The sequence below is a fragment of the Sparus aurata genome, chromosome 16 (genome assembly GCF_900880675.1).
Source record: "Sparus aurata chromosome 16, fSpaAur1.1, whole genome shotgun sequence".
Classification (NCBI taxonomy): domain Eukaryota; kingdom Metazoa; phylum Chordata; class Actinopteri; order Spariformes; family Sparidae; genus Sparus; species Sparus aurata.
The window spans coordinates 20,954,635-21,062,200 of record NC_044202.1 but is presented as its reverse complement, the minus strand read 5'-3'; the positions used below and the strand labels follow the sequence as shown (position 1 = coordinate 21,062,200).

The 107,566-nt window shown below is 44.9% G+C and overlaps 2 protein-coding genes and 1 long non-coding RNA gene across 3 annotated transcripts; 1 reads left to right on the top strand and 2 right to left on the bottom strand.

Annotated features, from left to right (window-relative positions):
• The first annotated feature begins 22,380 nt into the window (after positions 1-22,380).
• Positions 22,381-23,835, top strand: LOC115566299 (uncharacterized). Its single transcript, XR_003980968.1, has 3 exons — positions 22,381-22,519; positions 22,679-22,749; positions 22,866-23,835. It is a non-coding gene; the product is annotated as an uncharacterized LOC115566299 (long non-coding RNA).
• A 6,965-nt stretch (positions 23,836-30,800) lies between these two features.
• On the bottom strand, positions 30,801-52,118 carry dicer1 (dicer 1, ribonuclease type III). Its single transcript, XM_030392060.1, has 29 exons — positions 51,983-52,118; positions 48,397-48,505; positions 47,939-48,139; positions 47,625-47,787; positions 47,328-47,458; positions 45,694-45,828; positions 45,451-45,611; positions 45,045-45,213; positions 44,055-44,527; positions 43,308-43,440; positions 41,398-41,640; positions 41,087-41,241; positions 40,865-40,997; positions 40,621-40,696; positions 40,392-40,531; positions 39,687-39,866; positions 39,377-39,590; positions 39,114-39,267; positions 38,779-38,961; positions 38,172-38,277; positions 37,766-37,941; positions 36,682-37,456; positions 36,234-36,386; positions 35,057-35,701; positions 34,703-34,958; positions 33,762-34,030; positions 32,589-32,751; positions 32,324-32,399; positions 30,801-32,139 (listed from the first exon to the last, which is right to left on the bottom strand). The coding sequence occupies exons 3-29, from the start codon at positions 48,050-48,052 to the stop codon at positions 31,974-31,976; spliced, it is 5,742 nt and encodes a 1,913-aa protein (XP_030247920.1). The 5' UTR covers positions 48,053-48,139; positions 48,397-48,505; positions 51,983-52,118; the 3' UTR covers positions 30,801-31,973.
• Positions 52,119-54,479: 2,361 nt separating this feature from the next.
• On the bottom strand, positions 54,480-93,775 carry clmna (calmin a). The gene is made up of 13 exons (XM_030443718.1): positions 93,336-93,775; positions 70,724-70,785; positions 68,078-68,173; positions 67,839-67,922; positions 67,657-67,749; positions 64,933-65,129; positions 64,630-64,823; positions 64,241-64,323; positions 61,889-64,120; positions 59,479-59,657; positions 58,875-58,965; positions 58,711-58,763; positions 54,480-56,935 (listed from the first exon to the last, which is right to left on the bottom strand). Exons 1-13 carry the CDS (start codon positions 93,418-93,420, stop codon positions 56,812-56,814), a joined length of 3,573 nt encoding a protein of 1,190 aa, XP_030299578.1. The 5' UTR covers positions 93,421-93,775; the 3' UTR covers positions 54,480-56,811.
• Between the last annotated feature and the right edge of the window lie 13,791 nt (positions 93,776-107,566).

The window sequence follows — 107,566 nt, the reverse complement described above, 5'->3', positions numbered from 1 at the left end:
TATAAAACGTATATGGAGTCCGGCAGCTGGAGCTAATAAACAGCTGCTGAACCCTGTAAAACCTTTATAAGTTCCTGTGAGAGGGTGAACAGGAGAACGGGGTAAAAAAAAACAGGATGAACACAGGGGACGGCACCAATAAATCTGCGAGGATTAGGACTGAAAACAGGACTCATACGTTTACTGTCAGAACGAGTCCACTGTGTCTTCTGTCATACTTCTGGGTGGTTCGACAGGGATGGTGTCAATTGTACGGGTTGGCCACACAGATACAGACAGCTGCGTGTGGATTTTGACCTTTATCAAGTGCTCCGACAGGAAAATAAGAAGAAAAAAAAAAAGAAAAGCTAACCGTTCCAGTCCAACTACCCAGCATCTACTTGGCAAACACCTTCACAGTGAAGGAGTCATGCTTTATGAGCGTGTTAGCTGAATTAACAAATTGCAACGCAAACGAGAAACATGCCTGCGAGTAAAAACAACCAGATACGTTTGTCAGTTTTCCAGCCGGCCCCCCGCCAGCCCCTCCATCTCCCTGCGACTGCAGCTCGGATCTTCGGAGTCGAGTATTGTGAGGGCGCTTTGTGACCCCCTTTTTTTTAATCCGAGGTGTTTCTCCCTATTAGATTTATAATGTTCTGCATTTTCCAAGAGAGCCAAGCATTAGCGAGCTGCAGGCTTCTGGCCTCCGCAGATGCATGCGGTGGCTGTGCCCTGACAGCAGAGTAATCTGCACTGTCAGGAGAATTCAAACGCGGCAGGACTTAAAGGCAGGCTTCCCTGATGCCTGTCTGTAATTGCCCCAGGTCACGGCCGCCGCTTCACTGCAGATGACCCAGGCAGGCATTATATATTATTACAAGACAAGGACTTCAAACCCCTCATAAAGTGAACTATCAAGGGTATTTCTCCCAACTTTTAGCTCTGGAGGCCTGCAGTATGTAAAAATCAAGAGCTCCCTCCCTCCGCTCTGTGTCGACTCTCCCCCCGCTGCTCTGTCTTTTCTGAAAATTAATTCCCAACAATAGCACTTTTCATTTGAGTGAGAGCAGAGCAAGGCAAGCGTCTCTCAGCACATGGCGAGGAGTGAGGGGCCGGAGCACTGAGAGACGCAGACTCAAGTATTTTTACTGAGCGGGGTCCAAAGATGACCTGACTCACACACAGTCACAGGTGTGTTAGCGGGCGTAAATATACTTCACACTTGACTTAGAACACTGTAAAAAATGTGATTTTGTGGAATATCTGTGGTTCATTTTAGACTATTCTAAATGCACACAAATAAAGTTACCACAATTACATAAATAGACCATGAACGTATATGTGTGATGTAAAATAACGCTATAATAGATAATAAATAACACTTTGTAAACCATAACACCCCCCTTTTTACACTGTAAATAATACTTCTCACAGATATTTTTTATGTAAAAACATTAAACTGTTTCATTCAAGTTTAATTAAAACTGTAATTACATTAATTAATTGATAAACATTGTGTCAACAGTAAGAAAGTATTTCTTTTATAGTTGTAACAGATTTACATTGTGACACATCTTTTATGATTATGGACATATTCACAACATAAATGTTGTTTTGTTTTTAATAACCATTTATAATAACTAAACTAAAAGCAGCTAATCTGCAATTTTAAGCATGATTATTTGTATTAAAGTGCTGTTTGAGCATAAAGGTAATTTTAAAAATATATCCTTTGGTAAACATTAGAAAAATACATTAAAATTAACAAGATTTCATATAAAATGAAAGTTAAAAATTGCATCAACATCTTTTGCTCTTCCACTTGTCATTGTGCAGTAAATCCTGATGTCACAGTGTGATGGCTGGAGGAGAACGACACCCTCCATGTTCAGATTGGTCGACTTCGTTCACGGTGCGATGTGGCCGGCCCACCGTTTTCACTGGAAACACCAAGGTCAGATTACAGCGCGGAGGAAGTGTGTCTGCCAAAACACAACCCAGCCAAAACAGGAAGAGGCATTGTTTTCCCCGGTCACTATCCCCAGGTAGCTAACGGTGGAAACTCTCCACTGCGAAAGACAAAGAAGGACGACAGGAAGGCGGAGAGGCAGAGTGACGGACAGTGAGGTAAAACAGACGGACATTGACTGGATGGAGCTCCGGTGTTGTGTCAGAGTCTGCTCCATGATTGACAGGGTTCCTCTTCCCACCGGGACTTGAGACGGTTCCTTCGAGATGAGCAAGTAACAGACCTGCCGTCTTATTAACACAGCAGGGTGTTTGCCCTTTAGCCTGTTTTAGCACTCGGGGTTGGAGGTCAGACTGGGATTCTTCCATTGTTTTAGCGTTGGACAGTAGCCAGGCAGCTAGCAGTATCCATGAAGCCAATGCTCTGTTTCTCAGAGTCATGACAGTGGCGCCAACAGTGATACCACAGGGAAACGCTGGGGGGAGGAAAAGTTTTCTGTTTCCGCTTTAATTATGGGAAATGACAGTTTTTTTAAGCAACAGGTCTTTTCTGTAATTTAACAGTTATTGTTGGCGCCCTCGCTGCTGGAATATTAGCTTTTGTACATTTCATCGTAAGTGTGAGTCTCGCTCTGCTGAAAGCTTTCTCAGGCTTTTTTTTTTTTTTTTTTCTGAGAGTACATTAACACTCGTTGCCTGTTCCGCAGATCTGCTCGCTTCGAGACAATCAACTTTTTTTTTTAAAAAAAAGCGCCATCTGAAGGGGAAAGGGAAGCTCACAGGTCACATGGAAGCTGATTCCAAAAACACATGTGAGCGAGTCAAAATGTCCTGAAGACTGAGGAATCTTAATGAGGTATTTGGAAATGGCCATCAGGCGCAAGTCAACCTTCATTTGATTAATGCTCCCTTTAAATGACCCTCTCCCACCATGTTCACAATCCAACTGTGTATGAGCATGATATGTGGACTATTACTGATAACTCTGCTTGTTGAAAAGCTTTGGTTAAGTGGATAGAAAAGTCCCGGCGAGAGATATCGTATAACAGTTGGAAACCAGACCTGAGTTTTTCATGCAACACTTAATCCCTTTTTCCATTACCGAGCTAATGCACGACTTTTTTTTTTTTTTATTCTCCAGAAATGTGTTGCCATAAGAATGTTTGTGATTTGCGACTGAAGAAATGAAAATGCAGAGGGGATCTATGAAATGTCTCATTGTTTCGTGGCGTGTTTTACTATCTTCACAGGGCCTGCCTTCACATTCAGCATTCATTGAGCCCGCTGCTGATGCCAGGAACCGCACACAGCACACACACACACACCACTCCTCAATCCTGTGTACTTATCGTGGACAAAATGTGATACAAGCGGCACATCCCTCAGTTATCCCCCCTCATGGTGGAAGGTGCACTGATACAAATATCATTCTCATACACAGTTACATGTCGGCAAGAAACACACCAGTGACAGACCTCCCAGTATCGTCCCTCATCTGCAACAAACTACATCACCGTTCCCATGACAACACGACTGTTGCGGCGTACCAGCAACAGGTGTGCCGGAGCGACAGGTGACAGCTGGGTCAGACAGTCACAGTTGGGTTAGGTTGAGGAATATAACCAGATGTGAGTAGTCACTAGTTACATTTACTCCATTAAATTTAGATGTAGGATCGAGCTAACGGCTCATTTACAGAAGAACTGACAGTGGTCTCAGTAAAGGAGTGAACACACCTGTATTACCTGTACAATGACACAACATCAGATCCTAGTTCACCTGAACAAGTCTGTAGTCTCACTGCAGTCATGTGATTGGACAGACTACGTCTCAGCTGATGGACCTGACACGTCTGTCCTGGAAAGATTGAACTTTGGTGACACTGCAACCTGTGGACACAGACTCGGCCTGTAACACACAAGATCTGAGGATTTATTTGACAGAGTGTTATATAACACAGGAGAAAACTTGATTTTTAATAGTGTCTAATAATTCATTATGTAGCGATCATTCCTTAGAGCTTCAGAGTGAATGCTGTGCTGGTGTCATGTGGCAGATTGATCATCAGATGATGATTTGTCATTGTGTTGTCTGTCTCTTCTTTACCTGGTGAAGACGTCTGTGGTAGAATTAATTCCAGTCGGATCAGTACACACTGAGGTGACTCAATGCGAAGGCTCTCAGACAAACTGATGAGTGTGTCACTTGGCGTGTGTGTAATGATCGCCTTCTCCCTTGTTAAAAATTCCACGATATATTAATATATTTGTCATTCCACAAGTTGAATCATAGACACGGGAAGCCTCATCCTTCACTGTACAGTCCAGTCTCAGTGTGTGTGTACCTGCCTGATGAATACTGGACCAGGACTGTGACGTCACAAATCCCGTCTTAGACTCAGATCTTCAGTGAGCTCGGTTAACGTGTCCACTGTGATCAGTGATCGATTAACCAGCCTGCCACAGTCAACACTGTGAGGCTCAAACACTCACCTGGAGGAAGCAGAGGTTTCAATGCTGCTGTATGTTGCAGGCTGTGATCACACGTTGTCTTCATCAGCTTCTAATGAATCCTACCTGATTGGCGTTGTTGTGTTGGTGTTAATCATTTTTAATTATTATGATTAATTATTTTTCTTAGTATTTCATTTTCCATCCTTGATTTCATTTGAACTCGGTTTGGAGTTAGCAGGGCTCGTTTGTTAAAATGTAATGTAAGGTAGTTCCGTGAACTGATCGTAGTTTGGCAGCATTTTGTAAAAACACTGAGCAGAAGCACGAGTGAAACCTCAACAGCAGAAAAAAAAAAACACACAAGAAAACACTTTCAGAGAGCCAAACACAACGGCACTGATAAAATCACCACACAGGACGGAACCATCCGGTTTAACAGCAGAGGTAGATGAGAGGATGATCTGCAGGTGTGTGTCTCTCTGCTGCTGCAGACGCACACACACACACACACACACACACACACACAAACAAATCAGCTCCCCGGGCAACTGGAGTCGAATCCAATGAATCGTGTTTTGTGTATGTTTTGTTCTTTATTTCTCTCTGTTACTAATTGTGTCCTATTTGTTGTGACGGAGGAAACATTTGAAGCTGCTGCATTAATGGATTAGTTGTTGATGAATGTCAGTCCAATATTTACTGACTTTGTCTCCACTTACTCCTGAAGAACACACAGGATCTATCTGTTAAACCCTACACTGAGGCCTGACACATCCAAAAATCCTAATTTTTTGGATCTGAGATGTTTATGAACCCTTTTTACAAAATCCATCCCCAAAATATTTCTATATCATTTTGTTTATGATATATTTGTTGTATCACATTTGATACATCGGGCATTTTTGGCAATTTTTTCCTCACAACAATGTTGATTTTAGATACAAAACAAATTATGCAAATAACATTTTGAAAATACGGAACATTTCAAGCAGTGTCTCTCATTGGTTTTTTTTCTACATAAAACTTTTCACAGCCTTTTTCTTTCAATTTGTGGTCGGCACAAAAACAGTCCTGTCCTTCCTCAGGCAAAGATGCACCGCACACCTTCACAGCAGACATGTGAGAAGTGATTGCTGGTGCAGTGCTTGCAAAATAGTGTGTGCTTGTATTGTGGTAGGCATGATGTAGATTACGTTACAAAAATGTGACATGTGAACCATTAAGTGCTTATGCATTGATTCAATACAGAACATATTTACGTGAAAGAATGAGTAACAATATAAATGTTATTCTTACTGTAACTTTGTGAAAATGAGCAAAGATTTTCCTGCCAACAGTGTGAGAATGATTTAATGACAGCGGCCATCTTGAAAAAGCCATGTATCAGGTGATAAACAACAGGTTTTTAAGGAAAGTATTGATTTTGTTGATAAGATAGAAGTCTCACAAACGTAGGTATCAAATATGATACAAATGGTAAGCTGATGGTCACTGTCTGTCTGTCTGTCTGTCTGCTGCTCGGTGGAACTGAGGGACCTGCAGAGTTGGTAATAATCACTGATATTAATTCTATTTATTCGTCATTCTTGATTTTAAGTCGAGGTCATATTTTTTTTAATCTTGCACTGGAGCTGCATCATCCCGGAGCTGCAATAACAAACGTATCCAGCTGCTGAGAAATCTCTCTTTACGCTTGCAGAGAGCCTCACAGCACATCGCCTGTGCTGGTGCATCATTTAACAATTGCAGCCACAGACATCTCAGCCAGCATTATGAAAGCTGGAATAAATAAGCTTCAGATAAACAGGCCTCTGCTTCCATGCATTCGGCGGCAGATTGCTGTAATGTTTCACAGCTCTTTTGAAGCTTCCTGAGCTGTAAGGCCCTTATCATCTCCCCTAATGCATAGGTAATCACATGTGTGTCAGTTCTCACCACTTCCCCCCGACAGGCCAATCGGCCGGCCACTCCAAACATGAAAAACATCCTTTTTACCGGCGGCCCCCTGCACCCCCTCCCCCCGGGTTATTTTTATTCCTCCAAAGCCCGTGATGGACACCCAGGGAGACTGTGTGACACTGATGGCTGCTGAGGGCATCATTTCCATGAGTAAAATATCAAGCCCCTGTCAGACCTGTCAGCTCCTCCACACACCGACACACAAAACACACACACAAACTCAAAGCATGCTGGGAAGCCTTCGCAACGCCCACGTCTCCAGATATGTATTTTGTTTTATTCTCGAGTTTTCCTTTTTGAGTGTCAAATGGATGCAATGGCTCACGGGAAGAAAGAAAGCATTTGTATTCACACGCGTGACAGTTGAGGGGCCGGCGAGACGCTCCTCTTCGCTCAGTGTCAGGTGGTTTACCATTTGGCTGGCCAGGGCCGGAGCAGGCGCTGAGAAATGGCAGCACTTAGCTCCGGCAGAGTCATTTTGTTTTCTGTTGGCACCATTTACAGACACTCTGTGTGTTTAAGAGGTTTGTGGGGGGAAAGTCATTTGTCTGGTTCTGTTTTGTTTTCCTTCATTCTCCCTGACTTTTTCTTTAGTTGTGTATTTTCTCCCGGATGTATGGCAGATGATTATTTAGATTAGAACGATGGCCTCCTCCGCTGACTGAACCCTTTCTCCGCTGCCTCCAACGCTCCTGCTCAGACACTGGATGCGCCGGTTGCTGCAGGACCTGTACTTCTGACTGATGTGGAAGCAGTTTATCGGCCCCCTGAGGCGCCGAACACCTCTCACAATTTATATGTATCATAAAGATCCAAAATTCACAGCCCGCTTCACGCTGCAGCCACTGCCGCTGAGTGTGAACAAATGAAAATTCATCCTGAGAGTGTAAAGACCGGGCTCGTACACTTTAACACCCTTTCCACGTATTTTACATTTCAAGGCGTTCCAAACACATCAGAGTCCCTCTGTCGCCACATGGTTTATGTCTTAGATGGACTTTTTTTTTTTTTAGACCTTTAACTGTTTTTTTTACTGCAAGCTTCATTTACAGGGAACATTCTCACACATCACAACATTTATCTGCAAACTGCAGTAATTTATAAGTCAACACAACAAACCAGCCCGTGGTGAAGAGGAGGACGTCATGGCGTCTGCATGTCACCTACATGTTGTCACAAACCTCACAAGACATTGAGAGAACGATGTTTCCATCTCAGCATTTCTCAGCTCGCTCTCTGTGCTGCCAGGGAAATATGTCTGTGGTGAAATATTAAAGTTTTATGTATTCATTTATTTTCAGTTTTAAAATATGAATCAGCTGGAGTAAATCCATAAGTGCAGCCCAGCCTGTTCTCACTCCGCAGCCACAGACAGACTTCAGTGTAAGCAGCTTCTTTCTTTGGCTGCTGTTGGTTAATAAACAGCAGTCACGTCGCATCACATCAGGAAAATGTACTGAATGTGTGATTGTGTGATTCATAATGTAAGCCTGTTCTTACACTTAAATCAATTTCCCCCTGTTTGCTACATGCTTCATGTGATTTGGTTTCCCTACATCCCATAATTACAGCTGCGGTAGGCACTTATAGCAGGGTCTATAATCAATAGAGTCGTGTTAGAATAAAGTTTACAAAAGGCTCTGTAAATTTAAAAAAAAAAAAAAAGAAACATTTATCTTCATTATTCATCACCACGAAAAATAACATTTTCATATGAACTCCCTTTTTCTCACACACTAAAACACACATTCATATATAATAAGTATTAAGCCTGAATATATAGATATACATTTATGTGTCAGCACAGTGTTAATAACTACTGAAGCAGTTATAGACAATCATATTGAGCTCATAAACACCAAGCTGTCACGATGTTCAACATATTATATTAACTTATCTATTTATATTATATGGTAAGCAACATATGATATTCTACACATTTATACAAATCAAAAAAATATAATTACTTTTATATATATACAGGCATTTATAGAAGCATCCTTAATTAAATTGTGTGAATCATCCGGTCCATCTTAATAGAAGAAATACATAAAATACAATGAATGCTATCTGACAACTGTGAATTAATTAAAATGTATTATGATAATAATAATAATAATAATAATAATAATGTAATGTATATTTAAATATAAAATATAAAACTCAATTTTAAAGGTTTCTGACAGCTGTGTCAGTGTTTCCTCTGACAGTCTGACACTTTCCGTTCCGTGTCGGGTCCTCGTGAATTTAACCTCCTTCGTAAATCCTCTGCTGTGGTGACGGAGGAAAGTTGCAGCAGGACGCCGCTCAAACCTCCACGCTCACACTTTATTAGCCTGCTTCAGGAGTTTTACTTTGAATATCAATCCAGCAATTAGCACGTGGACCGGCACCGGTCTGCTCTGTGGGTCCCTGTTAGTCCCCCTCCCTCCCTCCACCCTGCCGTCCATCCATCCACCTCCACCTCCACTCATTGCCCTCCTGCTGTCCGCTTGAAGGAATCCACTCTGAAATGTGATGGGGGAGATTAATTCAGATTATCAGGTGCCGGGGCCCCTCGGCTCCCCTCTCCTGATATGTTTTCCTACATTTGGGGGCCTAATAAGGAAAGCAAACACAGATATCACTGCTCCTTATTTGAGGACAATTGTTGCTGATGAGTTGGAGGGATAAGGAGCGGAGGATGTGGAGGAAATTGGGCTCCGGGGTTCTTTCTCCAGCCCGGCGGGAGGCTGTCGGGTAAAGCTTGAATAATAAATGAGTTTTGCTGAGGATTTGGCTAATCATCTCAGGCCGCTGCTGCCCCGGGACAACTGGACTTATCAGGGAGAGGAGAGGGGAGGGGGGACAGGGAGAGTCAGCACTTGAACTGCGGACCCCGGGCCCTAATTAACGGCGACCGCAAATGAAAAGCAGCTGGCAATAATTACATAATTAAAGTGCCTTTGGGGGGAAGAAAAGCATAATTTCTGCAGCCATCGCCATAAATCTTGTGCTGTCCGAGCCCATACGTTTAACATGAACTTTTCCTCAGCAGGTTAATGCATTACTCATAAAAAACACAGGATCCCTTTGTGTTTTGCTTGGACCTGCTTAATAACAAAGAGCGCGGACGGCCGCTTCTTACCCGCGAACGTCTCAGAGAGCTGCCGGAGCGTGAAGAGCCGACACCTCCACTTACCTCCATGTGTGAATTCTCTCCCCTTCCCCTCTGTCCTGGACTGAAGTGCCTACTGGCTGCACCATAACACTCCGTTGCCGGGATAAGACATGTTCGGGGAAATCAATCCTGGGAGTTACGTTACCAAGCGTAAAATACACTACAGCCCTGATGCTATGAAGCAGGAAATGTAACACTAGTGCATTTCTATTCCTTTCTTCCACGTAGTTCCTCTTGCGTTGACACTTCATTTGACAACCGGCTCCTTGAACGATGAACGGTACCCTATGTGAGCTGTGAAAGAAAGAAAAGAAGAAAAAAAAAAGCCCAACACATTCACAGTTTCAAATTAGCAATAAAAAGCTCAAAGAGAACATTTGGTTTTACTTTGGATAATTCGGCTGAAACTCAAGTCAGACGGGAACTTTTAGCCCGACAACAGCGCAGCCACCAACAGATGAGCAATTAAGCAATTACACCCATTTCACAAAGTAAGCCATAAACACCTCTAAGTGTATTGTGAATGGGCTCAGCACGTTCCGCTGGGCCCTCGCCCTGATCTTTTGTCAGACGCTCTCGGGGATGATTAATAGTTTAATTTTTCAAAATTATTTAGACACACAAATAATTTGATACAAAGAGGGGCTATTACCACATCTTGTAATAGACATGTTACAATGATGAAAGCTTTAATTTGTTTTTAGTGCACTTACAGGGGTTAGAAAAGCCAACCCGCTCCCCATCATCAATCATGTGTCACTTAACAGAAGTGTTATATTATGGGAGAAATGCAAATATGCCGGCTTAAATGCATGCTGTCCGACAGCCGGCCTCTCCCGGCTCTTTGAATCTCTGCTTACTGTTTTCACTGTAAAGAAAATTACAAGTAGTCGTCTGGCAGAGGATTTGTCCGCTGAATGAGGGACGGGATTGGCAGCAGGCACGACGCTTCTGTTAGGCAGGCTGCAATTAAAAAAAGGACACTTAGAGAGGCATGTGTGGCGCTCTGAAATCAGATATGTGGAGATTTATGGGTGTCTAATAATATGGAGGAGGAACAGCATCCTCGCTGCTCCACCGGGCTGCACCGCGGCTGGGTTTTGAAATATATTTTGTTTATGCGGCCTTTATTATTGAACACTGGGAGCAGTGATGTGCACGGGGGAGGGGGGGGCAGTCACCCCCCTTTGTGGCCCAATTGTTGAAAAACGCGTGCTAAAGTGCCCTCCTGGGAGCCAAAACGCGCGCTAAAGTGCCCTCCTGGGAGCCAAAACGCACACTAAAGTGCCCTCCTGGGAGCCAGAACGCGCGCTAAAGTGCCCTCCTGGGAGCCAAAACGTGCGCTAAAGTGCCCTCCTGGGAGCCAAAACGTGCGCTAAAGTGCCCTCTTGGGAGCCAAAAAAGCATGCCAAAGTGCCCTCTTGGTTGGCAAAACACACTAAACTGCAACCTTGGCTAGTTAAAACAAGATAAAATGCCCTCTTAGGAGCCAAAACGCGCGCTAAAGTGCCCTTCTTTTCGCCCCTGCCCTTCAAAAAGTCTGCGCACGCCACTGACTAGGAGAGTGTCAGACCTCTGTTAACCACAGATATGCTGCAGAAAAGTAATCTGTCGCCGTCTCCAGGAAAATAAAACGACATGGATAAAACAACATGGCTGAAGCATTGTGTCTGGGTCAACCTGCAGTAGTGTCAGTGTGCAGGGAAGCTGGATAAATCAGTGCAGAGAGCGGGAGAGTGGAAACATTCACATTATTCAGAATTTTGGAACCGCTGACGTTAAAGCAGCACTCTGCTCGACCTACAGTAGCCTGACTGAAGGACACTCTCCCCGTTTAGCGGTGGAAGTAAACAGCGAGCGCACCTATTTATATCCAGTCGGTGCATATCTGTTTCCTCTTTGGCGCAGAATCTGAGGATGGCTGTAAACGAAGCAAAATGTAGAATTCTTCAGTGAATTCAAACCTTGACTGCGCACCAAAGTGTTCCCGCAGAAGGCTAAGTGCTGAACGTGCAGTTCAGACAGATTACAGCTCCGTGTTGTCCAGGAGCCTCCTCGGCTGAAGGTCGACAGTGTTTCCACCATCCCCCTGCTCCTCTCCTTCAACCAGAGCCCGCTGTGTTTTCTTTTCCACAAGCCGCGAAGATGTTTTGTTGTATTGCAGATGGGTTCAAAAGGTGACGCTGAGTACGGAGCTCAAAGAGGCTCCTGCATTAAAGGTAATCACTGCGGCGGGGACCAAATCTGAAGCAGATTTATCACTATTTATGTTCTTTGTTTCTGCGAGGTGGGGGGGGGGGGATTCTGCTGCACTGAGCCCGTCCGGTTCTGTACTGTAGGAGTTTTCGGTGCCTGTTTTTCTTAACCGGCCTTGTTGACACATCAGCATGCTGCCACACAAACGCAGACCTGATTGGGACCATGAGCGTTCCTAGGGCATTTCAAGCGTCTTGACAGACTTCAGGGTTAAGATGTTCTGAATTAGATTTGAATTACAACCACTAAATGCCCCTGTCAAAGCTAATTACGGCTGACACTGCCCATGTGCGTCGGGGCCGACTCGCTCTTATAGGAGCGGCTCAGAGCTTAAACAAAGAAATACTCGTAAGGCATCGCCCCAGAAATTGTCACAGTGTAAAAGGGTAATCGGGAGGTATTTCTCGGCTAAGAATGCTAATCCACGCTCAGTCTCCGGGCCGTGGTTTGGCAGGGAAAAGGCCTGCGGAACATTTTTTCACAAGAGGTGTTGTTCTGCAGATAAAAGCCAAGTGGCATTATCTGGAGGGAAAGAACAACAACAAGCAGTCTGTTCTGCTCTGCAACGGTTTCACGCGTCTAACCGGGTTCAATCCCGTCAGCCCATCAGGCCACATCTCTCCCCGCGGTGACGGAGGTGAGCGGTCCTGAACGTTAACGCCGGTTCAGACGAGCTCTCTGGAGATGCAGCTAAGTCTCCCTCAGCGGCTGCAGATGTTTAAGCTCACTCTTCCTGACACAATAATTGCCCGGGGAGCTGAGGTATCCTTAAACAACGGTCAGCGCCGCCGAGAAAAATGAAAGGACGATGAAATGAATTAAAATTCTTGTGTGAAACAGTGAAAATAAACAGCGTGCTCGAAATGGCACCAACAGTCCACAGAGGGGGACTCTGTGATTTCTCAGGCGTCCGGGCTGCCGGCGCTGACGTCCAGAGGAAGCCGGTGCTCGCTCACACACTCTCGCTCACTCCGCTGACGGCTCAGGTGTGAACGTTTCACCCTAACGGAGTCTAAATGTCCCCCCCACCCCCCACCCCCACCAGGTTTCATCAGATCGATGGATTCCCACAGCTGACAGGCTGTAACGAGCCCAGTTAACTCTATAAATGACGTTTTGTATTGTGAGCGCCTCAAATTAAAATCCATTGTTTCTTCAATGACCCTTTAAATCCTTTATTTTAGTTCACTAAGGTCTTCACTTTAATTCTATTTTTTTTTTTATCTTTTTCTTTTTTACCTTTCAAATCTTTTACATTGAATCAGAGTTATGAATATAACCACGGCTCTCTGAATGCTGCCAGAGAAGCTGTCTGAGACTTTGACGACGGTGACGCCCTCTCTGGTGGATCAGGGAGAGGGAAATAAAACGGGCTTCTTTGCTAAAAATCATGAAACCAAATTTACTGATACACTTTTTTATTATTATTATTCTTTCATTCTGCAGCTCCTGTGGACAGTAAGTGACGGTCGAACAAAGCAGATTTGTTTTAGTTCCGTACCACCAGGTACAGTTCCATCGTCAGCTCTCCACCATCAGAAACAGCCTCATAGTTAAATGATCCACTCCAGATGTGACGCGGTGACACCGAGGCATTGAGAATAATTAAAATATCCACACAGAAGTGTCTGTCATTGTGCTGATGGTCTTGTTTGGTCATATAAAGACATCAGCATTTAATTGAGACCTAACCAGATAAAAGGTCCTTGCAGTGCATTAAAATATGGAATATCTGCTGCAGAATGTCTCTCATCATCTTTAAGCAGCTCTTTACTTTGATTCAGTACATCACGCCTTTACCTCCAGCGTGTGCTTCTCAGATCAATCCTTAAACTGGAACTACGACGGCTCGACGCGCAGATTAAACCCCCCGCCTGCGTCGCATCAGCGGTGTGAGCGGCGGCTGAGGAGCGACATGTTTATGTCCATTACATTTTTGTTTATAGTGGAGAATAAAAAGTCAAATCACCTCTGTCACTGCCAGCACACATTTCAGAATGTTTTTTTTTAAAACAGTATTAATGCCTTGACGTCATTTCTGTACAGGCGCATTATTGTTTTCTCTCGAATATAGTTTTGGAGACCGGCGCGGTTTATTCGTGTTTACAATGGCTCTCAGGAGCTCTGATGTAATTCGACTCTAAAAAACAGGTCCAGCAACACCTCGTTACTCGCTGAGGTAGCCCTGCTGTTGCCTTTGCCCCCTCAACCTCTCGAGGTGCGCGTTTCGTGACGCAAACAGGACCCCCCCCCCTCCTTTTTTTTTATTTTTTTTTTCAGAGCCGGCCGACACAATGCAGCAGCCTGCCACTGACCTGCCGCTACCTCCCTCCCTCTGTACATCGGTGTGCATTACATACAGCAAGTGCAAATTAGGTTACTGAGTAATATCCACAGAGCCGGGGCCTGTGGGTCTGCAGCCAGTGCTCGTGAAGCATGTTTAAGGAAAACAGTTACCGAGCTGTTATTATCAGGGGTGGGATTAGAGCAGGATTTGGCTGGCCATAAATATATCACAGCTTCATTAAACACGGACAGCAGTGGAGGGGAAAAATGAGTCGGACGGGGATTTGAGAGGGGCGGTGCGGGGGCTGAAGTTTGTTTTTTAGCACGGGGGCGGTGCGGGTGGGGGTCTGGACAAGGCTTAGCTAATTCTCTTATTCTAGACTTGAAGGGGGGTTGATAGGAGCGTTGCGAGGCCCTGAAAAGCCTTTCCATCTGAAAGCCCTTCATTAAGGGCCTCCCCGCGCTGCAGCTCTGCCCCGGCTGCTCCGGAGAGGCATTAAACAGCTGAGGGTGAAAGCTGAGAGGCCTGAGCCAATTCAGCCCAAAGTGGAGCCTTGATTTGGTCCGTTTATGCCTCATCATCGGCCGGCCGGGTCTCAGCTTACATTGCTGGTGGAGAGTCACCGTCGGCTTAGGGATATTTCACAAACAAGCAGTTGCGAGTTTAAAGGGATTACTTTGTCTGAAACAATTCAGCTTGATAGCCTCCACAAAGAGAACGCGCAACAACAGCAGAGAGGCCAAACAAGACCTGAAAATGAGTGTAATGTAGTGTGGTGTACACATTTAGTCTGTTAACTTCCCTATTGACATTTACATCCATTTAAGCTGCTGTAGTCATGTATATGTATATTGTATATTTTGTCTTTAATGCTTCAGGATGGGATAAGGGATATTCTCTCACTTCCTGTAGCATTGTGAGATGTGGTTCATTTCATTGAAAACAGTTTCTGCAGACTGTTGTTGTTAAACTGTGGTTGGGCACAGGACCGCTGAGTCTGATACTGGTTTAGGCTTGATTGAATCAAATGGGACCGTCTGTGGAGGTATGCGCTCTACCGAAGTGCCGTGCTGGCGTGGAGCTGTGTCAGCGCGATGAATTCACAGGCCCATTATTTGATCATCCGTCGTGTGAGTGCATAAATGAGTGCAGTTTTAAAGCGTCACATTTAGAAGGGTTCGGATAAAACTACGCTCGCATAATGAAACAGTTAACAAGCGCGTTGTGCAGCAGGAGTTGTGTATGCGCCTGAACGCAGCATGCCATCTGTCAGAGGCCTCGTGCAAACACACCACTGCGGATCATGTCAATGCTGAAGCCGTGTGGAGCCAACACAGAGGTATTTACAGCAGGGGAAAGTCGCCCTAATAACACTGTAATATTATACTTACTCCCTATTTTTCTTTCAGAAAGTGCATGTGTCATATTAGGCCCCCTCCTACAAATAGGAATTGAGGGTATTGCACCGTGGCATTTCTGTCTGGCTCGCGAACAGACGATCCAAATGGAACCCAGGTCCCATCTCTGCCCAAAACGGCCCAGTTGTTAAGAAGGAAAATATATGAGACGAGAGGCTTGGAGATCAGATTATCATTAAGTAGCACCAGATCCCCTGGTATTTTGTCAAAGATTTTGGTATTAAATCTCCGCTTCAAAGCGACTAATTACGCTAAGTCCTGATTTCATGGTCACAGCTGCACTGTATTACCAATCACAACAGCTCGACGTAGACGGCTGTGGTTTCTCTGCACGAGGAGATGCTGCGGCTTATCTCTGGCGGTATCGATGTCGCCGAGATGCTCAGCGGAACCATCTGGGCCGATAGCTCTGTCTCATCTCCATCAGCCTCCAGCAGCCACCGCAGGCAAGACCCACATTCCAGGGGGTTTACCTTCACTTCTGGCATTTGAGGTAAACATTTTCTTTCTCATCACCTCCCTCCATCCCTTCCCCGTCACGGTCCGTTTCATGACTCACACACGCTTTAAGCAACATGTCACACTCGATCGACAGAGGCACCGGGAGTCCGATTATATTGTACAGCGCTGGCCAAGAAAAGATGTCCACAGCTTAACTTTCTGCACCATCGGCTGTCAGCAGCCAATCGGACATGTGTTGTTCCCCCTGTGATTTAGTTTTACGAACAAGAGTTCAGCCGTTCGAGTGTAAAAATGTCAGGTTTTACGAGCCATGCCGTATCCTAGATACTGCAGTTTGATTACAGTGCACAGTGAGAGACTGTTACAGGGAATCAACAGTGTCCGGAGGTCGATGGGCTCGTCTAAAGTTTGCCTTGAAGGTGGTGGAAGGAAGCGGGTCCACAGGCCCCACAGCCCCATTACGTCTACCAGCGACTCCCGAAACAACATAGATCACTGTTAACAAGTCAGCGTGACTGCTGCAACAAACATCACTGTACCTATGTTAGTATCCAACTGCAGTAATGTGATGTGCGGGACATTACTGAGCCACATTAGTAATTTAAAATAACTCACCGTCGACTCTCACACCGGACTGATCGGCTCCTCTGCTACCTGACTTCCTCCTTTACGGCCGTAATAATAGCTCCGTCCACTAGAGGTCTCCACCCTACAAGTAACATAAACATGGGTCGTAACAAGCTGCGTTCACAGTGGAAATATAGGGTTTTTTTTTCCGATGAGGACGAGCTGGTTACACAGTGAAAGCTGTGTTAGCTGACATCTGTGGGTGGAATTATCACAGTCTGTTTGACCTCCTGCAAGACGCTGAACACACCTAATGTTTCTGTCACATGAACACTTACTACTGTGATAACGCCAGTGTTGGTTACTACCAAAAATGTAATCTATTACCTATTACTAGTTACTAGTCTTTTGAGCTTTTGGCCCACTGATATCACAGAAGTGTGATGATGATGCAGAACAATCAAACAGCCTCGACGTCTTCAAATGAACCAACAGCGCCGGACACACAGCACGGACGAGCCGGCAGACAGACGAGCACAGTCTGATCAGTTATCTATAAACATCCTTAGATTGCACCTGATCATGAAGTTTTGTCCTTTTTTTGAGTTTTAGACTCACAGTTAAGGTGGTAAACCGATTTTGAAGACACATAGTCTGACACAGCCGACACGATTGCCTTTCAGGGGCGATGTGTTCCGGCGGAGGCGGCGTGATGCGGATGAATTCCTAAAAAACGTCAATAGCCACTTGATTTGGGTTGGTTGGGTTGTTGGTAGATACATTATATTAACCAAGATACACTCACTGTCTCTCTCACACACACACACACACACAGAATCAGATCCTCCATACATCAGTGCCAGTCCGTCTGTGCTGCGGTGCTGTGTGAGCTGCAGTGTGAACCTGATACTCAGACTGAGGAGCTTGAAGAGATCAGCGTCTAATTTAAACCGACGCACCGATTTATGCGGTCTGACGCTCAAAGCGCACAACAATCATTCGACTTAGCTTCTCTTCTAATTACGCACGTCTGCCGCTCGGTGAGGTGCCCTCAGAGTGCAGGCACAATCAAGCGAATGTTTTCATCTAGAGTTACTAATCGCTAATAATCACAGGCTAACATGGTGGAAATATCGAGTCCGGCCCCGCTCAGCTCCTCCGCACGCGCACCGTGCTACTCTGTCACAGCGCGGTTAAAGTGAGAACGTTTCAGTGAGGAGTCTCTGATAGACTCACTGTAGCTCCACCATGTTCAGTAGCTGCTGTGGCGAGACTAGCTGCTGAACACAGAGGAGCGTTCAGCAGCTAAAGAGCCAGATGTTCTCCCGAGGCCTCACAGATGTTGAAGCCAGGGCTCCTCCATGTTTTCTTCTTCTTCTACTGATTTGTTCCTCCGTGGCTCCTGCTGATCTCCACCGGAGACGAGGAACATGATGACATGCACCGCTTTCCACCGCTCAGAAATCCCACTTAGATTATTATTATTATTATTAGATTTAAATCCCACTCACCCGGGTCAGTTGACTCTGCAGGAGACCCTGGTCTTTATCACCTCAGCTCGGCTTTGATCTAAACGTAAGACCAGGGTCAACACGCTAAATTCTGCCGCTCGAGGTGATGACAGTGATCAACATCCGGTGGTGGTGCGTGAATCAAGAAGAAATTTGGGATGCATCTATCCAAGAACCTTTTATTTCTGGACACTTTATTGGAGGCGGAGGCTCGTTCATTCCTATGAAAGCTCGACTTCTCGGCTATAAAAATACCTGGATCATCAACCGAGCCGGCTAACTGCCGGCTTAGTTCTTCCTCTTCCAAAGTTCCCCTTCCAAATATTATTGTTCAAATCATGGCAGTAAAATGAGTCATGTCTCGGGGTCGTGACTCTCAAAATAATGTATCCACCGTTTTAAAGATGCTTCCTTCAGCATGTGTCGTTGAAGTGGGAATGGGGTGAATGATGTGATTTTTGATGTTTATGTTATTATTATTATTTTCGACTTGTGTTTAAAACCCGCGTTGACCCGCTGATGTTGGTGTGTAAAAGCAGAATTAGTCTCAGAAACACTCAGAAGTGTTCTGTGGCGCAAAACTTTGAAAGCCAAAGTATTATAACTGAGTTACCTGCGGGAGGATCGGTGCTGTGAGCATTTTAGCACAAATAAATCAGCGCTCTTGGAAGAAAAAAAAAAACTAAACAAACTTTGATGGATATAATCTCGTGATGTTATTGATGATTTGCGGTTAATGGCGGTTTGACACCAGCCAGTCCATAAGACGTCTCCCTGCGATGAACACACTCCCTGTGGGAGGAGATCAAATCTGATTCTCCCTTGTGTGTGAATGAAGTGCACAATTAGTTGAAACTCAATGAGAGCGAGATGTGGTGACAGCGTGCGCTCCACGAAGACGAGCTGGGAGCCAACGCCAAAGCTGATGTGTTTTTGATATATTATTATCTGTATAATAAGGTTTTTTTTTTCCTCTTTCTCCAGAACAGATGACCGATGAGTCATGTGATAACACACACACACACACGCGCACACACACACACAAACACCGCTGATGTGTGAGTATCTCTTTCCATCAGCCAGCCTAATATCATACTTCTACACTGTGATTCACCCCCTCCAGTTCAGCTGGGCTCATATCATATTTAAAGTCGCTATGATTGAGTCCCCCCTGTTGATGGCATATTTCTCATTTAGGTTAAATCAAAGAGACGTGGTGTCAGACCTAACCACTGCTCATTACCATCATCGCAGGAGTACAGGGAGCAATTTACCTGTGGAGATGTGGTAATGCTGAATGGAAATAGGCCAAGCAGGAGCTGAAATGATATTTTTAATTATGTAGCACCTCTCCCGACGTTCCCATGCTGTTACCCGAGCCTCCGACGGCCAAACCTCATTTCAATATTTGCGTCTCATCAGTCGGAGTGGAAGGCGAGGAGTATCTGGAGGGTGTCAGAGGAGCCGTTCTGGCAGAGGGTGGTGAGCGCGGACGCAGCAGCCGCTACACAAACAAAACAGCAGCGGCCGCAGCGTCGCGGAAAGTTGACATTGCGTTGGTTATCTGCCTAAGCAGGCGCCGTCAGCTCAATTTCCTATTCTCTAACACTCTCTAAGGCTTCAATCAACAGCTTGATTCTCATTTACGTCTGGTATGCACTGGTTTTCATTACGGAGCTGAAGGTGCTTTGAGATCAGGTGCTGCTGACGCCAGCCACTGAAGCCGGACACAAACAAAGAATCAGAGGAAATATTGTCATATCCTGTCATCAGACAACATTTAACGCGAACGACAGCAGCCTGAGGACACATCGAGCGCAGCAGACCGCTGTGAGACGCCACCGCGGGACTGACCTTCAGCCCGGGACCTTTGACCAGGAACAGTTTGTACAACGATATATGGTATAACGACTCCTGCACAATGTTACCTAATGACAGTAACTGTAATAATATATGTACAAATGTGTTGTTAACACGGTGTCAGCTGACATCCCACAGTGGTCTGATGACGTGTTGTGAAGTGGATGAAACGTCAGGAGCACCTTTTAATAAAACAGCTCTATAACACCATTGATTTAAAGAGGCACTATGCAACCATTTTAGCAAAAATTACATTAATTATGCAGGCTGAGAGTCGTTCTGATGGTTCATTGACACTTTCTGGGTCGTTTGGTGGCTGCTACGACTTTTCTCCGCTTCTGGGCGGAGAAACGGAACATGCAACTTGCTGCCACCGGCCCGGGTTCAATCCGGATGTGAGTTGGCGGAAGTATCCCATCGCCCCTCGAAAATGTAGTCAGATTGTAGTTTCTAAACTGCTTTACGGCAGACACACCCCCAAACATGGAACCGGGTAGATATAAACTGCCAGTTGCAAGGCAATTGTTGTATTCATCATGGATCAGTCGACTACAAAGAGACCCAGGAAGCCACAGTCGGAGGAACAGAAGAAGAAGAAAAAGGGGCTTGACAAAAAAAGAGACCAGACACGAGTAAACATAGGACGAGCTTTTGAGGAATGGTGTCAAGTGAGAGACTTGGCCGTGTTGCTGTTGAAATTGTAAGTAGCCTACCCTTGGATGAACTTTGTCTTTGCAACGTGACTTGATAGTCTTTTGAACAATGTGTTTGCTTGACTGTTTCACTGTGAGCCCTGTATGTGTTTAGCTTGGTTTCTTGATGGCTAGCTCGCTAGTTAGCGGGTGTTTAGCGTAGCAGTCACTTGCTACCAAACACGTTTGTTTGCGTTCAAGGTTCTCGTTGTGTTTTTAGATATGTAGGTCAGTCTTCGAATGTCGCATGATTTGTCGCCTGTATCATGCGATATGTCCCGCTGTTTAGCCGGCCGGCTTTTTTGAAAACAGATGCACATGGTAACGTAGTAGCTGTTAGGTGGGCGGGGGAGGCTCGTCAACAAGTCTTTACGACAGCGTTAGTGAAATATCTGCTCCGAAGCTGTAGGGGGAGCCCAGTAGCGAAAAACGTAAGCACAAATCTGGTGCAAAGCTAAAAAAACAGCAAAGGAATCTGGTCTGAAAACTGCTACTGCATAGTCCGGCTATAATGATACCCAAATGACTAACCCTAACCCAATGAATAAATTAGGAAAAAAGAAAAAAGAGGTGAGTGCCGTCTGTTGGGTTTGATACCTGTTTTGGACGGAGCTGCCTTCATGACGGCTGTTCGGCTTGTTGACATGACTGTGGCATTTGACAGAGTTGTTTATTTTGTACGTATTTATTAAAGGAAAGAGCTGAGAGAGCTCGTTGAATGCAGTCAGCTAGTCGTCCACACAGGTATTTCACATATTTCCGTCGGATACTTTTAAAATGCATCTCTCTCTCTCTCTCTCGCTGGTTTGAACAACCTCAACAGCCTCCACAGCTGGATGCTTTCACTACATATTACTAGACACTTTATTCTTCAGGATCTTAGCTGTTATTCTCTGAGCTGTTCGGCCACTCTTTTACATTTTTAGTTGTGTTCATTAACGAAGCGGCAAATACCGGATAGGCACTTTTGGCAAGAGACAAACGAGCCACCTCGGCTTCTTTGTTGCCGTTGAAGAGAAACGCCGTGTGCTGAATGGCGGTGTGCGCTCGTTTGAGAATGTCCCACAATGCCACAGAGCTTTAAAAGCCGGAGAACAACAGGACATTGTGGGGTTGAGGGTGAGCGGTGTGTGTGTGTGTGTGTGTGTTGACTGACAGACACGTTAGCACTAGTTGGGGACATCAGCCCTGCAGGTCGCTACACAACTTTTATTTCCATCCTTCAACTGGCGTATTTATTCATGGCCTCCCTTGTTTTCACAGCGCAGAATAAATGGCTCGTGTGACACAGCACTAGTCTGCACATTATCAACACAGGCAATAAGTCATCATTAAGCCGGCTCCTTCCCACAAAGCCCAGCTCTGACCCTCCGCCGCTCACAGCCGGCTCCACCTCACGTCCACTCAGCTCACAGCGCAGCTACACGAGGCACATGTGGATTTCAGAGGTACAACTTATTCTAAGAGCTGATTGAAAGTTTATAATAAAACAAAAAAATTTAATAATTTTGTGACAACGAGTTAATCGGGAGTGCAGAGAACATAGTAGTCTATGAGAACTCTGCTGCAGGACACATGGTGTGCTGTGTGATGAGCTCATCAACTGTGTGACCCAGAGCGAGCTCGAGATCACCGCTACCTGCTTTGGATTCACAGCTGTCGCCGGAGGCAAACTGTCCTTTCACTAGCTGCTGCGCCGCTGATGTAATTTAATTGTGTTTAACTGAAGTGTGTCTCACAGTCAGGGGTTAGGGTTAGGGGGTCAGGGTGAGGTCACACACTCGCATTCAGCTGTCCAGTTGTTTATGTCTGTTTAACAAGAACGAGTATACAATCACCTCCTCTCTTTACGTCACTTTACTTTTTTTACTCGTTAGACTACAAAGTGAACCTGCTGCTTTTACACCTCTGAGCTGAAACGACATCAGTCCATCACCTGTGGAGGTACGAAGCGGTGTTAGGGGACAGGACGGGCTGGGGATAGCTGCTAGGCATGCTAACAGAAGATTCTGTTCATGATGTTGTTCATTTATTGATTATTTGACACTAAAATCTGGTCAAATTGCCCGTTTAATCTTGTACTAAATGTTTAAACTCCTGTAGGGATTTCCACTGCGTCTCCAGCCAAGATGTCCTGATGGTCTCAAATCATCACACCACCACTGTTATCAGAGGTATACATCAATATGTATATGTGATTATTAGATTTTAATGTATGGAAATGATTTGTTTAATAACTTCTTGTTTAATATGGAACACTGAGCTCCATGGTGACCTGCCTCCCCTGCAGCTGACCCTCTCTGTAGCTGTTCACCTCATCAGACCAGGCGCTCCGTCAGGTCGCTCACGTTACATCTACCTGGCAGGATGAGCAGATAAGGAAGCAGCCGCTGACCTCCGGGTCAGGACCAGACACTTGGATCAGTGATCCGGGTCAGCTGTAGGACTCCGACACCATGAGGAAGCCGTTTCCAGAGATTAAACCTCTAATCTGACATCAAAAGTATGGTATATTTTAAATAGTCGACGTACCAACTTGGAATATGTCCCCTCCCACTACATCTCCCCCTTCGACTGAACTATTAGTGAACTCAGCAGTTCTGTATTCACTCATGAATACTTGCAGAAAGATGCAGAATGAGCCTCATCGGCTGGTTCAACTGGATCTGATCTAAAAGTGGCCCGCGAGCCTGAACCCGATCCTGGAGCTGAACCTGCTGTGTGGTCCCCAGGGGAGCGCTAAAGCCGCTGTCCCGCTCACACCGCTGCCGTGCTCCAGTCAGCAGGCACCTCGCACGGAGCCAATATGGTGGGTGCTGCTGACGAAGCTCAGAGCCAGCGGCCCCGAGGAGCCGAGCGCGTGACGGGCGGGCCGAGCGCTCGGGCCGAGCTGAAGGAGTGAAAACAGAACGCCGCAACATGTCAGAGAACAGACGTCTGACCCAGATCAGTTTGTAATGTAACGATTCAGCTCACCGACAACATGAATGATTCCATTTGATGTTGACCGCAGTTTGTGTTCACGGAGAAGTCTGGGTGAGTACAGTCTGGGTCAGAGTGGAGTCAGACCAGTACTCTATACATTACTGGGCTCTAGAAAAATATCAGTATTGATACACACACAAGTAAAACACATGTACAGGGACACGTAACTGGATATCTGGTGATCCATCAAGGACAGTGAACAGTGAACTTCACTGGGACTTGAGTCATATTCAATTATCCCAATCCTCTGTGTCTGTCTCATAATCAATAATAAATAAAGGACTGTTTCAGAGCCATGAGTTAGACATGACTGTCACAGACTGAGGAGTGCTGTCCTGTATCTTATCCTATATGTTGTCTAGGGGTGGTGAAAAAAATCGATTAACGATTAATCGCGATTATAATATTGACGATTATAAATCGATTATTACATTTCCAAAGATCGATTTCCCCCCCCCCCCCCAAAAAAAAAAAAAAAATTTTTTCTTTTAAATAGTAATACAAACTGGAGTCCTCCTCTTACTGGCTTCCGCTACATGGTCCACAGCATGGAGCCAAGATATGTTATTCCATCCCGGAGCTTTTTCACACTTACGACAAACCTTTCCGTGCAAGTGTCCCTCAACTCTGCTCACAGGGTAGCAATAACCTGTGATGCCTGGACATCCAGAGCTACAGTCTCATATGTGACCGTTACAGCTCATTATGTCAGCAGTTAATGGAAGCTAATGTCCTACGTACTTCAGACGAAAGCTATGGATGATAGCCACACAAGTGCAAATATGTGTGAGTTTCTCAAAGCAATGGCAGACGAGTGGGGAATAGAGGAACACGCCCTGGTTCTCGTCACCAACAATGCTTCTAACATGAGCCCGGCTGCTGAGCTGCTTTTAACAGTGAAACACTACATTTAAAACAAAGTAAAAAATAATAATTTTGATATTACAGTTACACTGTACAATATTGAAGGTGTTGTGAGGTGTTACTCAAAAGAGAAGTAAAATAATTCAGCAGCTGGCTGATGTTAAATGGAAGATCAATAATCGTTAACAATTGAAAATCGAATCGATAATCATTAATAATCGAAAATCGATTTGTAATCGAGTCGAGACTTCAATAATCGGAATCGAATCGAATCGGGAAATTGGGCCAATTAACCACCCCTAATGTTGTCTACAGTGTGTCAGCTGGTGGAGCAGCACTCAGGAGGCCCAGTGTCTGAACAACTACATTCTGTATTTCCAAAGGTTCTGCTGGAATCTACTCGATATTCATTTCAACATGCTTGAATCAATCCAAGGTTGATTTAATGTACAATTTTGAAAACAAACATCCGGTGGGTCAAAATGACCCTTTGGACGGATCAAAAGCAGATCCACCCGCGGCCTCCTTCACACTCTTGAATGCCGATGCAACGTTGTGCCGTGCGTCTGAACAGGTGAGAGGTGAGAGCAGCTGGTGATGAGGGTGCGCCGCTGAACAGCTGTGAGTGCGAAGTACTGAGAATAAAGCCGGGCAGGATGGAAACGCGCCAGGCTGATCCAACTGTTAGAATTTAGAAGGGACGGCAGAGAACAACTATGAAGTCATCTCTCCTACAGCGGCCGAGGTTTGAGGTTCTTCTCCCAGAAACACCACAACGTCCCGAGACATTCCCGAGTGTGAATGTCTCTGTGGTGTCTGTGGCTGCAGAGCTGCAGGGACACGACCCTGACATCTATCTGAAGTTACTCATCGCAGTTATACTTCTACATGACTGTGAGCCACCAACAACCAGCAGTTCACAGTTTGGCCAGCTGGTGGCACTAGAGGAACACTTACAAGGACACGGCTGTGTCTCTACTGCTGCTCGTATACAGATCCACTTTGTGTTGTCCAGTCAGTTTAACAGCTGTTGGCGGATGCAGCCGACATTATACCGAGCTCGACTCATCAGCCGTGTACTCAACACACACACCAGGGGCTCTCGTCTCAAACACAAATGAATGAGACGCTGAATTCTTTGGATTTGAACACTTTTAAAAAGGTAGAGTGAGGACCAGGGAGCGTCCATATTTTAACACATTTCACAGTGATGGTTTCTAAAATGCATATTGTTCAACGTCACAAGGCTGTCGGAGATCACACACACACACACACACACCTCAGTAATCAACAGAACACTCAGTGAAGCCACAGGGTGAAATGTAAATGACCATAGCATTACTTTTATTGTAGATATACTGGGCTACAATTATAAAAAAAAAAAAAAGAAAGAAAAGAAAAAAACCCAAACAAAACAAATTAAAGGTATCTGTGATCCAATAAGGTGCAGACCGCAAACCACTGCAGCACGGTATTACAGTATGAGTGAGGAGGTTCTATTCCAACGTCCTTCGACAGCTGCTGCAGGCGTGACGGCCCATAATTCCCCGTTCTGACAACAGTTCATCCGTCGACCCGGTTAGCTCCGCTCTGCTGGTGTTCTGCTGCCCTGTGACCCGCCTGAGGAAACAGTTAAGTGTCGGCGCCCTGTGCTGGCTTCATGAGACCCGTGATCCTCTCCTCCCCACCACGCTCAGAACCGAGGCTTCTCACACCTCTGTCAGCTCTGTACACAGACCTTAAAGGAAAAATCCACCCAGAACTCACACTGTTTGAAACAGCGCGGCCATTCGGGCTCATTTCTTGTTGTTGGTGTGTTTCTTCTTCCAAGTTCCTGTGAACACCTGAACCACACGGCGACGACAGCGCATCACATCCACGTACACTTCTGAGGAAGATGTGAAGGCACTCCACGGACTGTGAAATCACTGTAGATGTAGTCGAACCAACGCTGACCGTCAGAACCGCGGATCAGAATCCTGAATCACCTCATCCCAGAAGTCAGACTCAGCCTCTGATTAGCTCGGAAACGAGTTCAGAAGGAGCACTCCACATGTTGGGAAACATAGAGTGCAACCAACTGATCAGTCAGGACTCAGGACAGTAAACAGGTCACCAGAACCAACTAATCCTGTGCCATCTTAGATTTCATATCATCAAAATGACTTAATGAGGAGAAAATCAATGTCTTAGTCTACATCAGGTTTTCCTGTCTTCAGAGAAAACAACCCCCTACCTAGACCAGGCACACTTACATGTCCTGAGGTACTTGTAACTTACTTGACTACCTCAGTTTTAGGATACCCACTACATTTATCTGACACTTGTATTTACTTTTCTACAGAAGAGGATGAGGACCACTGTGAAAAAAAAATCATAATACCCTAACCCTTTTTCTCTTAACTTCAGCTGGGTCTCGGCTGGAGGACTTGTCTGCAGTGGAGTATCTGTCCTGGTGTTGGGGTACTTTTATGTACGAAAGATCTAAAACGCTGACTTCTGGGAGGTAGTGATGCAGGACTGCAAAACACATTCAGGTGGTTCTGGACGAAAGATAAGAAGTTGCAAGAAAGGATTCCACACAAATTTGTGAAAAGGTAACTGAAAAGCACCAATCGGGAAATAAAAGGAGGAATCCCTCAGAGTGCAGGAGATCAAGAAAACATTAGTTTTTTGGAAGCTTATGACAATAATCTGATAGAAATAAAGCCTGTGGATCCTGAAAGACTGATGCCAGAGGGGCCTCTGTTTCAACTGGGGGAGGCCACTAGTTAACTACTACCAGTAGGTCACTTTGAAAAGTTCTGATTTAGTTGATTAATATCAAAAAGTCCAAACTACATCAGCAGTGATTCAGCGTTGTATCCAAATTGAACAGAATCAAGTCCGAGCACCATGAATTCTCCGTACAGGCAGCGACGTTCAAACGGAGCCACAGCGGTGTGATGGCAGCGTGACGGAACACAAACATGTTGCTCCGGGATCCAAACAGTCCAAGGTGCCACTTCTTTGGTCAACAAAACACAAGGTAAAAGTCTCACCAAAGAGCAGGTGATGGTACTTCTTTCACCCACTTCAGGAGACGTCAGCCTCTCAGGACTACAGGCGTGGAGCTGACCCTGCAGGCTCCCGTCCAACACAAAGGTTCTGAAGGTACTACAGCTCTTGGCAGTTTGAAGGCCCGATCGCAGCCGTCATCAGCAGTTCGTTTGACCCGTGCTGTGGCTGATTATGGTCCAAAGAAACACACACGAGGGCTGTCACCACACACACACACACACACACACACAAAGAAAAGAACTTCTGACATGCATAATTGTATTACACGTACTCATCTTAATAAAGCGACAAGAATGCTGAGTGAAGGTCTGACGATGACGCGACAGGCGAGTTAGTTCCACTCACATGTTTGTAATGCTGTAAAACGATTAGAAGAAACTCCTGAAGCTACGAACTGTTAGCAAGTTCCATCCAGTCCAACGACAGGTGTGTTTATTCTGCTACTATCAACACAGATCGTCTTGTTAATTCAAAATGCCTCTTATAGGGACTAAAGATAACGTTTGTGTGTCTGCTGATATGTTGAGATCCACAATGACCTGAACAGCACCAGAACCACCATCAAGTGTCAGTCAGGCTCCGCTGAGAAGTTTCAATCTGAACATAGTATCACACACACACACACACACACACACAGTGACAGCCCCACTCTACAGACTGGCGTAGAACAGACGCGCTGCTACACCTCCTGATGATCAGGAGCAGGTTTGGGTGGATTTTTCCTTTAAGTTCTGAATAAAGGGCTGCGGGAGGTTTTTTTCTCTCGAATCCAAACGAACAGTGACCGGAATAGAAAATGAGGCTGGGAGCATCCTTTGTCGTTCGAGTCACGACTGGACCTGGTACTTTGACTCTCCGTTCATTTCCAAACGCGTGTTTAAGGCGGGACGTCCGGACATTTTTGGGCCCAAATTGCAGAGGTTCCTTTTTTACAGTGTATTTGTCAGACGATGACTTGCAGGCACATTCCGTCTCCCTCCCAGAGCCCCTCGTTCTCCTTTTTAAATAGGTTTGTAGAATACCAGCAACTGAATCAGCAGCAAAGCCTGAACCGCGAGTTAGTCCTCTTAACGTTACGGCATCATATATATACACTTCTTCCGTCCTCCATCTTACACTCCCTTTCATACTCTGACATGAGGTAAAGTATGGCGCCCAAGTGCAATGCTCAATTGTGCTACATGTACAAAAAAGAAACAAACAAACGAAAAAAAAAATAAAATAAAAAAATATGAGAGTACAAGAAAACTTAGTCCGCTTTGACAAACAAAGGACTTCCTCAACTTCAGCACTCCCACACACACCTCCCCCTCCTCAGCTACACACCCGAACTAAAGATACAAACATACAAGGTCGCTGATGTTGATGCCACTTGCGGTTGACGAGATCATTTGAGATTCCCATTTTCATCAGTCACAGACAAAAATAGAGTGGGCATGGCACCGTATACATGATTTCACATTCTTATTAGTAATCTCCACCTCCTCACCCCCGGAGACTTACACATAATTAGTGTGCTGAGCCGCGTGTGTGCGTGTGTGTGTGTGTGTGTGTGTGTGTGTGTGTGTGTGTGTGTGTGTCTGACAGCCCAGGTGTACGCGGGTCAGACAGCTGCTTGAGGAGTAATGACAGCTTGCACTCTCTCTAACACTGACAGGTTGTTCACAGATGTTCTTGTTTCGCTTTCAGAAGTGAGAGCTGAAGTATTTGATTAATTCACACTGTAGTATTCACATGGTTCTGATTTTTGGGTGAAACGTTCCTTTAAAGTGACGTCCTTACAGATTGTTTTCTGCTCGGGTCTGCCTGACAGGAGTAATACAGGTGTCACACCGTGGGGGGTGCCGATCACTTTAGTTTATATCGTTCTTTATCGACGCATTATGAAATGAATTTGCCGTTGATCACCAACCCACTGCTACACGGTGAGCCCAGGAGCCTCGGGGCCTCGGGCAGGCATCTGCACACTTTGCCTGATTATAATCTGTGTTGAACAAAGCAACAGAAACATTCACTGCGACTACATTTTCTACTCCGGAGCTGGTTTCAGGAGCCGGGTGGCTTCCAGCGGCCGTGTGGGTTTAATAGGTGACATCACCATCTGTACAGATTGGAGGCTGATTTACAAACTGCAGGAAGCAAGACGAGATCAGCCGTCTCTGCTTTCAAATCTCTAGTCGGAGAAACGCGATCCACTCATCACTTTACTTTTTTTATGATTAGAATTATACAAATGAAACGATTTCCTCTCGATGACTGAATTTAAATGCGTCTGTGCAGACACTGATGTCCAGCAGGGAAGGTGTTGGTTTCCCTTCAGGTGACAAATCACTGAGGGAACGTGGACTCAGTGAAGCCGATATCTGTATGTTGTTTGCTGCATGCGTGACGGACACATGCAGAGATTACAGTATGCGTCTCTTTATTAGAGCTATTTTCATTTGATTTGCAGTCTTTAACACTGTCTGAGGTAGAAGCACCTGTGGCTGGATTACATGACTGAAGATCGCTACGCAGAGTTTAGAAACCACACGTCTCTTCCAACCCTCATTTATGAACTGCGTCGCGGTGAAGTCAAGTATTTTTCCCTCCTTCCACGGTGAGAAGAAAAACGTCAGCGAAAGTCTGAGAGTGCAATCTGATTAACTCCACGAGCATCGACTCATCTGATCGATCAATCCTGTTTGTTTGACTAAGAGCTCAAAAACAGATTCTCAGCTGATCAAATTAATCGCTAATCAATGTGGAAAAAAAAAAAAAAACAGTTAGGCTTATGTGCAGAGAACATCTGCCTGACTCCCCCCCCACTCCCCCCACCCTAAAAATAAAATAACAAATCATCAACCTCAAGTATGGGAGGGGGAAAAGACGACAACGCAGCTCTCCTCTGCAGCTTGATGGCTGACGAACGGGACAACCAAATCAAACAGATTTCCAAAAAAAAAAAAAAAAAAAGGTCAAATAAAGAGGTATTATAGTTACAGTGCAAAAAAGATGAGAAATTCAAGCTTAATACAAAAACATAGCACCAAACAAAAAGAAAAAAAAAAAAAAAAGAAAAGAAAATGCATGCAATTAACTGAGGTATTCAAGTGAAAAAGGGCTTACTGATGAGAAAAAAACAAAAAGACATTTAGCGAGAAGCAAAATTTGTCCGAACAGAAACAAAAAAGAAAAAAAAAAGAAAAAAAAAAAAAAGGCTGGTATCCTTTTCCCTAGGAATCAACTTCAACCTCATAGTGTCACATCTGTTTCAGCTTTGGTAGGTTCGGGATGTGAGGAACACTAGTGTGTTGAAATGAATTGGCCTTTTTTCACAAAGACTGTATTTGAAAAGATTGTGTGTCTTACACGAGTATCCAATTTGTAGAAAAGTCTGCAGCATATTGAATGTGTGATATGTCTTTCTCTTCGTATATCAAAACTGGATGATTCGCTCTGCGGAAAGACATTTAGTGCGCAAGAATGACTAATTCGATTCCATCCATTCTTGGTATCAAAACATTTTAAACCAAATCATCAAAGATAATGCCATAAACATCTAATCTCGCGCTCACACACTCTAGATATATCCATAGAACATTTATAGAAGCCATCCAGTTGTCATGGTTTATACATAAGCTACAAGAACATGCAACCTCAAGTGCGGTTAAAAACTAGTTTAAATTACAGTAACTGGGAATGTTGAAATTCCTATCCATCTCGCAGGATATGAGGGTGAGCCTTCGCATCTAAGGCCAAGAATATCGTTTTTTATATATATTTATATTTTTTGCTACGTATATGATTTTGGTGTCAATGTGACCACACAATTCTCAAAGTAACAGACCCTAATGTAATAAGTGCAAAAATGATTAAGAATACCATTTCAAGACAGATTTCAGACAGAAGTGCCACCAGGTGTTTGCTCCAGTGGTATCTGTTAGCCATGTCTGCCGTTAGCGTTTTTAAAAACCGCTTTAAAACTGACTGGCACTAGTGCACAGGCTGAGGAGTTTAGCGTTTTTTTTTCTTCTTCCTACTACATACTTTGATTTACACCTTTGATTGAACTATGTACAGTCTAATACTACACAATAAGCATAAGCCTCATCTCACTGACATGGAGGTTAACCAAACAAAACACAAATCAAACAGTGAGGAATAGACATTGCGACCTGACCTTTTTTTTTTTTTTTAAAACACTTTGCTAAACGTTAATAAAGCACTCATGTGATTACACAAAGCAGAGAGGGAAAGTAAAGATTGTGTTTGCGCAAAAAAAAAAAAAAAGACAAAAAAAAAAAAAAAAAAAAGGTACAAGATCCGATGTGAAATCTGTTGAGAGATCAGTCTGCTTCTTTTGTTGCGTCTCCACACAGTGTTCCCTGGCTGCCTTGGTTGTGCCATCGCAGGCTGAAGATACAGGGCGAGCGTCGCGCTGTGTTGGGAAGCCGCCGCTGCTTTTTTTTCTCCGTTAGCATCAATAGCTTAGGTGCTAATGCTGAGCTCAGTTGTTTTGGACCTGAGGTTGATTGGCTTTGAGGCTGCGCAGAGCTCGTCGCGCTGCCGCAGACTTGGCGATCCGGTAGCTGCGGCCAACTCCTTTAAACTTGCCCTTACCGACGACCTCCACCGTCACCCGGACCTTCCCATCATACGTTCGTTCTGCCGGGCTGCGCACAAAGCAGAAGGGACAGGGTTGGAATAAAAAAAGTGGTCATTGTCAAGTTTATTTTCAAAAACACGTTTTAAAAACAAAACTTGACAAGACACCGTCTGCGTCAAGGCAACTGATATCTCATCCACATGATGAACGTAATGATTGATGAGAGTTGGGAGAAGGTTCTCATCTCCTACCTGAACTTGGCCGTTTCGGGTTCCATCTCGAGCAGCTCCCTCACAGGAGAGCGTGGCACATTAGCAGAGAACTTCTCTGCAAGCGGTGAGAAGGAGGGTAATGAGGTGAGAAACGTGGCATCACAAACTTCCTCAGACATTCAATTCTTCAACATGTCGACACAGCTGACAACAATCCTAACCCCTGTACGACCCCCTCAACAATTACAGCTGAGAGGGGAAAAAACACAGACACTAATAAATAAATGTGCTTCACTCTCCTCACCTATAAGTGGCCTCATCATCGGGTAATACACTTGCCACACCGTCTCCAAAGACATCCTGCTGTCCATGTAAATTGCTCCTGCTAGCGACTCAAAGATATCTCCCATAGCTTTAGGGACCTCGATGTCCTCCTCCTTCTCCTCGTCTTCTTCAGAGCGGCGCAGCTGGAGACAAAAAACACACAGAGCTGTCAGCTGATCTGTCACAACACCCATCATTTGAGACATTTAGTTTCCAGTTTCTCTGCACATTCAGATTATTCAGTGCAGATCAGCTTGTGCTCGTGAGATGTTGTGGACATTGAGACCACAGAGTGCTGACCACTAACAGAGAGAGGATGCTGAGAGCACACAGACTATGGGATATTCTTTTGCGTTTCCTGGAATTCAATAAACACCGCCTCCTGCTGGTACAAAGTGGTATTACAGACAGGACGGGCTGGATCATTCACATCTCTCCAACATAACACACACACACGTTGTTTGAAACTGTTGTTTCTACACCCTTCTGATCATATCTCACAAATTGCACCTTCAGCTGCCTGACTGTGCAAAGTGTAACTCTGCCCACCTGTTAAGAGCATGAAGAGTCATTAACAATTAGGGATCCTTCCATTTAAAGAGCACATTTACCTCACCAATAATAAACAGAGACTAGTATTTAATTGAATGATCAAATGTGAGTCTGGAGACATTTTCTACTTATCTGTTAATGTACCGACCGTACATGTGACAGTCTGAAGCACGCTGCATTAACAGCTTCATCATGCTATTGTTACTCTGGATTGATGAAGCGTGGGCGGCGGATTCGTACCATGTTACTACGGCACGTTTCTTTATTTCTTACAGCTGTTTGTTCAGCATGCTTGTGTACGTGCCTGCTGTCCCACGGCAGAGAGGTACCTCTCGAGCAGAATGAGAGGAGATCTGGTGCCAAGATAGCCATTTCCAGGCAAATTAAATCCAACTGCATTTTCTCTTCAGGACTGAAATCACTGGAATATGAACCAGATTCATGGAAGCTGACAGCCTCGTTACTCAGGCAGATCTTTTTGAATATGACCATTATTTTAGGGAAAGAAAAAACTGTAACAGCAGAGATTAGGTTTCTTGCTGCAGGACTTTGTTGTTCAGGACTGATGCGCGCGCTGCTTCCAGTAGAAAACAGGACTCACCTCAGAGTCCATGCCTTGCATCTCGTTCTTCTCCAACTGGAACTGCACAAAGTCGTCGATGACGTGGAAAAGCTCGGGCGAGATGGCCTTGAAGTACTTGTGGTAGTCGTACTTGACGGCCAGAGAGGCAAAGATGGTGTTGTTGACGAGTGCCGAGCGCAGGTCGGTCAGCACGCCAGGAGAGTGCTGCCGCGGGTCTTCATAAAGGTGCTTTGTTATGAGGTAGTCTAGAATTGCATCACCAAGGAACTCCAGCCGCTGGTAACAATCTGGGGAGAAAGTACACAAACAACAGTCAAAGCTGTGGGGAGGTGCAGTGGAATCTGAAAGTGGTCACATGAGTGACAAACCCCCAAGTTTCTCTCAGCTCTGTGTTTGAGCCTCTCAGTTTACTGGTGGGATATTCTGCTCTCAACAGCCTCATACCTCAGAAGAGTAACAGCAAACTCTTCATGAATGTAGCCGCCACGTAGTTTCATCTATATCTGCACACTGTACTTGGACAAATGAGTACGTTTCAGAGTTGGTGGTCTTCATGCTGATCTCATAAATACTTTTGGTTCTTTTATTTTAATGTTAGCATTTTGCTCTTTTAAGTATACTGTGTTATTGTGTTAGTTAGTTGGATACAACTCTAGTAGTCCGGTTACATAGTGAGAATACTCTATATCAGTGTTATGTTTACAGCTTGTTCAGCTGCGACCCAAAAGGGGAAAGAAATGTTTTGCCGCTTTAAACATCAGTTTCAGTAAATTGGATTCACGTGCACCAGAACTGAGAAGTATTGAAGGAAGTTTTTACTTTATTGTAAAAACATACCTTCTCCTTCAATGATTCTTCTGCTTCTCCAACACACAGTATTACTTACACGTACTGAACAGAGCAGTCTGAACAGTAAAACAATGACAAAAGTGTCCCGACGCTGTGAGCTGCAGTCTGACCTGTGATGGTGTTGTAATGGTAGGAAGCATGGGTGAAGGCTTGCAGGAGGTAAGCCTTGTTCTGAAAGGTGTAGTTGATCTTTCTTTCAAAGTTCTCAAAGCCGGAGATGAGGTGGTTGAGAGTTCGCTCTGCGTCTGGATGAGCCAGCATGCAGCGAGGCGGGATCTTCAGCCAGCCGTAGCACAGGTTGATGGTTGTGGTCTGGCGGCTCTGCACCACTGCTCCTGTCAGGCTCCCTCTCTCCAATGGTAACACCTGTCATCATCAGAAACAACCCTTATATCTCTGTATAGCCATTGTATCATTGGTACAGAACTTTGGTATTAGAACAGTGTTAAGAGTTCATCACTCACCTTGAGGCCCAGTGAGCAGAGGAACATCTGGGCGGCTCTCTCTCCACAGCTGGTCAGGTAGCAGCCCAGCAGAGCCTCCACACAGTCAGCAATGCTCTTGTCAGCGATGCACTGCTCCGTGTGCAGGTCGTAGGAGATGGACTGCTTGCCAAGCTCGGCGCCACAGTTCTCTTCAGATGGATTCCAAAAACCCACCACAAAGTCGTCCTCCTCTCCTGCCTTGCTTGGATCCAGGTAGCACATGGCATCCCATGAGCTGTAGTCAAACTCCTCTGCAGAGGGCCCGCTGGGCGCAGGCTCCGAGGGGTAGTGGGCCGTGGTGGGATGGAGGGGCTTCTTGGGGGCCTTCCACTCATACGGGGACTCCATGGCGGGAGAGGGGCCAGAGGTCGGGGTGAGAGGGGGAGGGAAGCCGCTCAGAGAGATCTTCTTACCAAAGGCACCAGATCCCAACAACATGTTGTCGATGAATTTGATGTGCTCCTTGTAATACTCCAGATCGTCTTCCATGTTGACTTCATCCTTTGGCTCATCCTTCAGCATCAGCTCACCCTCCTCGTCCACCTCGTCCACCTCCTCCACCTCCTCCTCGTCCTCGTCATAGTCATTCCCAGACTGCCCGTTGGCGAGAAGCTCCTCTTTGGCCTGAATGAAGAACACAAACAGGAGGGAAGCAGAGTTCACTAAAAAATATAACTACATTAGATTTGAGGTATTCTCCAATAAACTAAACCTCCTGGTTGTAGGGGTTCCAGTGTGAGCCGCCTCACAAAATGAAAAATGGATGAGTAAAACCAAAGCAGACTACAAGCGCTACATAAATATATTTTCATCATCACCTCAGTGTAGCAGTATTACAGATTGTGTTCCTCTCATGTAGGAGCAGAACAGACTTTGAGACTTAGGAAAAAACACGGTGTGTTTCCAGACAAGGTGGGAGCCTGCCGTCTAGTGGCCTAACAGCATCATAACACTAACAACGTGTGACAGAGCGAAAGAATGAGTCTTAACAAAACATAAACTGAATCATCTCAATCCTCCTGCACATTCTTATTTTAATCCCACAACATGATCAAGTCAAAATGTCCCCACTCTGCAGGTGTACAACATGCACACACACACAGTGTCACACACACACACACACACACACACACAGATCAGCAGGCAGTGCACTGACCTCCTCTGAGTCCAGTTTGTCTGTGCTGCTCTTGTCCTGGTTGACCACGTAGCCGGGAGGCAGCCAGTTCACAGGGGGGTCGAAAATGGACACCACCATCCTGCTGGGAAGCCCCTTCTTCTTCCCCAGACGGTACAGGTTACAGTTGCTCACCTGGGCATGGGCAGACCACAGAGGATGAGTCAACAGCATTTGACAGCATTTAGCAGCTGGGTACTTAACCAACTCCTGCACCTGTGCATTTTTTTGTTGACAGCAAGCTTTCTTTGGTGCATTTCTATGATTTGTTGTTCACAACATTATCGGGGAAGAATACGGTGCCTCCCCTAAATGTGGTGATAGTGAGTTTAGCAGCAATAAAATGTCTTAAAACTGTAGATTTTGTCCACAATTGGCATTTCACACATGATGCCCTCCCGTCCTCAGAATAAGTCGTGACCTGTCTTACCTTCTTGCTGCGCATGTAGCTGAGCCGTCCCTCGTGAGCGTCGGGATAAGTGCAGAACAGGTATGTGGTGATGGCATGCTTGAGGAAAGAGTCTCCCAGCATCTCCAGCCGCTCCAGGTTAAAGCCGTCGCTGGCGTTAGATAGAGTCAAAGCCTGTAGGATGAGGCCCGGGTTGGGCCCCAGGCTTTTGGGGGAGTCTCCTGCCTGGCTTCTGTGCTGGAGGACAGGGACCAGGTCTGTAGAAGGTGCTGTGGGAGCAGTGGGAGCAGTGGGACCCGTTGCTGCGCTGCTGCAGACTGAGGTAGCTTTATTGGTGTGGTCTGAGGTCCTCCCAGGTCTACATTCATCACTAGGCTGTGGAGGACTAGAGCTGGGCTTCTTCAAGCTGTGAGAGGGCTGCACAGGAACTGAGGTAGTGGTTTGTATTGATTCGGGGCTCTGCAGCTCAGGGGAGCTGGGCTGGGAGCGTTGGCAATTGACATATTGGTGAAGGTGCTCATCTTGGTGGCCGTCATCGTCACAGTTGGCGAGTAGGGCAGTGCCATTTATTAGGTTCCTCGTGCAGGTGGCTTCTCCAGGCTCGAGGGCCGTGAGGGGGCCCTGCTCAGGCAGGGGAGAGTGGCGACTACTGGGAGGTGTTACAGAACTGGGCTCAGGGGTTACAGTCTCTTGGTGCCTACAGAGACCCTCACCATCGTCGCAGCAGGACTCAGGACAAGAGATGAACGTTTTGCTGTCGATGGATCGCTTCCAACCAAAGTCCAGGTTCGGATACCTGCCGCATACAAACAAACCATCTACGCATTAGAAACTTTAAACACAATGATCAACATCTGAAGTTTACTGACACACTCGGATAATAAAAAGGCCAGCTCTATGGTGTCACAGAATTCCTGTAGAACTGGACACAGGGTTTGGAAATCTTTAATGTGCACCACCTGTGACGGTCAGCTGGCAAAGAAATCTCTTCATTTCAGGACTTTCTTTAGATACTGATGCTAAATATGTCCAAATGAATGGAGTAACTGAAAGGGCTCATTTCCACACTGAGCTCATATGTTGTGTAGTGTGTCAAGACAGGGACCTGAAGTCAGGGGGCAGGGTCTGAGCTCCCACTCCGGCTTCGCTGGCTGTCTGGGCTCTGAGCTCCTCGGCGGTCAGCAGGCAGTGGAGGCGGTAGAGGATGCTGGGCAGACACACTGCTTTCCTCCACAGGGAGGCAGGGATGGGGTGGATGGCACACAGCTCTGGAACCAGTATCTGAGAAACATAGCACACTGTTAGACTGAGTGTTGTAGAACAGAATGTATGTAAAGTGTTCAAGCTGAACCTTTAGTAGCCAGATTTACACTCACACAAACAGCATGTCTACATTTATACCAACAGCACTTAAGGTTAACACACAACTTAGCGTGATCCTTCAGTGGATTTGTACCAGCGCCGACACAAACAATACATCATCTGTCGCTGACTAGAGAAGCAGTCATCACCTGTTTGTTCTGCAGACTCTCCCACTTGGCCTTCCTCTTTTCTGCACTGCTCAGGGGCAGGGCTTTGCCCTTCTGGTTCAGGTGCCGAGGGGTTAAGAGGTTCAGTCTATCAACACAAGAAAGAGTCAGAAGAGTGTGTCAACCATTGAGCTGTCAAGAAGAGCAATCCATGTACAAAGAGAAATGCTTGCAACGTGCTGTTACTGCACTGGGATATTGATACTGGCCTTTAAAATGTGGCTGTTGTCACTCATATTATAAGACAAGACCTACAGTAGTTTTTCAGTCTAAAAAAAAGTAAAAGCAGAAGAATCCCAGTGGACATCAGTGGGAACCAAGGATTTCATTGGTCAAACATATATTTCCTCAGGCCAAAAGCTGCTGACATTGAACTCTGTGCTCATAGTTTTCCAGCCAAACCTTTGCTGACTGACATTTATCCTTTCTTCCTTCCTTCCTTCCTTTAGGAACCACAAAAGACTTTCCCAAACTCTTTCACATATGCTGTAGTCCTCCTCTTGTCTGATCAGTTGAACAGTCACATCTAATAGAAAGTGGACAGTGGTTCACAGCAGTAATAAACGATCATAACTCCTGTGCTGCTGACCTGGAGGAGGTGTGGTCTACATCCAGAAGCGGCTGGTTCAGGTTGGACAGGTCCAGGTTGTACTTGGTTTTGTAGTACTCTGCAAATGTCTCATACTCTGGTGACGGGAACTTGCTGAGCGGCGTCAGGTCTGTATACACGTCAGCAACATAGAAGCGATGAGGCTGGTCGAAGTTGCGATACCTGGAGGAGGAGCAGTGTGACACTCAATGTAGCTCAAAACCAGCTTATTAGAGCATTTATACACAGTAAAGCTGCTGTTACTGTATCTGATCTGCGGAGACTCACTCCACAGTGTAAGTAACTGCAGTATGTACCACAAGGTGCAGCGGTACCTTGGAATGATGACAGCATCCTGGTAGTCCTCAAGCTTGAAGGTGAAGGGGTTCTGCTTGGTGTACTGAGTGGTAGGAATGCCGGTGCGGGCCTCAGACTTCTCGATGTCCTCCATGAACTTAAAGTCCATATCTAGTGTATTAGAGTCTCCAACTGAACCAGCCAATGAAACAGCAGAGAGGATAATAGAGGGAAATCAATAAGCATCTGCACATAGCTTAAAAATCCCTTCATGAGCTCGACTGAGAATGTTTCTACTCACCAACATTCAGAGGTAGAACGCAATAAGCCGAGTCAGCCAGTGTGGGCTTGAACTCCAGGGCAGGTTTCTCCAGGCGGAGGATGTGGGAGAAGATGTACTGGTGCAGGCGGGTGATGAGGTCGAGCTGTGCGGCGCTGAGCGTGAAGCCAGATTTCTGCAGCTCGATGGAGATGGTTACCTCACCCGAGCGAGTGTACACCGGGAAATGTGGGATCTGGACAGAAGGACAGCATCAGTTAACATCCGTAGAAGTGAAAACATGTTCCTGTGGTCTGAAAGAACTACGGGGAGTCTTGACCGGGTGACATACTCGAGGTATGGGTTTGGCAGTCAGGATGCCGAAGCATCTGGTGGTGTCCTCCGGTGGGTAGAGCTTCCTTCTGCGGAAGTTGAGTTCATCAGGGAGCGGGGTGGTGAGGACCATCCCAATCACATATAGGTAGTAAGTCTGCTCTGGCACAGCGTAACTGTCCCGCAAACATTCTGGTATCTGGAAGAGAAGAAGAGACAAAATACTACATTTAGGAAGAACATTTAAGTTGTAAAGTGATGTTTAAAACAAGATGTGCTGGGACATTCTGAATGCTGTTCAATGTGTGCCAGGACAATAATTTGATCTCACTGAACATAATTGTTGTAGGTATTAGAAAAGAAGCCAAGTCATGGAATTGAGGTTTATCACTTTACGTACCTTTTTACCCTGTAACTGCCTATAGAGACATTTATGCAAAAATGTGGTTTTATGTCTTAATTTTAACCAAAAAAAAATACCTACGATGGATTTTGAGCAATCAAATAAAATCATCTGTGAAGTAGTTTTGATGTGGGTATATCTGTGATGAAGGTTGTCTCACATAACAACATGCACATCAAATCATACAAAAGGTCAGTCGGACTTTGTCCCCTGAAACAAACTTTAGAAATAAATTGTATGAATTTTGGTTTTGCCTTGAGACACCAATTCTCAGCGTCCTGTGAGAGTCTGTGAGGTTTAGTTGTAATGGACCAAACTTACGGCTTTAGGGTAGCACTGCCTCCTCTTGGTAGAGCCGGGCCGGCCTGGTACACTGGTCTCCTCTTCATCATGAAGGTCCAACTCCTCCTCATACTTCACTGTCTCCTTCCCAACCGGCATCAGGTGATCGTCCAGCTCACCTGGGAGGCAAAATAAACCAGTTCAAATAGATACAGAGAGACGTTATACCAAATTCAAACACAGGCCAAGTTCTCAGTTCTGGTTTTACCTATTTTGTGGAGTTTCTCACAGCATACTAATGCAACTGCTTTCTCTGCCAGTCTGGTGCAGTTCATTATCGGACCCTGTAAAGACATCGACACGTCAACACGATGAATCCAAGGAGGGAGGCTGGAAACATTGCATTAGTGTACATGGATTAAATAAGTGAAGTCAGTCCAGGTGTTGACATGTGGAACACACCTGCTTCAGACTGCAACCTTTAAAAAAAAAAAGTACATGTTCATGCTCACCTTGACAGGAACTCGCAGAGGGGAGTTGATGGGTAGGTAGAGCGTGGACTGGAAGCGTCCATCACGCGTCTCAGCAGTTTTGCACTTTGGTGCCAAGTGGGTGAAGGGATCACTGGGCAGCCGAGCACAATACCTGAGTATCAGAGCAAAAACACCCCCGAACATTATTATGTGTTCATGTGTTATTTCCTTGAGAAGTAAACATTTAGAGACTTCATTTACCTGTTAATGTGTCCGATGGCTGTGTTGATGGTGACCCTCGGACCTCCATCCTCAGATCGCAGCACGTAGGGCGGGAGGATGTTGTCATCGTCCATCACCTGCTCCACTTCAAACTCGCTCACTTCCACCGACTTGGAGCACTTGTTCCTTAAGATCTGCTCAGAATAAAATGCCATCTTTATCAGCACCTCACATTACACTATGATATACTTTGTACTGACGGTCATTCTGTCTGTCGGATCAAGGGTTGTTCATTTCTAAATTGCTCCTAACATCATTAAATCAACTATTAACTAAATTGAACAGGTCACCTTCTCTATGGCCTTGTAAGTGGTGAGATCTTCCTCGAAGGCTTTAGTCCTCTCACTGTCAGCCAGCATGATGTAGTTGGAGACAGGGGCCCGAGCTCTGCCTTTGGACTGGACGTAGGACCTGTACTCTGTGGGCAGGTCGAACCGCACCACCAGGTTACACTTTGGAATATCCACACCTTCCTCCACGATGCTGGTGGCAATCAGCAGGTTGGTTTCATGAGCCCGGAATTTGCGGAGGACCTGTGAAAGAAAGAATGGTGGGGCCGGGAAAAGGGATTTGACACTTCAGTGATGTTGACTGTTTGATTGGGTCCTCAGGACCCATAGGTGCTCATTAGACTGGGTTATAATCATGGCTATATGTTTGATGAAAATGTATCTGAAAATTAAAATAATATAAAACAAATAAAATCCCAAATCTGAAACAAAACAGTGGCACATCCACGGCTGCCCTCTGAGAGCTGATGAGTCAGTCAGTCAGAGACTATTAAAAACCAGGATAAAACATAGAAGCTTATGAAAATGCTGAGGGATAACATCTCAGTGAGGGATTATATATAAAGGCAACCATAAATCTACTTTTATATTAGCTGCTGCATTAGTTAAAATAAATACAACCACAAACATGTGACACTGGTCAGCTGAGGAGAGAGGCTGAAATTGGTCCTGAATAAGTTGAGTCTCTTTAACAGTGAAGCATCATCTGACAACATCGTCTGGAGAGAATATAGAATCAATCAGAGCTGATTCTTCTCGAAAGTGACCCAGTTAGTTTATTAGGTTGAAACTCTGATAATTGAAACCTGTGCGTCCGCACTGGTCTGTTGGTCTGTTGGTCTGTTGCAACAGAAAGTATTGCTCCATGACGACTGAGATATGCTCACAGTGTGCAGACGGTCACAAACATTGACCTGTTTTTGTCCTTTTCTGTCTTCTTTTAGAATTATTTCAATATTAACTTGTTGTTCACAGTGCAGCATTATTAGGAACAAAATATGGATTGTGAGTTCAATGCTATGATAATATGTAAAACTAAATCATTTGTTTTTCAGCATTCAGCAGATCACTTGTTTTATTCTCTGAAGGCTCATTTATATTTTTTAATTTGTCTATAAAAAGACAGGTTACACTCTATAAAGATAATAATAACCAACATTATCTTTAAATGCATCGGCCAAATGAATGTAGTTTATTTTTAGTGTAATGACAGTAACTTATTTCACGGGTCGATTTGGAACAAACTTTGAAACTACCTAGATAGATATAATACAAAAGAAACTGAGTCATCAGATGGCAGAAGAGGACAGAACTGTCCTGTGTTTACTGTGTGTGTCTGTAGTCTTCTCTGAACTGGGCTTTGATTCTGTTGATTGAAAGTTGAAGCTCATTTTGATCAACTCTTGATTTAAGATGGAAACATCCTTATATAATACCACTTAATGTGTTGTGACTAAAATAATATCAGATGAAACTCAGCAGCTACATAGCTGCATGTTATCAATCTGAACATGATCTCACAGTTTTTTTCCTGCTTCCGCTTCGAAAAAAACCTTTGACAAATCGACAATGATTCAAGTTAAAGCAACAGAGTATTTTATATATTTTCCTGGTTGAAAAGGCTGGTGTTTCACAAAGCAGTCTCGTAAATGAATAGTCTGGGCTGGTGTGGACAGTGTGTGAGAATGTCAGAATGAGGAAGTGACTGACTGAAGTGAACTGAAGTGACTACAACTGTTAACTGGCTGCTTACAGCAGCTTTTCTCTGCGCTATGTGAAAGTTCTGAGTCAAAGAGACCCTGTGATGCTCAGGGGTTCCAAATAAACAACAAAGAATGTATATTTAAATATACATTAGCAGTAACAAGCATGAGTCTGTAACATGGATATCTATGTCAATGTCAGCGTACCTCCTCTTGTTTCCTGAACTCCACCTCCATCTGTTTGTTACGCGGCTGGTTCTTGCCGATGCTGTGGCCGGTGATGAAGTTGCTGCTGATGTAAGCGAGTTCTGGGTCCTGTTTCCCCGCCTCTTTGATCAAACTGAGGAAGACACATCAGTTAGAAACAGTGTATTCAACAGGGTCCTGGTTCTGGTTAAACTAGGATTACAGCATCGCGGTTTTATGCCTCTGTGCACCAGTCGAGTTTGTGTTCCTGAGCTGTGGGACTGAATAATAGCCAGACCAATATTATGATGTTACAGTGCATTTAACCACAGACCTTCTGGACATCGATTGTCATTAATCCATCATTTTATCATGTTTGACATTTATATGTTAAATCATATATTAATTATTTTATGAATTCTTGAGTTACGGCCAAATATGTGTTTTGTGTTTTGTGTCAAAGTGATATTGACCTCTGACCACCAAATTCTACTCAGTTCATCTTTGAGTTATTGTGTACATCTGTACGAAATTTGAAGAAATTCCCTCGAGATGTTCTTGAGATTTTGTAGACCATGGCTGTCGCTGGCGGAGAGGCATGAAAAGTAAAGACGAGAGCTATTCATTAAGCATTAGAGGCCGTCAACACCCGACAATCATGTTTTGAAGTCAAATAGAGGCTCTGGATTATGTTTAGTTTATGTACTCTGTGTGAGGTACAGCTGTCACAGATCAGAACAGACATCTGTCCAGAAGAAGGAGGCCTACCGATTGAGGACGACGGCCGTGTATCGCCTCTCCACAAAGATGATTCCACACAGGATGTTGGTAAACGGTGAGGGAAAATTGGCTTCCGGCCTCTCTTTGGCCTCCACCTCCTCATCCTCATCCTCATCCTCGGAGTCACTCCAGGACACATAGTTGTCTTGGTTGCGGTTGTTGTACCACTCCACACTTTCAAACTGCTGCCGCTCAAAGGGCTTGTATTCATGCAGGATCTCGAGCAGTCGGAGGACCTTCGGCGTGACGAACTTGAGGTCCAGTGAGGCGGGGGAGAAGTGCTCCTCGCAGAGGGCGTGCACTTTGCGCAGGATGGTGTCGGTGAAGAGCAGAAACTTGCGGTTTAGCTCCTCCTGCTCGTGTTTAATGTACTTCTGGAGCTCCCGCACCATGATGCCTGCCGCCTTATCCGCACACCAGGGTCCCAGAACCTGCAGCACGGCCCAGCAGTCAGTCAGGACCTTGGTACGACAGGGTGAACAGAATGTTAGTCAGTGCTTTTTCACAGTTACCTGCTGCCAGAGACCAGTTGCACAAGCGCAGAGTTTGCATGCTGGAAAACTGACACAATAAGATAAGTCAATAAGCAGCGCGGAGCTGAAAGGAACTAAGGAGTGGTGATAACTCTCTGTTGACATCTCCTTTCATACTACACATCCTTTCCATAAATTGCAAAATATAGTTAATGACAAGAAATGTTATCTGTGTTGTCTCATTGTTGAGTTTTCTGTTGCTTATTTTCATTGGTCTAATTCTTTGAAATGGTGGAATGTCCAAGAAGTACCTGCTTGTCTGAATCCTAGAGATGTTGGCTTCTTAATTTAGTATCATGAACACTTTTATCAAACACCCGTGGCTTAGTTTGTGTGCAGACAGAAGACACTCCTAAGAAGATAGCTGATGTATATCTAGTAAACACACACATATGAATTTTCAAAAAGGGAGATAATATGATCAAAAAATAAAAACATCACAGACCTGTTTGGAGATGAATGTGGGGTCACGGTCCTCTCTGGCAACAGATATGTTGCAGTCATTCAGGAAGTGGAGAGCTTCTTCCAGCTCCACCTGCAGACGGGTGGAGAGGCCACTCTTATCCGAGTACGGGCCACAGTCCAGCACCACTTCTCTTGGCTGAGAGGCGTATCTGAATCATAGGACAGAGCACAGGTTGGACACAGGCACACCTCTAAGTCTTTGTCTGTTAGTGGCTTGTCACTCTATGTAGTCTTCTGTTCACTCATCAGATGATCTTACAAACTGTTTCTTCCTTGTGTTTGAATAAACAGTGATCAGGGAAATCCTTTGTTTAGCTGTAACTAACAACACTAGCCACAGACACAGTAAGTCATCCTCATACAAGTCATATAAAGGCTTGTTGTACCTGTCCAGGACCACAAGGTCAGTGGCAGTTTCAGCATTGCTCCTCAGGATTCTCTCCAAATTCTGGATCTTCTGCTCCAGTTCTGACGGGTCACACTTTCCGTTCAGAATGGAAGCTGTGAGGCCGAGGACACGAGGACTGCCGGAGCATCCTTCAAACAGCTGCATACAGAGAGAGAGAGAGAGAGTCAGCTTGTCCACAATTCTCTCAATGTTGTCAACTCCTACAAAAACACAACCTCACCTTCATTATCTCACAGTAGGGGTGGTCAGTGATGGCCAGGTGACAATCATCAAAAACCACCAAGTTGATTTTAGACAATTGTAAGATTTTATTCTTCAGAATGTACAGGAATATGTGGCAAGTCATGACCAGCACCTGTATGAGAGGACGACAAGAGGGAGGAGACGTGATGTCAGCAGTGACCTCAGTGGGTTTTATTCTCACAAATGACAAAATCAACTTAACAGTTTGACCCAAGTTAAATCTTTGACAAATGCACATGCATGTCAGCATATCTTTGTATTTGAATTGTCCTCATTTGCTTTAATGACTTCATTCAGTTGAGCAGCATGGACTCCACAAGTTATTGTAAAACCTACTCATGTTATCCCTGCATGATCTGACGGTGTCCACAAAGCTTCTTCCTGTCACAGACTGACGGTCTTTCTCAGTCTTCAAGTGCCCCCATGAATGTTGAATGTGACTGAGGTCAGGTGACTGTGGGGTACAGTCCAGGACAGGTCATGACAGTCCAGGACGGTCAGGACAGTCCAGGACAGTCAGGACTCCTCGGTCTTCTCGGTCTTCTCTGGTCTTGAGCAGTTGTGTCAAAGCTTTGAGGTGTTTGGGTTCATTTATCCTGCTGCAGTATGAATCTTCTCCACAAAGATTAAACCAGCAGGTGGAGCATGTCTCTGAAGGATGTAGTGGTGCTTCTCCTGTCAGGATGGTGTCAGGTCTGATGGTGTGGTCTGATATAGCCCCAGACTTGAGTCTTCCAGCTCCATGTTTCACTGGTGCATTGAAACACTGTGGTATCGGTACATAAAAAGGACTCTTTCTCATCCTCTGTGAGAGTCTGGTATTTCTCAGCCCATCTCAGGTGTTGGTCCAGGTGTCCATCCTGAGACGAGGTTTAGAAGCTGCTCCTGGTCCTCTGAGACTCTCAGGACAGCTTCTTCTGACAGGACGACTGCTGACTGGAGCCTTGTGTTGTTTATTTAGTAAAGGCTGTATCTGTGATCAAGCTGCTGTTCTCTCTCTCAGGGAATTTATCCATTCATATTGATCATCTAGAGGTGTGCTCACTTTGGGTCTGCCTGAACCTGCTTTACATGTTCCCTTAGAAACATTTAGCCGTGATTTGACACTGAGAGTCTCTCTTTGCTTGATCTGCTGGAAACTTGATGCTCAGCCATATCTATGTCAGGTAAAACTGTCTGCAAGTGAACTGGTCTCTGATGAGGGACACAGATCCACCTCAGTGTGATCTGATGGAGCATGCTTCAATGGAAGGGATACGATTCAAAGAATTTGGACCTTTTGGAGGTTAAGTTGGTCAGATCACATATTTTTTTACTTACAATTGCTGCTGACCTAGAAACAGTGCAGGGTCATAAGCATATCTCCATCTTCAGAATCTGAATTTCTTTATTGTCCCACAAACAGGGAAATGTGTTTGCCACAGCAGCCAAAGGACAGTATTAAGAGTCTGAGTCATAATGTCACCGTGTTCAGTAGTATCTCTGGATAATGCACAATCACCCACACGTGCGGAGGTTGGGTTGAGGCCATTAGTGACGTAGTGTTTGTTCAATACCTTGTTAACTGTACTTCCAGGCTTTTATTGAACGTCTGTATTAGAAGGACCGTACCTGTTTCTCGATTATCTCTTGACTCCACTGTTGGTCAGTCCATGCGGAGGTCTCCTCCAAATCTATGTACTCTCCCACCTGGAGGTCAGAGTGAGTCCTGACTGCAGCTGCTTGCTGAACGACAGACAGAGCTGGACAATACAGACAAGATATATGGTCAGCTAACTGGAAACATGAATGAATTCAAATGAACAAAGACATGAAATCAACGAGAATGAAAAGTGTGTTTTTTCATGTTCCCAAAGGTGCACACAGAACATTCTGCTGCACATCAGAGGTAGGTACAGGTACACGTACCTGTGTTCACCAGAAAAACAGTCCTCTTCGCATTTTCTTGGTAATGTCCACGGATTTGGTGGGAGAGCTCTTTTGTTAGAAGTACTGCAATAAAGGTCTTCCCTGAGCCAGTATTCAAGCAGACGATAGTATTATGTTCAAGAGCTGCTTCGAGAAGTTCTACCTGTGGAGGGAGGTTCAGAGTTACACTCAGTGAGCTGATGGAGAAAAGACTCAATGAAATAAATACAACACTCATTAATTACAACACAAAGCAGCAATCTTACTGCCAAGTAATGCCATAGCCCGTACATCATATACATCAGTGTCCTTACCTGATATTTCCTAGGCGTATAGATGTTATCATGGATAGCCTCCTGCTGCCACGGCAGACCAAAGAAAGGCCCCATGGGTGAAGTGGCAGGGGTGACAAGCTGTAGGCCTGCCATGCTTCAAAGAGGTGGAGGTGAGGGGGCTGGGCTCCTCCAGGCGTCCACTTTATCTCATTTCATCATCCTCTTCTGTGCAGAAGTTCACTGGTAGGCAGGATTGGGTTGTGTGTTAATGCACTGTAGGCAGCTGATACAACTGACACTTTCTCTCACGCTCCATTCTACGTCTAACAACGAAAGAGTTTCTGGCAGATATGTACAATTAGAGACTCGATATAAGTTGTTTAACCAGTCAGCTGGTCTGGTGCAACGTGGTTAAGACCAGAACAAGGACACAAGGATGAACAGGCTGGAATAACAATAACAGAATCAATGTCTTAACAAATAAGAAATATACTTACAGGTAAAAACTGAGACTTTCTGAATAAGAAGACAACACTTAATCTGGGCTTCATGATAAAGTATCTCAATCAACTCCTGATGCTTCTCCACATGTGGGTGGATACAGACCTGAGAAACCAGAAACAGAGAACTTTGTTATAATCGTGTAATTTAGACACAGGACAGACGAACAGAAACACAACAGTGTGACAAATGACCACAAAGAAGGGAGAGATGCCCCAATCCACTGTTGTCAGTTCCGATCTGATTCCAGTACAGTTCCACCAGAGCCCTCATCACACCACACAACACAACTTCTTTCCTGCTGTGTTCCACCTTCACTCCTTTGAGACAAATACTGTACTTTTTACTCCAGTGCATTTATTTGGTAAGTCTTTACTCGTTACCTTGTTTCTGATGCAATCTGCAGGAGTGTATCGTTAAATTGATTTATTTTGTTGACCATCTGACAAAAAACCACCAATAATCAGAAACATGCTTAATGAAGGATCTGATGATACAATAGCTGTTTGACCTACAGTATACATTATATAGCCTGTATTCATTTGTAAATATACGCATAATTTACATGTACTTTTGATACTTGAGTAGATTTAAAGGCAGAAAATCACTGTTATTAGAGTATATTTACTGTCAGGTTCTTTAAGACTTTTACTCAACTACTGTGTGACTTTCACTTCCAACAAAGTCATACATATTGTTTTGTTACTGAAGAATGTCTTTCAGGTGCTTTACCAACACTGCCTACAATACAGTGTTGGCATCAGCAGCACCACAGGGATATAAAGATAGTAGACTATAGAATCTGGATCAGTACATGGATCAGCAGGATCGGATCCCGACACTGGATCAAGTCAGTCCCAACTCTAATAAAAAGCAGCCTGATTAATGGTTCTAAATGACCCACGACTGAGAACATACAGCAGAATCTCTTTATTACCAATACAAGATGTAGAGGAAGCACCGCCTGCTTCTGCGAGTCATGTTCAGGTTACAACACTGTGAGAGAACTGTTACCCTCTGAAGTCCTCTCACCTCGAAACAAACAGACCGGGTCAGAGATGACACAGCCCTGAGTCACCACAGGACCGTATGACTCTGCTGTGTCCACTAAGACCCACAGCTGTAACCAAGTGGCTCCAATTGGCTGGTGATTAAAAAACACAACACAACCTGATGCTCAGCTACTGAGCTTTATTCAAGCCATGAACCTGCAGAACAAAGTCCAACAGCTCTGACATGACACATCCAGTGACTGAACCAGAACAGGACCACACCAGTGATTCAATTACTGACAGCCTCAGTTATTTATATTGTTGTTTTATTACCGAGGTGAGGAGTTCACAGGAGAAGCTCAAGCTCAGTGGGGTTTACAATCTGTACAATGAACCACATCCTCCGTCCTTAGTCCCTTCATATGAGTGAGGAGATACTCCCATACTGACAAAGGAGGAGGGGAAAAGATGGAAGACACCTCAGAAACAACTAAATCACAGAGTTCACAGATTTCAGTGACAGAATATCTGGTCGAAGCAGGACACAGGGCTCAGGATCAGCTGGCCTGTGGGGACGGAGCAGCAGCCTGGAGGAGGTCCAGGGGCATCTGGATTAACCCTTCAATGAAGACATGCTCTGTTGGTTCAGGCAATGTAACGCTCTGTGTGTCTGTGGGTCAACACTTGTTCTGCTAGCATTTGCCAAACACTGAAGAAGACTCTGCGGTCTCCACTCGGCAGGACACACACACAAATATACACAACTTGTTCATTAACCTGGTGCTTACGGAGAGCTCTGAACGTGTGCGATACAGGTTTGGAAATGTTAATGTAGGTTGAGTCTCGGGTAAAGATAATTAGTGAGTTATAACGTTATTATGGGTCATGTCACTGGTGCTTATGGCACATAAAAACAATATGTCACTACCAAACAAAACTTCAAAATATAGACACTGTTGCACATTGAGATGCTGACACTGCCGTCAGGATACTGAGATTACACAGTTAGGAGTCAGTTCTGGTTGCTCTGGTTGTGTGTGTGTGTGGTCTGCCAGGAGCAGTGCTGGTGGTTCAGTCCGCCAGCAGCAGGAAGGACCAGTGACATCTCCCCTTCACACACAAAGGCAGCCTATCACTGCAGGAGCTCTCCAGTGCTGTCAGTCTACATGTCTTTCTGCTATTTGATATTTGAACCCCCACACTTTACAAACTGTACGTGTGGATGTGACTGCTCTGGATACAGCTGAGAGTGTGTGTGAAAGTTACAGAAATGTACTGCTGGGTCAGAACCGGACTGACTGTCAGAGCAACACGGCGTCACAGAGACTTTTCTCAAACACGCCAAGGACAAATTCAGCATGAACAGAGTGAATGATGGTCTGACAGGAGCGGACGTAACCTCGACCCCAACATGTCAACTTTTTACATAACAGACTCTTTCACATGTGAGCCTGTGCTCATTTCAGTACATCTGCTATTGTCCCACGGTGTGTGACGAGCTGCTGCCAGAGGAGAGCAAAGTGTTCCTGTCAGCTACATCCAGCACTCTCACATGTGGCAGAACACAATGTTCTCAACACCATCCACAATAATTCATCTTTAATGCATCACATCCAATAGCTGATTGACTCCATGACCTCGGGCCACTGTTACACTCATCTCTACCAGTCAGTCCTCAGTAGTGTTACACAGGGTCAAGCCAGCTGGTTACACACATTTACACCACGTAAGCTTCCTCTCTCTATATGCAAGAGGCTACTCGTGGGTACACTCAGCTGAAGCATTAAGGTAAAGTTACTGGCAGAGACCATGCTCAGTAACATTAGCTAGCTAGTTAGCAGATAAGCAGCTCAATGCCAGCAAAGCCTTTTTGGATGACTAACGTTAGCACGGTTTAAACACAGGACCATAACGCTAAAGTGATTTCTATTCATATCTGGAGGATTCTAGTTGAATTATATGTAAACTTAAGGGCAACAAAGCCTCTGAAGGTCCTTGGCCTCATTACTGGTGGCAGAGTATGAACCGTGACGTGAGCTAGCATACATTAACTACCCGCTGGCTGCTAGCCTCACCACATCACACATTATTTTATTTACGCTGTGTAAGCTGGTCCAGCGGGGAGCTGTGCTGGAAAAAAAACACACTAGGTTTAACTGCAAGAGCTAAACAAAGTGCCAGACAGTCTGATAACAGCTTACATAGCGGTACCGACTGAGCAGAGACTCGCATGACTGCGATGGAAACCCAACGGGGTAACTTAGCCTAGCATGCTAACGTCTGGTGAACCATACGGATCGCGCCTGTCTGGAACCAGTTATTTACGAACTATTTTAATGGCCACGGGCAGGTCTGTCTGAGTGTGCTGGTCCAGCCCCGACTGCGCGAGTTAAAGAGCGACACTGAAACATGGCTTCACCCAAAATGTAAAGCGTGCGATGCAACACAACGTCTGGGACCTGCAGCACCACGCACCATCAACATGTCAGCCAGCTAGCTAGCTATCAGCTACTAGTTAGCAAGGCCAACACATGCAAAGAATAAGGTTGTTCCAGATAGACACACCACACAATACGGTACATAATCTCACCTGGCGTAAGTTTTTCAGTTGATGGGCTTGACTAAAAAGATCTGAAAGCATTCGTCGGATATCCTCAGTGCCATTCACTCTAGCTATGTCGGTCTGGAGGCTACTCGTCCACGGTGGGACCGCTTCCTTTCACCTGGGCCCGTGCTGCGCCAAAACATTCACGTACGCTGCGTAAATGTCGCACGCGCTCCGGAACCACGCTCTACGGCCGAACACAACCAGTGCGTCTGCGTAGAGTTCTTACGTGCAGAACAAGTGGACCAACTCAACAGAACCAGGACACAGTTCAAACTTATTTTATTATTTGTGCATTATATAAAGAAAATATGAACCGTGGACGTGTCTGTGAATCAAATCTGACTAAAGGCTTTTTCATATGTATCAGAAAGTTATTAAAAAAAATCATTTAAATAATTTGAAATGATAAGAATAAGCAGGTTCAGGTGCTCGGACAGGTGCTGCACTGGGATCAGTCCTGGCTTCATGTGCTGCTCTGGGATCAGTCCTGTCTTCAGGCGCTGTACTGGGATCAGTCCTGTCTTCAGGTGCTGCTCCGGGATCAGTCCTGTCTTCAGCTGCTCCGGGATCAGTCCTGTCTTCAGACGCTGTACTGGGATCAGTCCTATCTTCAGGTGCAGCTCTGGGATCAGTCCTGTCTTCAGACGCTGTACTGGGATCAGTCCTATCTTCAGGTGCAGCTCTGGGATCAGTGACTTATCCCAATACAGCACCTGAAGACAGGACTGATGATCAGTCCTGTCTTCAGGTGCTGTCTTTAGGTGCTGTACTGGGATCAGTCCTGTCTTTAGGTGCTGCTCTGAAGACTCAGCTCTCCTCCTGAACCTGCTCATGTGTTACATGATGTCCTCCAGATGGCAGCATTACTACACATATACACACATACACACGGTGTTTCTTGATAGGAGCTGTTGGTCAGCATGTGTGTTTAATACTGTGTGAGGCAAGTAGAGTTGTCTTCAACGTTAATACTTCAATAAACAATCACTCCACATCTTCTTCACTATAAAGGCCTGCAATGGGAGGACAGTCCAGCCCACAGATGAGAAGTGTGGTCTTCACTTCACAGTGAGCAGGTCCTCCTGTGTATGTGTGTGTGTATATGTGTGTGTGTTAAACTATCCACACACTGATGGTCTGTCAGCGTAAGTGAAGACAAAGGACACACAACGAGAGACGAAGGGGTTAAAACATGTCATTTATTGCACTTGACCGCTGCTGATCAAACAACTACAAGACTTTACGGTTCTGCTCCTGCTGGGTCGGTCCTGTAGGTCTGTGGTGGTGGTGGTGGTGGAGTGAGGGTGGCTGGTATGGTCCTGCAGCCATGGTCACTGGAGGAACTCACACACACACACATACCGTCTATTGTGTCCTTGTAAAGACCTTAAAGTCCCCGTTTCCTCAGCTCCTGTCCCGACTCTGAGGGACCACCACAGCACATCAGGTCCAGCTGGTGAGCTCACTCAGTGCATCCTGGACTAGATCCACCTGTGCATGATACCGCTGAGTGTGTTCAGTAGGTGTTCTGGTGAACAATGAGATCTAAAGGTATATTATGTCCAGTCTCTTCAACAACTCTGGAGGTTTGGTCGCTGAACACCAACTCTTTAAAACTTGATGAATGCTAAAATAAACCACAGCACCAAGTCAACTCAACTGAAACCCAAACACTGAACCCTAACCCAAACCTAACCTAATTCTAATCTCAGTTGCCAGGACGCTACACTAACCTGTCGCTTACCCTAACGCTCATTCTGTTCTCGACTGTAAACTCTCGATGGTTACTAATGTAGGAGTCATTATTTTAAAATGACTGTGTCATCGTCATGAAATCATTGTTTGGATCTGACCTGACGAGCTTTGACTGACGGACACATGTGATCATCTCGTGCTTCGTCTCGTCTCCGTCTTTACCTGACTGGATCCTGAAGGAGCTCTCGGTAGAAGTGACAGCTGGCTGAATCTCTTCAGTACGACTGAGCTCTGTCCCATCGCCATACTAATAAATAATGTGAGTAAGTAGGATATTCTGATATATGTTAGAATAAGTCATTAAGCCTTTAGGCCTGTCTTTTATAAATAATTGAGATATTTGTGATGTCACCAAATTACATTTCCCCGTATCATACTGAATGCATAGTAAGAAAGTACATTCACGAAAGGACTGTATATTGTCTGTACTTCCCTTTATGCCACAAGATGTATTTGATAGTTCAGTTGTGCAGTTAATACTCTTTAGGTTAAGATTTAAAGAGTGAGATTATAAGAGTGCAGTGCTAACTCCTGCTGTGTTCATGTCTCAGATGTCCACAGGCGTTCTCTCAGGCTCAAACATTTCACGTAGTTCAATTGAAATAACAAAGTTAAAACATGCAGACGAAGTGTAAAAACCTGCCGACAACTGCACCCCTCGATGCTCCTGCCACCATCTGATGAAGTGTACGTGTTTAGAGTCAGTCACAGGGAACACTGGAAGAGCCAGATATGAACTTTTTTATTTTAGATATCTCCGGTACATGTGCAGATAATACTTGTGTAGCCTACTTCGCAGGCTTTTCAACGCGAGACTCGACGTTTACCTGAGCAGCAAAGAAGTCTGTTAAAGTTAGAGAAGAAGCTCCATGTTCACCGTGGGACAGCCGGGAAGTCTGTTCTGAAAGTGTTCCGGTAGAAACTGGACCTGTGCAGTGGGTCAGTGTGGAGCTGGGGACACAGCTCTAGTTCTCACAAGGGTAAAGTACAAAAACACATCCACACACACTCCTGAGATGTGACTGATGCACTGTGCTGCGGGCTGACCCAGTTGGTTCTGGACTGGAATGAATGGCTTCTTTTTTTTTTTTTTTTTTTTGCTGCCCCTCAGTCGGAGGCCGGAGGAGCTGTATTAATATTCAGTAACAGTAAACAGACACGTCACCACAGGCGGGCTGGTGTGGAACAATGATCAGATCCACCTGGTCAGAGTGCTTCACTACAGACATGGTTCAGAAAAATAACATATAGAAAGATATTTCATGTAAAGCATTCTCTTTCCACTGGCAGGCCGGACAAGCAGAGCTCCGTCGCTTTTAAACATTTCTGTGTCATAAAACTTTAAAAATCCATTCATACATCTTATGAGCCATAAAATATTACAAATACATGTTCTGCCCGGACTATTGTACAACATAGTGATGGAGCTGGGCTGAGGCTTTACTACAGAAGCTGTCCAGACTAAAAACAAGACGTCCACTGTTGGCTCGTGGCGCGTCGTGCACTCTCTGTTCAACACTATCTTTGGCAGTTTGAATTCTTTTCTAAAGTGCAACAGATCCAAAGTCCCCTTCAGTCAGGCTGATTCGTTCTGGTTGCATTAGTACAGGTATATAAGCCCATGAGCCTTATGGCAGATATATTTACATATATATTCGTGTTTTCATTCTGCAGCTTCAGCTTCACTGTCTCCAGTTTGTATCATCAAGCCTGAAGCACTTCTACTTCTCCTTCAGGGTTAAATGGCTATTCAGAGAGGCAACTGTGCATCCATACATCCTCGTATGTCCCGTCTTTATCTACAGACCAGAGTGTGCTGTACAGTGGATATTCTTACAAGGTCAGCTCTGCAAAGCAATAAAACCACAAACCTCTATAGTGTTTTATAACAGGAGCACATCTGGATCAGAACATCAGGCTGCTGTCCTGAGACTGCAGACAACACTGTCATATTCTAAGACACGGCTTTCTTATGGGTCATTCTGAGGAATATTGTAATGTGACACAAAAACAAACATAATGTGTTAGAGTAAATAGTAATAACGAGTACAATCATGGTAAACATGTCGAAAATAAAGTGTCAACTTTACAAGAAAAGTCTTCCTGTCAAGACTAAAAGGTCTTTTTAACGTGTTCTCTTAATTAAAAATGACTCTGTAACATTCTGACCTTCCTCTCACAACAGGAAAACTTTACTCTCAAATTCATATAAACTTCGATCGCAAGAAAATACAACTTAAAGGGGAGACACGGAAGAAATTTAGTCAAAGACATTCAATACTAAAAACGACCAACAGAGTGTGAAGAGAAGCAGCTAAACAAAGCGTGAGCCTCGTCCTGTCTGTCCACTGCTCCTGTGCAAGCTCCCAGTCAGAACCGCTAGCTGCACAGCTAACTGAGCTAAAGGCAGCTACAGTTAGCAGCAGTTAGCGGTGACTCAGTTGATGCATTTTAGTATGAATTAATAGGTAGCCAGTTCTTACAAATTGCACCTTTAACTGTAATGAGTTTCACCTTTAATATGACTTATACGTCTACATTCACAACTTCAGTCTCTTAGGATTTATTAACTTTAGTCTTTAACTCTCATTACTTCATTTCTCTTAATCATTTATTCATGAAACATTATGACTTTTCCTTGTAAAATTGCCATTTTAGTCCCACAGCGTTATGAGTGTTTCATAACTCTAGTCTTTCCATAGTATTGTGACCTCTCCTCAGAATATGCAGTGTTTTCCTTCAGTCCCAGACGTCAGTTTGTGGTCCTGACACACCGTCAGACAGGTTACTTCAAGACACATCAAAAGCTAAAAAGCAACAACCTATAAAAGCTGTAGTAGTTTAAAATACACATCTTTAAATGCCTTCACTGGATCTGGAGTACAGTCAGTGTGATGAACAGGAAAGAGAAGTGGCAGTTGAGCTGCGTGTGTGTGTTTGTGTATGTTTGTGTACGTGTTGGTTGGTGCGTTAAAGTGTATATATTTGACTACATTCTCCTGTAGCTGTGTACGTATCAGTGTGTGTCTGTGTGTGTGTGTGTGTGTGTGAGTGTCTCAGTGGTCGAGGTTCAGCAGCAGGCTGGGCAGAGTCTTCAGGTCCATCTGAGGCAGCAGCCACCAACAGTAGAGCAGCAGCCACAGCAGCAGCAGCAGATACAGCTCCCAGCTGTCACTGCACCTACACACACACACACAAACACACACACAGAATAGAGTCAGAATACAGCGAGGTACAGAACATTAGGAGATGACAGCGAGCAGCCCTGCAGCCAGCAGGTCTCAGTCATCAGTCACAGAGGACAGACGCCGTGACACGTTGCGTAGGGATCGATTCTCATGTTTATTTCGGGTTTCCTCCTGTGCTGTGTCCCAGTTAAGGGGCCAGGTCGTCTGCAGTTTGCAACTCACCAAGTCATATCCAGTCGACAAAGTCATTTCAGTCTAGACACTGAGGACAGAACCAGAGTGACCACAGCAGCCTCAGTGTCAGCAGTCCCAGCTGATCAGCTGTCCGATGCAGCAGTTCATATGTAAAGATATGTTAAATCTGTCAGCTTGACATATTTAATACAATCGTGCCTTTAAGTGGTCATCAGTCACTGCTCACATGTAGGGATTCAGCTGTCACGTCATGCTGATCCTCCGGTCTCAGTTGCTGGATCACTGTCTACGGATGTCAGTTTCAGTACACTTTGGTTTGGACAGCCGACACATTAACTGCTGACCAACCAGCTCATATGTAATAAGCAAAATGACATGATATAACAGAGGAGCTTTGTTATCAGCCCATCGGCGTCTTGGCCCTGAGTGAGGAGCGCAGTGGTCTCACACAGCCGGACCTCCCTCACTGTTTAAAGACACTGAAGCGCACCTGTCAGTCAGCACTGATGAACTTGTACTTGATGTAGCATTCGTATGCGAGAGCTGTCGTGGAAGAACTTGATCAGGCTCCAGGTGCTGAACTGAACCCTGTTGATAACCGTGCAGCTGACCAGGTGGGTGGGTTATTCCGCTAGCCCCGCCCACACGTTCCTGCTGCTCAGACTTTACATTGCGATGTCACAGATCTTTAAATGGCTTCTTCAGTAAACTAAACATGGTCTGTACATCTACTGTTACTGATACAACACAGACCTTCTGTGTGTCTTTCATGATACAGGTGTTTGAATATAAATGGAGCATTAGGCCACAGGAAGTGGTTGCTACAGAGGTTCGCTATAACAAACACTTCTTCCTGTCAGCGCCTCTGATTGATTACATCTCTAACAAAGCATGAAGGAGAATAGCTTATGAAACGGCAGGGACTGACTGCAGTTATCTGGTCTACTGATGAAAAACCTCCGTGTTCACATTCATTCGGTAACACTGGGTGGATATCTGGATTCTGAATAAAGTGCGATTGTTAGCCATTTAATTGGGCGGCAAATACACTGGGGATCATTGTTTGTATATTAGTCGTAAATGCAGTCGAGAATTTGTTGAAATAATACATGAGCGATGTGATAAGACGAACAGTGAGAATGAGGTATGGATGTGTGAGTTGTACTTCTCCCTTCTCTGCTTCAGACACTGACGTTTGTGTGGTTTTGATCATTGGTCCTTCGTCGTATATTTCACAGATACCGAATGACACTATGAAAACACGGTTACTGTGGGGAATATAGTAAAAGCATGACGCGGTCACATCACACATCATGCATCCATATAATACACCGTTTGTGGTGGCGATAAATCCACTGAACTGCGAATCACAAGCTAAACCAGTATCTATGACAGGACTTCTATTAACCCTCTGTACCAAGTATAAACCCATGTGTGGACTCTATCAATGGTGACATGTTGTTCCTTTCTTGTGACACACGTTTCCTATTGTAAGTTGCTTTGGACAAGCAATGCTCGCTAAATGCCTCAAATGTAAATGTAAATGTAAAGCGAGGAGGGAAACATTCTCACCACAGATTGGAGTCTCCATCGTCAGCTCTCCTGGTCGCTGCAGGCTGATTGTCCTGTGCATGAGGAAAAAAAAAACAGGGGAACACTCAGTACACAGTATCAGAGAGAGTACTGACCAGAGAACAGTTAGGTCTATAGAAAATGAAACGGAGTGTCAAACCAACCGTGGATTCGGTGAAGCGGAGCCCCTTTCTGTGCCGGAGGACTGTGGGGATCTGGCTCTCATCTTGTCTGCTGGACCTTAAAGTGTCAATCCTGAAAAGAGAAAAATTCATGAGTTTAGGTTCATCCACAGAGCGACTCTGAGGATCAACGTATGGAGTTCACGCAGTTTAAGAGCTCATCGGTGACACAAGTGGAGATGTGACTGTACTCAGGAAGACATTTTCTCTTCTATATTACAACCCTGGTTCCAGAAACGTTGGTAAAACTTAGAAACTAAATGCAATAATTTTTGTTAAAAGAACTGTGCTTACCAGTCTGCTGTGAACATGCACAGAATCAAGCTGGCTTGTATTCATTAACTTGCCCACGTTGGTGTCTGTTCCTTCTGTCCATGCCACAGTCCCTCCACCCTCATAAGGCCTGTCTTATTTCCCATCACCAGCCTACACTGATAACTCTGTTCAGTACATTTAAGGACATATCGGAGCAAACTGAGAGAGGCCGGGTCAGAGCAGTCCCATCCATTGCCATAACAGTGGTTTCCTCCAGGGTCCAGTGTGTTTCTCAGTGCAGCAGGGAGCGGACTAAGAATAGAAAGCCTACCTCACAGGCTCTGTGCTTCCCCCGGCAGGGCCTGAGATCTGCTGCTCAGCCTCACTGAGATCGCTGCCATCTACCGGAACATCACCACCCCAGAGACCTCCTGTCTTCTCCCCGGGCAACAGGCAGTGTTCCTGGGATTCAGATGCTTTGTCTGTCTCCTGGTTGGTATTGGTGATCATCTAATAAGAGTGAAAAACAACGACAGGGACCTTTTAGCAGCTTATCACATACAGGAGGGAAATATGGCAGCCAGTGCAGCCATGCAGTGGTCTGTCCGTACATCATGTGTTGGTCATCAGTCAGTCCCTTACATCCACAGCACAGACATTTCAGCAACTACAGGCCAAATTGCCAGAGGTCCACAACAATGACATTTGCTGTTACTTTAGTCCTTGTCCCCAGAGGATGGATCAGTTTTGACCTTTTCCTTTACCAACACTGTCAGACCAGAACTGTTTACAAGTGTTTCTTTTAATGGGCAGATTGCCATGAAAGCTAAAGTTGTTTCGTAGAACAACACAACTTTCTATTTTGGACACTATGAACAATGTTGTGGTTCCACTGTCAGGTCAACCCTCTCTATCAGCTCTGGGCCCCAGTCTGAGGTAATCGTCATGTCTATCGGATGATTTAAACCCCAAAAATCTGCGTTCAGAAAGAACTTGTAACTGTCTGATAACCACACCCACTTACACAGTGACTGGTCAGGTGTATGGAGGTCCCTCCTGAGCTCTCTTTTCTTCTGTCAGTTGTCATGTGAACAACCATTTACAGCGCCTTGACTGCCTTCAAGGAATGACTGTCCAAAGGTGTGCACTGTTTACCCTGTCATTACCTTGTTCACTGTTTGCTTGTGACAAGATGTGACTTCATAACTGTGTTTGAAGAATGCTGAGGACTCGTTCAGAGCAAAGATAAGGAGAAAAAACACGAGAAACACTTGACACATGCAAGAAGTTGACTCCTTTATATTATCAACATCATCTCTGCATCTAATCTCATTTCAACCAAACTCTTATTTAAGAATGTTTTTACATGTCTTCACATGTCCAGATGAAGAATAACAAGTTACAACTTTACCACATCTATCACAGTGTGGCATCATTTACGACTGAACTCTGGGAGTCATAGTTTGATTCTAAATTGAATCAATTGAAATGAGAAAAGCAGTTTTAAAAGCTGTAAATGAATTTAAAAAATTCCCAAAGAATCGTGACACCCCTGCTGTGAATTTTTTTTTTTTTTTTTTTTAAAGGAATGGGATCTGAGCGTGGTAAAACAGGCACACAAATACCCTGGATGGCTCGAACAAGAGTTCAGATAACTGTCCCCGTGTCTCTGAATCGTCCATCTAGTTTTTTCTAGACAATAATTCATAATTACAGGGAACATTTGCATCATCACACTGATGACAGGCGTCAAGCTTTCCAAGAACATCAGTGGACAGAATGATGGTGTGACTGTGGGTGATGAATTCTAACAGGTCATCTGGTCATTAGGTGAGATTTTGTGGAGGTGTGAAATGTCACATCGCTTCATGTTCCTGTTTGGGCAGTCACACACACACACACACACACACACACACACACACACACACACACACACACAGTAGGCTAAAGGCCGTTTTTTCAGAGATGCATACTGAGTGTCAGAATCCCACAGTTTCCCATCCCTCCTGCTGAGACCTCAGGTCTTATTGCCTTTAACCTCTTTTGTCTTCTTAAAAGCTCAGTTGGTGGAGAGCATTGAATAGTTTTTACAATTTATGACTTCTTGCTTCTTCACAGAATTTTCTGTTTGTACCCCACTGCCATTTTAGAGAATACTGCCATGCAGAGCAAGAGTACTGTTCACACCTTTCATTTGGAAAGAGCAGCAGCCAATGGGGAAGCTCCAACTCTTGACTGACACATTTTTGTTTGCAGGGTTTACCCCAAACATCTGTACAGCAATTGAAAATGTAAATAAACTGGTGGAGAGTTTGCACGCAAAAATGTGCGTATTCACACTAAATACAAAGTACAGCTGAGTACAGAGCCCCTAGCACTGAAGGGAATGTATGTGGTCATTGTCCAAAGTAGTTGATAAACTGATGTTGTGACCTGATGATGGGGTTAGTTAAAAAGTCAGGGAATCAGCAAAGTGACTCTTGTTCATTCAGTGGGGAAGATACAGTAAACTTACGTAACAAATTATACTGCAAGCACTTCAGAAGAAGCTGAGATATTCACCCAAAACCAAAAGATATCAACTTAATTGTGTTTTGAGGAAAAGAGGCATTAAGACTTATTCTCTGAGGACTAAGATTACCTGTACAAAACTTAACATTTAAGTGGCACGAGTATTAATACGTGTCTGATATCTTTAAAAAAGAAAATTCAGTCTTGACCAAACTGCTGAATAAACTTACATTTGTCTCGTCCTCCTCTTGGACAGAATCTAGTCCATTCCTGAAATCTTCACCCAGCAGGGTGAGCGGTTGGTTATCTGGCAGCATCTCTGAAGTCGGTGCTGGTTGGAGAGGAGATACACTCAAAACAGATGGCCAACTCTGCATCTCAGTATCAGGTGGCTCTGTGAACATGGCCTCCTCTTTGTCAGGGTAAAACAGATCCATGGGTTCAACAGGGTCACCGACTAAATCATCTGTGGGAGAATTCCGATCAGAGCCTGTGTAAAACAAGTCCTCGTCTCTGGGCACACTACCTGTGGTACCGTCTGCTTTTGAATTGACTGGATCCCCTTTATTCTGCTGCGTGGCAGCTGTCTCTTTGTCAGAAAAGGAGCAACCCAGTCTGACCTGGCCTCCATCCAGTTGATCAGTCAGATCTTTTTCTTGCCGAGTATTCACAGGTTGAGATTTAACATCTGTAGGAGAGTTCTGAGCTGTCAAGTCCATCTCGGTGTTACCTGTCTGAGAGTCAAGCTGAGGAGGCTCTCCTTCCTGTTTGACTTCACTTCTATCACTGGTATCTATTGTGTCTGGCCCACATATGTCTGAGTTTGATGATCTGCTGATGTTGGGTTCATCCGTGTCATCCAAATGTCCACTTTTAATGTCTCTTGTTTGTTCTGAAGGTGTTGGTTTCGCACTTTCTGATACCAGACTGGAAGGAATGTCGACAGAGTTTTTGTCTTTACTGTCACTGGAGTAACAGCTCGATTCACCTGGAATTTGAGGGCTGTTAACATCTGTGTCAGTTCCCGTACTGCCAGCTGCATCTGCCTGATCTCGTCGTTCTGGGTCACGTGTTCCCTCTTCGTCCTGCTGCTCTGGCTCACTGGAAATGGAGATCAGAGGGATATTCATGCCAATGCTTGGGTCCAAACTTGAGGCTCCATCTTGGTTGGCTGGATGTGTGATTGCTGAAGCATCACATATCTCTGAGCTTTCTTTAGTATCTGTGTATTCTTTTAGAATTCCTTCACTTGCTTTGTCTCCTGTTTCTGCAATGCCTACATCCCTTTCCTCTGAAATCCCTGACCCCTCTCCTGACTCCCCTCTTGTCTCGGCTGAAGAAGACTTTGTTTTCTGACATTCAACTTCCTCAGATTTATTCTTTCTCTCATCCTGACTTTCAGTTTGACCATTAATTAGTCCTGCATGGTCTTGAGCATCTGCATTCAAGTCCACAGCTTTCTTTGAAGGTTCTCCAGTGCTCTGTTCAACACTGGTTTGCTTCACAAGTGCTTCACAATGGTCAGAGGGTGGTAGGTCAGCGTTGGAGGCCAGTTGGGACTGGTTGGTTATATTTTTAGTTTTGAGGAGATCTTCAAAACCAGAGTTGGCTAGTGCTTCTGCATCAGTCAGTCCAGAAGAAGGTTCTTCCTCTCTGGGTGCTTTGCCTTCATGAAGTGGACTTACTTCGCTATGATCAGGTACCTGTTTCAGTGCTGCGTCCTGCTTGTGCTTCTCAAGGTTGGCCTTTTCCCCAGAGTCCCCTTGAATTCTCTCCTGCAAGCTCTCTAATGTGCTCATTGAATAAATCCCTTCATCAATATATGAGTCTGTGATCGACCGATCATCAGGGGCTTTGTCCTCCGTGGATGGGACAAATCCTTCATCGAGAGCGGTGATCTCCACAGGGGTAGCACGGTACACATCCCAGGCTGTTCCACTGTCACACAAAGAGCTGTCGCTTCGGCTCTCGCAAAACTTCTCTGGCGTGACCCCGAACTCGCTCTCCACCCAGGAGTCTGGTGAGCTGATTGCAGAGTCTTCAATTACTGACTCAGTGTTGACGGACTCAGGCACTGATGAGCCAGTAGGTGAGTGAGCGTAAGACTGTTGCGGGGAGTTGGAGGTTGAGTTGATTAAGACCTCACTGGAAGTTTCCTCTGGCTTTTCGACCGTACTGTTGCTGGTGTCCTCCATATGAGGGGAATCTGCCAAGAAGTCCTCACTGGACCACGAGCGAGCTGCAGTCCGCCTAAAGGTAGATGGCATGGTGCTTCTGTCTTCTGACACAGAGGAAACCAAGATTTTGGGTGGAGGTTTGGCAGAGTCCCTCTGAAACATATAGGACCTCTCCCTCACTCTGCTTCTGTTAGCCCCATTCCTCATGTAGTCCAAGTCACTGTCGCGGAAGTTGAGTCGGCACATGGAGATGCTTCTTTCAATCACCTGGCAGTGGTCCTCCGGCTGAGGGAGAAATAAAGACGTTTGTAGAAATCTGTCAGTGCTCACTTTCAGAGGTTAGCGTTTTGTCCAAATTTGATGTCAAACACATATCATCCATGCGACGTAAGAAGGGACTCCTACCTCCTCAAAGCCTGGGAAGTGCTCCAGGAACTGCGACACATATGTCATGATTGATTGCTCATCTGGTGGGTTGATAGCCACATCTGTCCAGGCAAAAAACAATGAACACGTTGGCATTTCACATACAGCCTCCCCAGTCAATACAGCCTCCTTCTAACAGTTATAATTTCCACTTTATTATGAAAAAGTGCTGGCAATTTTACATGGAGGTCCCATGGCTGAAAAACATATTAAAAGTGCTCTTTGCTGTACCCAGCCATTGTTAGCTAATTAGCTCATGGGAAATTAGCTCAGTTAGGAAAATACAGTGTAAACTTGGTTCAGCATGGTGTTGCAGTTCAATGTAAACAGGAACCAGATTTATACAAAGATAGCTATTTCCTTGTTACCTTCAGGCTCCAGGAGGCGTGGGATACCCAGGCTGTAATGGGCTATCCTGAAGGCGTCCTCTAGATTCTCTCTGGCTGTCCTAAGCAATGCCTTCCTCATGTCCACAAGGCTAGAGTCAATGGACTTAATGACAGCCAAGAAGGCCAGACCACTCGTCCAGCTCTTCCCAAAGTCCTGCACTGCCACACCAAACCTACAGGATGATGGGACATAATTCAGTCGACAGGGTCAGAAATCAGAAATTGTTACGTTTTTCACACTTCTAAGAACAATCTTTATTGAAAATGGCAGACCACACTCACTTGCGTGTTCGCTTCTGTACCCACTGCAGCAGTTTCTTGATGGCCTTGCCATGTTCTCGCATGGCCGTGGATGCTGACTGTCTCTCTTCAGATGGCGTGCTGCATAAGGACGTGTCGGAGTCGGAGCTGGTGGGGATGGACGACAGGCTGGAGGTGGAGGGGAACTGACTCCTGATGTTCCCGGTCAGCTCCTTAATCTGGAAAGAGTTGGATTAAATTCCCCTTTAGTCGACTGTTTTGACGGTCAGTTCAGCTGCTGAGTATCAAATTCATCCGCGTCTCTTCAGCAGATTAAGTGTCAGCGTAAAAAACCTCTTGCTGAATAAAATAATTTTAAAAATCAGCAACTAAAAACTTGCTTGGTAGGTGTGAGGCTGACCCTGGACAGGTATAAAGTATCATTGTTGTTGCTAGAAATTCCTTGAAAAGACTACTAACAGATGAAAGGCCAAGTCAAGTTCACAGCCATCAAAATACTGAGAGGATCTTTTCAGAGCGGAGTCATTCTTCTTAGAGAAGGAATTAAAGGGGAATGTTTACACCTACAATTAGTTAATTCATAAAGATCAGTGCTGCTCAGCCAGTCAAAGCAGGACCACTGCAACGCCTTCTGTGGCACCGAAACCGCATTTCTGCAGTCTGAGAACATAACTCTTGAAAATGCCAGACTTTAAGACTACAAAGTTATATTTGGAAGTTGGTCTAACAAATTGGGATTGGGTATCACAAGCCAGCTAACTGAAAAAAAAAATAATCAGCAACTTCTTGCATATGTTATCATGCAACATTACACATTAATTGGTCGAGTCCTAACAGGTTAGAATCTGGAATCTTAACATGCTTAAAGCACATTTACACATTTACAGAGGGGAAAAAACGTTCAGATGATGCAAGGGGAAGCAAGACCCTCTTTTATTCTTGTACATTTATGCAATATCAAAGCACTGACTGTAATACTTCTCTCTTTATCAAACTATTATTTGATTACAAATTCATCATCCCGTAGTGGTCAGCCCAGCATGGACTAACCACAGGAAAACATTGCAACTAAGCAATACCCACGTGACAGCCAGGTTATTATAGATTATTTTCTTGTAAGACGCACCCCAGTCCACATCTAATTGGCTTGTATCTATTGTTTTCATATGACAAAAGCCTTGATAGCTTTGGAGTCCTGTTACTCCATCCCAAAGATCTCCTAAAAGTTTTTCAACAGGAGAAGGCAAGAAAGGGGGTGGAGTTCAGCTGGTTGGGGTCTTCTTCCAATCGAAAAAACTGACAGATGTCGTCAGACAACTGGGGGATGGATTTACTGTTTAATCACACCACTAATTACATAAGAATTAGCTAGCTTACATGTTATTTTCCAACTGTGTGTTCAATGGTTGCCTGGTATTAATAGGTTGTGTCTGTGTTTTTCTTGTGGTTGGTTTGTAAATCAATAAGGCCTTGAGTGGAGCTGATAAAGCAGATTGTGAGCAGTAGTTTCCCCGGTAAACACATCGACCACTTTAGCTGTCAGCGCTGCAGTATCTCTGGATTCATAGTGAACCAGCCGTAAGGGCAGCCCTTCAGCCCTGCAGACACCTGGCCTGTCCACTCTGCCAAGCCCAGAGACACTGAGAGACAGTGAGAAGAGCAGCAGCAGACTGGAAGGAGCCAAAAGAGGTTGCTATGTTTAATGGGGAAACACCAGCTCACAATGCACTGTATTAGAACTGAAAGAAAAACAGGGGTAACCAGAGCTACACCTTGATTTAACAGTTTAAGACAAGAATAGAGCCTGTAACCAACCAAGGTGACCAAGTAAAAGTAAGGTAGGCAAGAAAACCAGTGGGATCAATGATAATGTACCGCAACAAAGAAACCTTAACAGATGCAATAGCCATGTAAGTAAGTGACTTTCCATCGTCTACTTGAAATGAATGGGGTCGTTCCTTTGGTAAGAGTACGTTTTACTGTCGGATACTGGCTTGAACCAGAATACAGGCCTACATGCAGGTATCGTGGAAAAACATAAAAAGAAAGAATGACGAGAGATAAGCCAGTGTGGTAAGTGGAAGCTACTGCTCCCAAGGTCTATCTTTAGCACCATATATTTATTTGTTCATAATAAATATACAAGCAATCACTTTTGCAGCTGACAGCGTACGTGGCAGAGCTGAAGTGAAACTTGGGAAACTGAACTGTTGGGGTTAAGTGATAGAGGCTTACAGTAGCTGTTACTTGTAGGTTAGTTCTGACTGGCATGGTTTCATTTTATCAGACACTTTGGCGATGTTAGCCATCAGTAGATCTGAGTAAATTAAAGACAACGTCTGTAAAAGGCCGTGACAGACGCTCAGTCTATCTTTCTCATTATCAGTATTTATCCTCGGGTCAGACCAGGCAGTGTAGACAGTTTCAGACAGTGGAAAGCCTGCAGAATGAGAGGACAGTCTGTGTGAACTGCAGAGATAATTGTTTCCTCATGGTGTCTGTCCAAAGCATTGAACCGCAGTGCGGATTACATAAACTACTCAGCGAGCTGCACTTTGATGGGCTTTTGTGAATGGAAAATCCACAGACTGTGAAGTAGACACTTTATTCTTACACTTGACCTCGTTTTGAGTGAAAAAAGGAGCAGAGGGAAATGGAGGGGAGATAGAAGCTTAGAGTACAGATGAGAGTGGACGATAAGGTATCAAATTAGAGCATCGATAAAACAGGGGTGAAGCAGATTACCTGAAAGAAGAGGATGATGTTCCAGATGAGTCCCAGGATGATGGAGGAGTTTCCATCAGCAACATCAGCTGCATCGATACTGACCAGCTTCACCTGAGGCGACACATTTGTTTTGTGAACAGTTCAGCCAGTCAACAGGCAGCAGGTGGGCGTGTCTCTAAGCGACTTGCTCTGGTACTCACGTTTCTCTCCTCCAGGAAAGAGAGGACCTTGGCGATGTTGTTGAGTCTGAAAATACGATGGGAGGACTTTTTGAACCCGTGAAGCTGAAAATGATTCAGATTGAAAAGGTGTTAGTATAAAAATTATCAATTGCATCTGCTACCACCAGCACTGCCAAAGGAGCCACTATTGTGATTATTGCTATACAGTTACATGTGTGATATTTTGTGGCACTAAAACCAAAGTGTCGGGGTCTGACCAGCTTGCAGCCAGAGAGCTCCTCCAGCAGGGCCATGAGGATGTGTCCGTCCTGTATGTCTCGGAAAAGGTCATGAACCTCAATCGGTGGGTCACACTGAAAGTGGAGGGAGAGAAAGAGAGAGGACAGGTGAGAGGTGAGAAGTAGAGCAGCAATGATTAGGTCAGCCACTACACAATCAACTAAAAGTTTAGCCAATTAGCAACCAATTTGACTTGATCTCTTTTGTTCCGTTAAGTGTCACATATATATTGTTCTCAGCTCCTGACTGGAAGAATTCAATACTTTTCTTTGTAATACATGATAATAAAACAGAAAACATTTTTGGGCAGTTTAATCGACAGTGATAATGTAAATGACACAGACATTTATATCGATTTTTCTGTTTGTAACTTTCTGCCTCATTTGTGGCACAGTGACGCGGGTACAGACTCGCAGCTAATAAGCTAGCTAGCTGCTTCAGCTTTGGACTCTCAGGTGCCCTGTCCTCTAAAAACGTCAGAACTGTCAGCAGCAGTAGATCATGATAGGGTATTGGGCTTATGAGGGGTATGAAAATAGGCTGTTGTGTCCCAAACTGAGAAAATGTGGGAAAAATATTGTATTTATTACGGCAGCCACGAGGGCCAAAAGACAAGACGTTTCAGAACACGCAACATTTCAGCAGTGACACTGAACTTTCACCAGGGACTTAGGTTTTGTCCAGCCACAAAGTGTGTTTGACCATTTCTGGGTTCTGAAATGCTATTGTGTTTTCTGACATGCTGTCGTGTTTTGACTATCAGGGCCGCCATCATTTCCAGCGATCTGTTCCAAAGATAACAAACGTGCACAGTGCTACAATCAACACTGTGACCACGTCTCTGTCGAAACACACCCTGGAGCCGAGATTCAACACCTCACAAGTCACTCCACAGCTCTCCTATCAGCACCTGTCTGTCACGAAACTAATTAAAAATAAAGCCATTTCTGTATGCTGTCAGTCACAATGAGGACATAAGTTGTGACGTTCACGCTGTGAAAAATTAATGTAATCAAATACACCAACAGTTGCCGCAAGAGTAAACTACTCATATGTATCTCAACATGCCTCAGCCAACCGGTAGTCTGTTTTCACAACGAGCCGTGACTAAGTCAGACCTCTGTGAACGTGTCTGGACGTGGTGAAGGGTTGAACAGTGGAGGGGAGGTGGGGGGTAAAGTGACTGGAACTTTCCAAGATAACACAAGACAAATGTATGATTGTCAATTAGTGGGTCAGAGATTTGAAGCAGGGCCAGGCAGTGAGTAAGACAAGAGAGGCTCATTGTGCGAGAGAAAACAAAAGATTGGATCAGACGCTCAGACTCGCAGCTCGCACTGACTCACCCCTGGCTGGGACTGAACCCAGCGGGGACAGACGGGCTCAGGAGTGAAACGCCACAGAAACACAGTACAGTGTCAGCGTGAACAGCTCTGCCGGAGCTCACTGCGTCTGCAGGTACAGGTGTACTGTAACTACAGCAGGCGGGGAGAGCTTGTTTTTGTCAATGTGCGGTCATTCAGTATGAACAGCCAATCAGGACGGCACATGAGGGAAAGTGATCGACCGTTTTAATCAGTTTTCAGGCCAAAGCATGAAATATTCTCTGGTTCCAGTGTTTCTGCTGAGAGGATTTTCTGCCTCTGGATCGTTTGTTGGATAAAAATAAAGACATCAGGTTGGACTGTATAATGATATTTTATAGATGGACCAATGAATGGATTATTTCTGTTAAAAAAAGCAGCAGATTAATCAACCATGAAGGTGATTACTGTGAAAGCTCTTACACTGTTGTTATCCTGTCCATCAACTTCTGTCCCTTTTGCTGCACAAATGTAATATTTACATCAAAAAGCACCTTGTATTCACGGGATGCTGTGACACTTCTTTGTGCTTATGTTATTATTTTAAAAGTATTTAAAATGACCATGGAAGCCTATGAGAGGTCAAACTGTGAAAGTTAAAACCTCACTACTACATTACATCTAAATAGAATTATCTGATGACTATTTATTTCTAACTATGCATTTATGTGTCCCCTCTGGGCCTCCATACGTCCCTAGTCCGCCGCCCCATTCACTGACTGGATCGTCATTGGCTACCTCAGAGCATTTCTCCCGCATTTGGCCCAAAGCCCCAGGCAGCAGAGAAAGAGGCCCTCCTCCACTCAGCCATTGTTCACATTCAGCAGCTAGCTGGGTGGCGTGGCGAGCACAACGACCACCTTGGGTTCTTCAGACCTGTAACTCTGTCACTGTTGTCTCAGATTAACACTTTACAGCCTAATAAAACTTTAATGCAGCACACAGGCGGCTCCGCGCAAACCACATGTATAATTCAAAGAGCAGGAAGGAGCGACCTCAGCGGTTTACGTACAGCACGCGTCTCGGCTGCAGCGCTAACACATACAGTGAGCCCGTGGAGGAATCTCAGCATCGTGACACAGTCTGTGGTGAAGATGGAGCGAGCCTGGGTTTCAGGGTGGAGTGGCAATAAAAGAAAAAGAAACTGTCTTGTTCCACCCAGGTAGTAAATGAAAAGCCTGCGAGCAGCTCTGTCATCAGTCAGTGTGCAGAGAGCGTAATTAGTGTTTCTCCTCTCCGTGTGCTCCTGCAGTCACAAACCTTCTCCAAATGTAGGTTCATCCATCGGGTGAAGGTCCTCTTCTGAACCACTTCTCTTTCCACTGCAACACACAGGGAGAAGAAAAAGATGTCAACGTGAAGCGCAGAGCCAGCGCACATGAGAGAGCGAAGGAGACGAAGACAGGGAGCATGAATCACCTCCCGCCAGAGGCTCATCACCCACTCACACACACACACACACACACACACACACACACACACACACACACACACACACACACAGAGTTATCTAACCATCTCTCACAGATCCCCACAGAAGCATTAATGAGGACTGTGAGGATAATTAAAGGAATAAGACGTGTAAACAGTGACTTGATATTTTCAACAGGATGCACTTGATTGGATTTGTTAATAATAATCTCTAATAATCTTAATAATCTCCACACTTTAAGCTTTCTGCTGTACACTAATGAGGCCTGAACACTCACACAGGTGTTTCCACATATTCTAGCTAGTTGGACAATTATGACAGGAATCATGTGAAGTTATCAGACTGCATGTACCACTGAGTATGATGTTACTGTACAGCTTGACAGTTCTTAATGGTACGTCACAGATGTATCATTATTAATGCTGGTGATGACTATGGCATCTGTGTGTGTGTGTGTGTGTGTGCGCGTGTGCGTGTGTTAAACGAGTGTGACTTGCAGTTGCCTGGATGTACTGCAGTTCACTAGTCCATGTGTAGTGAGGCTAATAATCAACTGCAGGACAAAAACAAGAAGTCCAGTTGAGTTGAACTGCTGCAGCCTGGTGGCCGGTCCAGACGTTTGTATAGATTTAGATGACAGTCAGAGTACTGATACACACTGGAGCTGGTGGTATAACTGTATTTTGAAGCAGACCATAATAATAGATCAAATTAAATGTAATATCTGTCACGTTACGCAGAGAAAATTATTTACTCAACTCTTATTACAATATAAGCAGATTATTACATCATCAGTCGTTATGACATCATGCACCAAAACATTATCCACATTGCGACATCATGAGTTTCTACATGTGGAAAATGACTCAGTATCACCTGACGACCCAAAGATTTGACGCTACAGTTTTATAAAATGTTGCTGTCTTATTTATTAACGACAAGCATATTATTACAAAAAATCTGTTTATTAAATCTAATGTATTCCCTCGTTACATTAAACATATATGTTACATGCGTGTTTACACGCCGGATTAATTTTGCAGAGCTTTTCAACAACGTTAAACATTTACACTGAAAATGCCATATTAATATTGTATATTCATACGTCTTTATATATTTATCCGGCTGCTGCGTGAGACCAGATGTGAACATGTTAAAGTGGCGGCAGCTTCACAGAGCTGCTGCAGTCAGACTCATGGACCCGCATGAGAGCCGGCCACAGTGGAGGAAGTTAGGACGCCATTGTACTCAGCTGAGCCGACACGGCGTCGTATTAGTGCAAGCGTGTTGTTTGTGAGTCGTTCAGGTTTCAGGTCTGAACATCTTGATGTATTGTTTCTGTACTGGGAGGGGGACTGCAGTCCTGAATGACTCTGCTGCACCAGAACACTGACTGAGACTTACTGGGGGGAGGGGGGTATCTACAGAGGGGGGGGGGGGGGGGGGGGGGGGGACCTCTGGAGGGGTTACCATGGCAGCAGTCAGCTGTTATTCATCTTTATGTCCAGCATGGCTCGCTGGAGGCACGGGGCTAACTCTACATACACATCAAGCGTGATGAGAGCTGGGCTGATGGGATGGTATTGATTGTTTTTCCTCCAGTGGAGGCATGACTGCTTCACTGAGCCCTGATGGAGGGGACGGCCCGGTGTCACAGCAGGAAACACGGATCAGGGTGAAGGAGGTGTTAGTCTATCCTGTCGGGTGCATGCTGACAGGGAGACGCCTCAGGACGCAGAGGGCTTCCTCCAGTGTTCTGCAGGAGGTGGGTTGGTATTCAGGAGGCGTAGCTGAGGCTTAAAAGCATGAATCCTTTTTCAGAGCAGACACAGGGAGGTGGAGGAGGAGGAGGAGGAGAGGGGAGGGGAGGGGAGGGGAGGGGGAGATGAGAGGAGGACGAGGATGACAAGAAGAGGAGTTGATGGGGAAGAAGTGAGAGACAGCCCGAGGGGAGCAGAGCATTATGGGGAATAAATGAGGGGCACTTTCTGAAGAAACAACCAACACTACAAACACTCCTTATCTGGGTTGGGTTCTAAAACGCCGGCTCCATTTTGCATTTGGTTCCCAGTTGGCACAATACCTCGTAGCTTTGCTCAACTCCAACTTTAAAAACGCTTTCATTAAACTTTTTTAAACAGCAAGAAGAGCCGCGTAGAAATCATCGAGTCTGCAGTGCCTGTCACCTGTTGCAGCGACAGGCTGCTGTCTGAGCTGTGACAGGACAATGACGTGACCAGTCAGTTCCACTAATGGTTCTGAGGCGACACCAACACAGAGATATCAGATGGTGCTGATTCCTCCACATTGCTCCACTATGTATAATTCAGTGTGAGAGATATTTGGAGCGTTCAGAAAAGTCTTACTGATGTGAACAAATTGGATTTATTGGATTGACAAGCTGAAAGTGATGAAGACATTTCTCTGAGGTGACATGAACGCGGCATCTGTACTTCTGTAGTTAACCGGCAGCAACAGAGTGGCGACTCTGAGCAAAGTTTATGCATCAGATCAATTTAAAGAGAACGTCCTCAAACTAAATCTAAGCCTGAATGAACATTCAGTATACGAGGCTGATCAACATCATGGTTGTGCACCAGGACCTCCAGTATTTGGATCAATGAGTCAAATCTATAAGCTTAAACTGTGTTTCTCTCGTCTGAGACAACAAACAGTAAGTCAACTGAATATCTGTGACTTTTAGTTACTTTCACTTCAGTTACTTACAAACATGGATAGCTGCGGCTGATTAGATTTAATACGGGAAGGAATCAGATTTGAAACGAGGATTTAATATTGGCTTTTAGGGCTGTGCAATATATTGATATTACATTGTAAACAAGAGTGTTTTGGTTAGGGTTATATTGTGATGTGTCATTACAGTAAAGTGATGTCATTTCCTGAACCCACCAGCCTCTTCAGCTGCTTCGAACCCACTTAGTCCTTTTCAAATGCTACAACAAACACTATGTGGTTGTTTCTTGTTGTGTTTCATAAAGATGTATTTGCACATTTATTTCATGCACTGTCTATAATACAGCAGTTAAATGATGGCTTCTGTCTCGGTTCAGTGTACGTGTACATAATTGTAAAACTGATCCTGGTTCTGACAGGACACCTGAGTTTAGGTACCATACAGTGCAATCTGTGGAGAGAGCACAGTGTGTTACGAAAATGAGTTATGGCTACAACAGCGAGCACAGGCAACCAGCAGTGGAGCGACTACATTAAAGTGACTCTCTTGGCCACTTCCATAAAATAAATGAGCGGAGCTAACAATACACACATTCATACGAAACCTCTGCCGTGTGTGAGCCAGTCCGGATACTGTGAGCTAATCTTTCATAAAAGTGTCAAACACTCTGAAGCCTGTGCTGACGTCAGATCCACGCTCTCAGCAGTCCTTCCCTAACACGAACCAGAGCTCCGCTTTTGGACTATATACCTGGAAATATGACATGAGGTGACATCACTGTTACTGCACATAATGGGGCTTCTGTAAAAGTTGTGGAAAGTTTGAGTTCACCGGTCTGACGCTAGGTGTTCTCTCAGGGTGACAGATTACATAACTACTCCCAAAACAGGTGTTATTAAGGTAATGTGGAAAATGACAGAACAAATAAAGTGGCTGTGTGTGCTGCAGTGGATCGGTGATCATCTTTGTGTTGACGCTGGATATACGGAAGAAAAGACGCAACACAGCAACATGAGTCCTAACGACACCTGTCCTTGTTAGTTTGGTGTGACCAGTGGAGACTAAGGCCCAATCCCATTTCTCTTCTCTGCCCCTACCCCTTCCCATTGACCATTACACATTGAAATAACGTTAAACTAGACAATACAACGGTTTTTGTAAATTTTAAAACTTTATTAATGGAGAAAATACTAACATTTGTGAACTTCTTTCGCGGTAGCAGCCATCTTGCCGGTGATTCGCAGTGCATTCTGGGAAATCTGTCATAGCCCTCCGTTTGGAGTGTGCCTCTGGAAAATCTCCGTTTGAAGGGGTATATAGCCCTACCACTTCCCCCTAACCCTCCGTCCTAACAGGAATTGGGACACCCCTACCCCTACACGTGAACGCGCAAAACGGAGGGGTAGGGCCAAGGGGTGAAATGGGATACAGCCTAAGTATATGTATTATTTTTTTTACCTAAGCATGTATAATATATATACATGCTTAGGTAATTCTTCTTATTCACCCTCTCTGTCTACTTATTCCTCTTATTCCCCTTCCTTTCCTTCTTCTTCTAATCTCTTTTCTTCCCCTTCTCATTTCTCTTCTCCTTCTCCTTCCAGCCCACAAAGTAAATTTCCCATTATTTGGCCAATCGTTTATTGCCATGATATGATATCTTGTGCATCCTTAATCAAACTGTGTCCGTAGTGTTGTGTGGGTGTGACTTCGGTTCACAGGGATGTTGTAAAGGTTGCGTTAAACAAGGATTTAGTGATGAGGTCTTGAAACCGGCGAGCTCTGCAGTCTGGTCTGGCTCGTAGCCACAGACTGTGGAGGTTCAAACACAACAGAGTCCTCTCCATTAATCACACTGTGTCTGTGTGCAGGGCTGCCCCGGGCCTTTGTGTGAGTACCGAGTCCAATGTATTAATGGGGCTCCCCTCACCATCACGACTACCATCAAGCCTTTTTCACTCATTCAGCATCCACTTTTCATAGCTGGGAACAAGCCAAGACTTGGCCCTGTGACAAGGGGCGGGGCCTGGGAACAGAGCCCAGCCTTCTGGGATAAATAGGGACGACTGGATTGTGTTTCTAGGAACAATTCCACTGACCTTTACATAGTGAAATCATTGCTAGAAACCAGCGTTTTACTGAAGTAATTATGATAGTCACTTTACATATGAACACGATTTTATTTCAAGCATTGCGAAAACAACACGGAAGCAAAAACATGTTGTATTCTACTGGTCAGACCAGATGGGCGGGTGGTGGTTTATCCCAATCCAAAGAAAGTTGACAAAACACAGTTTTTGTTTTAAAATGAGATTATAATCAGGCTCTAACATCCCAAGGCCTTCACAAACTATACTTTTATTTGTTTATGAAAATCATAATAAAACACATTTGTTAAACTTTCTGTGACAAAGATGAGACAATGACAAGATAGATAGAAAAATAGATAGATAGATAGATAGATAGATAGATAGATAATTCACAACTACTGAACATTTGCTGCACATATCTGTCATATATAAACACAGGATATTGTGCTTTACCTCCTTTGCATACATTTCGGAGTTAGTCTGTCTAAGATGAGCGCCCTGACTGATTTGCTTGTCATGCAAACAGGTTGAGGCTCAGCTGACACCAGATCCACATGCTGCAGCAGCCTTTTGCCTGGAGCATGAATGTTGTGTCAGAACCACAACTCTTTCATTACGTTTTCTGTTGTCAGACAGGTGGTGAGGAGGGCAGACAGGGAGCAAGCAAATATCACTGAATGGCAATTAGCTCTTTGTAGGGCTATAAATAAACACACTTTTGTAAAAAAAAAAAAAAAAATTGTAAGGGTTTCGTGGCATCAGTGTCCCGACCAAAGCACACAGGGTAACTGTCTTGTATCAGAGGGAGGATGAAGCACGATTCAGAAAGAGTGATGGTTTATAGGTACAATGGGTAGTGTTTTAATGCCAGGGTAGAATATAGATAGAAAACCCATGTACTTGGTCTTCTGTACATTTAAGTATATGATCAAGAATTACAATCAGGAAGCAGCTACAGTAACATGATGGCAGCTATAGTAACACAGTGTTTCCCACACATTAATTTATTTGTGGCGGTTCACCACAATATCAACATTGGCTGCCACATAATGATTTTCTATTTTTGGAGCTGCGTCCTGTTCTCACTCACGGTGAGTAGCATGACGTTATATACTCCGATACAATGGATGGCGGTGAGGTTTTTAATCCGACGGTAAAACCAACGAAGAAGAGGAGGAGGACTATTTAACGCAGTTGGCTTGACCATAACTTCTTCTGCACAGAGGATGCCCCCACAAAAAGAGCCAGGCCTTGAAGTCAGTTTTTGTCGGGGGCCAAGCTGTATAATTACATCATCATGTGATGCACTGGGGACTTTTTCCCAAAAGCTAATATTGTGAAAGACGTGTCTGTAAAACGGTATTAAAAGCCTCACTGCATGACATATGATAAATAACTAAATATATAAGTTACTAAATTAATAAGGAGACAGGATGTGTCAAAGTAGTCTGAGTCAGCTCAGCAGGTGACACTGATGGACCAAACCATCTATTTAGCTTAGCATAGCAGGACTTCATTACGTATTATTGCTTTCCATCTTTGCATGATTCAATCTGACTTCATGATAAATTATTAAAAAAGTCTATTTCAAGCTCATTTCTTGCAACCCTATTTGACAGGGATTGCTTTTGTTAGAATCAGATCCAATAAATCAGCAGCTCTGATTTCACGGGTGAGATGACTCCAGTTTTAACTTCCATTACATTTGTCACTATGTCAGCTAGAGATCTGCGATAAGAGCTTCTCTACTTCTTCTTTCAGTCCGGTGACATCACTCAGGTCAGTCTCAGTGGAACAACGTTGGAAACACCGCGTCCTCCTGCTGCCCTGTTTTCTCATTCAGACTTCCTTGGAGCCAATTAGTGCGCAAAGATGACTTCTTCCTCTCTGATCGAGTACAAAGGGACGCCCACGGATGTTCTGGATCCACAGCTTCACTTTGAACACGGGAGATGAAAGTGGTAGATGTTATGTGATGAGGCCACAGCAAATCAAAATCAGACAGGAAGTACGATTGCGAGTGTGTCTGAGTGTACCCCAAGGTGCTTTAAAAGAAATATGAAAAATACAGGAGAGCCCGTGTACTGAAATATTCATCCAGCAGCAGTGACAGGGGCATCCCTTCAGTCTCAGCCCTGCACCACGCAGAGGTATTACATAACTGCCGAGTTCACAGACAGGCTCAGCCTCTTCTTCCCTCTCGGGCTAAATCATCATCTTACCTGTTTGTCATCACCTTTTTCAGATTGGTGGTCGCAGTTGTGAGTTAACATTATCACAAAATCATCCAAATGTGAATACAACGAATCGAAAAAAGACTGATTTTACCCCAACGAAGAATCTTTCATTTTTTTTTAAATCCATGTCTCCACCTGTTCACACAAACTGTGGTTCTGTGTGGCATTAATGTCGTTCTATCGCAAGTTATTTTTATGATCATTATCAGAGTTATTTGCTTGTGCGTAACAAATTGAGCACCGCGGATCAAATAGAGCTTCAGAGCTGAAAGATTAAGACGCCTCATGTGATGTGATGATGCGAAGCTGTTGATATTCATGGCAGACATACAAATATATTCTTACTCCTCATAGCTCGTTCTCATACTTTTCACATTAAAAATCCATTCATTGGTTTTATTTCATTGGTACATATTTAGGTGTTCTGTCTGTGCGATACCTATTGAGCCTGTTTTCATTGGATTGGATTTGTGCACATTGGTGACTTTACTGAGCAGGGCTGAAACTACCTGTCTGTGTTGTACTAAACTGAAACATCTGGTGCTGACAGCCTCCAGTTTGTGTTTGATGGAGCGGGATTGATAAGACTTATTGCGCAGCTGTCCTGCACATGAAGTCCTTAAAAAGTTTGATGTATCAATCATGATTTAGTTTTCCTGCATTTAAAAGAAAAGGCTTTCAAAACATGGAGGTTTTATTTGTTGGCCATGCTGCACAGCGCTAACAGGAACTGATACTACTGGAGATGCCTCTGTTCCATCAGCGTGTGCCAAAAATGCATGTGTGCCAGCATGCACGGTGCCACCATGGCAGTGCTACACCTGAATGGAATGCAGCCATGCTCATGTTATCAGTTCTACCTGTCTGACAAGTCCAGATGTCTGTGGTGAGAACTGCTTATTCCTCTGGGGGCCACGAATATCCCTATCAAATTAATGGCAACTTGATTCTTACTTCACGAGATTTCTTCTCTTCAAAAAAAGTGTGATTACATAATCTGACTCAGAAAAAGAGGTCCATTCACAACTACAGGAACATCGAATCAACAAATATCCACATGCAGTCAATCACTCATCAATTCTAATAACGTGATCAATGAAGCATATCATTCAAAAACAGGCTCAGCTCTGAACAAACCCGTAGTTCACCTCTGTCATCACCGATGCTGGCACATGACAAACAGCATGTCGACCTCTGAAGAGGAATAACAAAGCTATAAAGAAACATTTCAGTGGCGAATGTCTGCAAATGGTTGGAGGAAATGAAAAGTAAAAGATAAGACGTGGGCCAATCACAATGTGTGCAGCTGACACATCAGGCTTATCTGCTGCAGAGGGTTAATGAGTCATGGGAAGAAGAAGAAGAGGGTGAACACACTGTCAAAGGGTCGGAATGGTACTGGATGACTTAAACTCGGGTACTGAGCAGTTTAACTTAAAACTGTCCCAGTGATAGGACAGGAAACAAGTCCAGTAACCTACGATACAGCCATTAATGTGACCCTGACCTGTATGACTGAGACCCTTCATCAACAAGTCCGGGTTTCCGTATTCACATTCACTCTCCTGGACTGCTCCGCAGCTGGCTCATTATTTAAGCTCAATCAAATAGGTCAAAGGAACGTTAACACAACTTGCCAGGTTGAAAGCTGCATTCTGGGAAAGTTGCCAAGTGTTTTTTTTTTTTTTTTTACTTACAGGAAAAATGGGCACAACTACAACTACCAGGAGTTTCCCTCCAAGGCCACGTTCAGACTGACATCAGTACTGCTCCAAGAAACACCAATTTATTTTCAATGAAGCCACGGAATTTAATGCAACATCATGCAATAGTCACCCCCGCTATATGACACCATAATGGCCCAAGAGCCCTGTTCAGGACAGGTACCATCATCCTCTCTCAGTCATGTGATCACAGGTGGACATCTCTAAGTGCAGGTGTGAACACTCCCAAGATGCACTTCAGACACATTTGAACTGTGATCAGTCAGACCACATCCGGAGACGGTCACATTCCTTCAGCAGTGTGTTCAAGCATGTGTCCTGGACAACACCGACGGACCGCCTGCTCAACCGACCTCCTCTGTTTTTAACTACCTGGGCCTTTTTGTAAAAGAAGTTCTGTCCTTGTGGAAAAGGGAAATTGTGTCTGTCGTCCCAGTGACTGAGGGATTTATTTTCATTTAGGGCAGGAAGTGGCATCACATGTCTCTGTGATGTAGTCAGCATGTTTGTCTAATCACTGGTCAGCAGCCAAAGACAAGTTCTGGTTCCGGTGTCATTGCCCCGGACCACACACTGTCTGCTCAGCACGCAGTCGCCACGGAGACAGAATGCAGTTGTTCTCTGCTGCCAGAAGCATTTGCATGGATGAGGACGTGTGGACAGCAGCAGAATCCTCCAACAGCACGACGATAAATACCCACATTTAAGACGGACCAGATAAGAGCTTCTTTGTGCACAGAACCATTAACTTACCTCCTCACTGTTCAGAGGATCCGCTGACACAAGAGGTCGACTAAGTGACAAATGAGTTCTGCACTAACTATCTAAAGGTTCGACGGAAGATAAAAGCTTCTGTCAGAGGAGCTTTGATTAGAGGATAATGTGAAGCTTTACTGCATAAATCAGTGCGGGCGGACCGAAACCCATCACAATATATAACGCTTTAGAAGACACTTAAGGAGATCGCCAAAGACATGTTTACATATTAGGTAATACTGCGTCATTATATATTTCCATGTTTCACTTATACGATGACAGTCAGAGTGCATAAACAGTACAGGGGTCTTAATCTGAGGCGTGGCTCCAGAGGGGTGAGGATGTAATCACAAACATCAACAGAACGTGATCCCAGGAAGACATGATTTATGGGTTAATGCTAATATTCATATGCCATGAAACAGTCTCCACAATGGTGTTAAAACAGCCAGCACTGAGAGCTGAAGCGCCTCAGGCTGCAGCTTTCATCACCAACTAAGACGGAGAAGAAAACCGAGGCTGAAAATATGGAGTCACACCTTTCCCCAGAACACTGAACACTCAGTAGTTACTCACAAGTGTGTTCGTGTTTTGGTGATGATTGTAAAAATTGTTTCGTTCTGGCTCGACCAAAATTCTGATTGGTCGATTTTTGCCGTGTTAATTACATGCTGCTACGGCAGTGCGTAAACACGCAGCAGGTCCTCTCCATCCCAATGCTGTGTGTCCTACATATGGCATTTGACTTCATCAGGAGGAAAGTACCAAGTGCTAATGGGGGTGTTTTCAGAGCACCCCCCTTGTTTTCACTATTTTGGATTACCCACTACAGACAGCTCGACTTCCAGCATATCGCCTAAAAACGGTTAGCTAACTTGTCTGCGTTAGGTTGCTCCGAACGTTTGAAGTATATAAACAATTATTTTTTCTTAAAGTGGAATTGCCTTTTGTGTTTAGGAGTAAAATAAATTAATTAATTTAATCAATACATTTCAGTGCAAAATAATAGGGTCCAAAACGATTTAATCTAAAGCAAATAGACTAATAGTCTTCATGTTTATTTTGGATTAATTAAGCAGAAGGCCCCCCCCCCCGATTAGTTGATTTGTAGTCAAAATTTCACGGCCTCAATCGACCAAGGATTTCTTTGGTTGATTACAGCCCTAAACTTTACATCAAAGTTGATGCTTAAGTTCCATTCCCAACTCCTCAGAAACTCAAAAATCTACTTTTCAAGAGAATAGGGCCGTTAAAGGGAAATGCACAAAAAAAAACATTTAAACACGAAGAAAATATGTTGAATTTAAAAGAAATGTTTAAAAAAAAAAACAAGGAAAGAGCTGCCAGAGACTCAGCACGCTTAAATACATCAACCGAAACTGATGTGTGGTCGGGACAGAAACAGAAACTGAACACGTAGTCACGTTGTTATGTCATGAACGTGAGGTACCTGAGGTTATGTAACATTATGTAAATAACCGAATTTACATAAGTGACCTGATTTTAAGGATGTTTCCCTAAACCTAACCAAACTGCGAGCGTCGGTCGTGGTCTGCTGCAGCGGTGGTGTTGTGGAGGGAGGCGACCTGTTCAGCTGTTGAGGTCTGATGATGAGTTGGAAATAAAAGGGAGCAGATGATTGACAGGAGTCTCAGCCAACAGTCAGATCAGGTGCCTGTCATTCTACAGCTGATCCCAGGTTCACCGTCCTTACTGAACAACGCCGACCTCAGGCTGGCAGAGTCGTGACCTCAACTTGCGGGAACACAAAAAACCTCACCTCAGAGAACTGCGATGATGTCATCACCTCCACAGCGTGTTTCTACAGCCTGAGCCGAGGACATAAACTAAGTGTGACGGTATCCTCAGAAGGATGCCAGAAGCTTGATGAATATGATGGTGCGTGTTTACAATGAGGGTAACAAAATAAAGATCTTCTGAGCTCCTTCGTCTCAGCCGCAGACACGCAGTACCAACAGACAACACAAAGTGATACTGGGCTTTAGATCCCTCAGATTAAATCGGACAGATACCCTTTGAGCAGTCTCCTGTCTCAGCTGTTTAAGTGACAAACATAATACACAGTGGCTGATGTCATCCCGCATCAAACACCGTCCGCATTCCAGCAGATTACTCAAACCCGCAGCTTCTCAAAAGGTACGATTTCACAGATAAGCTCATACAATAGCGGAGGATCAGCAGCGACTGCAGGTTCGTGACCAAAAAACCAAAGCAGCGAGTTCAAAGTGGAGGACGGCTCTGGTTTCTAAATAAACGAGTCTACAACAGGTGCTTAGAGGTGAACTGAACATTATCGCCGTTAGCGTGCATTTTTAAGCTCCGGGCCCTTTACTTTGAACAGCCGAAAAAATAAAGCGTGATGGCGTAACACCGTTCCTGACTGCGGGGGGGGGGGAACAGAGCGAAACATCAGGAGGGAGGCAAACAGCAGCTCAGCACGAAACCCTGGAAAATTGAAAAGCAATCCCGGGTGGGTGGATGTTTTCCTGCACCGCTTCTACCTGAACGCCGCGGGTCAACCTGAGAGCTTCGTCTCTTAGAAACCCTGCGTGGTGAGAGCGGGGCTCTGTGTCATCGCTGCTGTTAACCCTCTGAAGGCAGCTGCTCTCAGAGCAGAGTTGCTGTCTGGCAGCGGAACCACCTGCATCTCATAAAAAAACCAGCCTTCCAGACCGGAGACAAAGAGCGAACTAACCCAGGCTTACATAACCCGCGCCGAGGTTTATATCACGCTGACCTCTTAAAAGGAGAAGAGGTATTTTTAGAGAGGGCATGGCTTCATAAAAGGAGCACTTTGCCTGGTTTCGGAGCATTTCGCAGGCTACGGCTTTACAGGGACTCGTCTGGTAAAGACTGGGAGTGAACCGAAGCGGCAACCACAACACTTGATAACTGAAAAACCTTTTCAATGCGTGTCCACATTATATCCAAACAGCCCATGTGTGATGCTTGTAGCTGGCCTTCAGTGCAGTAGTATAGAGAAAAAGAAAAGTCTGACTGGCAGGTGAGGGCGGGCTCAGACGCTGGACCGTACCTGGAGAGGACGGGGTCCGTTCTCCGGTCACGACCAAGAGTCAAGAGTGACTTGTTTTGAAGTTCTTTACTACGACTGTGTGACAACACACGTGCGTTATCTGGGAGACAGATATTTTCTAAAAGGCTTTATAAGACGAGGAAACCTCGGACAGACTGTGCAGTGCTGTCCCCTCCGGTGTCTTGTTGCTGTGCGACACCGCCGATGTTTCATCACCTCCTCCACAGAGACCAGGTGCCTGCTCATCATGAGGCCTGTCAGCCCACACCTCAGCACACCCACACTGCAGAGCCTGTCTCACTCTGCAGCTCGGTTCATCACTTGCTGTGGAGAGAAGGGATGTTTAAGGATCTAAATATAGTGTCTATTAGAGAATTGTCAAAATGTTTAGATGCATCACAATGCGGACGTTGAAGATGCTTCATGGATGGAGTCAGGAGTCTGGAGCCTACACAAACTGACGGCTGGCTAATGTCGATGGTTGATTTTCAGGCCTCGGCCGGACAATTGAGTTTTATAGTTCTGTTGCTCTTTTGCTTTAAGTTGTGGGCAAACATTAATCTTGCGTTACTGAGGTGAGGACATGTGGCAGAGGGATGCAGGGATCAGCTGCAGGGATAGAAACGTAGCCAGTATCTCGAGAGCAGACGCCTGGTCACATGTCCAGAGTTTATGAACCAACTGTAAACAACGAACCGGATGAGACGCTCGCTGCCTCGCAGGAATTATGAACCACGTCAGCCATTTCCACCTGAAGCATGAAGAATGAAGTGAGCCCAGACAAACAGCCAAGCATTGAGGACGCTCTGTTCACTTTGACTGCAGACTGTTCAGTGTGTTTTATAAAGCGGCCCTGAATGAGAAAAAGTACATGTGCAGCATTTAGAAAACATGTTGCGATATAATTCATTACATTATCTATGACAAGCCCTGTAAATCCTCGGCTGTCTGTGGGATGAAAATGACAGGTTTAAGTCATACTACTGTGTGCTTAACTCCATGGACACTTGCCATGGTGAGTATGTTGATGTGACTCATCATGATCCCCGACAATTATCAAGATAATCCTTTTTGGAACTATCTGAAAATCAGAAAAATCACTCCGTGTCAGAAAAAATCCACAATGGGACCAAAAGTCTGTCACCAGGCAGAGCGCAGGAGCGTCGCTACGCTGATGAAACGACTCTTCCTTCTCTTACAGTCATCCTCTCAGGTGGGGATGAATGTGTGTACCAACATTCATAAAATCAATCTCAACAACTTTGTGACATTTTACTCAACAAATAATCAATCAAGAGCTGTGTACAGAGTTGTGAATGCTGCTAACAAGGCTTACAATAAAAACAGCTGTTTCAGGCCCCTGTACTTCATTCTTTAAACACTGTCTTGATCCACAATTTAACATTAGTTGAAATAAAAGCCCGGCCTGTGGAAAGTAGGGTGACTGTGTGTCAGGTGCTTCGCTTGTGAGTGATGGCTGACTGAGAGCGTGTGTGGAACAGCTGACTCTCTCTGAGAGTGAATGCATACAGTAAAAAAGGAACCAGCGACAGACAAACTTAGAAGAAGCTCTTGATAAACCTGCAGGATTATAACAGTGTAGCTTTCAGACGTAAGAAGGAGCAGCAGGTGGGAAATGTATCATCCACAGGCATGATAAATAAAAAAACCCTGGTTCTGACTTGTTTGTGGGACTTTCCATCTACACCGTGTTATTAAATGAGTCCGTGGAGCTCCCGCTGCTGTTCTGACCTCAGCCTGTGAAAAGAAAATCCTCTGCTAAGGAGCCAAACAGCGAGCTGGAGCTGAGCTAAAAGAACCTGCGACAGACTTCTGTCTCTTTGAACTGAAACGTCGCCAGAGACGAGCGGCAGCTGCTTTGTCTATGCAAATAAATATTACATGCAAAGTCTGGAGCTGAAACGCCCGTACCGACTGACTGCTGCAGTTCTGCCGACATCAAGTCCTCTGACTTCCACTGCGGAGACTGGAGACTGTCTGTGCAGCTGCATAGCAAGTAATCTTCAAACGCACCTGTTAACATAGGAAATGGCACACTTTGTTCTGGTTCTAGCAGTCTTTCTACGTGGTGATGTTGGGAGGGAATTACCTTATCATAATCTTAAATAAGCCCAATCATCTGTTTGTTTATTTCAGCCGGTTTTCTTATTACGTCCAGCCCCGTGTCACTCCCAAAGACAGCAGCCTGGTCAGTGGCTTCTGCAGGCTTTCCTCCAGTGCAGCAGTGAAAACAGTCTGAGTCAGGGAGCGGCGGGGGTGGTTTGATGAGTCATACACTGCACTTTCCCTCCGGAGAATAGGGTTCACGTCCCATTAGTGACCAAGAGTGAAGAGTGACATAATTTTAATTCATGTTAGCCAAACAAGTTAACATAAGTGAATGACATAACTTATGCCACAGAGCCTTTATTTTGAAAGTCTAACTGGACGTTGCATATTGTGTATTATTGCTAACCTGAGCACAAAGCGTCTCACACATAAAAGTGACACTAGAGGGCTAGGTGGAGTGTCATAGTTTGCAGCTTGAGTCCACTGACCAAACAGCCGTTGTCTGTCACGTGGTTGTTGTCACTACAGCAGCATCCTGTCATATTTCCACATAAATAGTATTCAACTCACATAGTATGGGTTCCAGATATACTAAAAACATACATTCTGGTTTAGCGTACTTAACAGCACGTGGGTTCAGACTTTAAAAAATGTAGAAGTAAAAGTAAAAAAAGCTCAGATAATGTCAAGACAGTGAGAAAAGCCCAGTTATCTCCAGCAACAGCTTCTACAACCAATTCATTTATCACATAGACGGTCGATCATGATGCCGATACCTCGTCAATCATGTAGGAGGCTTCAACTCTCCGTGAACGAGTGCAGCGCTGGCTGCAGGCGTGCTAACGTTAGCTGCGGCTGCTGTAGTGGATCTGGCTTTCAGGCTATCCAACACAGTCCACTCTCCCAATACCTGTCACTGGCACTGCGGCATGTAAACCAGCATCCGCACGCAGCACTGTATCTGAAAGAAATCTGGAGGCAAAGGCTATTTAATGTGCAGCACGCTGCAGGCCGCAGAGCAGAGTCTACTGTCATGGTGCGTGTGCAACACGTGCTGCGTCATCATAAATTCTGCTGCTGCCCGGTCAGTATCAGCCTGAGGGGTTTGTGCAGAGAGAGCGTATTCGCCGTGAACCAATAGGACATCTGAAACTAAATCTTTGCAGCGGGAGGAGAAAATACACAAAGAGCGAGGGGATGGAGTAAAGAGAAGGGACCTTTGTTGTCACCACCCCCTCTAACCCCCAGAAGACTCACAGCAGAGTGTGTGAGTGACGGCTGAGGCTCTGTGCCATCCATCCACCCTGCTCCTGGATGTAGGGGGACTGGGCACACGTTCAAGAACGCCGCATTCTGCCCCATGTGAACAGCAGAGGCTGGGCTGTCACTGCTGGTGCAGACAGTCCCGTTCAGACAGTAGAGTCAACAGAGCACAGTGGGAGAAGCCTCTTTGTTTGGTTTGCCTGAACTCTCCTTCACATGCTGCAGCTTGCTCCTCAGTGATGGGGAATCCTTTACACACCGCTCAGAATAGACACACATTTGACTTCTGCACTGAAAAGGAAAGGACGTGCGCACACATGGCGACCGACTGTGCACACCTCCAAGGCCTCAGAGAGCAGACACACAAAACACTCACACACACACAACCTTGAAGCGCCTGTTGTCCAGACAGGTACAGGGTCATCTACACGAGTCAAGATATCACCTTCATTTAGTTGTCATTATACAAGACGTTATTGTATAATGAGGTTTGTACATTTTAATCAAAGGGCTTGATAAATATAGTGCCAAGACAGTAGGGCTGGGTATTACCAGGTACCTCGCGATACGATACTATCACAATATTTTGCCCACGATAACGATAATATCACGATACAGCGATTCTGCGACAATCGATATATTGCAAGGAATTTCATCCACGATACATCACGATATCTGTGTCACTGAAGAAATTCAGAATTTATTGACTGCACTGAATCCATTTCACAGCAATTACAAAACATTGTCAATCTGTTTCACATGAATGACAGCCAAGTAAACAAAGAGTATATTGCACAGTGTCTCTTCTTAACACACACACACTGACTACAACTATCATTAAATATTTATATGTGTGGGTTTCAGAGCTACTTAAACCATTTTTTTTTATTTTATTTGGTTGTATACCCATGTTTGAATAAAGATAAAGCTGTCCTCCGAAGAGGGGTGGTGGTGGTGGGCCCAAAAAAAAAAAAATGTTTTTTTTGTTTGTTTGTTGTTTTTTTTTTACATTTTTAAATATCGATATTTGGCACCAGTGTATCGATAACGTACCTCAAGACGAAATATCGCGATATATCGTAGTATCAATATTTTGGCACACCCCTACAAGACAGTACACCTAGAAAACACACTGCACATAATGCAAATACATATCAGTTTTAAGAATAGAAATGAGTCATTGTGTAACTAGGACCGTGCAACCAAAACCACCCCGCTCTATGGGTTATTTTACAGAAGCAGCTTGTTGTGAATGACTTATTTCTTGCAAAGGCTGCCGACATGAAGAGACAGATGTTGGCTGCACCTCAGGTCAGATGCACCATGTTCACTGGCCGCCTGTGGAGCACGGGGTCAGATACAGCACAGGTCCCTGATAAGAGCCGCGCTGTTTACACAAATGAACACCTGTCACTACTTTCTGAGGATTAGGAGCGCTCTGTCCCATATTTTGAGGTGGAACAGTCTTTAAATAGAAACTCCGTGTTGCCGCCGTCTTTCTCAACCTTGGCCATAAATGTTACCTTACAACCCAAACAAGTGGGAGAAGCCGTCGCCTAGCAACGGCCCAAACAGAGTGGAGCCTGCCAAGGCTTCATGTTTGTCCTGTTCTACTGGGGTCCGTTCTTTCAGACTAACGTTTATGAGGATTCTGGATTCGTCTTCCATCACCAGCCTCTCTTTTCTTCGTCATACATTCCCATAAAGGTTGAATTTGAAAAAGTGGCACACGACTGCACACCGCTCCTCCACAAAGCCGGGATTATATCGGTCACAGCTGAGGACGTGCTGTCCTGACTTCTAGTGCATAGAGCAGAGCAAGCTTCAACACTGGAGCCTACATTTCCCATAATGCTAATGGATTTCTGCCAGGATGAAGGTCTAAGTCCGGCAAAGTTGCACATGCCCCAATTTGAAATGCATATTTTAACTTGATGACATCATCAGAGGCATACAGTCATCTGATAATAATGCAGAGTTTCATACTGTGATATAACTGCTGTATAAACACAGAACCAGCAATGCTAACTGTACTCAGAGAAACCTGCATCTCAATGAGGTGGGAGGCAGTGTGTGTGTGTGTGTGTGTGTGTGTGGGATGTGTGATGTGGGACTCCAGCTCTGTAGTGCAGAGGGAGCTGCCTCCCTCTCTCCTCGTCTCTTCGTGTTATGCAACAGCCTCCAGGCCTTTTGTTTTAAAGCCCTCGCTGCTCCTCCAGCTTTCACGCAGGGAACCACAGCCACTCATCAGGTGGTTCATCAGATGGCTCGGACTCATCTGTGAGTGTTGAACAGAATACGGACAAAAGCACTGAACTCTGCGTCTTTCAAGAGGCAAGTTCACAGGAGAGCAGTGCGAAGAGGGACGGAGCAGAGCCGAAGCCTCGGCGCAGCTCACATGCAGTTAAGAGACATCAACCTACTCATTAGTGCACTGAGACAGCACAGGTTATGTGGCTGCCGTCACATTCTTATGGGCTCGACACACAAGCTCAAGTTGCCTCTGGCCAATATAATGTATCCTGAGCATAAAATGTGATACAGAGCGACACACAATGCCCCGACAGTATGACTTTGTGCTCTTTAATATGAACACGGGGGAGTGGCTGTGGCCTGAAAGCGGTCCTATGGCACAGATTATACAGTTAAACCACTTAGTGTTGAATCTTTGTACATGTACAGTGCATGGACACACACTTCAGCACAACTCTAACTTACTGCAAATGTGGTCTTTAACAAAGAAAATACAAACAATATAATAATAATAATAATAATAATAATAATAATAATAATAATAATAATAATAATAACAACTAATAATAATAATAATAATAATAATAATAATAATAATAATAATAATAATAGGAACTGTCTGAGTCTGATCTTGTCTTTAAAACCTCAGCCTCCTCTCTGGACGTGAACTGAAGTCCTCAAGTCTGACTCAAACCTATGACAATACACATGGTAACTTTAATTTCACATGAGTTTCTTCATCTACTGTCTCTGAGTCACAGCCCGCGCCGTGTCGCAACTCACAGTTATGTGTTTCCAGGGCAACAGTTGCTCTGCAGGTGTAACAAGATACACAGTTCACAGTGTAATCCACTTGTTAGTGTTGTTTTTGGCCCTAAAGGGTTTATTGTCAGACCCTGAAGAGTGAGAAAACCTTCCTCCCCTGCATTGCCCTGATCTTCTCCGTGAGGACTGTGTGTTTGAGGGAGACTACAGGCCTTTTTGAAACCAGAAGTAATACTTTCTTTGTTTTATATCCAACCCCCCGGCTCAGCTCACCGACTCAGGGGTTTTGCTGCTACTGTCTCACTTGATCCGGTCTGAGCAGAAGCTTGCAGGTGTTATATCAGCATATATCAGCCAACTTTAGACAAACATTGCTTAGTTGCTTCTCTGGTGATGTTTCTCTATGAGTCCTGACACTGATGGACTTTAACATGCATCTGTGCTCAGTAGTCTCCATGTAATCCAGTGGGCACCTTTAAAAGTAAAGAGTTCGGTAGCCAACCCTTACCATACAATACTGCAGTCTGTAAACTCTCACCTGGCTGACCGTATAAATGATGTCTGGTGTTTCTTCACAGGCCTCCTGTGGACTGCATGTCAACACGTTGGTCCACCACTCCTCTAGTATTCTGTACCAACTCATAATACAAAGTGATGGTTGGCATGCATGAGGAGACGCCTAGCTCTCGCCTCTTACAGGCTTTGGGGATGAACTGGGTTAGAGCTGAACAAAGCTTTCATTCTTACCGGACTCATTAAATCAATTACTTCCACTTTAAAGAGCAACTGTTGTTAGTCTGCCCCTCTAATCTTTGGAAAGCCCAGTTTGGCACACTGGCATCACTTACAGTATATTAGATTTTCCCACATGACTCACAGGTTCAGTCCAGTTGAGCAGAACGAGTCGCGCATCTCAGACTTGTTGCTCGTTATTTAAATGTTTGTGTTCCACGGTGGGCCGTAACGAGCGCAGCAGACGGATCTCCGCGGCGCATTTGCACACGCATCTCTCTAATGAAACCGGTAACTGATTCAACAGACACATTTTCTATTAAGAAATAAAGGAACAGCCCTCTGCGACGTAAACTTGACAGCGCTGAAGAGAACTTTAGCGCCGGTGAGGCTGCAGACCGACCAACTGAACACCCCCCGTCCCTCTGGTGTGTTTTCAGTTGTGTGTTTCCCATCATCTGTGATGTACAGTAAGTCATCTTTACGGCTTTGTTCTGTGCTTTGTGTTGATCTTGGAGTGAACAGCTGGCTTAAAAAGGTAGACGATGTGACCCCGGTCGTGTCCGGCGGTCACGGCGGAATACGTTTCCCCTGATCTCCACGACAACATGGACAGTGAAAGTCAGACTTCGTGTTAGTCCAGCGACCTCGGCAGCAGCGTGGGCTTCTTTCAACTCGCTCTTATAATCACACAGGAATAAATCCACTGGAGAAGAGGCAGAGAGAACAATGTGTACACCCACAGCAGCAGAAAATAGAGCAGAATGTAACGCAGCCACACCAGCAGGCTTTTTACTTTTTTTAGTAAGGAGCCAAGCACTGATGGTCACCACTAACTGGCTGCTTATGTCGCAGATCCAAGCTCACATCTTCAGGCAGCCACCTGTGGCTGAAGATCCCCACGTTTCTGAGGATCCTTTGGAGGAGTTCTGGGAAATGTAGGATTTCTGAGTCAACCAGTGCTACATGGAGTGGTAGTTAACTCCTTCTGCAACAGCGTCTCAGTTCATTTTTTAAGACAAACATCATTATCAAGTCATTATGCTCGTTTTGTTGTCCACAGAACATGCCTGGAGCCTCACGGCAAAACAGTGCTGCAGCTTTTTAAAACGATTTGAGAAGACGTCATTTCCACCGCCGAGGTGCGGTCGAGCTCGTGAACCTGCAGATGCTAACACTTTATTAAGGGTTAAATCTGGTCTCAGATCAGGTTGTGATGTGTTCTCTCCTGCAGACTGTGATCACAGCGGACGAGCTGTATGGAGACATTTGATGTTTCTTTGGTTGTTTCTGTTTTGAATCAAGTCTCCAGCTGCTTCAAATGTTTAGCAGAACGCTGCAGCTCTGTTTTACTGTGAAGCTCCAGAAATGTTCTGTGGACTACCACACTTAACATTACTTTATATCATCAGGAGGCGGAAAGGATGACTTTATATCATCAGGAGGGAGGAGAGGATGAGTTTATATCATCAGGAGGAGGAGAGGATGAGTTTATAGCATCAGGAGGGAGGAAAGGATGAGTTTATATCATCAGGAGGAGGAAAGGATGAGTTTATATCATCAGGAGGAGGAGAGGATGACTTTATATCATCAGGAGGGAGGAAAGGATGAGTTTATATAATCAGGAGGAGGAGAGGAGGACTTTATATCATCAGGAGGGAGGAAAGGATGACTTTATATCATCAGGAGGAGGAGAGTCGTACTTAATATCGTCAGGAGGAGGAGAGGATGTCTGAGGTTAATGTGACCTGTTCCTTTAAGACTGCTTTGCTTTTGTACAGAACACAGTGAAAGTTATTGGAGACTTTATTTATCTGACACTTATATCCGAGCCTGTCTTTGTGTTCCGACACTAATCTGCTAATGACATGATGCTGATCTTGATCCAGAGCCCCGACATTCGACTGCTCTTGTTTGAATTGTGACCAAGATCCAAAGTGGAGGAAACGTCCTCTGGTCAGCGGCAGAGCCCTGTGATGGACACGACGATGCAGTGTGGACTCAGAGCGTGTTGCCTGAACGCTGCAGGTAGAGCTGTTCTACGCAGGCTGACAGAGGGAGACGCCACACACTGTTAGACAGTCTCACACGCACAATGCTATCCACAATTCTTCTCCATTCAAAGCAAATCAACAATATAGGGACCGCTGCTTCATTACTCAACATGTTATGAGGATGGAAAGAGAGGAACTGAGTGATGGACATAATCAATAACTCATAAACTGTTCACACACCACTCAGAGGCAGTGACAGATTCAACACCAATATTAAAAATCAATCACCGTCGTTCTTAATTTGCAGTCCGAGTTGTGATCTGATCTCTCCAGCTCTGAAACAACACCACTGCAGCAGAGAGCCTCCACCGTTCACACACACACACACACACACACACACACACACACACACACTGTCCACAGTTTTCTGAATACGTCTGTCGTCCACATTGATCTACACTTGTGATTATTGTCAGATTATCAGTGTTCGTCAGTGAAGAGCTGTGTGGGAGGATGCAGGTCTGTCTGCCTGTCTGTCTGTCTGCCGTCTGGAAACTTTGGGAGTTTGTGTGAGCTGCAGCGAAAGATGAAGTGCAGCCGAACACGATCCAAAGTTCCCAAATCTCAAAGTACGCGCTCCGAAAGTCACTCTCAGCAAGCACGCACGCACACTCACTCACTCACACACGCGCGCGCACACGCGCGCACACACACACAGCTTTGTTGCGGTGGTGCATGCGTGGCCAGGCCACAGAGCGCGGTGCTCCAGAGTCCGCGGCTCTCCGGCAGCAGCATGATGCTCTTACCTTGCAGGTTCTGGACCCGCATGTCGCTGATCTGCCCGATAAATTCCTCCCGCTCGAACCAGTCCTCCCACTCGTGTCCAGCCATCTGGAGCGGCGCACGGAGCTGCAGGGACCCCGGGCAGGATCACTCACAAAGCCTCCCCGGGTGGAGGAGGAGGAGGAGGAGACGGTGCTGCTGCTGCTGCTGCTTCTGCTGCTGCAGCGGGCGGGCTGTCTATTGTCCGGCTGGCCGGCCGGGAGCCATGCAAGCTGCTTCCACAGGCTGAGGGACCGGGAGGGCTTCACTCAGCGGCCGGACATCGCCGCCGTTTACTGCAGGACTGATCCCGTCACAGAGCGGCGGGGGGGCCGAGGGAGCTCCGAGAGAACAGCCCGGAGAGATGAACGGAGAGCGGCGAGGAAGAGCTGCAGCACCTGGTTGGTATTTCCGAGGTGGGTAGAGCTAATCCAGGCCCCGCCCACCCCTCTCTCTCTCTCTCTCTCTCTCTCTCTGTCTCTCTCTCACTCACTCACACACACACACAAACACAGAGAAGAAAGAAAAAAACAGAGCAGCAGTGAAAACAAAGTGACTCAGTGACCAGCTCCATCTCTATAACCCTCCTGCCTCTCACTTCTGTAGATGTGACCACTGCCTGTCTGCCTGCCTGTCTGTCTGTCTAATCATCACAAGTCTGAACTGTGTGAATGAAATAAATGAATCAGAGAGTGATCGTGTGATTATTTTAGAAAAATACAACATGAAGACACAAAGGAGACAAGCATGGATGTCTTTAAACTGCATGATGACAAACATGCCAAGATAGGCAATAATAATAACTTTATCCAAACAGCATTTATCAACGTTGATTGACACACAGTCATAATGAAAGCCAGCTGTGAAAACACTGTCCAAACCAGTCAGAACAGAACACTCCCAACTCATCACAAAGTGACGTGCTGGGATGGCAGCCGACCCGATCCGACCTGACCTATCAGTACCTGACGGGTTGAGAATGAGACTCAAAACTCATCTTTTCCCACAGACGAGACCTTTGAGAGCTGAACACGTTTAGATTTCATCTGGGTTCATCTCATGATCTCCCTCTGAATTTCAGTCTTTCATCCCAAACAATCTGCTGAGCTCTTCACATCAGAAACAAGTTTGTGTTGTGTGAGATCAGAATCACGGCGTTCTGTGTTCTGCTGGTATATAACGAAAGCCTGAGCGCGTTGGTCTTTCAGGAGACGACCGGCTCGGGATTTCTTCCCAGTTCATCTTCGCTGAACATCAGCTGGGGAGGGCTCCGACGTGACTGCAGCTGAATAATTGCGATGCCTCTCTTCCTGTGCTGAAGTCATTAAGTCCGGACTGAAGCGGCGTCTGGACTCTGTTCGCTGTCACCACACGGGAAATAAGGATCATATTAGTGAAGCGTGTTTATACACTTCAGACAGACAGTAATGCTTCAGTTTACAGAGGAGCTGTAGGGCGGAGCGGTCCGGCTGCAGACAGACACTCACTGAGCTCAAACACACTTTAACTGGCTTACTGTGTAAAGGACAACACCACTGTGCGCATTCAGGTGACGCCATCAAGAGGACATGTTTGAAGTGTTTCCACACACACTGCCACAGTTACACAAAAGCATCAATTGTATTTACTTAAACGCTTTTGAACACTACTGATGGCACATGAGGGTCCTGAAGAGTTATTCCATTTTAGAGGGGGAGATTTCACCACTACCCCATGTAACTCCGTCCTGAGGGCGAAGGGGCGACTCCAGAACGAGGGGTAGGGCTAAAAATTGGAAACAGGGTTGAGCAGTGTTGTTTTACATTTTCACTGTACATGAGCAGGAAACCATAAAGCTCCACACAGTGCCTCTCAGTGTCGTGGGAGGATCTTCCAGCCCTGTTTTGCCATTTAGTGACACTGCATGAGCTAATCTAGCCAGCTAACATGCTACAGCTGATAGACATCAACTGGTGCACTGCAAAAACTTCTTTCAAAACTTTCAAGGGCCAGCCTACACACTGTCCAGCCCACACAGAGAGACCCACACAAGCCAACACACAACTGGCAAACAACCTGGGATATCTATAAATAACTACGGATGAAAAAGAGAGCACATTTGCATTTCGACCCACATTAATGCACTCCAACGGCTCCGAGGTTGTTTTATCCCTCTACCATAATATCTTGTAAACAGCGGAGTCAGAGCACCCCTGCCCACACAATAGAGAGCAGAGGCAGATGTTATGTAACCACCTCAGAGAGCAGAGTGATCGTCCTCCTACTGACAAAACGGTCACGTTTCTGAGGCAAAGACACTGAAATGAATAAACGTTAAAGTTGATCCTAATCTTTGGTGCACTAAAATCAGCAGCCACTGGCCGATATCATCTGGAGTAATCTGTTTAAAAGCCATCTGGCACATTTCACTGCGCGCAGCTGCTCTCAACAAATAATCAGATCACACAGCAATAGGCTACTTCCACCAGAACAATGTATTTCTTATAATTACTGTCATACAATCAGCACACAACATAAGTCATCCAGTCACAGGGCTAAAAATAGTTCTACATGTTGTTCCAGCGCAGTCGCCGTCTCTCTGATGTGGATTTTTATGTGGCTCAGTCTCATATAATCACATACTTGCATTGGTTTCATTGACCCTGTTGGTGTGTGTGGCTTCTATCAGTAAGTGCATCAGCCTTGTAATTGCTAGTGGGGAATGTAGAGAATGCCACAGATGAGAGAAGGCCATGTACCGAGACCTCAGCCTCATTGTGTGAGTCAGAAGGCCGAGGAAGCTGCCCTGAAGGGACCACTGCTGCTCAATAACAAGAGAGATGAAAGCTACACGCTGCTAAACTGTTAGCAGGATGAAGTTCTCCATTAAATGATGATTCTCATTTTTCAACAATGAAAACAGACATTTGTGACCCATTTAGAGAGTGCTCATTATTTGAATGTGTAAGTACTTTTACTAGAGTCATCTAGAAACTCTGTGAAGCTGTAATTAGCGGTGCTTTGATCTAAACGCTAGCCTCAGCATGCGCACCATGACACTCCTTACATGCTGCTGCTTAGCAGGGAGGTTCACCATGTTCACCATCTCAGTGGAGCGTGTAAACATGCTAACCGTAGCTGATTAGCAGTGCAGATGAGGCTGATGGGACTTTCAGAACTCCAACCTGCTGCTGGTGCTACCAAGACACATGGGGGTTCATCCTCTGAGGACTCTGAACATTTATACCAGTGTTGATGGCACTAAACGCGTAAACAGTTAATAATTCATTCAATAATGAATTACCTTGGTGACAGCTGGCAGTAGCTCCTTCAAACTTGGCTACATTTGTTTGTTTGAACGTGTTATTTTTTTCACCTCATTACTGAAGCACATATTGTGACAGACACACGCCATCAACGTGGGAAAAGGATGCCCAGGGACTGGATTAAGAGCAGCGTACCCTGAGTTAATAGCCCCTTTCACACAGAGACTCGAAAAGGGTCACCCTTTCTCCACCTTTGTTTGTTCACACTGACCCAAGCAGAGGATCCAAAAAGGTGCATGACAGTACACGTCCTGATGTTGAGATCTATGCTTTTTAAAGTGTTTCCTCCTGTTAATCTAAACATGTACCGACTGTTTATAATCATATTGATGCTGTTATAATGTGTTGTGATTGAGATCCTGACCCAACAAATATCCTGGAAAGTGACATGTTAATTTTTTTGCTCTAAATTACATAATTGGATAATCTCCATCAGTAAACTGGATGCTGCCTGACTCTCACTTGCGGGGAGTTGCACATTTTTTGTTCTAAATTGTGTCACTTAATCACCAGCATTCAACTTTGGGAGCCTCCTGACTCTGCTGCCGGGGACAGATGCTGTTTTTCAGGCAGAAGTGTGATGAAGAGTCGGTAGGACAGACAGTATGGCAGACAGGAGGAGAGCCAGGAGGACAAACAGGATGGCAGACAAGAGAACAGACAGGAGGACAAACAGGATGATAGACAGGAGGACAGACACTTCTTCAAGTGTAACTGTGGTATTTTTCCCCTTTTAAGTTGCCAAAAACACGACCGGTTACCCCGTTACTGTTGATGGTCCTGTAACGTTGCTTTGTGGGTCTTTTATTTGATGAGTGAAGGATCTGTTTATTTGTAAGACTGTGAACACCGTCAGATCGACACACTCCTGATCTGCGCCTCTGGCTTTTCCAATCACTCAGACACCGTCTCTCCTCTGTTGTGGCTCTGATACTACCTCTGGAGGCGAATCAGAGCCACAGTGAAACTGTCCCATCTCCAAATATCTGTAACTTTGACACAGACAGTGATGTAGAGAATCAGTGCATTTTTCCCTCCTTGAAAGGGCAGTGTGGATGAGGCTGTTCACTGCCAATGACCAATTGCCACTACAACCGGAGTGTTTGTCCCAAGAGAGTTAAGTCTTTGTAAGCTGTTTTGCCCTTGGCATTGATTTTACCACACACTACTCTGTACTGATTTGCAGTGGTCCTTCCCTCTAAGGGGACAAGTGGACTCAAACTACAGCAGGAAAGTGCTTTTCACCTACAGTATACGAACCCCTGATGTTCCCCTGAAAAAGTCAGGACAAGGTTGAACTCACTATTTGAATAACTTTGGAACATTTTCTTTGGCTCAGTGAGTCAAGATGAGTGCAGAGAGTGAAAGCTGTGCTGTCATATCTATACTTCCATATTATTTGGTAATCCAGAAATAGTTTGCAGTATGTCCCCATACATTAGGTAGAGTAGGTCAAATACAGAATGCTAAAAATAACATTTTCCACCATGCAAGGAAACAAGTTTGTCTGGTTATTCTGACCAACAAATGATTATCAACTTAAAAAAACTGAAGGTATTTACACCCAAATTGAACAGATACACCACAGTACTGCGAATGCACAGTTTATTTCACGTTTAGGTTACAAACATGGGGTGCTATACTAGCTCACCTGGCAGAGAGCTCACTGTATCGAAGCAGCAGCTGGGGTTGGATTCTGGTCCAGGACCCTTTGCTACATGTCACCACCCTCTCCTGTCTGTCTCCATCTGTTCGATCTAATAAAGGCAAAGCGGTGAATAACAAAATCTTTTAAAAGATGGAAAGATTGTTGACTTTTACCATCCATCCAATATGATGTCAATGCAGATTAATCTGCCAATGTTTTCATCTTCGCTCAGCATGTTAATATGGTGAAATTTGGTAGCTACCACTAACACAAAGAACACCTGAGGCTGAAGAATGTCATTAGTTAGGAAGCTATCAAAATAAATTGCTTCATGAAGTCAGTCTGTTACTAAAATTAGTGTAATTACTCCTGTGGGGACCATGAATGTCAGGGAGGAATTTCAAGGAAATGCATCCCATATTTCAGTCTGGATCAAAGTGACAACTGACCGACCGATTGATACCATTACCCTCTGCTCCACCACTAGTGTGACAATTTGAAGCTGTGTCAGAGCTTCATATGCTGCTTTATTAAACATTATGAAGCAATGGAACCGCCATGTCAAAGATGGTGTGACAGGCAGAACACGAGACTATCCGTGTTATGATCACAGCTTTAAATTCACAGGTTTACAGGAAACGTCTCGACACAAAGAGTCCTGGTTAGTGAACACACACATTGCTGAGTGTAAGTGACTTGACCATGAGTCACTGCTCTGAATACACTTTTCAACATATCACATTCTTCTATGGTTTAACATTTTTCTGCAGTTTTGTCAGGAACACATATCATTTATTGCAGAACATTTGCCTGTGAAAGAGCTGGCAGTAAAGACATAAACAGGAAGTGAGCCAAATAGCACTTCTCTCTCCAATCATGTTTTCAGATGCCTCAGTGGGAAGACAAGTCATCATTAGTCTGTGTGTATTAAGGCCTGCTGGGTGCATCCTGTCCTAAAAATCAATCAATCTATCTATGTGGCTGTGCGTTTGTGAGGACATGTATTACTGACATTGTGGGGACATGTATCTTTTTACACAGTCACATTGTGGGGACCTGCTTTCCTTATGGGTACAACACAAAGTCCCATGACAGAAATCATTAGATTTTAGGGTGAAGACTTGGTTTAAGATTAGGGTTAGGTTAAAGTTTTGGTAACTACAAACAGGCTAACAGGCCAGAGCCACTCCCTGCAGGGCACTCAGCCAGACAGAACCAAGAGGACACATGGCAGGGACGGCTATATTTAACCATGTCTGAGTCCAGGCAGACTGTGCATGTGGAATTCTGGGTAATGTCACAAGATTTCAGTGTTTATAAACAGTTTGAATCTTAATTGTCCTCATAAAAATCCTTCTAAAGCCCGTTTTATATTAACAGTAGATGAGATTAAATGTGTAACACAAAGCAGGTCGCTTGTGATGAAACCACAGAGAATCATCATGAAGTCTGTGATTCCCCTCAGCTCTGTGCCGCTGTTTACCTCAATGTTTGGAGGACTGCGCAGAGCCAGGATGTTCTGGTCAGCCACTGAGCAGCCGACAGCAGACAGACAGAGTTAGACTAGCTGGTGAACACAGTCGATCATGGACCAATGCTGCTCTGTGTCCCCAGGAGACAGTTAATCGTTTGGTTGTACGTCCACAATAATATTAGAAGGTGGTAATATGACAGAGGTTATGTTTGCTGCTGCACCCGAGTGGCAAAAAAAATAATTCATGATGACTGGAGTCAAGGAGACAAGTCAACAAGTCACTGTTTCGTGTCACATACATGTTACCTTCTGTGTCTCCAGTTTGTGTTCAGTGTAAATCAAACATTGGTACACTGATTCATCTATTCTGGTCACATTTTGTCTTTTTGTTCAGGGCTCACCAGGATCCTCTCTCCAGACAGACACATGGCTCTAACTCCAGCCGGCTGCAGAAAATGGATGCAGGAACTTATTTATATTGTGCACAGCGAGAAACTTGGAAAGAGTCCCGGGTCGCTAGTTGCAACATTTGAATCCAATCAGACAGCTATTTGTGTGTGTGTGTGTGTGTGTGTGTGTGTGTGTGTGTGCGTGTGTGTGTGTGTGTTTGATTTATGTGTGGTTTATATTTTGTTTTCAAAATAAGTAAATAAAAAGTCATAGAAAGAAACAGGGCTCCAGTCAGGCCTCAGATGATGGAAAACATGATGGAAATATGACATTTCATACATGTGACAGTCTCCTCATCAGTCCACACACACACACACACACACACACATATTTTTGGTGTTCTTCAATGAATATTTATTTTGAGGGTTTGAGGAATTGCCTCATGGAAGTGGAAAAACTCTTTCCAATTATAATCTAAAACATAAAATAAACAGCTTAAATATAGGAATGTAAATTCACGTAATATAATATAATATAATATAATATAATATAATATAATATAATGTAATATAATATAATATAATATAATATAATATAATATAATATAATAGCCTGGTGGTGCCTTCTGTCAGGAGTCAAAACTGTTTATGGCCGGAGTGTTTGGGCTGTCTGATGATGCTGTGGGCGTTCTTCCTGGACCACTGGTACAGATCCTCTATGGGCAGCGGCTCTGTCCCTCTGTAGAGCCTTATGTTGAGAGCTATTATCCTGCAGGCCCAGATGCACCAGTTAGGATACTGTCAGTGGTCCTGGAGTCCATGTTGAGCCTCCTCAGCCTGCAGAGGAAGAACAGCCATCATGTCAGCTCCTCCCTGGTGTGGTGATGTGAACCCAGAGGAACGAGCCTGGCATGTCCAAACTGACTGGATTTTACTTTTTGGATGAATTTATCCTTTAAATAAACATGATCAACAGCTAATGCTGTATGTTGTAGGAGATGAGATCCCCTCATTTAGAAACATTTGCTCCATCGGTTCGCAGAAAAACATGTACACATCTGTCACTGTTGGTTCAGTTGAATCTATTTCAAATAAATTTGACATATACAGGCTGGCATTACTCAAAGACTGACGCTAACTGTGTTTATGAAGCACACAGAGTGGAGGTTCAGTCTTGTCTTGTAGCAAATAAAATAAATTCCTTACAGAACACCCTTGAAACAAAAGCTCCTCAACACATGAGGTCATCACAAACAAACAGGAACAGGTTCATCCAGTCACACATACACACACACACACACACACAGTGGGAGGCAGAGACAGTCAGCACTTACCTGATCCAGTGTGGTTCATCATGCAGCTGTGTTGAGCCAGTGTCCACACCTGACTGTTGGACAGGATCAAACCTTGCTAACAACATATTTCTGTTCTAGTCTGTTTTTACTTCTTCACATCCAGCTGGACAAGTTAAACCAGGATCAGATATCATGATGAAACAATCACCCCCGTTTTCACTGAACCTCTCAGGTGTGTTTATTGTAGATGACCTCATTTCTCAGGTAGCAGCTCAGACTGTGTGGTCTGATGAGATTCCACACAGAGCCTTATATCACCAAAGGCCTGTTTGATAAAGCCCGCTGTGACAGAGTGTAAATGGAGCAATCAAAATAGAAATCTGTAACTTCAGGCAGAATCCTGCCCAAAAACAACCTACGTTCGTTTACAGTGAGGTAGCAAAAGCCCTGTTATGGTGAGAGCAAAGGAGGAAGTCACGGTGCTGGGATACGTTGCAAAAATCTTTAAAAAGTTCCAAATGTCACTGGGAGAAATCACAAGTCCCTGAGGTTAGTTACTGAAAAGCCAGTGTCTTTAAATGGTGATGGTTTGTTGATGGGTGCTCAGGAGGTGTTGGCAGAATAAACACTGTTTGCGTTGACCAGCGTCAGTTTGTAGAGTTACGTTTTCTTCCCCGTCTGTAAGAATACAGAATACACTGTAATACAATGAGGCTGTCAGTGAGTCTGTCCTGTCACTCAGCCCTCTCAGGTGGGGTCAGTCCTGTTGTGTAGAGGTGTGAAGGATCATAGCACACTTCCAGCGGCTACTAAAGGTATCTGCTGTGTATTCACTGTCAAACAGCATTCAATATTAGTAATATAAATAATCTACAGTACATTGTGTTCAGTCATATGAGCAACACAAGAGAGAATCAATAAGACATGATGTCATGTTCACTCTAATTTTATATGTATACTTTTACTTTTAAGTATGACTTTCCAGTACTTTTTGCAACACTGATTGTTTGGAGCTCAAATAAACCGTCAAACTTTAGAATATTGGTTTTATTAGCTTAAAGGGATATTCTGGCGTAAATTTAATCCACGGTCTAACACACCGTGACACCGAGTAAGACCCCCTCTCAAGAGATCAAGTTTGTCGACCGCTAGCTTATGTAGTTTTAGCAACCTCAGAAAGACCTCACGATAACAGCACACTGCAGTCTATGCCTCCGCCAAGAAACCGCCATCAAAAAGCCTCTCATAACCAAAATAATTCTCAGAACAGCACCAAACTTCAGCAACAGTACAAAAAGGGTCCCAGCACACAGTTCGAGGCATCAAACATCTGCTAGCTTTGCCGGATTTCTATTGAAAAGAGAACACAACTCACCACTCTCCTGCAGCAGCCTGCTCATTGTGGGGAAGCCCTGACAAGTTGATTACCGAGTGCAGTTAGAAATGCTCAATTCCGTTCTTTTCCCTGTCAGCTCTCGATAATAACTGTTATAAACTGGTAGGCAAGACACATATGAACTTTGATTGCATTTCCATGGAGTAATAATCATACATTTTCATCCTTGAGCTGCGGAACTCTACTGCACTCGGTAATCGACTCGTCAGGGCTTCCCCACAACGAGCAAGCTGCTGCAGGAGAGTGGTGAGTTGTGTTGTCTTTTCAATAGAAATCTGGCAAAGCTTGCAGATGTTTGATGCCTCGAACTATGTGCTGGGACCCTGTTTGTACTGTTGCTGAAGTTTGGTGCTGTTCTGAGCATTATTTGTGGCTTTTTGATGGCGGTTTCTTGGTTGGAGGCATAGACTGCAGTGTGTTGTTATCGTGCGGTCTTTTCTGAGGTTGCTAAAACTTCATAAGCTAGAGGTCAGAAAATTTGGCCTCTCGAGGGGGGTCTTGCTCGGTGTCACAGTGTGTTAGACCATGGATTAAATTTACGCCGGAATATCCCTTTAAAAGTTCCCAGATGTCCTGGACTGTGGCCCTCTTCACTGTTGACCCCACTGTGGTCCGTCTTAAGGTTGGAGACAGTCGTGCTCATGACACCTGGAGAAGCTACAGGATGCCATTCTTTGTTAATTAAACCTTGATGCATGCTGATGCCGCCTGCCACTAATGCTCGGATGCTCACAAAGACGAGATGTGGGCACGTCGGGACGAGAGCGCTTCATTTAATTCAAATGTCTTTCCCTGACGAGCAGGAGATGTCCGATCACTCTCGCTTTGATGAAACACAATTCATCTCATGACACGTTTTCTGTTTCTCACACAGGAAAGTGAGTTTGTGTGAGATCACTGATTAACATGTTACATCTCTGATTCATCTGAACACAAACACAAAGGGGAACATGACACCTACACAGCAGTAACATGCCAGAGACATTTTTAATGAATGAAAGTGTGTCCGCTCGGCACCGCACAGTGTCTTCAGACGCAGCGTTTTCAGATACGTTTGGTGAGAACAGGTTTTGGTGTTGGTCTCTTCACAAGCACAATGATCACAAACCTGACGACTACACAGTGACGGCTGTGCACAGTCACTGCACCTGACTGCAACATGGGTCCAACACTGACGTCAGTCTACCTCTTAGAAAAAAAAAAAAAAAACAATAGGCGCATTTCCCAAATGTTGTGAAAGTCATTAAGCAGGAATAATGCATGAGATATGAGATATTTGCACTGATAAATCTTTTGTTGCACTTTAATTGGATAAAAAGCATATCAAACAATTACATCATAATGTTGGATATGATAAATCTGCTATTGACCAATGTGTGTGACAGGTGCTTGAATACAAACAAAGGTTTATTTCATTAGAACAAAAAAAGCTTTTAATCACGTGATTATTTTTTCACTTATTTCAGCATTAAAACAACAACAGCACCAGATCCAGTGAGGAACTGATCGTCCTGTTTGTAGAAGAAGAAATGTGAAAATCTGCTCCTAGCCTTGTGGCTTGGCTGAAGCAATTAGTGTTAGAGTTAGGACGATTTTTCTGTTCAAATGTTGCAGACGGATGAGGACTGGATCTTCTTTGGGAGAGAGGCTGCTCTGGTATTTTTTGCTCCATGTACTTGGCAGAGTGTGAGCTCCAGATTGCAGCACAGCTCGGTGGGCCTGGCTGGGAGATCGAGGTGAGAGCAGCGTGGGAGGCGGCACACACGGGGATGGAAGCAACAACACTCACAAAAACAGACACAGGCGTTTAGTTTAGATGGTGAAAAACCCAATGATGTCGCTGGAGAAAGTGGCTCATAATAGCAGGAGGTAGTAACAGGAAACATCTAATTACAGGGTTTTAAAAAAGGTAAATGTGGTTAGACTGATGTCTCAACCTCCTGATCAGAGTAATGCATTTTGGCCGTCTGACTCAAGCAGCCGCTTCTTGGTCTAAAGTCTTTAAATCAGTCAGTAGTGGGGGATTTTAGCTCCACGGTCGTGCCAGTGCTGTTCCACATGCTTTTCACAAACCACCAAAATAAAAGCACCAGAGAGATGTCATCACATCAACAGAGAGATAACAGTGTGATTTTAAAATATAATACGTGAAATTCTGCATTGAAATGTCTAAAAACACCCAGAGATGTTCAAACCAGAGAAAGCCACACATTTACTCTAGGTAAAGGTGGGTTTCATCTGGTCGCCTGTTGTCAGAACTATTGGGAGAGTCAGTGGGTCCTATGTTGCAACGCGCACCTTGGAATGTCTGGCAGACATCTGCGCTCGGACAGCTGCGCATCACCTCAAACTCAACCTTAGTAAAACTGAACTCCTCTTCATCCCGAGGAAAGACTGCCCTCGCATGAACCTGTCAGTCACTGTTGAGGACGTCATGTATCGCCTTCGTCGACTGCGAGGAACCTGGGCGTAATCCTCGACAACGGACTGTTCTGCACCCCCAACAGCTGTCTTGGTACTGTGGCACCTCGGCACTCTAACCCTAACCCTAACCCTGTTACCCTGCTCACTGTGTCCGACCACCACTCTCTCCCCTTGAAGTCCACCTCCTCCCTCTCCCCTACACCTCAGACGGTCACCACCGGCTTCAACGTGAAATCCCACTCTCCCTGCACTCTACCTTTCTACTGAGGAAGCCTCCCTCCACTCTGCTATCCTCCCTCTCCTCCTCTTGAGGCGCTCTCTGTCCCGTCACCTCCCGATCGGCACGATCACCTGCCTCCCTGGCCGTCTGAATCTCTGCGAACCAATAGATTGGTACTACAAGCAGCGGAGAGTAAATGGAGAATGTCATGTCATGTCAACTTACTTTACCAAGAAAGCAAAAGACATCTGCTCCTCATTTACTCCTATGCCCATCCAGAAGGCACCTCCACCAACCCTCACTTCTGATGGCCTAACCTGCCTCTGCCCTCGCATGGACCTGTCAGCCACTGTTGAGGACGTCACAGTATCGTTTCATCGACTGCGATGGACCTGGGCGTAATCCTTGACGATGGACTGTCCTACACCCCCAACATCACTGCTGGTCATCTCCCACCTGGACTACTGCAACTCTTGGCTGGACTCCCAGTCTCTGTGACTAAACCATTGCAACCTATCCACAACGCTGCAGCGCACCTCATTTACAATCTAACAAAGTTCTCCCATGCGACCCCCCTCTTCTGTGACCTCCACTGGATTCCTGTTGTGGCCCACATCCGATTCAAAGAGATGGTACTGGCCTTCAAGGCCGTCGACGGAACTGCACCCGTCTACCTCTAAACACTGGTCAGACCACACGCCCCAGCTCGAGCACTTCGCTCCACTACATCAGCTGGCCGGCTGGTACCACCATCACTGAGAGCAATCAAAGGTCGCTCAGCGAAGTCACGACTGTTCTCTGTTCTTGCGACTCGGTGGTGGAACAAACTCCCGACCAATGTCAGGACAGCAGAGTCACTCACCATCTTCAGCAAAAGACCCAAGACTCACTTGTTCAGACTTCACCTCGACCCCGTATAGCATGAGGAGTGAGTGGCCCTGTTTATAAAGCAATGTGACAGCAGCACCTGGCTCTTACAGAGAGTAGGAGAAGACACCCTCATTGTTTTCATTTATGTTACACTCAAAACACACCTGTGACCAATTCAGTCTAGATACAACACCTTCATACCGTGTGCCCTACTTGGCACTGTTTCATCAGTAAAAGGGTATATACACACCCTTAATGCACCTGTTCCATGGACCTTTGACTATGTGCTACAGATGGCTGGAACAGGTCCAGAGAGTGAGGAGGGAATACTCGAGTGAGGCTAAACGTAAGGTGAATGAAATGGAAACATTACTTTGACCGTGAACATTTGTGCCTGAGTCATGTTTACATCTTTATCAGTCACCCACCAAACGTGTGTGTGTGTGTGTGTGTGTGTGTGTGTGCTTGAATTCAGGCCAGAGTCTATGGTTCTCCCTCTTCTTTTTCCCTCTTCTCTCTGTAATCTTTCGTTCATGAAGTTAACTTTAAATGGCTCTAAACAATCACCTGCCTGTATATAAAGGCTAGAATTGAGTTCAGTGTTGAGGAGAAATGTCTGAAGCAAGGAGGTAGCTGAAGAAGAGGCAACGTACTTTTATGGAGCATGAACTTGAAATAATGATTGATCTAACTGACGGATGAAAAAGAGTATTATTTGGGGGCTTCGAGGACCACAAACACGGAGGCAGTCTATGAGAAGGGACTGAGCCGGCTTTACTTCATCAGGAGGCTCAGGTCCTTCAATGTCTGCAACCAGATGCTCTAGAAGTTCTATCAGTCTGTTGTTGCGAGCACCATCTTCTTTGCTGTTGTTTCCTGGGGCATCAAAGCAAAGAGCTCAAACAGACTAAATAAACTCATTAGGAAGGCAGGGTCTGTTGTTGGCTCTGAGCTTGTCACCCTGGAGGAGGTGGTGGAGGACAGGATGCTGGGAACACTGCTGGTGATCATGGACAATGTCTCTCAGCCTCTCCACAAAACTCAGACACATTCAACCTGTTGCCTAAAGGAACAGCTCAGGAAATCATTCCTACCTGGTGCCATCAAGACTTTACAACGCTACAACCCTTTACAACCCTTATCCATTTACCTTTCCTCATCTATTGCAGTAGTTTATCTTATTTTACAGCCACT

Bases quoted from the DNA above. Each gene is read 5' to 3' on its own strand.
- dicer1 (XM_030392060.1), bottom strand. From the start codon at position 48,052: ATGGCAGGCCTACAGCTTGTCACCCCTGCCACTTCACCCATGGGGCCT. The intron at 47,788-47,938 runs GTAAGGACACTG...CTCCCTCCACAG, and splicing joins ATACGCCTAGGAAATATCAG to GTAGAACTTCTCGAAGCAGC. The intron at 37,457-37,765 runs GTCCCTGTCTTG...TGTATGCGGCAG, and splicing joins ACCCTGCCCCCTGACTTCAG to GTATCCGAACCTGGACTTTG.
- clmna (XM_030443718.1), bottom strand. From the start codon at position 93,420: ATGGCTGGACACGAGTGGGAGGACTGGTTCGAGCGGGAGGAATTTATC. The intron at 67,750-67,838 runs GTGAGTACCAGA...GTGTCGCCTCAG, and splicing joins CTTTCCTGGAGGAGAGAAAC to GTGAAGCTGGTCAGTATCGA. The intron at 56,936-58,710 runs GTGAGAATGTTT...GTGTGTGTGTAG, and splicing joins GATGGAGACTCCAATCTGTG to GTGCAGTGACAGCTGGGAGC.